The sequence below is a fragment of the Salvia splendens genome, chromosome 3 (assembly GCF_004379255.2).
Source record: "Salvia splendens isolate huo1 chromosome 3, SspV2, whole genome shotgun sequence".
NCBI lineage: Eukaryota > Viridiplantae > Streptophyta > Magnoliopsida > Lamiales > Lamiaceae > Salvia > Salvia splendens.
In genome coordinates this window covers 6808105-6949866 of record NC_056034.1, presented here as the reverse complement: position 1 = coordinate 6949866, position 141762 = coordinate 6808105, and the positions used below count along the sequence as shown (strand labels likewise).

Genomic DNA, 141762 nt, shown 5'->3' with positions numbered 1-141762 from the left:
TTTTATATGCAAGTATGGTATCATCTTATCGAATATGATCCCTCCACCAGTATCATCTCATCGAATATTTCCATAATTTAAATGAAGCCCTCATTTTTTCCCCAGTCTTATGTAAATAATAATCAATACTACTACCTCTGTCCCACAATAGGAGTCCTATTTGGTTCGGGCATGAGCTCTAAGAAATGTAAAGAAAAGTAGGTTGAATAAGTTTGTGGAATATGAGTCCCACTATATATATTAGTTTTATGGAGTAATAAAATAAGAGTGGAATAAGTTGGTGGAATGTGGGGCCAACTTACCATTTATGGTAAAAGTGAAATAAGACTCGTATTCAGGGCAGACGGAAATGGCAAAACAGGACTCTTATTGTGGGACGGAGGTGGTATTACTTTTGTTGTTCATGTTGATGCAGTTGACAGTCTAGTGGATATAAACTCATGCAGGTATGTCAACAAGCCATTGCAGCGCAGAAACTCCACATCTCGAAGCACATGTAATCAACAGAAAGACCTTGGGACCAATTCGGAGAAACAACAATCTAATCATACCCCTGAGTATACTTCCGATGCACGTGGTTCAAGAATAAGCTCACAGAAATATGCTTCTGTGACTGGGACCCGGACTGGACTACCTGAAACTCCATTTTGCTACCCTCAGCTAAGGGAAAATTCTCAACCAATTCCAGCTAGAGGTGTAGGATTTGAAAATGTGATCAACGGATTTGGTGCTGTGATGCCTCAAATGTATTCTGCACAATCTGGCCTGTCACCTTTGCCGAGTCCCAGTGCAGCTAGCCACAAACAGTCTTTCGCTTATTTGAATCATCAAGCAGACCATCAGCCCACAAATTCTCAGAGTTTTCGTGACCTTCTTGATCAAAGGATCAGCTGTACCATGGAGCAAACTGATAATAAACAAGGCCAGAAGCATAAAACTTTTGAGGATAGAGGACATTTTTCTTTTGCCAATGATCAGAGTCCTAACAGTGGTTGCTATAATGGTTATACAAGCCACCATCTGAGCATAGGTTCTGGTGCCATTGGCCTGATTAATTCTATCTCAGTTGTCGATGCCACATCCGATGCTGCTAGTGAAGAGGGAGCCCAAGTTCATGAGAGTGATTCAAGTCGGTCCATGCAAAGAGAAGCGGCTCTAACAAAATTTAGACTGAAGAGGAAGGAGAGATGCTTTGAGAAGAAGGTTTGTTAGTTTTCATACGCTGGATTATTATTTTACCTGAACACAGTATGATATCATTGCATTGCATAAACAAATAATTAGAAAAAGCATAATAAACCTAATTCTCTTGACCTTTTTATTTGATCTCACTGCTAACTATCTTGTTTGGTGATGCTGTGACAGCATCGGTGTTGTTAAGGGTAGTAATTACTCAACATGTGTCTGGTGGATTTCCTTGTAAACTCTGGTTTACTTTAATCAATACCGGACTTTCTTTGACAGGTGCGCTATGAAAGCAGAAGGAAGCTGGCTGAGCAGCGTCCCCGTGTGAAAGGACAGTTTGTGCGACAAGTACCTGATGATGCTCAACCAGGGAGCTGACAGCTGGTTAGCTCAGCATCCTCTTAAATTTTTAGAGAGTGATCAGTTTAGATCACTGTGATTGTTAGAAAGTAGAAATGTTCCAAGGGCTTTCAAGCTGATAGTGAAAATGATTACTTTTACCATGTAAAAAAAGGCTGATTGCCATGTAATTTTTGTACTATATATTTTCACTTTGTTTAGGCATTTACTGCATAGACAAGTCTAGTTAATAGATATATGTCTAAGTTAATAGCCACATCTTAGTACAGTTGTTGCTACTGAATTCCCATATTCTTTTCCAAGTTGAGTTGCATCTGATGATGCCAATAGGTAGACTTACGTCTGATCACGCATTTGTATTTTGAGGGATCAATACTGATATATGTTAATGCTATCTTCATCGTTAGTGTTGGAAAAAAATGTATTGCCATTTCCTAAAATTGCAGAAATTACTAATTTCTGGTGGTGTTTTTCAGTTGTATAGTGTGAGAGAGAGATTTGATGATTGTGGGTTGTAAACAGATTTTCTCAAGACGGAAGTAAAGCCTTAAAGAGGCCCTTTGGTGTGGATGTTGGGGGCTACCACTAACGCTGCTTTCTACACCAAAATTGATCTTCTTTTCAAGAAGTCCCTTTTCCAAACTCCTTTTGTAACACACAGTTTTACATAATCTTCAATTCCACATGCTAAATTTTTTTTTGTTCAACACTAATTGAACCAAACAGAGATCCCTTTCAGTTACTCACTTTAATAACCTGTATCACCTAAGAAAACAGAGTGATTAACTTTATCATTCAAATACACTAGCATTTCCCTTCATCTTCCACTTCCTCATTTCTCACCTTTCTCTCTACAATATGTCTATAATCCATGAGAAATCCCCCAAACACTGCGCAGAGAAGCAAAGAACAAAAATACTCAACAAATCAAAGAAGAAGCTCTTGGTCTGCGCATCGACGTTCTTCCTCTGCATCCTCTGCCTCATACTCCTCCTCTGTTTCATCCTACACCCCTCCAACCCCCACTTCTCTCTCACACAAGTTGACATCAATCACGTTGATATAACATCACCATCACCCTTCCTCAACTCCTCCATCAACCTCACTCTCCTATCCACCAACCCTAACAAGGGAATCGGAATCTACTATGACGGATTCCTCCTACATGCTTCCTACAACAGCCACGCCATGACTCCCGACACCTCTGTTCCACCATTCTTTCAAGATCATCAACAGCCCAACCTCCTCAACGCCTCGTTACTCGGTAACCACCACCATGTCGACCTTTCACTAGTTGCCGAAAAACTGCCGTTGGGTTTCACAGCCACCGGCAGCCTCAGGTGGAAAGTGGGGAATTGGATTTCTAGGAGATATGGATTCAGTGTAGATTGTGAGACTGTTTTGCCGTTGGGACGTATAGATTCGATTCTCTTGACTTCCAAACAACCCACAGTTTGTTCTACTTCGTTTTGAAATCATACATTCTTGAATCTTCATTGTGATATGCCTTTGGTTGTTTATCAGCAATAAACTTTCTTCTTTCTTTTTATTCTGCTTCTACATTTTTTTTATTGTTTACTATAAATCTGTATGTATAGAATTAGTGATTGTTCATCATATCTCTCTACTTTATTTTGTCTTTAACTCCTAAAGCTTTGCATGCATGTGTGATGGATAAAGATCAGGATTGTGGAGCCTTTTCAGTGAGAAATTGAAAAAATGGAGTAGAAACCGTATTTCACTTAATTCATAAAATGTGTAAGAGCATAAAAGTATTAGATTTAAATACCGAAGATATATGTTAAAAATTGACATGTATATCGTTACAATTCAAAAAATAGTGTCAGTAAAAATGTACTACAACTATAGTCTATAAGTAAAATGAAATCAAACTTGTGCATTATTTAAAATAAAATATACGTAATAAATAATGTAATAGAAGGCATTCATACATGTAGTAATATATAGTTCTACTACATATTCATAATTAGATTCTTAAAGTGAAAAGGGAAAAGATAAAAAGGCTGAAAAATGAAAATGTATTTACTGCTGCTTTCTCTTTTGATAATAACTTTAGAATTTATTTGTCAACTCTGTGTTTAAAGTAGTAGAGAAGAAAAATGTAATGGGGGATATAAAGAAGTGTTAAAATAGACGCTTTACACGGTGGTATAAGCCGGCGAAAATAGCGGCGGCGGTTAGGATTTTCCGATGGCATTTCAACTACTATGTCAATTTCTTGATTTCTTTTTATATCTTCAGGATTTACTGTATTTATTTATTTAGGCTTTTGTTTATGATATAAGCAGTGTGAAATTGGAGTCGTCGGGTTGGTTCCATACTGAATTGACAATTACAATTTAACCATACATCCTCATTTGAAATTATGAGATGAATTAGACCCTCTTGGTCTAGAATCCAAACTACTACTCAATTATTGCCTTTTATAATCATTTCGTTTCATCAAAATATGAGCATTTTCATTTATGGAAAGTTGTCCCCAACTCATTATATATATACATCAATCTATTTACAACTTATACCAACCCATCATTGCAACTCGTTACACTATCCACTACCACTACTTTAACTACCGTTCTCATTTACTTTACCAATTATGTATTAATTCTCATGCCATTTCGACTGCCTAAATTTTTATGGGATGAAGGGAATAGTATAAATGAAAACTGTAATCGGTTGAATGCTCAAAAAATTAAATATAATCACAACCTTGGGATAAATTAATATAGCCATTTATAGATGTAAATTGTATGTAGTATGATGCAATTAGGTCACATAATTTCGATCATTAGATCCTTTAATCATAGTACAAATGTAGTAAAGCTACTTCTGTTCAAGGCTACTTGAGATAGTTTTTTTAGGCATAAGATTTAAGAAAGTTGTATTTTGTACTTTAAATGAAGATAAAATAAAATAGACTGGAGAAGTAAGGGATAAAAGACACGGAATAAAACTATTGAGAAACTTAAGTAACTTGAAACAATTCGAAATAAAAATGAATCAAATAACTTGAAACGGTCAGGTTCATAACTCATAAATAATTTTGAACAGTACTTCTTTCGAATTATAAACACTTAATTTTATCGACGAGTTTCAGTCCATTAATCAATTGGACTTGTGATTAAAAAATGGGCCATGGTTAAGCAGCGAGCCCAATCCAACCCTAATAAGTAATAGAGCTCCATCTCATTTCTTCTCTCTCTTCTGTTTACGCCGGCTCTCCGACGCCGTCCCATTTTCATTCTCAGCATACTACAGAATCTGCAGTCTGTTTCCTCCTCTACGCACCCCATCACCAACACAAGAAAAGCTTGGTATCCTCTCCGCTCTCGAAATTCTGTTAATTTCTTTAGTTGTCTTGTTTAGCGGTAAATGGAGGCTGCATACAGATTTTGCTTGTTATTTACGGATTAAAGGCGGATCTTTTGTTGATTTTTCAAAACATACGACTAAATAATCAATTTCATTGGTGATTATTTGTCTTATAAATGTGGTTCCAACTTCCAATTATGCTCACCTTTTCATGCGATCCTTATTTGTGCTATTGAACTGTTTTGTTCTATTTGGCGAACCTAATATCAAGCTTATTACTAAGTAATCATTTTCATTGGTGATTATTTGTAGTATTATAAATGTGGTTCCTACTTCCAATTATGTTCCAACTTTTCATGCGATCCTTATTTGTGCTAATGAACTGTTTTATTGTATTTGGTGAACCTAATTCAAGCTTATTTCTGCACTGTCTTGGTTTTGATGCCTCGCATATTCTATTTGTAGTTCTTAGGTGATGGTTTAGTTGTTGAATGATTATGATAGGGTTTCCCCTCTAAATTTTGTTTGCAAGATGCTATAATTCATGAACTTTCCTCTTTCAATCTGTTAACTTTTTATCACTTGTGTAGCTATGGCACAGGGAGTGGGTATGTTTACTGTGCCCCAGACCATCGGCAGCGTCTTATGCTGCAGGTGTGGCATATTGATGCAACCGAATGCTGCAAATATGTGTGCCAACTGTCTGCGCTCTGAAATTGACATAACCGAAGGTCTTCAGAAGCATGTTATCATCATATTTTGCCCTGAGTGTAACTCCTTTCTGCAACCTCCGAGGACTTGGATCAAAGCCGAACTTGAGTCGAAAGAGCTGCTAACATTCTGTGTCAAGAGGCTGAAGAATTTGAACACTGTTCGAATGGTGCATGCGGAGTTCATTTGGACAGAACCTCATTCCAAGAGGATTAAAATCAAGTTGAAGGTTCAGAAAGAGGTTCTTCATGGAGCAATACTTGAACAGGCTTACACTGTTGAATATGTAGTGCAAGATCAGTTGTGTGAATCTTGTGCGAGGGTTCAGGCTAATCCAGATCAGTGGGTTGCTGCAGTACAATTGCGACAGCATGTTCCTCACAGGCGCACATTTTTCTACCTGGAGCAGCTTATCCTTAAGCACGACGCCGCTAAAGATGCCATCAGAATCACGCAGATGGATCAGGGTATTGACTTCTTCTTTGGTAAAAGAAGTCATGGTGTGAAGTTTGTCGAGTTTGTTGGTAAAGTAGCACCGACTAGGAGCAGAACTGATAAGCAACTCGTGTCTCAAGACTCGAAGAGCAATACTTACCATTATAAGTACACTTTCTCTGTTGAAATTAGTCCTATCTGTCGTGAAGATCTGATTTGTCTTCCACCTAAACTCTCTGTTAGTTTGGGAAATCTCGGACCACTAGTTATATGCACTAAAGTAACCAACACCATAGCTCTGTTAGATCCACGGACCCTTAGGCAATGCTTCCTGGACGCGGAGCAGTATTGGAGATCATCTTTTAAGGCTTTATTGTCAAGCAGACAGCTTACAGAGTACATGATCATAGATATGGAGGAGGTTCGTTCTGAAGAGAATGTTGGTGGGTCAAGATATGTTTTGGCCGATGCACATGTAGCACGCGTATCAGATTTGGGGAAGAATGACAGACATTTCATTGTAAGAACTCATTTGGGGCATCTCTTGAGTTGTGGGGACTATGCTCTTGGTTATGACTTGTATAGTGCCAACAGTAATGATTTTGAATTGGACAAATACAGAGGTGTTATTCCGGATGTGATATTGATTAAAAAGAGCTATGAGGAGAAGCGCCAACAGAGACAGCGCAAGTCTCGTTCATGGAAGCTCAAGTCACTTAACATGGAGGTCGATGATGGTACCAGAGGCAGAGAACATGAGGAGAAGATGAACACTGAGTACGAACATTTCTTGAGAGATCTGGAGGAAAATCCTGATTTGAGATTCAATCTGTCCCTGTACCGCAATAAGGAATACGAGCCATCAATGGGTTCTGTGGCTGATGGAGAGGATGTTCCTTCTGTTCCATTGGATGAGTTGCTTGCAGATCTTGATCTATCCGATGAGGAACCCGAGGAGGATGAAATGGTGGAATGAGTTCGGATTCATGTCTAATCTCAAGGACAGAACATTTCAAGTGTGTTTATACAATCACCGTGGCTGCTGTTGGAGTTCTCGTTTTTCTATGCATATTGGTTGTGCCTAGTGACAATCTGTACTTTTCTTTCGATTTTTGACCTGTTTAGTTTGTCTTGTGTTTCTGTGTTTGTTGTTTAGTTTGCAGTCGGAGAGGGTCAGGATTGTTTCTTATTTTCAATACATTTAATTGGGAGTGAATCTCTATCTTTTCTGTTTGGTGTTCACCTTCATATTGCTTGATAAAGATTTGTAATAAACTCAGATTTGTTGGTCTTATGTTGCCTCCTTAAGTTTTTATTTCTCAAATGAAGTTTACAATATTGGATTATGATGATCTTATAGACCAAGTTGTCACGTTAATTTGCTTTACTTACACTTGCTTCATACTTGACAAAATATGAAACAATAATTTCAGATAATAATTATTTCATAGGATATTATAATCTTACTGGGAGTTCATGTTTTTTGATCTTATGATCTGATTATATTGAATGGAATATTTGGTATGATATCTGGTGTGGTTACATTGTACTATGACTGATTGATGATATATGACGACATTATACAACTAGTATGTATGATCTCCTTCATGAGAATTGAAAATGGCGTCCTTTTGGTTTGATAACAAACATATCTCCACTAAAATGCTCCACCCCAGCACCAGTATTTAAAGGGAACTTGTTACTACTAGCTTGAATATATTTTTCCAAACGCCATTAATTTGATGATTGGATAAGAGTAACAAATAATGTTAGTGAATTACCGGTATGCGTGGTTGAGCAATGAATCCAATTCAAAACAATCTCATTAACAACAACATCAATATGTTACATAATAAACTAGGAACAGGAAAGTGATGAAATGAATCAAATGATGCGTATGTGTATTACTAGTTAGCTAGAAATAGAGGAGGAATGGAGAATCTGCAGAAGAAGAAGAAGAACGAAGATTCCTGAGGAGCTCAACGCCAACTCTGTCTCTCATTCTCAAAACCATCCAACTGTACTCTTCCATCAACTCCACCATTTTCCCCACTCTTATCATCCTCTCTTTCTCTCAATTGGAATTATTTGTGGTCGTGTATATAGCTATGAAGGGACTCTGGGTTTGCGATTGCTTAAAAACTGACGTTTTTATCAGGGAACGTGCCAATCCATAATTTAGTTTTGACTTCATTCTATGACATCATCATTTATTTCTAAGAATACTGCACTATCTTTTCAAATTTCACGTGATTCTCCAACTAATTTTCTCCTCTTCATAATACTACTAGTATCTCTTTTTTGGTTATATATACTCATTGTTGTTTGGATATTATGTTCTCTTATTTTCAAGTAGTAAATGATGATTATTGTGCTAACGCCATTGATTTTAGGCAGATTTGGAGGACACAATGAATGAATGCGAACAACCTTTTTTATCCTTAGAAAAAATCCTACAATTGAAGGTATGACAAACTCCAAGCGTAAAACAAAGCATATCGATTCTCACACGTAACGTAAGCCATATACATTTGCCTGTTTAGATGAAAGGAACTGTATTTCCATTCTCAAGTGGGAATACAAGTAAAATGTAAATTTAAAAACCAAAATAAATAAAGATAGAGAATTTGCACCCTTCCAAGCCCAATTCTAGCCTAAAAATAATACTACTCCTCCTCTATTAGGAAAAAAAAGTTTAACTCATTTTATATACTAAGATAAAAATATTTATCTTAGTTTCTTATTTCGCATAAAAATCATAAAATATACACTCACGATAGAATCAAAAGAGTAAAGTTATATTAGTATTTTTTCAGTAGGTGCTAGAGTTAAAAAAATTGAGAACTTGGTTCTTGAGCCCATGGCCCATTACCTAAAATTAATAGGAGTAAAAAAGTATACATGAAAATCGACGAGCTATTTAATTTATAATGGGCCGAGGCCCGATAAGCGTTTCAGTTTCGTATATAAATCTGTTTGTTGTTGCTAGGGCTTTTCAATTATCCGCAGCTTGAATACATCAGAGAGGAGTGTGGTGAGGGAGAGAGTCTCGGCCGTAGGTTCTCACATCCGTATTCAACATGGTTAGTTTCTCCCTATATTAACTGTTAATGGTGTGCTTTGATACTCTCCTGATCTTCACGACTATATAATTTGATTTCATGGTTTCGGAGCTCTTGTTTTTTTTTGTTTCTGTACCTTGTTAATGCGCTGATTTGGTTTTCATAACGTTTATCATTGCTAGTGTTGCAATTTTTAAAAATACGCTGACGTTTTATTACGTTTAAGCACCGATACGTGTATAGAAACTGCAATTGTGAAGCGAATTGTGTCACTGTCGATTAATAATTGCTAGCATTATATTGAAATTTTCACTAGTCTGTTGCTATACCTATTGCCGATTTGTTTTTACTGCTTATGGATGGGATTTGCACAGGTCTATTGGCCCTCCTTTTCTGATCTGAAATTGATGTGTAAAGATAATTCCAAATAGGTATAAATCAGGTTTTACTGAATAGTTATCAATATGTTATACAATGTAAAATGAATGCAGCATGTGTATGTCAACACAATTTCTATATTCAATGCTTATGAGATTAATAAATCTTGTTATAATTGTTTGATTTCTGGTTTTTTGAACTTCAGGCTAGAGGTTTGAAGAAACACTTGAAGAGGCTCAATGCCCCCAGTCACTGGATGTTGGACAAGCTTGGTGGTGCTTTTGTAAGTAATAATGGCTAGCCTCTTATTTTTTTTATCTGAAATGAGTCACTGCTGTGTGTTAATCATCCTCAACTGTCTCGTACAGGCTCCCAAACCATCATCAGGACCCCACAAATCCAGGGAATGTCTGCCATTGATTCTTATCTTGAGGAACAGGCTCAAGTATGCTCTTACTTACCGTGAGGTCATTGCTATTTTGATGCAACGTCACATTCAGGTTGATGGAAAGGTCAGGACTGACAAGACTTATCCAGCTGGTTTCATGGGTATGCACTCCCCTCTATACTTGTGACTCTTTATAATTTTAGGCCTTGTTAGAGTAATATGCTGTATTATAATCTGTTGCCATTTTTTTGTAATCAAGTTTGAACCACAGTTAATTCACATTCCTTTCCTTACTAGATGTTGTGTCTATCCCAAAGACCAATGAGAATTTCCGCCTTCTCTATGATACCAAGGGTCGCTTCAGGCTTCACTCTATCCGGGATGAGGAAGCTAAGGTAATTTGTGCTTGATGGTTCTTGTATTCAATTTTTATTATTTTTATGGTGACTGCATGTGTACATGCTAGCTGTTGATGTTTTGTGATTGGAACTTTTTACTATGCGATTTTTGTTTTAAATGTTGAAGGAGGAATTATGGACACGATACACATTTTTTCACTCAATGTTTATAACCTTTATTTTTTATCTTAGTTGTATTATTTTCCAAATGCACTTCTATCCCCTTTGACATCTACAAGAATATAACAACTTGCTTTGTTATAGAATTCTCAGCAGATTGTTATTATTTGTCATGCAGTTTAAGATGTGCAAGGTTCGTTCAGTTCAATTTGGAAAGAAGGGCATTCCATACATCAACACATATGATGGGAGGACCATTCGCTATCCAGATCCTCTTATCAAGGCTAATGACACTATCAAGCTGGATCTTGAGAGCAACAAAATTGTCGATTTTATCAAGTATGATGTCGGCAATGTTGTCATGGTCACTGGTGGTAGGAACAGGGGCCGTGTTGGTGTGATCAAGAACCGTGAGAAGCATAAGGGAAGTTTTGAGACCCTTCACATTCAGGATGCTACTGGCCATGAGTTCGCAACTAGATCTGGGAATGTGTTTACAATTGGGAAGGGTACTAAGCCCTGGATATCTCTTCCAAAGGGCAAAGGCATAAAGTTGACCATTATTGAGGAGGCAAGGAAGAGGCTTCAGGCTCAGTCTGCTGCAGCTTAGGTCTTTCTATGTTTCTTTGGAAGTAGTATGGTATTTCATCTTTTGGATAATCATGACTTGGATATTATTGGCTGACAATTTTGCTGAAGTTTGAATTCTGTCAGATTCATATTTTCTAGGCTTGTTTCTTCTTTTCTTGGGCAGTAACCTTCATCTTTTGAAATTGATTGTGCAATGGCCATTCCTTGAATTTCTACTTAACGTTAAACAAGGGCAACTTATATTTGTGATATGTGCTATTATGTCGTTACAAGGTATTGAGTTTTTTAAAAATATATTACGTTTTTGGATCTTGGGACTTTTTTATTGTGATTTTAACAATATAAGGAATGTTTACTATATCTTGGTGGAACCGTTTTTGTGTTATCATAGATACAGATATGCTTCTTTATTTTGCAATTTTTGGTCATGAAAATTCCTTATAAAGCAACAGTGATTCAATGAGTTTTAGTTGTAAGATTGTCTTTTCTCTTTCTTCGCCCTAAATGTCTTTGCTTGTCATTTAATTAAGTATAATTTATTGCACAATGCTTATTTCCTTTATTAAGTTTGATCAATATACTAAGTACTCCATTTAAGAGTGAGTAAAAGATGTATGGATAATAGTTGCTTAAATCACAAATTTTGGTTGAAATTTAGTAAGTAGTATTCATAAACCTAAAATTTGGACGCTAATATTATAAAGATATAAACATACACGTTGTAGCAACTTTCCCACAAATTTGATTTTTCTAAAATAAATTTGACGTGGTGTGTTGGATTATGTTGTTGAACAAAGTGGTCAACATAAGAAAAGATGCCGTTTTTAATGGGTGTAATCGAAGTTGCTATGTGTTTCTTGAATTTTGAAATCTCACCCCAATTTTGCCGAAATTCAAAATAGTATGAAATTCACTACACTATATAAGTTCACGATTTTTGTGATCACGTTTTAAGTTCATGGAAAATATCAAATATTAGCCAAAATTGTGATTTTAAGGAGGCAATTCAATTTATATATTAAGTTACTATTATTCATTAACAAATATATATAATTTGATAATTTTAATGTTCATATATCTGTTAAGAAAATTGAAATTGTTTGATCAATAGATGAATAAATATTCTAAAATTAGCCAATTCAATCGAAGTATATGTATAGGTAATGTGAAACTATTTATGCCCAAACAAACTGCGAAGCCTCTATCCCAAATCGAGTAATATAATTTGCTCGAGTTTTTTCTGGTCTACTGGTTAGGGTTTTTGGCTCCATCGCTTTCATTCTGCATTCACATTGACAGAGACATAGCAAAGATGAAGACAATTCTTTCATCTGACTCCATGGATATCCCCGACGGCGTGAAGGTTAAGGTGAAAGCCAAAGTGATTGTTGGGTCGTGATACCGCCGATCTCACACGCGCACGAACGAAAGAATAAAGCACACAACGATGTAACGTGGTTCGGTGATAAACCACCTACGTCCACGGAGAAGATGACCTGAATCTTATTGATGAACAACTCTCAAATACAATGAACTCACACTCACAATTCAATCACTCCAAACTAATCGCAAGCTAGAGTAATAATCTCCTAATTGTGTATGTGTATTGTGTATTCTCTCTTCTATTCTTTTCAACTGGAAACTATCGAGCTATATATGCGAAGAACAAGAAATAACCCATCAACTGATTTCACACAAAACAGTTATAACCGCTGATTCCCAACGGCTAGTTTCTGTTAAACAAAGGAAGATTGAGGTCAATCAATCTCAATGATGCTCTAGAAATAGTTAGGCAAAATTAGAGGAATAGATTGATAGCATTAAAGGAGATTGATACTATTAAATGTATTCCATATATATGTCTCATGTAATACCTATAAAAGGGGCTCCCGTATGTAGAACAAAACATCAAGAAGTATTCAATAAACCTTTATTCTCCTTCATTTCTCCCAAGCTATGCTCGATATACTTTTGAAGATGGTATCAGAGCAGGGGTGAGACTCAGAGTAGTCTCATCACTGTCTCGAAACCAATCCCGAACCCCTTAACCAAGATCCGGCAGACCCTGCCAAAGCCATAAACCATGTCAGAACACGATGAACCAACAAAACCAACGGAAACAGAGCAATTCGCTCGAATGTTTGCCGAATTCATGCGCACAAGTATTGTGCAAAACCAGAGAGATATAATCACCACAGATACCTTACCAACCCCAAAAACTGAAGCTCACAAAATTGATTCATCACCGCTAGTTATCGGAGAGAAACTAAACGGTGAAAACTACTCCACATGGGCCGTCGTCATGAAGGCAGCAGTCAGCGGAAGGGGATTGATATCTCACCTTACGGGAGTCCCAATCCCCCCCGCAAGGACCGATCAAGCCTTCGAGAGATGGCAGCAAGCGGACCACTGCGTGTTTACGTGGTTGATTCAGAATGTTGAACAACGACTAGTCAGCCGCCTGACCCAATACCCAACGGCCAAGGATATCTGGACCAGTTTGGAGGTCACCTACTCAAGCGGAGGAGACAAGATTCAAGTGTACGATCTATACGCGAAGGCAATAACATTAAAACAGAAAGACGAATCTCTGGAAGACATATGGACAACATTGAATGATCTATGGATCTCCATCGACCGGAGACAACCAAATCGGATGAAGTATACTGAAGACATTGAAATATACCACCAAGAGAAACAGGAACAGAGGCTGTTCCAGTTACTCGTAGCCGTAAATAACAAATATGAGAGCATAAAAAGGGAGATTTTGAGGCAAGAACCACTTCCCTCGGTGGAGGCCGCATATGCCGCACTCCGGCGAGAAGACGCCAGAACCGCCGTCCTTCAAGGTGGGGACTCCAGCGCACAAGGAATTGGGGCTGGATTGGCAGTAACCCAGCCATGGAGAATTCCGGCAGCACACCGCAACCCTCCTCAACGAAACAGCGGTGAGAATGGTGGAAATTGGCACAGACGACCGGAGGAAGACAAATCGAAATTGATGTGCTCTCACTGTGGGAAGAAGAAGCATACACGAGAGACGTGTTTTGAGCTACACGGCTATCCGGAGTGGTGGCAGGAGAGGAAATCAAAGAACAACTCTTCGGCGCCGCTCAAAGGAGGTCGGGCGGCTGCAGCAGTGGCCGGAGGAGAAGGAACCCCCAACCTAGCTACCGGCAACACATCGGGGACGACCAACCGGAGCAACACGGAGGGAGCGGTCAGAACGGCGTCTATCGCCAGAGGGGAAGGCGATCCGGATGTGGAGGCGCCTAATGTCGACGGAGGTAAAATTAGGGTTGGGGATTTATCCCCAAACCCTCAAACTCCTAAAATATTACACAGACCACCCCATATCCAAAATATTTCCAAAACCCCCCCTTATGATCCTGGAAAGTTGCAAACCGAACCCCAGACACTCAAAAATTCCAAAATCGAGCCCAGAATCTCGAAAAGTGCCAAATTAAGTCCTAAAGTTCCCAAATATTCCCAAACCGCCCCTATACCTTGTGAAAATCGATTCCAGATCCTCGAAAATCTGCCCACATCTTACGCCCTATCAGCTTCCTCTGAAAATAAAAATGCCAAATGGATTTTTGACTGCGGAGCCACTGACACTATTACTTATGATATTGCTGATATATCTAATATGCATAGGGCACCAAAAACTCATATTCAAACGGCCAGTGGAGAATGCACTTCCGTAGAAGGGGCAGGAACTGTCAGAATTTCATCCGCTCTGACGTTATCCAACTGCTTATATGTTCCTTCCATGTCACATAAATTGTTATCAATTAGTCATGTGACAAAAGAATTAAATTGTACTCTCCTAATGCAACCCAACTTTTGCCTTTTGCAGGATATCAGAACAGGGGTAATCATTGGACGTGGCACTGAGAGGGACGGGCTGTATTATGTGGACGAAATAGATCAACAAGGAACTGCGTTGCTAACTCATGGATCATCAGACAAGGAAGCATGGCTCTGGCATCGTCGTTTAGGACATCCATCCTCGGGTTATTTAAAAATTCTCTTTCCTAAATTTAGTCAAGAAATGTATTGTGAGACCTGTATGTTGGCCAAGAGTCATAGGCATACTTATAAACCTAATAATACCCGAGTTGATTCGTTGTTTTCCCTAGTCCATTCTGATGTGTGGGGTCCATCTCCGGTTATAGGGGGACAAGGGTTTAAATACTTTCTTCTCTTTATAGATGATTGCAGTCGTATGACATGGGTCTATTTTATGAAACAAAAAAAACGAAGTCTTTGAACATTTTAAACACTTTCACACCCTGGTACAAACCCAATTTCAGAAAACCATACAGATTCTTAGATCCGACAACGGGGGAGAATTTGTGAACTCGAGCATGAAGACCTTTTGCCACGATAAGGGTCTAGTCCACCAAACTACATGCCCCTACACCCCGGAACAAAACGGTGTGTCTGAAAGAAAGAACCGTACTCTCCTAGAAATGGCGCGTGCTATGCTAATCGAATCCAACACCCCCAGAAATTTTTGGCCTGAAGCTATTGCCTCATCTGTCTATCTCACAAACCGACTACCCTCTAGCACGCTGAATCTCAAAACACCACTAGAAGTTCTTTCCACACAAGCTCAAATTCCTTTGCCCTTAACCCTTCAGCCTCGAGTATTTGGATGCTCGGTTTATGTCCACATACCCAAGCATGAGCGGACCAAACTATCACCCTGTGCCGTAAAATGTGTTTTCGTGGGATATGGGGCGTCTCAGAAAGGATACCGGTGCTTTGATCCTAAATCCGGCCGTATGTTTACCACCATGAACTGTGATTTCCTTGAATCCGACTATTTCTTTAACCACCTTAGCAGTCCGGGGGAGAGGAACGACCGTGACCTACTAAGTCGGTTAAATACTTCAATAGTGGCAGATCCACCAAAGGGAACCGTCAACGGAACAGCGCAGTCCTCAGAAATACAGCCCACACCAATCAGTGACATCGCCCAGGAGAACCCTTTACTGATATCCACTGTAAGTAATTCGGATACTCCATCTGAATTTGGCCTCGGGAACAATATTCCCGAGGTTCCTATATCGAGTGAGACTGACCATGAAACAGATAGTGAGCCTGAACCAGACAACCAAACTGAGCCAGAGATCTGCGACTTACTGGAAGAGCAGATGAATGAGGAAGTTGGAGGATATAAACTTCCGCCAAGAACCAACCGAGGAGTTCCACCAAAAAGATACAGCCCTGAGGCCATAGGCAAGAAAGCTAAGTACTCAATAGCCAACATGGCTAAAGGGCAACTCTCCGAAATGGCGCATGCATTTGAAGCAGCACTTTATGAAGAAGAAGAGATTCCTTGCACGGTGGAAGAGGCTTGGAGACACAGACATTGGAAAGAGGCGATGCTAAAGGAAATGGGTGCACTAGAAAAGAACAACACTTGGGAAAAGTGCATGATACCAGACGGGAAGAAGGCAGTCGGGTGCAAATGGGTGTTTACTATCAAGCGGCGACCGGACGGTTCCATAGAAAGGTACAAGGCACGGTTGGTAGCGAAGGGGTACACGCAAACCTACGGAGTTGACTATGATGAGACATTCTCTCCAGTAGCAAAGATGAACACTATCCGAGTGCTACTATCGGTTGCTGCAAACAGAGACTGGTCGCTGCATCAATTCGACGTCACAAATGCTTTCCTCCATGGGGAACTAAAGAGAGAAGTATATATGGAAGCACCACCAGGTTTTTCGCAAGGGTACAAAAAGGGAGAAGGATGTCGGCTGAAGAAAACTTTGTATGGACTTAAGCAGTCCCCCAGAATTTGGTTCGGGAGGTTCACAGAGGCTATGACAAAGTATGGGTTCAAACAAAGCCACTCGGATCACACATTATTTCTGAAAAAACGGGATGGCCGGATTACATGCTTGATCATCTATGTAGATGACATGATCATAACTGGAGATGATGCAGAGGAGATCGAGAGACTCAAGGGGAGTCTATCTCAAGAATTCGAGATGAAGGACTTGGGGAATCTCAAGTACTTCTTGGGAATAGAGGTACTAAGATCTGAAGGAGGAATTTTTCTGAGGCAGAAGAAATACATCCTAGATATCCTGGCGGAGACAGGACTTCTGGATTGCAAACCGGCCGATACACCAATCTTAGTTAATCACGGACTACAAATCTCCGAGGGGGCGCAGCTAGCACACCAAGGCCAATATCAACGTTTGGTTGGAAAGCTTATTTACCTATCCCACACTAGACCTGATATTGCCTATGCAGTCGGAATTGTGAGTCAGTTCATGCATCGACCACAGAAGGATCACTATGAAGCTGCATTAAGAATAGTCAAGTACCTCAAGGGAACAGTCGGTCATGGAATACTGTTCAAGAAGAATAAACTCCGAGGAGTACACGGATACACGGATGCTGATTGGGCGAGCAACCCAGTCGACAGAAGATCAACAGCAGGTTATTTTACCTTTGTTGAAGGTAATCTAGTCACTTGGAGAAGCAAGAAACAAAAAGTAGTAGCATTATCCAGCGCTGAAGCAGAATTCAGAGGAATTAAAAGTGGGCTAATGGAAATATTGTGGCTAAGGAAACTAATGAAGGAGATCGGACTAACTTTAGAAAAGAGTCAACTCTTTTGTGATAACAAAGCAGCCATCAGTATATCCGAGAATCCAGTACAACACGATAGGACGAAACACGTCGAAGTCGACAGACACTTCATCAAGGAAAACATTGAGAGTGGAGCAGTAGAGCTACCCTTTATTCGATCTGAAGATCAACTGGCTGATATTCTTACCAAGGCCGTTAACTCGAGAAGCTTTACGAGTGTATTGGGCAAGTTGAGTTTTGGAGATCCCACCACTCAACTTGAGGGGGAGTGTTAAACAAAGGAAGATTGAGGTCAATCAATCTCAATGATGCTCTAGAAATAGTTAGGCAAAATTAGAGGAATAGATTGATAGCATTAAAGGAGATTGATACTATTAAATGTATTCCATATATATGTCTCATGTAATACCTATAAAAGGGGCTCCCGTATGTAGAACAAAACATCAAGAAGTATTCAATAAACCTTTATTCTCCTTCATTTCTCCCAAGCTATGCTCGATATACTTTTGAAGAGTTTCAGCTCACCAAACCGAGCTCCTTTCTTGATCTCTTCCTCGAGCTCCAACGGCTCTATCACTTAATCAAATCAGCAGCTTGACGTGAATGAGTTGCTTAAGAATGATAGTTTCCTTGCGCAAGAATGATAGTCCGCCAGTGAAAGAATGATAACTTGCGGCAGCAAGAATGATAACTTGCGGCTGCAAGAATGATACTTTGCTTATGCAAGAATGATACTTTGCATGATTTGCATGGACACACATCCACAGTGATCGAGGTCGAAGGCCCCAGGGGAAAACTCTCCCGCAATTTCAAGCATCTCAACCTCGATTTCCAGCTCATTACTGACGACACTACCGGAAAGAAGGAGCTCAAAATCGACGCCTGGTTCGGCAGCCGAAAAACCACCGCCGCCATCCGCACCGCGCTCAGTCATGTCCAGAATTTGATCAACGGCGTTACCCAAGGTTACCGTTACAAGATGCGATTTGTCTACGCTCACTTCCCAATCAACGCATCCATAACTGGCAGCGGCTCTGCCATTGAAATCCGGAATTTCCTTGGCGAGAAGAAGGTACATTTTAACTTTTTTTTGTCTCTGTGCGTTTTTTATTCGTAACGTTGAAATATAGCCAGGAGTTGTTAACTTTTTAGCAATGTTCTTTTAATTGTTTATTCATTCCCTTAAATATGGAATATTTTGTTTGAGAAAAGCAATAGATATTGCAAAAACAGGCATGGAATTGACATTGTATTATTGAATGATTATATGCAAATAACTTGTATATCAGTTGCTTTGTATGGATCAACTTGTCTCAGCTTCTTGTAAATGGATGACACTGACGACAATCTTGTCGTTGTTGATCCTAACAGGTTAGGAAGGTTGATATGCTTGATGGGGTTTCCATTGTGCGGTCTGAGAAGGTCAAGGATGAACTTGTTTTGGAGGGCAATGACATCGAGCTCGTGTCTCGATCATGTGCTTTGATCAACCAGGTAGAGATCGCTCCCTGATTATGTACTCCAGTTGTTTTCAATGTGTGAGATTACTATCTTCATTGTGCCTTACATACTGTCTCATATCTGTACTTATGCTCGTATTCACTGGGACAGAAATGCCTTGTAAAGAACAAGGATATCCGAAAGTTCCTGGACGGTATCTATGTGAGCGAGAAGGGGGCCATTGCTGTGGAGGAAAATTAGGTGAATTGTGTTTCACTGATTTTAGTTTTTGACACATTCTTTTTTTCTAGCCACTCCCATTTTGGGAGTCCTCGTAGGCATTATATGAATTTCTTTATCAGTTCTTGTTTGGTTTGTGCATGTAGTAGTGGCAGTTACACTGGATTCCTTTGTGTTATCAATTTTTGGGTATGGAAGACACATTTATTGTGTTATACGAGTTATCTGATATTGTGTCAATCTGGGAAAACTGTGCTTGAAATGATATCTTAGTGAAGTTGGACTGAACTAAACAGTTTTGGTTTAAACTCTAAATCAAATCAGACCAAACTGTATTTTGACTTAAAAGTAAAATGCTGTAAGGAAATTTCTAATCTGAAAGAAAATGGAGATCAGTGTTTTGATTCCCTATTTCTTACCCCACATTGATCTGGGTAATGATTTTGTCTCATCTATGCATACCATGTGGAATCCTTTTTATTCTAAGTCTAATTTCTCATGTTGTCTAACAGCCCTGGGCCTACTCTTGGCTGCTGGGAATATTATAAGTTTGATATATTATGTACATATTATGGATAACAATGCTAGTTAATGAGGAAGGAACACGAATTGAAAAATAGAAAATTTATTTCACTTCATAGAATGAATAGGTTTAAACACCGATTTATGGTTCTTTGTAGTACTACATTATGCTTTTTTCTACTCTTCTTTCTTATCCTCCTTTGGCACGGCATGGGTTCCTACTTCCTCTTTCTTCTCCTTGGGTGCTTCAATTCCATCTACCTCCTTTACTTCAACAGTTTCTACTGCCTCTTTTTCTTCATCCTTTACTTCAACTGTTTCTGCTACCTCTTTTTTCTCCTCCTTTGGCTTTGCCTCAACTGGAACTCCTTCCTCATCCCACTGGTTTCACCTCAGTTGTTTCCAGTTCCATCTTCGGAGCTGGTTCACTGACATCTACCAAAGTAGTAGTCTCCTTGTTTTCATCCCCATCTTTCTTCTCCTGAAACAATCCATCCAATTAACTCATTCATAACAGATATATAGAGATGTATCATTTGTTGATACCAAAATTGGAACCAAAAGGTTTAAACACCGACCTGTGGCACTGTCTCTGCTGCTGCAGCCTCAGGCGACTCAACAGGCACCTCAGGGGCTTCCTGATAGCGGGAGAAGGCAGCTTCCTATTGCCCATGTCCTTTTAGAGACAACGGATGATCGGAAATTTCAGAGGTTTTTCTGTATCAAGAATAGGCCTTTTGTTTCTCTCTCCTCTTTTCTGATATGCAGGGATTATGTAGAGGCTATCCGGACATGCCTGCCTGTTTGTGTCAACCTTATTATTATTATCGTTGGGAGCCACACCACACCACACCTTAAATTTAGTTGCAGTTGGCTTATTCTTCGACCTCTGTACAAGTTAGTTATGACCGTTACAAGACAAATGTATCTCTTGTACCCTTTTTCTTCTGAACAAGAATTTCATATTTATGGTTTAGTTTCCATCTTGAAATATGAGATTCTTGTACACGACGTATAATGAGATCATTTTCTTTGATTATTTCGCATGTTTTGTACGTAGTGTATGCTATGCTTTGACTTTTGAGCATTAAAAAAATTAAATAGTAGTAATTGGTTTTTTATATAGTATCTTCATTGTATTCGACTGGTTGATAATTTCTAGATTTTTTTTAAACGAAGGATATTTTCTAATTACTTCTCCTTGTTTGCAAGTTTATCTGAGACATAGGTTTTGGTCCTATTCAGATTAGGTTGTAATAATTGTGTAAATGGAGAATGTAATGTGTATTTTTTTTAATTTCCTGGCTTCCACTTTATATAATGATATGTTTACGGCCGAATATTCAAATAATAATGATAAAATGCATGACAAATGTAGTAGCATCTGATTTGGATTATTAGTAGTCTGAACAGTAACAGGTTGGAGCCAACTGGTGGATCACCTACACATTTTCCCCACCAAACACTTACTAACCAGCACACGACATTAATTTTATTAACAAAACGCAAAAGATTTAAGAGAATTTTATTTTGGCGAGCTAATAATAAAAATAAATTATTATCTGGTTTAAAGATTATGGTCTATAATTACTTAATCGGAACTTACATAGTTATGCGTAGATTTGATTTGCAGCAAAGTTAGCTATATTAATTTATTTAGTACAGTAAAAAATTCCCCTCTCAGAATAATTGTTAAGTTTACCTAATTTTCACACGAGAAAGAAAAATAAAGGAATCAGTCCAAACTGTAGAACAAAGCTCGTTCAGCTAAAAAAGAAATTCCCTCCGACTTTCCACAAACAAGAAACAGAAAAAAAAAAAACCCAAAATCGGATTCCACGAATAAAAGAAACCCTAGAATTCGAAATTTCTTGCAGTTAGAGAGAGAGAGAGAAAATAGAGTGATTAAGAAACCGTGGACTGGCGATCTTCTGGTCGTCCATTCGAAGGTCGCCGAAATGCGCCTATTCACGGGCAATTCGCCTTCAGTTTTCATCCTCGCCGTTTTCCTCACCGCCTTTCTCATCCCCACCGCCCGATCCGAGCCTAGTCTGCTCAAGCTTCCGTCCGATCAGCCAGAAAATGACATCTGCCCGCCAAGTTCGGAAGCGGATATGTGCCCGGTGAAATGCTTCCGGCCAGACCCGGTTTGCGGGGTGGATGGCGTGACCTACTGGTGCGGGTGCACGGAGGCCCACTGTGCGGGAGCGCGTGTCAAGAAATCCGGGTATTGTGAAGTGGGCAATGGCGGGTCGGGCCCTGCGGGTCAGGCTCTTCTGTTGGTTCACATCATATGGCTGATATTGCTCGGGGTATTCGTATTGTTTGGGTTGCTTTGATCGGAGGAACATTTCAATTGAGGTTAGAATTCGATTTATACTGTATGTAATGTACTGAATTTGTTGTAATTCTTTGTAGTGGAGGATGATTCACATTCTTTTTCTATATAAATATTCTTGTGGTTTATGAACCATTGCTTCTGAAAGTTATGATTATATCTGAATGTGGTTTTACTTTGGGAATTATGGATTCACAGAAGAATTAGTTCAATCATCACTCAAGGGCTCTGTCTCTGTGTGGTGTGGTAGCTTTAGTTGATTGGTTCTTGAAATTTCATCTTTGTTTATGAGTGATTGTTGTAATAAATTTAGGTAATTGGTTCTTGAATATCATCCCTTCGATATATATGTGAGTGTCGGGTGTATCCTAATAGTTGAGTAGTTCGGTTTATGAAGGAGAGAATAATGAAGAACTATTTTTTAGTTGGGAGTTTCATGTGAATTAATAGATAATTGTGAGGTTCAAGTTCAACACATTTAGTCTGGGTGTTGAGTTGGGAGTTTCATGTGAATTACTCTAATAGATAATTGTGAATTTCAACTTATTTAGTTTGGGGGTTTAGTTGTGAATTTCAACTTATTTAGTTTGGGGGTTTAGTTGTGAGTTTCATGTGAATTAACAGATAATTGTGAGGTTCAACTTATTTAGTTTGGTGGTTGGTGGTACATTAAGGTGTTTTGTGGCAAAGATTATGTAGGTCATGAGAGGCTCTGGTTGAATGGCTAGTGCCCCTTATTTAGTCACTTGATCACATACTGTCTCAACTCTCAATTCAAACACTGGTTTAGAGGCTTGTTTATATTACTCGACATCTTTATTGTTGAGGCAGGCTTAATTCCATGAAGCAGCAATATCACCCACCCAGACAAGTCGTGTACTTGAACAGTTGAACCACGACTAAAATTAAGTTGAGCACTTGAACCATGCGACTAAAGAGAGTCCCATCACCACCCTGACAAGTAAATCTCATTCCATCCCAATACTCGACATGCTTTTTATCTTGGATCCTGATTAGGTCTTGCATATCTTCATCCCTGCGGGGAAAATTCACACAGAGTCTTGTGTGTTTTAATATGTTCATTTTAATTGTTTATCTTGTAAGTGGCCTTTTGTTAGTGCGACTACGATAGAGGGAGTTCTGATTTAGAACTGGTGTGTCTGGATTGCTGTGGATGAGTACCATATTCATGTGTTTGGTAGAGATGCCCAAACATGGGCAGTAGTGTTTCGCCAAACACATTCCCTGATAACTTATCTAACGAGCATCATTACGTTAATCTAGGTCAAATGGAGTTTAATTCCAATTATAACGTCGTCAAGCTATAATGGAGGTTTGCCTACTCGTAAAACTTGAAAACAATGGGGTTTTGAGAATTATAAACAGATTTCGAATTTTGTTAGTAACATATTCAAATCCTTAATCGTATTCTACAATTGCAAACATTTGAAAATGATTTGTCAGATTTAGTTGTACGCATATACTCAAATACTCAATGATGTAACAATATGCACAGTAAAAAATCACATGGTAAATTGTCGTATTAGTAAGAATTACGTTAAAAAACAGAAGATGTTCAAGGATTTGGGACAAGAACCTCCTTTCTATTTTTGTTGTTGCTCAAGACTTTCGGGCTATTTGAGATTTCATATTTCTGTTATTTGTGCCTTGTGTGGTGATGATATTTTTTAAACTGATAACTAAGTAACTCTTAAAATTTCTATGTAAGATTATTGATAAGTACTTCGCTGATCTATATCTGGCAATTAAATGAGAACTAGCTAATCTTAACTTGTTCTTCTCCCTTATTTCGTTTCAGGATAGTCTACTCTAAATCTTCTTAAAATAAAATACGACTTCCTCCATCTCTTAAATTTTGCTTAAATTTTGTCACATTTTAGCCGGACACGAGTTTTAAAAATTATACTCCCTCCGTCCCACGTTATTTGCACTATATTCCTTTTTGGGCGTCTCAAGATACTTGCACTCTTTCTATTTTAGGTAAAAATTAGTGTTAGTTAATCATGCCCTTATTACACTTAGGCCAGTGACGGAACCACATGGGGACTAGCCCCCGCGCCAGCGGGGGCTTGACCAGCACCAGACCCCGAAGCTCCCTTGTAAGACCCAACTTCGACCGCTCTCCGCCCCAGTGAGCCCTGCACTCCAACTGTCAGCCGCTGATCTCTGAAATTGAAAATTAAAATAGGAAGGAGAAGACAAAGACTACGGCTTATTAATTTTAGGCTAGTTATTTTATTATTGGGTTGCTTTTTATTTCTGGCCTTTTGGACTATAATAAACTAAATTAACTAATAATGCCCATGAGTTAAGTAGCCCAATTCCCTTATGAACAATAATGCCTGGAGTTCCAATAACGACTATGCTAAATTAACTACTTAGTTGTGTTTGTTGAGCAACTAAATAGATATATTAATCAAAATATTGTAAAATTATAAAAATAATTTAACCAAATAAAATTATCATATCTGCAGCAGTAGTGAAGTACTGTCTCATGTTTTTGATAAATTTTGTTTGATTCAAAGCTTGTTAATTTAATTGATACTTATATTTGGACCACTTGATGATTTGGTAAAATTAGAATTAGTATAAAATTATTTGTATTGTGCAAGTCGTAGTTAGTAAATTCTAGTACACCCTCAGTTCCATAATCGATGACATACTTGAGAGATGATATAAGATTTTAAGAGATATTATTAGAGAAAATAAAATTTATAATTAATGTCAGAGTGAACTTTTTCTAAATAAGGAAATACGACATCTTTTGTGGAATAAACTAAAAAGGAAAGTGTGACATCTAATAAATTTTGTTGTTATTTTAAGATATGCAATTTTTCGAAAACAACTACTCCATCATCTCAGCGTGTGTAAGAGATTACATATAATAAAATCAAATATTTTAATATTATTTTTTAAGGATTTCAGTCCTGGCTTATCTAATTTTCTGGTTCCGTCACTGACTTAGGCCACCCGCAACGCGTCACGCTGGTGGCTCGTAACCCGTCACGCCGGGACGAGACGGCGGCGAGACGCGTTGCAGCGTCCCGTCTCGTCCCCAGCCCGCCGAGCGTCCCGTCTCGCCGAGACGGATGGCGAGCCGTCTCGCCACGCGCCCGCGCGACGTGGGGGCGCGTGGAGATGTTAGATTTTTTTATGAATATTATTATATATTTATCAGATTTCATCATAATACCCATTCAAGACCAGTTTTGCGAAATTTGTTGACTTTGCATTACATACTACTCCACATACATCATCGTCAGATTTGCAAAATGAGGAAAACTAGTGATAACACCCGTGCTATGCACGGCACGTAAGATTTTCAAATAATGAAGATAAATATAAGAGGTGAATATAAGATGAAAATTGTAAACATAGGAATACATATTTGTGTTGTCGTTTAGCCTGTGAATTAATTCAGAAAAAAAATATTGCAATAAAGAATTAAATCTCAATTTTAACCTAAATAAATGGGAGGCAAACTATACTCTCTAGCACAATTCCAATTTAAATCCAAATATAAGGCTAATTAATATATAAATTTAATAACTTAATTATATATAAAAAATTAATGATAGTGCACTATTTAAAATGTGTTTCAAAACTTCTTCAAGAAGCTAGCATTTTATTGGATTCATTATTTGTCCAATTGTTTTTGCCTTCAAATATTAATTAATTAATTAACTATTTTCATGTTTAAAAATATTTTGGAAGACTTAAAATAAAATAAAGAAATAAAAGACACCTCATTTTTCTATTTTCCCTCCAAAAAGGACATTAAAGTCTTTTCACCAAACTTACGCTTTATATTAGGATAGATTATACTACTCCTACTCCCCTTTCTCGTTTGCAAATAAGTAGTCTGCACGCAAGATTATTAATGTGTTGCTGTTGTTATTCATTTCATTTTATTTTATTTTATTTTATTTTGTTTTATTTTATTTTATTTTATTTCTGTGATTGATACTGTCGATTCTTGTGATTAACACGTACACATTCTAATACAGTATTAAATTATTAAATAAAACTAATTAACCGCTTCTTTTCCGGGAAATAGAAGTTGTGGCTTTTGGTGATTATCATGTGCTACTTGTAAATATATCAAATCAATTTGATTTCACAGGTCGCCCGTCTAATTAAACCATTTAACAAGTAACCCTTAAATCCAAATTTCTCATTTCATAGGTGAGAAGCCAATTTAAAGTATTTTCCAATAGCCACAAGTGATTACATTCGAACAACTGAAGTTGACCCATCAAATAAAGTTTTATGTGGTGCTCGTGAGTTATATATATTCACAAGCTAAATTATGAATGCAATTTAAAATATTGGATTGATAATAAAAAATATTCTAATGAATTGAACTATGACGATAACACATATACTACATAAATAATGGAGATAACTACAGAAATTAAGAAAAAATAGTTAACTATATATAGCTAGTACTCCAACGGTATACATAGATTGTGTTTGGTTGCATCGCCAAATAATTTATTAATTTGTTATAGGTTTTACCGTTTTAGTAAAATATTGCGTGATCATATACACATATTTGATCCAACAACCAACAAAAATAACGTTGCAAACAATATGATTAAATATTAATCCAACGTGATTCATTCAGCTCGAGCCGTATCGAAATGTATCATTAGAAATACGCACTACTACTTGTTTGATTCCAGCCCAGTTATTTTAAGCTGCCGCCCAATAAAAATATATGGCATGTCATTTAAAAATTAGGAATTAAAATTACACACTCTGAATAATGCCTGAAACATGTGGCTCTAAATTGATGGATCAATTATTTATAATGTTTTTTGTTTGCTAGATAAAGATCGTACAATAAAGGTAGGAATTGAACCACCGACTATTTGGGCTAAGCATACCATCCGACCACACCCTTTAATCAGTTTGGAATGTTTTTGATAAATAAGTAAAAGTAAGAATGTCATCAATTGCTAACTAGTTTAATCTGCTTATTTTGCTAACTATCAATTCCACGTATTAAAAATGTTAGCATAATCATATTAGTATGTCAACATAAATTTAGTTGACACAGTTATATTTATTTTTGTGTTGACATTTGATAAGAATCGCAAAAGTATGTGCAGATTGACATATTGGTAAATGAAGAAAGATCAATATACTATAATGGAGTACTAGTATTAACAATTTAAATTTTAACATCACATTACAAAAGCAAGAAAACCACCGTAGATACATCCACATCTTTGATACAACTTACCACATTAATATTCATCTTTCATTCATTCCAAAGGGTCAAAAACGAAAATCCAAAGGATTTGAAACCCAAATCATAGTATAGTGTTCCAAACAAAAACGAAACCGAATTAAAATAAAAAAAGAAAACAAAAAGAGAGACTAATGAGTGAGAGAGAGTGATGCATCTTGGAGAAGTTTATGGGCAAGAGAGAGTTTGTGGATGAGAAGCGAAATCTGCGCGGTAGATTCCCTGACATGATCGACGGCCTCGGCTTCGAGCTCGGAGAGCTGGCTGCACAGCCTCTCCTCAGCCTCCTCCGCCACCCGTAGCCGCTCACACGTCATCCGCAGCTCCTCTTTCATCCTCTCCTCCCTCTCTCGGCTGCTTCGAAGCTCCTTCTCCAGCTCCTCTTCGTTCCTCTTCCTCAGCGTCTCCGAACCCATCTCTATGTTTGTGAATTATGTTAGGTTTTATTTTTAAGGGGACTTTTATACACAAAAAAATACTACTTCTTCTCCCTGCGCAAATTATGTTTATAAATTGTGATTGAAAATAAATAATGAATGGGACGGATGTCCCGGCGGACATTCCAACGGACTTCCTAAAAACACCTCCTGTCACGTCATAAGGACATCTCACTGCACTGCCACGTCATAAGGACATCCCACTACACAATGACGGACATCCCCATGGACATCCCGACGGATATCCACAAAAAACAATAAAAAAATTGAGACGTCCGTCGTGTTAACGCAATGGCGGACGTTCCGGAAAGCCGCAGAACTCCGGTGTCCGCAGCGGACGTCCGTATCCGTATACATGCTGCCTAATGGCGGACGTCCGGCACGCCGGTCCGACGTCCTCGGGACATCCGCCACCGTGGATGCTCCTACGTAAATAGAAGATCTACAGTCCCCACCCATCCCTTATCACATGCCCCCATTATTATATCAACATCGAATAGTCTATCTATCTTTAAGCTGCTCGAAATTCTTGTGTTCAACTTCTATAGTTCTGTATGTATGTATTCTATAGCTTTAGAATATTATTCGAGTTCATCTTTAGTTTTTCTTGCCAAAGGCCCAAAATCCTACTTAATTTCAGATGGCCAGCCACAATAAGTTAACATCATGTTGGGATCTCGAGTTACGACGTCAAAAAAACAGTAAATTTGTTTTTGACTTTCTTCATGTAGGGATCAGACTACTTTGGATTCACTATTTACCGAAACATTTTTGGTCTCGTACAAGATAGCTCAGTCAAACTATCAACCAAGCGACTGATTTACAAAGTGCCCTAGCTATTACAACAGTAGCTAGCTAATTATCTCGGACTTGCAATCTTGGACCCGAAGCTCCAAGGAATCACCGAGAACTTGCACACTTTATACTCAAGTTAGTAACACAACACAAGATCCTCTCGGATCTGAACAAGTAATGCAGAATATAGAGAGAATGAAATATTAGGATCGTCGACTGCAACATTAGTTTGATATTGTCCGCTTTGGGTCAAGCCCGCACGGATTTGTTTTTGGGTCACTCCCAAAAGGCCTCAAACTAATTGGGGTTGGACAGGAATTATATACACCTTCCAACTTCCCCTACTCATTCGATGTGGGATGGGTTTGTACCCCAACAAACTGTTAGGATCATCGACTGCAACATTAGTTTGATATTGTCCGCTTTGGGTCAAGCCCGCACGGATTTGTTTTTGGGTCACTCCCAAAAGGCCTCAAACTAATTGGGGTTGGACAGGAATTATATACACCTTCCAACTTCCCTCCCTCACCCGATGTGGGATGGGTTTATAACCCAACAAACCTCCCCTCAAACCGAGACCACATCGGGAACGCAGTCGACACGAACATGGGTCGTTCCAGCCCTGGCCCCTGGGTCATCCTGGGCCCGACTCTAACCCGAGTCCTTCAGGGCCCGACCCTAACCGGGGCTCATCCAGGCACAACCCATAGCCACCTGGGCTCTGATACCACTTGTTAGGATCGTCGACTGCAACATTAGTTTGATATTGTCCGCTTTGGGTCAAGCCCGCACGGATTTGTTTTTGGGTCACTCCCAAAAGGCCTCAAACTAATTGGGGTTGGACAGAAATTATATACACCTTCCAACTTCCCTCCCTCACCCGATGTGGGATGGGTTTGTAACCCAACACAAACCTCCCCTCAAACCGAGACCACATCGGGACGCAGTCGACACGAACATGGGTCGTTCCAGCCCTGACCCCTGGGTCATCCTAGGCCCGACTCTAGCTTTGAGTCCTTCAGGGCCCGACCCTAACCGGGGCTCATCCAGGCACAACCCATAGCCACCTGGGGTCTGATACCACTTGTTAGGATCGTCGACTGCAACATTAGTTTGATATTGTCCGCTTTGGGTCAAGCCCGCACGGATTTGTTTTTGGGTCACTCCCAAAAGGCCTCAAACTAATTGGGGTTGGACAGGAATTATATACACCTTCCAACTTCCCCTACTCATTCGATGTGGGATGGGTTTGTACCCCAACAAACTGTTAGGATCGTCGACTGCAACATTAGTTTGATATTGTCCGCTTTGGGTCAAGCCCGCACGGATTTGTTTTTGGGTCACTCCCAAAAGGCCTCAAACTAATTGGGGTGGTACATGAATTATATACACCTTCCAACTTCCCTCCCTCACCCGATGTGGGATGGGTTTGTAACCCAACAAACCTCCCCTCAAACCGAGACCACATCGGGAACGCAGTCGACACGAACATGGGTCGTTCCAGCCCTGGCCCCTGGGTCATCCTGGGCCCGACTCTAACCCGAGTCCTTCAGGGCCCGACCCTAACCGGGGCTCATCCAGGCACAACCCATAGCCACCTGGGCTCTGATACCACTTGTTAGGATCGTCGACTGCAACATTAATTTGATATTGTCCGCTTTGGGTCAAGCCCGCACGGATTTGTTTTTGGGTCACTCCCAAAAGGCCTCAAACTAATTGGGGTTGGACATAAATTATATACACCTTCCAACTTCCCTCCCTCACCCAATGTGGGATGGGTTTGTAACCCAACACAAACCTCCCCTCAAACCGAGACCACATCGGGAACGCAGTCGACACGAACATGGGTTGTTCCAGCCCTGACCCCTGGGTCATCCTGGGCCTGACTCTAGCTTTGAGTCCTTCAGGGCCCGACCCTAACCGGGGCTCATCCAGGCACAACCCATAGCCACCTGGGGGTCTGATACCACTTGTTAGGATCGTCGACTGCAACATTAGTTTGATATTGTCCGCTTTGGGTCAAGCCCGCATGGATTTGTTTTTGGGTCACTCCCAAAAGACCTCAAACTAATTGGGGTTGGACAGGAATTATATACACCTTCCAACTTCCCCTACTCATCCGATGTGGGATGGGTTTGTACCCCAACATGAAATAAGGGTTGAACTGCATTAGTTCTGCAGCACAAGCATTTGAGCACTCCGGAGAAGAAACCACAGCTCGTTTGCGTTTCCCTCGTCTCAACCGGCTCCCTGAACTCAGCCTTCTCACTGAGCTCCTCGAACGAGTGAATCAGGTTGTGAAGCCTGGCAACAAATTCGATCAACAAAGAGGTAAAAGTTGCAAGAGACAATGCACTCGCGCTTTCATATGTCCGAATTTCGCATTCGTTGTGGACTGAGAGAGAGGGCCACATTGTCTGCTGCTTAAAGACGTCCTCTCCAGAATCCACATTGTTTGCAGTAACTGCATCGTTGTTTCGTAGTGTCTGAGTTGATTGCTGGTTGATTGAACAGAGAGTTGACCAAGAAGGGCTTGTTTTCGTTCTCTTTCAGTTCACGAATCGTCTCTGGGTCGAGATTCCCAGGCAGTCTGTCGCTATCCCAACTATCTGCGTTTACTAAGAGATAGGATCTCTGGTCGATCATCATCTGCAAATTCTCAGCAGCATCATGAATATCTGCAAGAGGATCTTCTGAAATTAATTTTTCCATGTTTTCGACTTTTTCACTAAGCATAGTCACAACTTTAGCTCCTTCGGTACCAACTCTCTGAATACCATCCTTGAAAACTTGTCTTAGTTCAGAAGGTGCCTGCAGAGCGAGTGTCCAAAACAAAAGAAAACAAGCTATGTATGTAGATAGACGCGATCACACCATTTCCCTCTACTCAAGATACATGTCGAATACTGACAAAGAAAGCATAAAACTTTGAGCAACACTTTCCTGTCTGTATCTCTGAAAGAATACAGCCGTGCATCGCCATCACCATGAAAGCACAGTGCCTCAGAGCACCGCTGACTTTTACGAATTCGCTCCAAGGATAGTTCAGCATTTTATACCGGCCATGAGGTGGTTCCCATATAGCGAACCCCAACTGTGAAAAACGACAGTTACAATCAACGATTCATCCCCCACATGTTGTGATGCTGAGAAAGGAGATTATACTAACCAGAGCCTCCTCTTGGCTAGTGGACTCCACAGCAGTTCTGTAGCCCTTGTAAAGAGGATCATCAGAAGCCTGGCCGACTAAGATTTTTGATGGTATTCTCTCATACTCAACACATTGCAAGTACATATTCACACAACCTGTTTTCAATACATTAATTTATGCTTAAGATGTAATAGTAATTGAACAAGAAGTGGATCCTGACTTGACCTTCCAAAGACGTGGCGACCCCTTTAATGTTCTTGACAACCAGCTTGTGCAAATCTTCACCAGACCAAATAGGGAAAATGCATACATTCATGACCAAACAAACAGCAGCACCAACTGCAATCAGCACCAATCGGGAAACAGCGGTCTGAACAAACCCCAATGGATCAGACACCAGCACGATGCAAAACGTCAGCATGAACACCCGAAATCCATATTCGTACTGCTTCACAGCCGGATGCTGCTTCAAATAACTACACAAGAAACCTTGAGGCCCATTTTTCATCAATTTCAGCCACAAAAACAGCTTCTTAAAACTAAAATGCGAAATAAGAAAGTGACCTGCAACCAAAATACTGATGACAATCACAGCTTCTGAAAATAAACCAGCAAGCTTGGCCAATTCTGCAATCCCTAAAGACAGTGCACCAGCAGAGAAAGTCCCCAACGCTCGATTAAACCCTTTGTTCAACGTCGCCCCTACAAAATCACATTTGATTTGACATTACAATTTACATCACACAAGAAATCATGTGATTATTACCTATGCTGAACTCAAAGACAACGACGACGATGAGGATGGCCCAGATGGAATGCTCGGTGATATAATTGGAGGGCTCGTTGAAGAAGATGAGGAGAGAAACCAGAGAGAGAGTGCAGCCCATTTTGGCAGCGAACATCGCTTTTCTCGGGTCAGATCTTCCCATATCATACGCGTTAATCGCAATATCTTTGAGGCTCTTCCACAAGCTCTCGAAAAGCCAGCCCTCATGTTTCACGTCCGATTCGACCTCCGAATAGTACTTTCTCGACAGCAGCCGCTCTGAAAAGCTCTGTCTCAGTGACCCCAAATTACCAGCCATCTTTTCTACTATGAAAAAAAATCTCTGCGACAACTTTAACTTAGAGTTAACTAAAATGGAGTTCATGTGTAGGGCGGTTGGGAAAGTTCCCAAGTTAGGACTCTTGTTGTCTTCGATTCTATATTTGATGTACGGATGTAAGGATATGAGAGTTGATAATTTTAACTTTTTTCGTCAGGAAGATTAGTCGAAGGTGAACAATTTGTCCGTTTGTATACAATAACTGAGCTTCATTTATAGATGCAATCAAATACAAAGAAGAGGCGTCAACTCAAATATCTATCAAGTCTAGGTAAGGATAACAGAATATAACTGTCAATCTATTATTCTCTTTTATTAACACTGAAAAATTATTCAGATCAATATTAATATAGATATAATAGGATTAGAATCATGAGATTACATCTATACAGAATAAAACAGGAATCAAACTCCAGGCTTCATTGAATTTTTTATTTTATTTACCCATTTCTCCGAATAATCAATAATCCCCAATTACAAACGCGTATTGGACACGCAAGTAAAACAGAAAATCAACCGATATTCGAATACATCTAATTAAAAGGTAACATCCTTCGTCAAATTAATTTAGAGTTAAAATAATTGCAATCAATCAACGATTAAGGAGTGAAGTTTCAAATTTAGCCTGCAACAAATTTAGTTGGCTACACATGCTCTAACCAGACACATGAATTCATACTCTTAAATAACAATATTAACTACAAATTCTAAAATAGTCCGAGAACATAGCAAGTTCTTGTCAAAACTCTCAAGTATAGATTACTAGTGTCAAAATTCAGGCAAAACTAAAAAATATAAATATAAGAAACAATGCAAATGCAAATCCAACAATTTAATTGCTTTACTTCTTCCCTTCCTTCTCCGCCTCAGCCACTCTCTTGGCCCTAACACCGACATGGCGAGCGTTTGTCCTCTCCAGACGCAGCTTGTCGTATGCCTTGAATGATTTCATCTCTTCTGTCACCTTAACAAGATCCATAGTCGGCTTCTCACTGACAATAGGCATGTAATCCCCAGCAACTTGTGTGGCTGTAGCCAGCTCCTCTGGAGTAGAATCACCAGTCTAAAAAAAGAGAGACAAGAGTGTTGCTTAAAATGGGTCTGTAATGACTAGAAGGAAAAAAATCATCCATTCAAGGCTCATTTTACCTTGAATTAGCAAACACGTCTTGGGAAGACAACAAGCTTAGCCTTGAATGTCTTCAGTCTCTGGCCATTAGTCTGGAATCACTCCAACGAGCTATTTCTTCGGCGGTGATCAACAGAGATGCCAATAGTTGGGGCAAGTTTCTTAGGGACGCCTGCAGCCTGGTTGTTACAATATAGAAAACGAAAAAAAGGCACACCTATTACAGAGGCTGAAACGGGGAATCATGTTGGGACGCTAAAATCAAATGCACTACAATGGATTACTAAATAAAAATAAAATGGAAAATGGTGTTAGTTTAGCATACTACCTGAGTTAATAACAGCATACATAAATCTTATTGGCGACAGAGTAAATCAGATGGCATCAGTTCAATCAAACAGAGAGGAGCTTGCTCACCTTAAGCTCTTCAAGAGAAAACCCCCTGCCAGCTCTGACTTTCATGTTGTACTTGAGCGTTTGACCGTGAACGACAGGGCGAAGGGGTCCAGCAGTTGGCCTGGGAAAAATCTTAACAGCTTTCGCTTGTCGTGCTGAAAATAACAATTAATCAGATGAGGATAACTTGGAGCAGAAATGGTGGAACTCACAAATTTGGATTCCAAATACCAGTCAAATAAAGAATGAAATACAACGAAATGATTACCGGTCCTTCTTCTGGCCTTTCGGGCAGGCTGGTTAAACCATGTTTTCACATAGTTTTGCCAATGCTTTGAAATGCCCATTTGGGATAACATTGTTATGCTTCATGATTTACCTAAAGCAAACGAGAAGAAAACACTCACCAATAAGGCCAAAACACCGTCTAGCAAATTAACTGAAAACTAGGCCGAAAAATGGGGTAAAAACGGAATCATGGAGACACCCAATATAACAAATTCATCATCAATTAGGCTACTAATTTCAATGAAATAACCAATTTGCATACACACATGCTAAAAAAATAAGGCAACAAAAGATAAGCATGAAAAAGGGGTTTCAGCCGAGTAAAGCAAAGCACAGCTAGGGTAGGTCCTGTGGTAATATAATGGTTGCAGGATTTAACGATAACATTAGAGATATGGTGCAAAATTGAGCACCGTAGTTCATAGTTCATAGTCATCATATAGCGTTTTGGCACAGTAACCACCCATTTATGGTGTATCAAAATCAAACATGCTTTTTCAATTTATGAAAATTGGATGTAAACGCAATTTTCATCCAATCCCTACTTGTTTTGAATATTCGAAGAGAGCAAGGGAGAAGTGTACCTGGTTCAATTTGGCGACGAACAGAGGTTGTGGAGAATTTGGGGAAGAATATGAGAAGTGAGAATGGCGGCTATGAAATGAAATCTAGGTTAACATGCACTATTTCATTGGGCTCATTAGTAAATTAATTAGTGGGCTAAAACGTTTTATTCAATATACCTATATTTAATTGGAAACTGAGAACGGCGACTTCGATAACTTTAAACTTAGAATTTAGGATATAGTATTTTTTTTTCAAGTTTAATGTATCATTCTTATTTATTACACTTAATTATATTAATTTATACTAACTTTTGAAATAAGTTACTCTAATTATTTTTTCTTGTACAATTATATTTAACAATAAAAACATAATACTCCTTCCGTCCCACAATAAGAGTCACTCTTATTGTAGGCACGGGTTTTTAAAAATGTAAAAAATAGTGGATTGGAAAATTTAGTAGAATATGTGACCCACTTTTTTTATATTGATTTTATAATAATGAGTTAGTGAAGTGAGTTAGTGAAATGTGAGACATACTTACCATTTATGATAAAAAATGAAGTGCGACTCTTACTGTGGGTCGGGCCAAAATGACAAAGTGTGACTCTTATTGTATGACGGGGGAGTACAAAGTGGTCCTACAAACGGAAATCATATTTTAAATGCATAAAAATAAATAAAAGATGAAGAACAAATTATAATAAAAAATTGAAAAATCTAATCTAATAATCCTAGAATCAGAATCGGATCCCCATATATTATCGAAGTATGGACGATATGTTCTAGTTGCATATATTTGGTTATTTTTATTGTTGAAGTCTTTTTATAAAAACCGTCAACCTTCACTTTAAAAATAGAGGGAACATCTTTTTTGGTTCACGAAGTTTGGCAAGTATCATTTTAGATCCATGAACTTTGAAAATATCATGTGAGGTCCACCAACTATAGATTAATATCATTTGAAGTACTTTTTACTATTTCCAAGTTTTTTTGGACGAAAATACCATCAATACCTTGAAGTGTATATATTTTTAATAAATTTATCATATACTCATATTTTTTTTATAAATATCTTTACAATATATTTTTGACAAATTTTCTAAATATAATTTGACCTTAAATATTATCACTTACTTTCGTGACATGCAAGTAAAATTGCTTCTTCAATTTTTTATATTAATTTTTTTTTAAAATTGAATAAAGAACTTTTCTTTAATAATAAAAAATCGAATAAAGATCTTTTCTTGCATGTCAAAAAATTAAATGATAATATTGAAGGTCAAATTATATTTAGAAAATTTGTCAAAAATATATTGTAAAAATATTTATAAAAAAATATGAGTATATGATAAATTTATTAAAAATATACACCTTTACGGTATTGAGGGTATTTTCGTCCAAAAAAACTTGGAAATAGTAAAAAGTACTTCAAATGATATTAACTCGTAGTTGGTGGACCTTAAATGATATTTTCAAAGTTCACGGACCTAAAATGATACTTTGGTAAAGTTCGTGGACAAAAAAAGATGTTCCCTCTTAAAAATAAAGTATGACCATGAGGATTGTCTATGGAGTTTAAGTTCGTACTCATTATTTTATTTTCTTCCCTCGTTGAATTGAGTTCATCGTCATATGTTTGTTTGCCTTTTGCCCGTAATTATTTGCTCGATCAATTTTTTTTTTCTAGAGCAACAATTTGAGATGTCGTGAAGTAATGTTTTTCTTTAGTTAGTTTTTCATTTTGATAAACTTTGATGAAAACGAGTCACTAACTAACGACATGCTCCCACCTTCATCACAACTAGGAAATTAAAACGTAACTTGTGTGTCATGGAAAGTACTGTGAGCTTGATACTTTGAATTTAGAAGATTGAATTTCACGTGATGGTTGTTGTTTAAAGCTCCCTCTACAAACTATATTTTTTTAAATTTGTAATCATTTTAATATGAGAAAATTTCTAAACTAATTTGTAATTTGATATTTCTTAAGCATTTGTATAGCTTCATTCATCTACTAAACCAATTAATCACACGGAGATAAAATTTAATACTATGAAAAAAGTTACTATAGAATATGTCAGTATTGGAAGCACCATTTCAATTTCTTGCTTCAGCTGCTCGGATACTTCCATTGAATTTCTTTGTTGCTTTCTTGTTGGTTTGAATACGAGTCTGCACAAATCTGATTGTACGCTCTAGCTAAGTTAAAACCTTTAGCTTCACTGAATTCATCTTCCCCACCCTTCTAAGATTCTGTATTGATTGAGATATCCTTATGAATGAATCTTGTGAAATTTGCATATAAAATTGACAAAAAATGATGTTTTTGTTCTTTGTATTGTGTAACAATCTTTACCGGTTGATATTTTGAGAGAAAAAGATAAAAATGACAATAGAAATGGAAATGAAACTGAGATGATTGTAGTGTTGTGCTTTCTTGTATTTATAGATGTGAAATGATCATGGCACTTTTGAATGAATAATTTATTTCTACTATCAGGATGAATGACTAAGATAAATAGTTCGATTGTAATACTTTTTTTACTTTTACTTTTTGTTTTTGAACAAATAGCTAAGATTCATTCCTATTTTAAGATCAAAAGCACATTGTGTGTGGTTTTGTAAAATCATTATAAAATGAAGACATGTGGATATCTATATTTAACTGTTAGCATTATTCGCATACCAGGCTTTAAATCCAATCTATGTCACTATTGGGCCCAAATACGTGTGGTCCATCTGAGAAGGCCCAATATACTCATACTTTATTTTGGGCCTCCATTTTTTAAATATAGATATCCTGAATGCTAACAGTTAAAAGCATTAATAAAAAGTACTACTCCCTGGATTGTATTTTTTTTTATTATTTCATTACAACTGAGTCATTCATTTTTTGGCAATAAAAATACATTTTTTTTCTTACTTTATTTTCTCTTCATCATTCTACATTTTTCCTTTCTATTTTATTCTCTTTTTTTTACTTTAACTCAGTTAAAATATTTTTTATTAAATCTCGTGCTGAAAAGAAATGTCTCTACTACAAATGGAGGGAGGGAGCACTATAAGTGGACTTGTTTTAATATTTACCCGATTACTTTAAAGCCATGATCATATGCTATATAACAATTGCCTAATTTTCATTCTAATAGAAAAGAAACTCTGCCTAATTTAAAGTGACATATATTGGTCATTGGTCAGCAACAACCTCCTAACTCTAAGCGAGGTTTCAACAACAATTAATTTTCGTGTTTAATGTATAATCATGTTTCTGTTTATTTATGCTCTGGTAAATACCAATAAAGAGATATGTGACACATTTAGGTCATGTAACTGAAACAAGAGACGCATCAATTTGTATAGAGACCGTACATCTCTAGCAATTCAAGGATAATGTGATAGACTATCCTCTTTCAGTTACTATTGAATTCCATCCTCACATTTAGAGAGTCTAGGTTATTGCTTTACCAATATTTGACTACAGCATTTCCAAAAATACAAATAATAAACTTCTTTCATAACAATAATAAAGGGATGTAGCTACAACAACATCCACTATTTCCATAACAGAACATAGTAACAGCATTTTATTACAAGCAACTTCTCCCCCACCCACAAAAGTATACATGTATGTATATATATATTGGGCCAACAACAGATCAGTTATTTCAATTCACTTTATATAAATCTTGATTAACCTACTATAGGGGAGTGAAGAAGTTGCTGCTTTGTGGTCTCAATGATGGATTGGCTTCTCAAGGTCCTCTAGAGGGCGGAAGAAAGCTTTCTGCTCTAACACCGAGCCTGCAACCGATCTTGAATGCAACCCGAGTTCCACCCCAAGAGCCGGCTTGTGATCCTTTGCAGGTCCGAACACTCCAGTCTGAGGGTGAGGAGACCAGTAATGCTCAGGCTGGGGTGGTATTACATCGTCCGGGACCAAAGTTGCCCGGATGTGCTCCTCAGGGTTCTTCTCGTACACCGACACGTGGACACTCCTCCTGCATATACATTACATTAATCATATTTACACCTTCAACAAAAATAGATTTTTAACTATGCCGTTGATCATTTTTCAGTTTGCTGCCTAACTCAGACCAAAGTCAATAATGATAATTAAATACTAATCCTGTAATGAGGTCTAGGAGATAATTAAATAAAAATCCAATATTAAATTACATGGCCGTCAAATTTAGACTTTAGTTTATGATCAAAGTCAAAATGAGTACGCCTAAACATGGGATACCAGATCAGCAAATTAGAAGCAATTAATACATATAAATAGGTAGTCGATACAAACTATGTACAGGAGCAATATTTAGAAATAAATGACAACATTATTATTCAGCTGAATTTCTAACTCTATCACCTCCAACCAAACACCCTAGCTAGCTAAGACAATCAAAACACAAGCACATCAGGTTTATAAGCTGCAAACTGAAGATGACTGCAACTTCAATCACATATATACCTTAATTTCACATCGGTTTTAAAAAGGAAAGAGATGGATTCATTTCTGAATGTAGGTGCTGCAAAAAAACTCTATATCTGAAGAAAAGGTGCATCTGATCATCTGACTAGGCTAACCTAAGTCATAGTCAATTTATCATGCATCAACCGGCTTTCTACTGAGTTATATACTAATACTCCTAATTTCTACCATGTCATAAAAACTTAACAAGACGTATCGGGAAGATGAGTAGAAAACAAAGAAAACCGAGTTAGGCCACAAATTTGGCCCCAACCTATGCTGGAGATCTTTAAGTGTAATTTACTGCTCATGTGATGCCCTTATCCTAACTAACCTACCAAATAGGAACGAACTAGTTTTATAAGATTACAGTGATATTTTACCAGTCGACAATATCAATATTTTAAGCCTGTAGATTCATTGAGTGGAAAATTTCGCATTCAACAACAAGCATAACAAGAAAATTATGTTATAAGTACATGAGCTTTACCTCATGATGCAGCTCTATTTTAGTTTAAATCTGCATAATATTGCTTTGAAATTTCTCCATTAAACTTCATATCAATATACTAAACTTAACAAAATTCCGCCTTTAGCTTACTTATATCTTTATCTGCACAAACTAGAGATACACAATAGTAGATCCTAAATTATGCTGCAATGTATCAATCCCCAATAAAATCAGAAAAACCATTCCAATTACTGTAGCAGATTTAGGGATGAATTGTGTACGTAATTAGAAATTCGGAATATGAATTTTTCAGCGAAGAAACACTAGCACAACTCCGATCAGAAAGAGGAAACAAATTCACAAAATTTAGATATCATAGACGGAATTTCTCCAAACACGTGCACAGAAACAGAACAATCAGCCATAGCCACGCAGTGAAGCATCAGAACACACATAATTCAAAAAGAAAACGCACAACACACCTAATGGAGAGTGAAGGAATGACAGAACGGATCGGGCCGCGGACCAATCGCTTTCCGAAGCTCGCCAGTCTGGAAACCTGCAAATAATTAGCTGCCATACAAATAGTAAAGCTTTCTTTGAGAGAGAGAAGAAACTTTGAAGAATGAAGTAATATTGAGTGCTGAAAATGTGAAGGGAGAGTCGCCCTTTTTATAGCATGCGAGGTACGTGTGTTTTAATCCAAACAGAATATTGCGTTTTGAAGTAATATGGACCGCCTTCTGTCGACATTTAACGGAATCAAGAAAGGCCCTGTTTGGATGGTGGAAATTAATTATATAAATTTATTATTGTCATTCTCATTTGCATCAATTTTAAATAATTACTACTCCGTAGTTCTTTTAAATTGTATATTTGGTTATTTCTTCGAAACTTCGAGAATAGGAGATGCCGAGATGGTGATATATCAGATCCAATCTTCCTAATAAAAATAATAGTATAGTAACAATTCTGCACGCTTTATTATTGTTGTTCATATAATTCCAGATATTGGATTAGTGTGTCATGGTACAATCATCGGACAAGTGGGAATTATCCAAATAAGAAGAGTACAATACGTGGATCCTACAACGGCGTTATCCGCTGGGACTAACTATTTTAACGGTTTGGAATTGATGTCTAAATTACATTTATGCCCCTCCAAACAATTGCCCCCTTTTGAATACACACTCTAGATTAATTAATTATACTACAAACGTGATGGAATATAACGTGACAATTAATTTATATAAATAATTTAGAGAGTGGAATATTAATCGCACAACTATATAAATAAAGTTTTGATTTGTGAAAGAAATGATAATACTAATGCAAATTGGGGATATGAGAAATAGTTGTATTGAGTGTTTGGTAAGTTAAATGAGAAAAATACACTGTATTTTATTTTGCATAATTTTTTTATGGAGTAATTATTAGCTGATTAAATAGTGCATCAATAATTCTATTGTTTAGTACTCCCAATACGTATGGATTTTAACGATTGTATTGTTTAGTACATCAATACCTATTTAAACGGAGTACATATAAATGATATTGTCGGTTCAAAGATTTGACAAATAATCCATAATCTTATTAATTTAGTAAACAAGCCAGAATATTGCAGTATTTGAACTATATAAACTGTCAAGCTCCCAATATTGACAAATAGATTATGTATGAATTGAACATTTGTTGTGAATTGTTAAATTAGAGTTTTTGACTTTGAGACAAATCTCAGCACTAAGGTATGGACCATGACATGCGATGGATTCTCCATTCAAAATTATATTTACATCCTTTAATTGTTCATGCCAAATGTTAAGAAGTAGTACTTATTTAAGTAAAAAAAAGTTATTTAGTAGGAGTACACAGAAAATATAACTTGTTTATTTCATTAGATATGTTTAGAACAAATAAATTTCTCCAAAAGAAAAGTTGAAGTTTCGTAATTGTCTAAACTCGAGGGAGTTTGATTTACATTAACCACGCCTACTGTTTTTTTTTCCTTTTTGATTCGAATTTAACTTTATATAATTGTAGCATATTTATGCGTAGCCATCTAATTTAAATTCTATACATTTTGCTATACGCTCTCAATTATTTATTTTCCTTTTAGTACCTTTTAAAATTAGCAGAAATATTTTTGGATCTGTCAATCAGATAATTACTGCCCCGTTCTAAACTATGTGTAACAATTTTTTTCTGCACTTAATTTTATATTTATTTTATAATGTCAGACTAATTAAAGGTGTTATCCATAGTGTTGAGTATGTATAATGTCATCGACGGCAAAATCAGACTTGATTCCGTAACTTCCATTTCCCATATAGTACTATTAAAGGTCAAAACATGGATAAAAATTTTATCCTTACTTTCAACATACTAATATTTGAACACAATAATTTCCTCATAAAAAATAGGTGAAATATTTGTAGTCAACAACCGTGTTCAATCCGTGGGTCACTCAAAAACAATAAAAATGATTGATAATTAATGAGATTAATTTTTCCCATTTTACTTAAAAAAAGGAAGACAAAACTATACTACAAATTATGGACTAATTATTTTTCCCATAATAAAGTTTGACATTTTCAGCTACAAGTACCATATAAATTGAATAGCTATGACGGCAGTCATCAACTTAATACATTTATTAATAAATAGGAAGTAGTATTAATTATTTTCTTAAGAAAATGACTCGTCATCCGAGATACGTCGTTGATTCCATTCAAATTTATGGAGGTAAAAAGGATGCTTAGCTAATTCTGAATAAATGTAGAATATTGCATTTGATTCTAGGTGGGAGGATGGCTACTACAACCTCCCCCTATAATCCTACACTAGTATTTATCCTTCCAAAAAAAATAATACTCCTACAATTCTACTTATTTATTTATATGTGCATAATTAAACATAATGACTAATTTTAGAAGAAAAGGCCTAAAATTCGTTATTTCTAAGTAAAACACATTTTTAAATGAGAGCGAGAGCGATCATAGTATTTAGATCTTTGATAAATCGAATGTTTTTTTTGTTTCTAATTCTGATCATTTGCAGTAATCTCATATGACATGGTAGGAAAGCAGTTGTTTTTGCCATGGAAAATTGTCATGGAGTTAAGTTGCCTACTACGTGCGCAACTCATGGTGTGATTTATCCTTGAAGGGAGGCTCACTACAAAAGACAAATTGTCCGATTTGGATTATCTGAGTTTGAAGATAATTTATGTGTTTTTTGCAAAGAGGAATTAGAGAGTCGGAGACTGTTGATCATATCATTTTTTGATGCAGGTATTCAAGTTGTCTTTGGTATTTCGGTTGCCACTGATGGAATTTATCCTTCTGCTTAGCCAAAGACCTAGTCTCGTGATTTCATCGCTTGATGGCGCACCTTTCTTCAACTTTGATATAAAGTTATGGACCTCCCTTTTCTACGTGATATATAGTATGATCCTTCTCGTTGCTAAAAAATAAAGTTATTTTTCAGAAGATGGATTATTCTAGGTTCGTGGATCAAAGGACGGTGTCCAAAATTTTCCTTCCTACCATAATAAAGTATAAGTAGCTGGCCAAGATTAGAAGATAGCCAGATAACAAGTTTAGAATCAATAATGCAATCAAAGATCATTAAAGAAGTGACCTTCTTCTTAACGTAGGTTCATTGCTTACTACTTTTATTCTCTGATATTGCTTTCCGTGTGAATTTGCTATGTGTTTTGTGTGCTTCTTTTTTGAAAGAGCATGTGTCCTCATTTTATTGATTGTTTTGATAGTATTAAAGAGCGTTTTTTTAAGACTGTTAGATTGAGCTTATAATCTGTTCACCAATTTTTTTTATAAAGCCTTTTGATTATCGAAATAGTTTGATAAAATTAAGACGCTTTGAGGGAAGACAAAAAGAAGCAATTTTTTATTTATTGTCTCTGACATGCAAACTTGGAGGTAATCAAGTCATGCACCGACAACCCACGAGTAAGTGACAGATTTTATCAGATCATATAGTGCGACATAGTGAAAATAAGCTTTGGAGATATAATACAGTTTTACTATAAATTAAAAGTCTAACTTTCCCTTTTTAGTTTGTCATAATGAAAATATCAGTTCTTTTTTAGAAACTATCTCTATTGTATTAATATAAAAGTTATATTTTCTCTTTTTATTTAATATTTTTTTAAAATTTTTATATCATAAGTATGACACCTTTTATGAGATGAACTATCAGATTTTTATTTTTAGAAACTATTTCTATTGCATTAGTATAAAAATTATATTTTCTCTCTTCATTTAATACATAAAATAAAATTTTCTAAAATTTTCATATCATAAATATTAGAGACAAATGGAGCAAGGAGTAAATAGGAGAGGTCCACTACAATTCAATTATAATTATGAATTGAAAAAATTAATAAATTTCTGTAGCCACTACAAAGGGAAAGTAATAAAAAAATCAGATAATTTAAAACTAATAATAACAAAACATGCTACAGCAGCAGCAATAATAGTTGCTTCAGTTCCACACATCGCACAAACAGGAGATTTCGCCAGTTCAATGTCTTCGGCATTTCGTCACCGTCGCAATTGATTAGAGAGAAGAAAATCTCGAGGGAGAAAAGGAAAAATGGAGGATAGAAGAAATGTGATTCTAGTATGCTCTGTCGTTGGATTTCTCGGGCTGCTTTCTGCCGCGACAGGCTTTGCTGCGGAAGCTAAACGGATTAAGGTGTGTGGATTTGATTATTACTAGCAATTACTGCGGAATCATGAAGATTTACAGAGTAAGAAGTTAATATGATTTATTTATTGGATCAGATTCAGAACACAAAGTTTTGCTTCTCATTTTCTCCCCTTTTTGGTGAGGATGGATGAATTAGTTGCATATTGGCCAAACAAAATGACAGTTATTCTTCGGTGATTGAATCTCTATCATCCGCAGATTTGGTTTGATCATTAATGTTTTATACTAATAATTAATAAACTAGAGCTTCCAACTTCTGGGCTCTAGCTTAGTTTTAGTATAGCAATTCAGCAGTCAGCATCAACGGATGTTTGAAGATAAAATTATGACTAATGAATATTGTTTTTGTGCTTTTGGTTGGATGATATTAGATGCTGTTTGTGTAGGCTGAATCTATAGTGTGAGTGTCAGCAGTTTCATATTTGCTCTATGTTCCATATCTAAGTTAATTGCTTAATTGCCTCACTAAAAGGGAAGGTTAAAAGTGATTAGATGGTGATGTTAAGTGAAAATGCACAAACTGAGTTTGTTGATTGTAATAGCCATGAGTTTACTTGGACTTGTGATTTCATAGTAGCAGCAATGTCAAGCAAATGATTCTGGTTGACAAATTTTCAACCATAGCATGGTCAGAAAGTAACCATGATGAACCTGCAGTCAGTCCCATTTTCTCCGATTTTATCCATCGTCATTGTATCATCTTTCTCTTTGCTAGAAAGTTATTGACTGTTGAGGTACCTTACTTGACGATTTAGCTCATTACAGATGAAATGCGCATTTAAGCTAAGTCAAGTGGTTTGGTTTTATATTGTAAGTTAGGTGACCGACTTTGGTATAAAGAAATTAGTACTGTAGCAATCAATTGAAAATTTCCGTTCTGGTAGTTATTATCAGTTGCGGTTAATTGGACCATTTGTTTGTTTTTGTAGGGTGATCAGGTCCAGAGTCCCTCTCCTGAAGAATGTATATATCCCAGAAGTCCCGCCCTAGGCCTTGGATTAACGGCGGCAGCTACTCTCATGATTGCTCAAATTATCATAAATGTTGCAACTCGATGCGTTTGTTGTAGAAAAGGCCCACATCAGTCAAATTCAAATTGGACTACAGCTCTGGTCTGCTTTATTGTTTCCTGGTAACTAAACCATTTACAAGTTTCTTCACTGCCATAGTTTTTGGAAATGAACAAATAACACCAACGGGCATCAGGATTTTCTGAGGAATAAAGTTAGAATCCAATCTTGAGCTTATATTATAAGTTTTGTTTGTTCGTTTACGTAATCAATTTTGTAATTGCATGTGCAGGTTTACATTTGTCATAGCATTTCTTCTGTTGCTTGCTGGTGCAGCTTTGAATGATGAGCATGGTGAAGAGAACCTGTACTACACCAACTACTACTGTTATGTTGTGAAACCCGGTGTTTTCGCTGGAGCTGCTGTGCTGTCCCTTGCCAGTGTCATTCTGGGGTTAATTTATTATCTTACCTTGAATTCAGCAAATAACAGCAACAATGCATGGGGTGGTGCACCTGTCCCTCCCCAAAGTCACATTGCAATGGCACAACCTCAGTTTCCTCCTCAAGATCCTTTATTCGTGCACGAGGACACTTACATGAGGCGCCAATTTACATAGTCATATTGCAATGGCGCTCAACCTCAGTATCTTTGGGTACACGAAGATACTCAAGATCCTTCATTTGTGCAACCTTTTCAAGATCCTCATTCTCGCACAAGGAAGGACACTCACACTAGGCGCCAATTTATGTAGTCATTGTCTAGTTTCCATTTTATCACTATGCCAATTTGTTAGAAAATACTACGATCTTTGCTTTCATGTCTGCAGAGTGTGATTTGAGAATGTGAAAATATATGGTAGGTACCCAAAAAACTGATCCCCAAAACATTTTTTTTCAAATTAAAAAGATGCAGTTACCATATATTATTGATATTTGTACAAGTTTGGGATTGTCACAATGGGTGACTGAGAAAGAAAGAAGAAACATGTATGAATTACAATTATTTTCCACATATATATATGTACATAAGTTCTGTATCAACCATACATCTCCTTTGCCACCGATCATCTGATGCGGTTCAAGTGAGCGAATGGCACTGAATTTGTCTTTTGCGCAGGCTTAGTAGCAACTTCTGGTGTCCCAAAAACATTCCAAAATCGAAGAGTCTCGTCTCCTGCTGCAGATGCAACTGTGCACCCATCCGGGCTCTGCGCCATATAAAGAACTCGAGAGGTATGCCCAGTGAGTTCAGCCATCTTCACCATTGATGGATACTTCCACAGAGTAAGTTGATTGTGTGTAAAACCATGAGAACTGAGCAGTTCGCGCTCGTTTTTGTTCCACAAAAGAGCACAGACTTGTGAGCCGGTGTCCACTGAGTTCACACACGCACCAGTGTATGTGTTCCAGAACTTGATGCACCTATCTCCAGCACCTCCACCGGATGCCAGTAAGTTGCTCTGAAAGGGACACCATGCGAGTGCTTTAACAGCAGCAGTATGCTCCTCGAGCCTGTGAAGCCACTGAGTAGGAGCATTGGATGCTGCCATGGATCTGTCCCAGATTTGGAGGACGTTGTCGTTTCCACCACTAGCCAACTGCTGCCCAGATGCTGACCACTTAAGCCCACAGACTTCTTGGTCATGTCCAGTATAAGTTTCAACAATGTGCGACCTCACTCTCACATCATTGTTGAAAATCTGACCGTCCATACCTCCAGTTGTCAGGATGTGATTGTTCCAGTCCATGGCACCAACTCGCAATCTGTGCCCTCCTTTCAATGTTCTCAGCTGCAGCAACATAAAAAACAGAGTGAATATTCGTCTTCTTGAAAGATAACACAGAAAACGCAATCATATACATATGAAGGCAACTCACCAGTCTGTTAGAGGTGGAATCCCATAACTGAACTTCAGAGTTGTTGAGACCGACAGCAATATGCCTTCCATCAGGAGCCCATTTGACACTGGTGACAGGGCCACACTCATCATCGATAGTAACGAGTTCAGAGGTAGCTCCATCAGAAGCATCCCACAAATACACAGTGTGTCCAAGAGCTATGGAAAGAACATTGCTGCTGCCCCAATCCAATAGATTCAAGTAATAATCATCCATAATGTCAGGGGCATCTAGTGTCTTCTCAGAAGTCTGCACACAAAGATATCCAATTCAGTAAGTTATATTGCAACCAAAACTACATGAACAATCAATCTGCTCTTCATTAGTATTAACCTGAGGGATATGACGGCGTGGTTTGGCAGATTTGAGTTGGTGAGATGAGAAATCATTGGGGATCGCCTCAACTGGGGTTGGTGGTTTGTTCTTGAAAGCCAAAATCCGAGTTCTGTTCATGTTGAAGGTTTCTGCAAGCTGCTTCCTGTATGCTTCTCTGGATGGAGAGGAGCTGGTAGATGGGTTTTCCTTACCTGTAAGCATATAATTAGCATAGTCGAAATCCATCGCCGACCTATTCGGTATGAAGCGATCCAACTGCATCAAAACAGTCTCTTATCAGGAATCATTCAATCAACAAATTCAAACCAATCTCTGCAGATAAATGAATGAATTAGTAGATACAAAAAAACATTTTCGGAAATAGTAAATCAACATACATTCTCCTTGGAATTTCTTCTCTGCAGGAGCTTCTCTTGCAGGGGGAGTTGCGAGTTACCCTTGTTCGGTGTGGAAGATGTGTTCATGTTTCCTGTTTCCATATGTTAGCACAAAAAACAATAACAATAGCAGATATAGATAGACAAATACAAAAATAATCGAATTCCTGCAGAAGAAGAAGAAGAGTCGGTATATAACAGCAGTTAAAAATTGGATTAGTTAGACTTAAAACAATTAACAGAGAGAAAGATCGATTGAGATTTGAGCACAAAGAGATCGATTGGAATGGTTGTTGGTGAGAAACCTTTTTGAATTGGGGGTGTTATATAGTTTGTGATTAGGGTTTTGCGATTGCTGGGATTAATGTAAGAGGTGGCTAACGGTCATTTGTGAAGGAAAAGAGCCGTTGGTACTAACTTTTTTTTTTTACAATAAACAAACAAGGTTAGTGCAATTAATCCAGAAAATTATCGAATTTCAACCTTAGATTTTTTTTTCCTTATAAACCTGTGCGGTGGGTTTTAATTTTGTATCCAAAAGTTTCTTTTTTACTTCGATGCTTAATGAAATAGTTTTAATGTGAAAATTAATACTGTGTACAATGATATTTCTCATATGACACATGGTAGTAGTAATCATGCATATATGTTTAGTTTGTAAATATAAGTAATGTTTATTTATTAAATGTATGGTTCAGTTTTTTCAAGAAATTAAAGCACAATGTCGAGACTTTTCAACTGTTTAAATTTATACCAGTACTACTACACATGTAATTTAGTTAATATAGAAGTAATTAATTGGAAATCAAATTTTACATAAGAATTAATAACTAATATCTATCATAGAATTTTGAAATCTAAATTACAACTACCACGTGTGATTCTTATCTAATTCATTTTATACACAAACTTGGTTGTGGATTAATTATTCTCAATTACAACAATGTGAATGTGAGTCTAAATCATTTAATTTCATAACTTTTTTATTTAACATTATTTCTAACAAAATACTACTACTATATATTAAATGTCTAATTTTATAGCTTTTAACTAAATCTTAATTTCATATGTTTAAAAAATTTGCATTGTCCCTTTTTAACTATTATAATGATATTCTTGGTGTTATAATGCTTCTAATGATAGTTTGTTGTTCAGTTCCATAATACTTATAATATTAATAAGGATTAATTATCTATAAAATTATCAAGTTTAATTTAATTCTGATTTATTTCATGTCTTTTAATATTTGAATGATAAATTACAAAATTTTAAAAATCTTAATTGTTTCAGTTTTACCAAAATTTGTGCTATTACTTTTAATTTTTTAAGCTCAAATCGATAATGTATAGTCATCTTCATTGTCACAATAATACATATATATGCCGCCATTAATTGATAACTCCAAAATTTAACATGTGTACACTAATATTTTTTTGAGTTTGCAATAAAATAATTTATTATAGTTAATTAAGAAATTTTTGAAACTTTACAATTTATTACAATAAACATATCATATGCACATAACAAAAAACAAATATTTACAGTAATATAACTTCCATCTCCATTATGACCCCTTGGCTGCTCTTGGTAATCTTGAACACATATTAGCTTCTGTCTGTATAATTTTAATAAGTCAATATTTCCAACATGATATTGGTTCTGGTATATTTTGGCAACTGCGAGCCTAATAAGGAAAAAAATGTTTAACATGTCATTTTTATTGGCTGATCATAAGAACAGATAGAGCTTACTCAGCTATCATCTTGCAACCTCAACCATTCTACTGACCATGTATACACAGACCGATAACAAAGAGCTGTCACAGAATCATTGGTCCAAAGTATGACACTTTAGTTTATACTTAGCATGGCATACTTGCATACCTCTTCGTGGTTGAGTGTATCTTGACCTACACTCATCCTGCGGCGTCTTCGTAGTAGCTGCAGAACAAGTAACTGCCAGTGTTAGTACAAAGCATGGTAGTCAATCCCAAAAAAATGAAAATTAAGAACAAGATGGTGGGAGTGATTAAAATGAAGGTTTTATGTAAAAAAAAAAGATATAGGACAAATGGCTAGTTTCAGGTATGCATCATCATATTCGACATTTATTTGGCAAGAAGATTTCAAGCTCTATATCTTCAGAGGTGTTTTAATCTATGATATCTTGCTAGTTGCTACCAAAGAGTTCTGGAAACTCCAGGGGTATTGTATGATTCCCTCTGGAGTTTAAGATATTCGAAAGTGTTATACCTGATTAATATAGCTCAGTCGGGAAACTCCAGCAACCAACTTTGCACCATCAGAATCAAACTATCGATCTATGCTGTCCAAACTTTCACAAGTGTCATCAACTATGTCATGGAGGATCCCAGCTACAATTGTATCAATGGCCTGAATAAAGAGCACTTAATACCATTGGATAATATGAATTAAAGACCACAAAATGACAGACATACAGTTCAAACGTAGACAAGCCTCAAATCTAATTCTGCTGAACCATATAGTCTGTCACTTACAAAGTAGTTTTGATATTCATGAATCTGTAGTATAAGGACACAATTCCAACATGCATCTTACTTGTCCACATAGGTTAATGACTTGAGGGAAATTGCACCATTCAGAAGATAATCTTGCGGTACAAAATGCAAGAAAAATTATATGAAAGGGGATTACATACTCTTTTACCATCTGATGGGACTAGAACAGCTAAAATTTTGCCTGTGTGAATACAGTGGGATAAATAGGGATCCCCTGTTCTTCTTGTCTGACAATGATGAGCTTTCTTCGCAAATGCAATTGCCTTATGCACCTGCCTTCACAGGTGCAGAATCTTAGTGTCTTACAGTAGCGGAATATTTTGGGTACGAATAACATGAACGAATGAAGATGGCAAACCCTAGCATCATTGAATATGGGATGCCCAGTAACATCTACTCCATCAAGAATATGAGATCCTGCCCAGAAGTGCAATATCATTTCAACAAAGGGAACAATTTGAAAAATCAATTTTGAGCATGGACTAACAAAATCCGGACAGTATATAATTCATTTTTGGACTCATCAAGAATAATAAACCAAATGGATAAACAAACACCAAAATATGAAATAAGTTTTTATGACTATGGATTAAGTACATAATCATCAATAAGGAAAAATACTTTATGACATACATGGCAGGACAAATCAAGAAAATATCTAACACAGGATTAAAACCATGGCAAGCTCATACTTGGACCTTGGGATTTCTTTTATGTGTCTCTTTCTTTCTTCATTTGTAATTTGTATCTCCTGGCTCCTTTAACTAGTTCTATTATCTCTTTAATCCACCTTATATGTAAAGTTGTGTCCTATGTTTCGATCAAATTAAGATAAAACATTAACCATATTCTATATCAACTGCAGTGCTCAGCAAACCTTTCCAAGTACTTTTTCTACAATTCTGTACAACATATTGAGTTTTGTTTCTAGGTCAGTTTTCATCAGTAATAAAGAATAGGTCATTTCATGTATTAGTGCATGGACCTTTAAAATTAGAGTTCTAGCATATGGCAATGGATTTCAGAAAATTAACATATCTTGGTTACTTGACATACGTGTAAGCAGGTAGAAGTGACTACGGGGTAATCAGAAAATTTTTAGTTTCAGACGACATTCAGCGCAAACAGAAATTCAGATCAACATTCAGATATTATCATTATCTCTTTTCAATTCGCTTTCAAAAACTCTGCATATCTTTGTAATTATCATTATCTCTTTTCAATTCGCTTTCAAAAACTCAGCATATCTTTGTAGGCTAGTAATAAGAATCAAAAGCATCAGAACTTGACACTAATTCACTTTACCAGGCTGCTCATCAACTTTGGGCCAAAGAAACTCCACCTTCGTGGAAAGACAAGCGCCGGAAGCAATTGCCACCGCCGTGACCGCCACTTGCGTGATCGCTGACGTCACCGCTCCATGAGCTGAGCTCGATCCTGCGGCTGCCGCGATCATGTTTCCGGATGATAGAAGTGAACTCAGAGACGCGGTGACCGCGAAATTTGGCAGACTTGCTGATGAAAAAACGACTTCTCCGAATAACTATGTTACTTCTGGGACCGATTAACATGGTGGAAGAGTTGCAGGAAGACATAAATTTGCATCAAGACTCACATTACAGTCGATATTCATCATCCTCAATGGGTTAATTCTTTTGTTGTTCTATACTACAATTAACATTCCATAAGTGTCCTGGACTTTTTTTAAATTCCGGCTTTGGGAGAGACGCATGACCCTCATGCTTCGCCCGTTAATGAAATGCATGACCGTGATGCGTTTTACCCTAAGACGCATGACCTTAATCCGTCTTTCAATTTTATTTTTTTAATTGAACGACGCATGACGGATATGCGAATTAGGGTAAAACGCATGACCCTCACGTGTCTCTTTCGAATCCTCCAACTCCATTGTCTTCGTTTTCAAAAGGGCTTCGAGGATTCGAAAACCCTTTCGAAAACGAAGATACTCACGCGAAGCCCTTTCGAAAACGAAGACAATGGTGTTCGAGGATTCGAAAGAGAGACGCATAAGGGTCGTCGTTCAATTAAAAAAAAATGAAAGACGCATTAAGGTCATGCGTCTTACCCTAAAACGTATCACGGCCATGCGTCTCTCCCAAAGTCGGAATTTAAAAAAAGCCTAGTACACTTATGGAATGTTAATTGTAGTCTAGAACAACAAAAGAATTAACCCTCAATATTTATTTTTTCATCCCACTATTCCCGTCAATATACAACGATTACCAACCCATTTCGACTCGCGACACAACAACGAAGTAGCCGAAGCTATAACTCCCAATAAATACACGGACAATGATGATTGCCGTACCTAAAGTCCATCTTCACCATCTAATAAATTAGAAAAACAAAGGCGAATAGAGAATAGAAAACAACTAATCACAAAAATAAAGAACAACTGAAAGCGAATTAAGAATACAAAACAAACATTATTAACACATAAACCACAAAAGGGAATCATAAAATAGAAAACTGACTTCATGTTATAATAATATAGATGAAGAAGGGGAAGAATACCAAGTGAGTAAATTTCAGCAGAAATTTCAACGAAGAATGTAAGAAAAAAAATGTAGGAACGTGTGGATTATAACATAACAAATGCCATGTAATTTATAGTAAAAGAATGAATTACGAAAGTCTTCCTAAACTTTTCACTTTTCCCATTTAGAATACGAATAAAATAAAAACTTTTTAACTTCCCTAATATCGAAATTTGTAAATATCAAAACCTACAAAAATATTATTAATATTGGGTCCAATTAATTATACGACATAAGTTATATATTTATGAGTAAATAACGGTTACATCTCTCTATGCATAACAAGATTTGATAGAATTTTATGACTGTGCATTAAATTTTTAAATTCATGATTATACATTAAATGTAAAATTGGCATTTTCTATTTTTTTTTCTAACGTTTGAGTGTTTTAGTTATGGTAAAACTAATTATCTAAATTAGTTTATTAGAATTTTCCTTTATTTATATATTTATTACCTATGTTGATTTAATCCATTCTGAAGTAGAAATCTCATAGGAATTTGCCTATTTTTTATGTAACAATAATTATATGGAGTATCTATCATAGAGGTTAATGGTATATATCTTATTCAAAATATGAAGTTCATGGCCGTTAACTATAGTTAAATCCTTGAGCTCATTATGTAAATATTCATGGCAGCCAATTAAAACTTTCGGTCGTTTCATCATCAATTTCATGAATAGAGACATTTATTCCTAAATTTCTCATGAAACATTAAAATTGACGCCATTAATAGCAAATTTTTAATAGAATAACATTTCATCAATTTTAATGAAGAAGGACATATCAAAATTTAAAAATATTCAAATTCATGCCCAAAACTTGTAATTATTCAAAATTAAGGCCAAAACTTGTTTGTTTCTCTTTTCTTTTTTTTTTGCATGTGCATGTCTAGATTCTAATTTTAAGCTTAAATCAGTTTTATATAAATTATAGTTTTTTATTTTGATTCAGAGTCTTTATTTTCCAGTATTAATAATATTCAATGGAAGGTGTGAAATGATTCAAAGCATGAGAAGACCACGTCTATATCATAGTTTTTATTCTTAAATGTCTACATTATAGTGTCTAAACTTAAATGGTAATTCCATATATACCCCCAAAACTCCCCTTTTATATAATAATAATAATAATAATATTATGATACTATTACATTATTATCCTTGAACCGGATATAAATAATGAAACAAAATCAAACAAAATTTTTAAAACAAGACTATTTTCATGGAGTAATATATATAGATCAGTAAAAACGATAATTGCCCTTATAGATACATTTATGATGGCGGGAGTGTTATATTGCTAACTCAATACTTAATTGCTAACTATAATTAAATAATAGTCATTAGATATTCAAATCAAATGCCTAGATCATCAGCCTCAGATCGTCAATACGAGGAACAAAAAACGTCAATAAGGGTATTAAGGTCAATTTACAACAAATTAGTTGTAACTAACTTTTGAAAAATATCTCATAACTTTAAAACGCATATTACTTTCTTGATTTAAATTTTTTTTCCATGACATATATCAAATTAAAGATAACTTTATACAGATTCTAACGAGATCTCACTTGCATATGTTCCGATGTCAAAATTTGAAAAAAAAAATCGAAAATTTTCAATTTTTTCGTACAACAACAAATGTCAATATAATACATGTAGAATGTCATTCTTAAAGCAATGCGTTGACATTCTCAAAGCATTGTGTTGATATTTCAAAACATTTTATATTGACATTTTCATCCAAAACCCTAATTTGGTAGTTTTTTTTATCTTTTTTGATTTATTTAATAAAAATGAAAATTACACGTGGCAATTTTATACCACTAGATTTCTAAAATCCTATGGTCTTAAATTAGTTGTGGTTAGCAATTAAATGATGAGTTAGCGATTGATCACTCCCCTATGGCATATCAATATTTTTGTTGTTATTCGACTATATTTTGGTATTTAATACTGCGGGGGAGTGATCAATTGCTAACTCATCATTCAATTGCTAACTATAACTAATTTAAGACCATAGAATTTTAGAAATCTCGTGGTCTACAATTTGCCATGTGTAATTCGTTTTTCATTTTTTAATATTAAAAAGATAATAGCAACTATCAAATTTAGGGTTTAGAAACACAATGTCAATACATTGTATGAAATACAACACAAAAACATGACAATGTCAATACAATTTCATATTGACATTGTACAAGCATTATATTGACATATTATGTATTGTGTAATGATATAAAGCTGTTAACGAAATTTATGAAAATTTTTAAAAAAATTTCAAATTTTGACATCAGAACATATGCAAGTGAGATCTCGTTAAAATCTTGTGGTCTACAATTTGCCATGTGTAATTTCGTTTTTCATTTTTTAATATTAAAAAGATAATAACAACTATCAAATTTAGGGTTTAGAAACACAATGCCAATACATTGTATGAAATACAACACAAAAACATGACAATGTCAATACAATTTCATATTGACATTGTACAAGCATTATATTGACATATTATGTATTGTGTAATGATATAAAGCTGTTAACGAAATTTATGAAAATTTTTAAAAAAAATTCAAATTTTGACATCGGAACATATGCAAGTGAGATCTCGTTAAAATCTTTATGATATTATCTTTAATTTGATATATGTTGTGCGAAAAAATAATTTAAATCGAGAAAGTTATATGCATTTTAAAATTATGAGATATTTTTCAAAAGTTAGTTAATTTCTAATGGCTATTATTTAATTATAGTTAGGTGTTGAGTTAGCAATATAATACTTCCCTAATACTTAGTGCCTAAAAGTAGGAAAATTTGGAGTTTAGAGAAACTCGATTTATCCAACATGAGAGCATGCACAACGGTGGACGGACGGCGTCCGTCCGTCCGTGCCGCTGGTAAGAACGAGACCCGTCGCCGCTGCGCTCGCGCCGCTGGCACGGCGCTGCTCGCTGCATCGAGCACGTCCGTGCTAGTGAGCAGGCGACGTGGTGAGCAGCGATTGGGCAACGGCATAGCCGTTGACTTTGAATTTTTTTTTATTTAATAAAAATTCGGTATGTAATTTTAAAAATCGATAAAAAAATATTTTTTCCAAATCCAAAAATATGACCGTTTTTTTGCCCGTTTTTCTGAATTTTATTAAATTTTTTTATTTTATTTTTCCCCAAAATCATTTATAAATACACACATTCATCATCCATTTATCACTTCAAATCATCTCTCATTCATCTCTCATTCATAATTCTCATACAAACTATCTACACCTTCATCCTCACTCAAAACCTCAAATGGATTTCACCCATCTTATGGCGGAAGCGGAGCGCGAAGAACAAGAATACTACGAACAACATCGTGCCGCTTACGAAGCATATGTCGCGGCGAATACCCCCGCTCCTCCTCCTCAACGAACTAGATCAACTCGCCGCTACATCCATCGTGACCGGGAGGGAGCCCACGAAAGGCTCGTTGCCGACGAGCCGCGGTTTCCGACTGATTACTTCAGGCGCCGTTTTCGCATGTCAAAGAGCTTGTTTATGCGAATTGTCAACACATTGTCCGCACGTGTTGAATTCTTCCAAACAGGTCCAGATGCAACTGGCCGGCAAAGTATCACACCGTTGCAGAAGTGTACGTGTGCCATCCGACAACTCGCTACTGGGCAAACGACCGACCTCTTCGACGAGTATTTGCATATCGGTGAGTCCACTGGAATCCTTTGTCTAAAAAATTTTTGCGATGGCGTTCGTTCAGCCTTCGGTGATGAATTCCTTCGGTTACCCACCACCGATGATTGCCAAAGGTTGCTTCGTCTTCAAGAATCAGTCCATGGTTTTCCCGGAATGCTTGGCAGCATTGACTGCATGCATTGAAGGTGGAAGAAATGTCCGACTGCTTGGAGGGGCAACACTTAAGCGGTCATAAAGGCGGAAGCCTAACACTTATCCTTGAGGCGGTCGCCGACTACCGCCTATGGATTTGGCATGCATATTTCGACGTTGCCGGATCCAACAACGACTTGAACGTGCTCTATTCTTCACCACTCTTCAATGATGTGATGAATAGTGTAGCACTAGCGATCGACTTCACCATCAACGGAAAAAAACGGATATATTTTTTTTGGGAAGTGGAAATTTTTTTTAATCGGTTTTTAAAATTAAAAATTGATTTTTAATTAAAAAAAATTCAAAGGCAACGGTTATGCTGTTGCCCAATCGCGTGCCGCCACGTCAGCTGCTCGCTGGCACGGACGTGCTCGATGCATCGAGCAGCGCCGTGCCAGCAGCGGTGGAGCTCGTCCTTGCCAGCGGCACAAGCGGACAGACGCCGTCCGTCCACCGTTGCAGATGCTCTTATATGGTATTAGCAAAATATAATAAACCACTCCAACAATTTTCTACATAAACGCAATTGTGTTTTCATTCATTATACAAACGCATAATCCAAGTGTTGTTTGAGGCCTTGGTGGCTACACTTTCGAAGGGGGAAAAGGGAAAAGAAATTCGGGCTTTTGCAATATACAGATATAAATAATTCTGATATCAACCTACAAAACAGAGTGTATGGGTTCCCAGAACAAACAAGACTCGACCTTGTTAGAACGATGAAGGGCCCACCGAAGAAAATCCAGCAGCCTTGTGTTCCTTCAAAGTGCTTGATAACCAGTCCAACCCTTCATACAATCCATCCCCTTTGAGGGCGCAACTCCCTTGTATGTGCCATTTTCTATTCTTGAGATCGTAAAGCCCCATCCCCTCACAAACTTCCCTAGGGGTCATTGCGCCTTTCTGAACCGAAAAAAGCACACTCTTCAGACACAAAAATAACCAAACCATGTTTTAATTTGCTTTTAAACTAAGTTTGTTAACCCAAACAAACAAAATGGAGTATAATAATTTGGTAAACTAAGTTTGTTAACCCAGTCAGATGTACAATGTCATTCATATTAATTAATGAGTGTGAAACATCGCACTACCCACTTAAACTTCGTTTTTCATAATTTCCGTAGTAGTAGTAATAATATACAGAGAGTTACAGATTGGTGATGAAATGTATCTGTTTCTGTTAATGATAGGATTTTCTATAAATTATAGTAACCTAGAGAGACAATGTAATTAAGAGAGAAGTTGAAAAGTAATCGAGGAAGACTGAATTGGTATATATATATATTCCTCATCAACAATCTACATCCTGACATATTATAGGTGGTTCATCGTGTAGCAGTAGTATATAGATCATTATAATAACAGTTCTCCTATTTACTCATCCTGCTTAAAATTTGTTTCGTCATCAATCATCTTCATCTTGACGATGACCTCAGTCACACAACCTAATCGCCAGCTTCTTGTTCATAAATTTCAGACATGAAGTTAAAAGTTCATGTCACCTATCTCCAAAAAGAAGTTAAGTATCCCCCACCCATACATTTCTACATCTTTCTCCCACAGCCAAACCGAAGAGTACTAGTACACAAAAAGCCATAGTATCTATAGTTGCCTTCCCAAAACTCTAAATTTCGCTATTAAGAGATTGAAAGAGATGCGTACCATGTCTTGTTTGTTTGCAAAGACCAATATAACAGCATTAAGCATGAATGGGTCTCTGATAATGGCCTGGGGAATTTAATAATCAACTCAATATAATGTAACTGGAGAAAATGAGCCATACACATATGAATCATTCAAGAGGAGTTAAACCTGAAACTCTGCCTTTGCCCTCCCAATTCTCTCTCGATCCAGAGAGTCAACAACATAGATCTGCATAACAGAAGAGATGGCATCAAGGAATGAAGGGAGAATGAAGTTCATACGACCAAGAAAGAAAGGACATAATTATGGACAGTGTATCATTACAATTAGCACTGAAATAAAGTGAAGAACATCTCATAGAAGATAACAAATAAAAAGCCTGTGCAGCCAAAATTAAGTATCTTCACATCTTGACCGCAAAATTCATATATAACTCAAATCCATGAAACAAGGAAATGTTTCCTACATCCGTCAAACAAGAATAAGGCAGAGACCCCAAGTGTACATATTTATCCAGTAAAAAAGTTTATCACATAATATCAGAAACAAAAGGACAATGTCTGCACCAATCACCATGGATACTTCCTTCCTGTAAATAAGATACTTCTCCACTTGATGTTACAGAGATAAATTAATACATATGGATTAGTAAAACTAGGTAGATTCAAAAGGGCAAGGAGCTAATTCACTGCCAACAATTAAGCTTTCCAGGTATTGTTCATTTGGAAGATATATGGGGTTAATCAAACAAGTTTCTCCATAGAGCATGTGGAATTATTTGCAAGTATCTGTAGACTTATGTTGTTGGCATCTTTAAGATGCACCTGCCTAACAATAACTAGTCGAAAGAAGTACAATGCTAATGGATTGAACCTTACCAGCCCATCAGTATTATTGAAGTAATGTCTCCATAAGGGTCTTAACTTCTCTTGGCCACCAACATCCCACACTGTAAAGACCACATTTTTATATTGAACTTTCTCTACATTAAAACCTGCAAAATAGCAACAACTTTGATCAGATTGAATTCTTCTTCACCACCATGTGTAAGGGATGCATAACTATCTATTGATAAAACTTTGATCAAAATGTGTCCAAGCCACTATGCTGTTAACTCAGTCTGTCCAATGTTCAATGTGTAACCACATTATGTGCTCAAACGACCTATAATGTAAATAAATAACAAGTCATTTTAAAGGGAGAAAATAGAGATTATATAAACCAACCAATGGTAGGAACGGTTGACAAAACCTCTCCAATGTGAAGCTTATACAGTATAGTTGTCTTGCCAGCAGCATCCAGCCCAAGCATCACAACCTATGACAATTTAAATTATTATATGAAATTAACCTTATAGCATATCATCTGCACTATATAACTTTTGTTTGACTGAAATTACTACGATCAAATTCAACAATCTACAATGATGTTGACTCTGATTATAGAGGTCGCACCTACAAAATAGGAACCCGAGTCTAAGTGTAGCAGCTACAACCACTCATAATAAGCAATAATACAACGCATTGTTCCACAAATGTATTAACTACATAATACAAAGGCGAACTCAGCACATGTACTATTAGTTTGATTGCCTAGACTAGTGAATCAAACGACAGCTCATATACCACTGTAGCTGGTTCTTCAAATTCAATCATGCAACGTTTTCCAACTCTACATGTCAGCTAGATAACACGGCACAATGTGATACATAATAGAGTACTAGACAATTTATGGTTTGTATACCATTGGCACTAAATAATCTGTCATGTCACATTATTTTACGATGCCGCATTTGGTTGTGGTGCTCAAATATACTAGTATTTTACAAAAAAACTGCTTCATAAGTGGAGTTACTAGACATACAGTACCACTCAAGGTAAATTCGACAACATGTATAATTGAAGTGCATGTGAAATTCATAAAACCTTAACGGAAGAACACAATTTATATTAATTAGCAAAGACTTATTGATGAAAAGAACAACTAGTAGTATATTGCTGATCGCATAGTTTTAGTATCAGATTCAATAATTTTGAAAATAAACAACCACTCTCTCGCGATTACCAATTCATAAACAGATATGCTCATTTCTGCTAAAAATCACTTCAAATCTGAACAACCAAACTTTGAAGCATATGAAACGACAAAATCTAAGCTGGCACCTTCCGATTAAGTTCCATATGTTGCAGAACAAAATAACGAGCGCATAATTTTTTTAAAAGAAGAATCAGAACATACATTTTTCGCGAATCCAACTCTGGTTAATAATGAAAAATTGATAGCGCGTTTCTGCAAGTACCTACCCGCATCTCCGAGTTGCCGAAGAAAGTATCGAAGAGTTTGCGAAACGCTTGTCCCATTCCCCAGCTTTATCCTTTTCCGCACCTTCAATTCTCTCACCACGCACAATAGGAGAAAATCAAACCATCCGAGAAGTAGAAATGTTTTATGTTATATTGAAACACAAAAACTTGGAATAGCTTTAGAATTGAAGAAGATGATTTGGTGAAATTTACAAAGAGAAGAAATGTCTATGAGAGAGATTCATGCCAGGTTGAAAAGAATGGGCAGCGTTGCGTTGCGTTGCTTTTGATTTTTCCTTTTTTGGTCAATTACTATGCATTCAAGTTATTCTACCTATAATCTTTTGCTTATAAAACAAAATACGGATTACTCCATAGTTCTTTTATACTATTCCATTCACGTTTCCTTTTCACCTATGATTTTTATCTTTTTACTTCTAGTATTTCTTTAACCTTTTAAAATAGTAAAGAGAATTATTTTTTGTTGAGTTATGGTGATTGAATGAGATAAAATTCATACTCTAAACAAGATTCAATATTTTATTACTTATAGTATTATTTGTTTACGTGATAATGTATAATCGCTGAATTAGAAATCATACAAACTCCCTTGATTTTATAAGTTACAACGCAGAATACGTTATATGAACACCAAATTTAGATTTTAATAATACGTTGCATTTATGCAACTATTGAATTGAACAAATTGTTAGATGAATATTCGAATATCAGACACAGCCATATAATATTCCACATGTCGGCAGCTTATTGGAAATTTTGCGCAATGATCGTCATAATGAGTCTTCGCTTTTCATTGGATACATATAATTTCGACTTTCTCATACCAGCCAGCACACACCAACTCATTCCAACCTAATTTCACGGTAACTTTTACTCCACTAATATAATTACAAATGCATAGACCCGATTAAATGTTTTTTTCTTGTCATTAACCAAAGCAAATCCCAACATTAAATTTTCCCTTAATCAATTGTTTGCTTGTTGCCGAAAAGGAACAGCAACCTACACAGCACACACCAACATGAACCAGGACAGTTTAGGTTATTAATTTTAAAATTACTAGATGTAAAAAATATTTACCAAAATCACTAATCAGTGTACAAGACAAACTGCAAAGCAGCATTAAAGAATAGATCTTTATAAATTCGTACAAATTGCTAAAAAGAGAATTTTCTGCACAACCCACCCTCCTATCACAAATGCTTCTAGTGACATGCCCATGTTCCTAACATTACGTTCTGAATGCTCTACAACCAGCAATTGGTTTCTTCAGCAGCACCCCCTGACAACTTCCTCGTTTCATTCAGAAATATATTTCCGGCCAGATTAGGGCAATCCACGGATGAAAACCCCAAATATGTCATGAATGAGGAATTCAGGTGCCCCAACCTAACTTTCAGTTAAAAGTCCAAACTAGCCTTGGCTCAAAATGTGCCATTGCTCATGAATCCACCATCTCGTCTTGTATCTCGTTGGGTGCAATGAGTCCTGGAATTGATAGCATGCGCTGTCGCTCTTTTTCTCTCTTGGCAGCAGCTTCCTCAGCATAAAGATCTTTATTGTCCTGGATCATAAATGTAAAAATCAAGTGCCTAATTTCAATATAAGAATCAGGGTGCATAAATAACTATTCAAATGCAGATTCTCTATGGAAATCACCAAACCCCGAACTCAGAGACTTAGTCATACAAGGTGCTGCACATAGAAATAAAAAGAGAGAAGGTAGGCAGTGAAAGGAAGAAGATGAGAAACAAAAGTGGAAAGAACAGAAGAATTAATCGATGAATAGACAAAAAGGGAACATAAAACACCAAGATATGGCTACTGTCTTGTGCAAAATAAAGGATATGGCTACTGTCTGTTTTACGAAGGAAGGAGCAAGGTCCTCATCAGTTCCATTTTTGTTAATAAATTGAAAAGTCATGACTACCACAAAACTCAGCTACCAGAGCATATTGAATTGTGTTAGGAAGCTAGTCTGGTACCAGAAAATGACTGCACCAAATGACTCAATGACACAACCATTAGATGCAGGCATGCAGCAGTACGTCAAGAATGAATATAGGAAACCAAATTTCACCCACAGAGTGAAACTCTTAGGCACCCCCAACCCACTCACCCACTCACAAGACTGAGATGTTGAAAAGAATTCAAATAAAAAAAACATAAAACTCAATAAATGAACTCCATCGACGAAGCATCATCACAAGATTCACCAGGAAATGAGTTGTGAGAACAAAAACTAACGAAAAATCAAGAATAAATATTTCACCTGAGCTGAAAATTCTTTTGATTGGACAAGAAAATCTCGTATGTGATCTTTGAATGAAGAAATATCGCCTTTTGACTCAAAAAGTCCATTGACAAATTGGGTAACCTGAAGAGAACAAAAAAATAGATAAATGTATAGGCAGTACACTAAACATCTGAAACTCTGAAGTCATAAAGAAGGTTTGGTTTAATACCTCAGTTGCTGTCATGTTCGGAAACGATGAGCTCAAAAGTTTAACGGTATACTCACGGACAAACATGCCATTATTTGCATAAGGATAAGAAACTGTTGCAGTATCCCATATAGGCTCAGTTAACGCAGCTGATTCTACCTGTAATTTACACAAAAAGTTGTTACAAAGCTTAATCAAAAGAAGTTTACTGAATAAATCATTAAACAAAAAGTGTGATCAAAGTATGCAGGCCCCACTAGCACTTACTTCATCAGATCTGCCAGTCAACAAGTTTGCCAGTACGAAGAGGGTACAAAAGGAGCAACCAGAAATGAATAAAAAGAGAAATGCTGTTACCAGGCTGAATAAGTGTTGCAGCACCAGTACATGCAACTTAAAACCCGGCTTGTGGAATGTGTCTGTCAAAACAGCAAATATCTCTTGCTCTATTGTCAAAAAGTAAGTCCGGTGGAACTGGTTACAAAACTCAGAACCCTGAAACGTCATAAAAAAACCCATAACGCACTGGCTAGAATAATTATCAACACCATAAAAATTTAACAAACCAAACTACACCTGAAAATTTGTCAGCATTTCCAATAATAGGTTGAGACCAGTCTCTGCTATATTTCGTTCAGTGTGCCGGAAAGCCCAAATGATAGAATCTAGAACAAGTTTTAATTGCTGAACATAAGAGCAAAAAAACCAAAGTAAATAATATGACACTATAAAAATATGAATCCAATAGGTAATTAATGATCTTGAGTTGTATCTCTGACATATAAAAAAGGACTTTATCAACAAAATGCCAGTCACTTTGGTGCAATATACATACCTCACTTGACAAGTGCACTAGGGCAGGAAAACAATGTGCAGCAATAGCTCTAAGCAGTGAAAAAAACTTCAGTCTATGCTCAGGATAGTCTTCAAAATTCTTTGTTATCATCTGAATGATATTAATAGTTAAAGAAAGAACTATTGTTGACAACACATATATATGTCAAAGCCCAAAATAACCAGTATCCAACAATGGCAGCATAAAATGTTAACACATAGATCAACACTTGAATTTACATATGGCAGTTTAAATAGCTTCAAATTCAAGTTCTTGTTGCCAGAGTAAACATGATAATTAAGATTTTTTTAAAAAGGATATATTTATCATTATGCAACAAATAATATGTAACGAAGGCTGCACCAACCTCTAGAGTACACTGGAATACAGATTCAAATATTCGAGGAACGTTCTCAATCATTGTTCCCTTGTACCTGAATAAAGTTAAGCAAGAGAACAAATTTCATGATGAATGACAGCATGATCTAAATCAATGTTATGCATATAAGCAACAATATCCCAGCCAAAATAAAATCATGTTCAATGATGCTGCAAATCACTGCTAATGATTTCATGTATGCACAGTTGAGAACGTTACCAGGAAAACGAGTAAATCGCTGTTACCAGGAGGTCAGACGGTGTTCGGTTATAGACATCTAAAAGACACAAGCAAATTGTAAAGAAACCCAAAAGAAAAACTCACTTATTTATTATAGTTGCAAATAGTGATAGAACTTCTGACTCTCTCGCATCAGGCAAATTCCGAGCATAGTCACCGAGCACATGGTCCATCATTGGAGGCAAAAACTGTTTACCGATATGTTGCTGATCTTCAGCTTTATCTGTAAATGTCTCAGCTTTTTCTAAAAATGTCTCAATGAGCTTTAATGTTTCCCTCTTGACTGAACTGTTGGAAATGGACGAAATGGACACACCTATTAGACTGAAAATGTACCCAAAAAAATGCTCCAGATTTGGAATATACCGTAAGAGTTTCACAATAGATGTCCGAGAAGCATGGGGCCCTCCTTGGGCAATACTGGTTGATATAAGCTCACTGTACATTCTGTGCCATGCAACTCAACCATCATCAAAATACACACAAATGTAATAGAACTACTCAGGGAAACTTAGGACTGTCATTCCAGAACAAAACTAAACGAACCTGTAAACATTGAGCATGTCCAAAAAGATCATGGAAATCTGTGGCATAAAATACATCCCAAGAGAGCTAGCAACACTAGTATTTGTCTGGAGGATCAAATGTGAGCATAAATTTATAACCACAACAAGAAAGACAAAAAGCATATTGAGAATCAATATATATAGAGAGTAATAAAACTAGACAGGGTTACTGGACAATGACATACAGCTATCGTAACAAACTATAATGCTGATCTTCTGCTTAAACAATAATTAGGAACTATGAACTTTTTTTGGCATATGTTTGGCTTAATTAACACATCAATCACAACAAATGCCATTCATATTGAGCAGACGAAGAAAAGACCAAGATAAATTAGGATTTGAATAGAAACCACGTCAATTTGTCATATAAAAGAAAAGGTGTCATTTACCAGCTTTAAGTAAAAGGCTTTTAATCTATAAAGTGGTACACCAACTACACAACCCCAAGGTTGAATTAACTAGTTTCTGTCATGCCTCAGACATCCGTATATGATGATTTTAGGTTATGAAGAGGGTGTGAGGGGTAGACAAATATGCATCCAGGATGATTTCGTCTCATATTGAACTTTTCTGGGTACAATAATGTTACCTTGGTTAAATGTATAACCAAATTGTAGGTGCATATATAGAGAGTGTCAATAAAATTTCATGAAAAGATGAACCAACAAAGGTTGAACCAAATCCAAATTTGCATTGCTCAAGATAAAGAATTTTACTGTCTTCAATCATGACAAGGTTTTTCAGCTTGGTCGCATAATTGATTGATTGAGCATTACAATAAAGAAGCACGAGATAAGACTGATTACTCAATATAGCTCAATATACATACATTACAGTAAACATATGTGTATATACACAAGTATGCATGGATATCATGGGGCTTTAATTGACCATTCCAACTTCAGGGCATCAAGCAAACATAAGATAATCAAACAAAACGGACTAGCTCAGGTTCAGTGACGATATTTTTGATGAAAAAAGGTTAAAACAGAGTTCAAGTGATCATTCTCAAGTTTTTCTTAAGCAGTTTGTCCTTCTACCATTCTATGGCCAAGTACCATATATGGAGAAGGTCTGCAATCTGCATGGAAAGAAAGCATACAATCCAATATAATAATAATAATAATAATAATAATAACAATAATATAGTAAGGTAAAATAAGAAACCTGCAAGATATTAAGCACCGCACGGATCACATCTTGATCTTTCAAGAAATCTACGCTCTGGCGTGCCTGTCCAATTATTTCAGTCCATTTCTGCAGTATAACGTCAATTAGCTACGTTGAAACTTGAGGCGCATTAATACACGTGTGCTAGAAGAGAAACAACCCAGTTTCCCTTCCTAGTGAAGAATTTTCATGCCCAAACTAAATTGCTAATCTTGCAACTCACTGTGCAGCTTATATATTGTAAATTGCATATTTTAATAAAGAGTAAAGGCCAAAATTGGTCCTGAACATATAGCCATTTTACGATTTTGGTCCTAAACATTATCTTTTGGATTTTTTGGTCCTGCACATATGGACATTTGATCATTTTGGTCCTCCGTCAATATTTCCGTTAAAAACTAACGGTCAACATTATCTTTTGGATTTTTTGGTCCTGCACATATGGACATTTGATCATTTTGGTCCTGCACATATGGAATTTTGATCATTTTGGTCCTCCGTCAACATTTTCGTTAAAAACTAACGATCAACGGCCGATTTTTGACTAAAACAATGGGTTGAGTCGGGTCGTGTTTGGGTCGGGTTTGGGTTACACGTTAAGAAAAAAATAATATTTTCTTAAAATCTAAGCATAATATTTTCGTTAAAATCTAAGCATAATATTCTTAAAAAATTAATTAATATTTTTTAATTAATAAAATTAAAGTATAGATTTTATTAAAAATAATTTTTAATTATTTAATTTTATTATATAGATTTAATATTAGTATACTTTAATTTTATTATTTTGATTAAAAAATGATTATTTTAATTTGGTAATTTTTTATTTTATCGTGTAATATCATGTTTAAATCGTATAATAACATCATGTTTTAGTCGTTATAATATTTTTAATCAACAAAAATAACTAAAAATTAAAGTTTTATAATTTTTTAATTAATAAAAAATAATTATTTTTTTTCTTAACGTGTAACCCAAACACGACCCGAACCAACCCATTGTTTTAGTCAAAAATCGGCCGTTGACCGTTAGTTTTTAACGAAAATATTGACGGAGGACCAAAATGATCAAAATTCCATATGTGCAGGACCAAAATGATCAAATATCCATATGTGCAGGACCAAAAAATCCAAAAGATAATGTTGACCGTTAGTTTTTAACGAAAATATTGACGGAGGACCAAAATGATCAAATTTCCATATGTGCAGGACCAAAATGATCAAATGTCCGTATGTGCAGGACCAAAAATCCAAAAGATAATGTTTAGGACCAAAATCGTAAAATGGCTATATGTTCAGGACCAATTTTGGCATTTACTCTTTAATAAATAAATCACATTATAATTCTTTAGAATTTTCCTTCAATTGCATATTGATTGTATTATTGTACACCAAATAAAGGTGAACCACTAATCAAATCCAAACATTGAAAAGTATTTTTAAATAATACTCCCTCCGTCCCATAATAGATGACATACTTTGGTAATGGCACGAGATTTTAGGAGATGTTGTTTTGTCTTATAAATGGAGAGAGAATATATTATATTTATATTAGTGTGAGAGAGACTTTTTCTAAAAAAGGAAGTGTGACATCTTTTGTGGGACAAACTAAAAAGGAAAGTGTGACATCTATTATGGGACGGAGGAAGTAATAAACTGCACATTCTCTTTCAACAAACACCGTGCAATGCAGGATATAAAACCTAGTTAACTAAAAAATACTCCCTCCATCCCACGGTAAGTTATTTGTATTCCTTTATGGGTTGTCTTGGGGTAAGTGAGTCAATTCCTCTTTTGGCAAAAGCCAACCCTGTTAATCTCTACTATTTTATTCTCTCTTCACTTATCCACTTTATTCTCTCCTCGCTTATCTACTCTATTCCAGTCTCCACTAAACATCACTTCCTTAAATCCCGAGTCGAAAAGTAATACACCCTCTGTCCCATTAAAAATGAAACGTTCTTTTTTAAGTTGTCCCATTTAAATTGAAACGTATCCTAAAATGGAAATAATATTATCTCTTTTTTCCCTCTCTCTTCATTAACTCACAAAACAACAATACATAAAATCCCGTGCCGAAACACAAATGTTTCATATTTAATGAGACGGAGGGAGTACATCACTTAGTGTGGGACGGAGGGAGTACATCATTTAGTGTGGAACGGAGGGAGTACATAGGGTCATCTGGAAATTATAGGAGCAATGGGATCAAACCTGATTAGGAAGTTCCATCAGCTTCTGCAGGTATTCACCTCTCCTGAGGGGATCAGTTTCTGCTTGAATCATAGTACCAACCTACAAGGTACAAGGTGGCAAGAATTGAAATAGACATTATCAAAATAAAGTAATATATTGAACCTTATGGTTCACAAAAGGACTAGATTATGCTAGGAAATATTATAAATTAGAAAGCACCATATGAGGACCTACAGATTCATAAAAGGAATGAATTTGGTGAGGCTCAAGATCAACAATAGTAGTCAGAAGTGTTGTTAATAGTTCCGAAACAAATGGCTCTTTTTCTCCAACCTGGGTTTGGAAGAGACATGGTTAATTCCTTTGGTTATAAAGGCACAACTTACAACTGAGCTCATTGCCAAATACAACAAAACATGTATCATAACCTGCACGATGACAAATTTGCGCTTGCATTTTTGGACAATTTTCAAGAATGTATCACATGCCATGTCCTGCAAATGAGCAGAAAGAAATAGTAATACCAAATCAGTACGCAGTTTAAGAACTTAAAAATGATAAGTAATAGAGACATAGATTCAACAAGGATTTGGGATCGGCAGGATGTTAATAAAAGCGAACGATGATAAAAAAAAATTAGAGACCATGTAAGAAACATGCACAAAACATGGAAAGTTAAAAGGGATATCAATTCCAACCTGAACCCCTGGGTGGGTCTCATGCATGAATTCAAACAATTTGTTCACAACAGTTTTCAAGAATTTCCAGTGAGCCCTCAAAAATCGTTGGTATTGACCAACTACATACCTGCAGCCAAATAAACAGCAAAAGTTCAGAAGGAAAAAAACAGGACCACATTTTTTTCTGCAAATCAATTAATCATACAGATAGATTGATTAGGCATTCATTCTCATGCAGAACAATAACTAGACTCAACCCTCACATTATGTTACTGGCAATGACAGCTTTATTGTCCTTCCCCTTAGTGATCTCACAAAGGTTTAACAAATCACGGATTACCATCACCAGAAACCTGTTTTCCTGCCAAAGGTTGAAAGTTAATGGATGTCAATTGCAAATTGTGCCCAAGCTTCTAAACACATAACGTACATTATCATCATGCTCCAGAAAATAACAAAATTGAATCAATGTATCAAGAAACCACAATAAATATAAACGCACCAAATTGCAACTAAACATAAACTTAGAATCAAGCAACATTTCAACTTCCAAAGCATCATAATGGACAACTATGAAAATATGACATCTTTAGGACAATGACACCATTCATGGGCTAGCTTTTCTAACAGTATATCAGGAACGTAAACGCAAATGAAGCTTATCTACTTTATTACAGCATTAAAGAAATGCAATCGGATAAGCTCCGATCTACCTGCTCCTCTGCCATTGACCCAGAAATAGATCCAATGGCCCAACAGAGTGTATTAAGATTGTTCCAGGTAAAATCCTCTCCAATAAGTTGTTTACCCAACTTTGTCAGCATCTGTAGCCACAAACAGGATAAAAATTCAATGGATCAGTCCAACAGCATGAATACAAATCAAACCCCTAACTCCATATGAGTCATGACAGCAAGCAGTTGAATAAAGTATTAAAAACATGGATATAAGACGAAGAAAATCAATGACAATTGGTCTCAGAGAATCAGCATAACTGGTCAATGCTTAAGCATATAAAAGAAATAGATAAAACATATCACCAAAGCATAATCAGTAATTCAAAGAAGAAAATAAGAGGCAGAACATTACATCAAGCACTCAAGGTATAAATTAAACCCTTCATGCTATAAGGCCGATATCTGAAACAAATCTTCATTAACTTCTTACATATCCATTTTAAGGACACGTAAATTCTGCGCATTCGAGTCCATAAAACTGAAATATGTCTACAACAGAAAATATTTCATAATCTAAACTTCTACGTGGCGAGTCAAAATCAGTTGACCAATAATTATCTGTAAGTTATGTGAACTGTTTGAATTTGGACAATTGTCTTGAAACTAGAGAGAGCAATACCACATAACTACTTCAGGCAATCCGTAAAAGAATGGAAGCATAAATTAAGCAGCAAATATTTACAGAGCATAACAGTTCAACAAGCACACATAGAGAAACAACAAAACTAGCAAGGCACACCTGTTTTTCAGTATCCTCGTGATCAAGATGAGCCAAGTAAATCAGTGTCTCCCTCATTATCTGTGAGTTCAAATTATTGCACATATACCGCAAGAGTCAAAGCAAGATCTACAGGACTAAAGAAGCAATTGCATGAAAAACTGCAGTCTAAAAGCTACATGAGTTTTAAATAATCTGGTCGACCTTATACTGTACTAGAACATCATTATCTTTCATTGTCTCACGAACTATATTCCCATTTTCATCCTCAACAATGAGAACCTCTTCTGGCTTCGCCATGCGACATATCATCAGTAATCTCAACTTTGACATTGGACCAGTATAAAGTTGACGCCTCTGCAGGAGTTGTGATCCTAGTCCATCAACCATACCGGGAAGCATAGGCATCTGCTTGGAAACCAAGAATGCAGCATTCACATCACCATATGCTAACTTGGCTTATTTTACAAAAGAAACAGTATTCACTGGAACAATTATCAACATAATGCCCATGAAAAACAACACTATCCTCGAAATATTTAAGAGGAATACTGAATATCATTTCCACCTGCAGTCCCATCATGTGTGCAACCCCAGCAGGACTATCCAGATTGTGATTAGAATCAAACAGCTCCGAAACTAAAGAATTCCAATAATCCAGGCAAACCTGCAGCCCATGGCACTCAGAAATTGTGTAAACAATCACAACAATAACGAAAGTCAGAGGTACGTAATGTATAAGAATTTACAAGTACCTTAAAAACTTCAATGTCATCCACATATGAGATATTGATTAGATACTCAAGGCCCACTAGTAGTATATTTATATTCTCTTGCACAGACTCTAGCACTCGTATATGACACTACAAAGACAAGGAAGTAAGAGGATTAGTGAGCCTAATAAGGGAAAAAGGAGTAGGAACATAATCAATCTTATAATTTGTGTCTTTAATCACCAAGAGACTGGTGATTAGTCTGGATCAAGTACCAGCAGAACAGAAGAAAATATTATGACTGGTTGAACAGAACACACAAAATTTACAATTCGAGAGCTATCATAATCACCAGCAATTTAGTAAAAACAAATGTACTCCTGCGATAACTAAGATACCCAACAGCGATTCAGAACAGTCATCAAAATAAAAATAAATAAGTTTATGTAAGGAGATATTGACACAAAACGCAGATGGTACAGATAATTAATTGCTAATAAAAAAAACTAAAACAAAATTTAGCTGCTTCAAACATGTACACATTTTAGTGATGATATCAATTATCAACATACTGAATGAATCCCCTAGGAAGCCACTTCCGTTACTAGCCACATGATTCAAAAATAAGCAGCAATTGGATGATTTGTCTTTTTCTATTCTTTACTTCATTTAGTAGTAGTCAATACCAATGAAGGTGAGTTACCTTGTAGAATGATGTGAAAAACAGTGCCAAATTCTGAATAAATGCCTGAAGAAACAAAGCAGAATGAGTTTCAGTTCAAGGCATAAAAAAATACATAGAAGAGATGCATAAATCTCCATAACATTCACATTTGTCTTAAAGTTTTATTTGGGTACATTTACCAGGAAGTGCAAGTCCCACCCAATAAAAAGTTTGTTTGGTGCTTCATTGACCAAGTTAACAAACGTTGAAAGAATTTTTTTTTTCATTTTTTCAAGTTTCTGCCTAAGTTGTGCCTCACTTATAGACCTGAAACTTATCTACAAGTCTAAAAATTAATACACTATTTCATAATGATAAGGATAAAATTGGGAAATTTTGGAAACTACACACAAAAAAAATTAAGTATTTGGTCATGAAAAGGATGAAAGAAATGGTACAACAAGAATTTTATCAAGCACCATTTGATTTCGTTAATAAAAGGGTATTTTTGCAAGTGCAACGACAAATCCAGAAAAAGAAGAGTACCCCCTTTTGTTTTGGTCTGCTTTGATTGATGACTAAGGTTTGGTTTGTTTGGAAAAAATGGATATATTCTTTAAAAAAATTAAGGGGAGTTGTGCATCCAGGTAAACATCAGGGTGACATTTGTCTCCCAAGAAAAACTTCAGAAACACCTGTATCAAGGTAAACATGGGGGGGTGTACATTCTAGCAATAAGATGTATGCAAGCTAATTCGGAATCAAAGTAGTCACCTGCTCCTCACTATTGCCATTTGCATATGCCTCAACAAAGTTGGTGGACGATGGGACAATTGCCTAGTACACAAGAAACGCCATAACAGCAATCAGCACACCAACTAACTGGTAATATCAAGTTACAAATATAAAGATTATTGCAGAGAAGCTTTATCTTCACTACCTGTAATTGCACCATGAATATAGAATACATTTTGGCATACTCCATATTATAGAAGTCCCCAAAACTAAGAGCAGCAACCTGAGAAACTGGCTCATTAGCAACAAATATAATTGGACAAAGCATCTATCAAGCAGTTAGAAAGGAGGGTGGGCAGCTACCTCAGTCAGACACTGAATAGTGAGATTGCGATATGCAGGCACAGGAAAGAATTTCAATAGATTTTCAAGCTGCCAAATAAATCAGAACAGGTAGCACCAAAGCTTAATAAAGCAAATAAGTCCAAATCACCAACTAAGATGCTGGAACAGATCAGAAGAATGCAGTTCAATTCCTTCTTTAAAAAATCAATCGAATAAAAGGGAAGAATACAAACCAGTGGTGATTCAAATATATAGCCCAAGGGAATCCAGGACAAAAAAGCATGTAATGTTGCCAAGGTAGCCCTGATGAGTTCAGCTCTTTGGGATGCAGACAACACATACAAGCATAACTCGTGAATGAGCTTGAATTCGCTGAAGGCAAACAAATTAAAAGAATCAAGACTAAAGACATACAACAGGAGGATTTTAAAGAAGTTATACATAAAATGCACGCCCTAAAATGCAGGCCAAACTACCATGAGAACTTCACCCAAAAAGAAAGGGGGATTATAAGTAATAAAATTGCCTTTCAGGAAGCATATATGCCAGATATTGGATCCTTGAGATATAAACAGTGCTGTCAGGGAACCAGAAGGAATTGTCTTGAGCGCAGTTTCAGCAATGTTGGATTTCTGCTTCACGAAGGGAAGTGGGGGTGGAAGGGTTTTTATTTTAATTCAGATTAGGCTTTTTATTTAATTTAATTCAAATTCAAAATGTGCATTATTTCAAATTGGGCTTTTAATAAATATTTGCAGTGACTTTAGTATTAATAATACAGTTTCTAGATTTGACCTAATCACCGTCTCTGCAACTCCATTGACATACACCTTCATCTCTACAGACTACAACCACATCACAACCTAATTGGCTATGCCGCCATCTGGTGCTTCCTTTCTACTCAATCTGTTGTGCAAAAATCTGTCTTACCATCGCCCCGTCGTGCCCCACCGCACCTCCTGAATATTTCTCGCCCCGGCAACCTCGGGGCGATTACGATCGAGCCTTGTGCTCCCTGTGCCTAGGACCCACACCAGGCGCGCTTTTGAAAACTCTGGATATAGCTAATGAAATGTATATAGTACCATGTTCGCATGATTACCTGTTCAAAGATTGTTTCAACTCTTTAATCTTCTGTTGAGTCATTTCACCCCTTGAAAAATCGAAGACCTCCTCACTTAGAAGCTGACAAGCAAAACATTCCAAGTTAATCACAGATTCAGATGTATATTAAAAGACCCAGATCGAAACCATAACTACATACTTTTAGAATGGCCATGCAATTCTCGCAGATGGTTTCACTTGATTTTGCTGCTGCAACCAAATCAGGTATGAAGCTACGCCATCGAGCTGGCCACTCATGCTTCAATATCTTTATATAAAAGAAAAATCACAAACTGGACTACTAGAACTTAATGATATGAATCATTCAACCAAAACGTAGTACCAAAATATCAAAAGTGATTACAAATGCTCAGTGACTTCCAAGAAATTACCTGAACCAATATTATGTTTAATTTATTGACATAAAGCCTCTCCCTCTGGAAAGAGACTTCGTCACTCGAAAGCTAACAAAAATATTAGGCCAAAAGGTAAGTACTCGTGCTTCCACGTTATGAAAGAACTATATATCATGATTAGTGATTTTCAGATTAAGTTACCTTAACTATAACATCAGAAATATAGTTTTTCATGCCATCTCTTTGTTCTACAGGTAAAGCATTCCATCTGTACTTAATAACACCTTCCAAAACCTGTATAGGGAAATTCAGCATCTCTTTTATCAGTAATCACAAGTTGATGACAAAAATAAACAATATTCGCAGATTTTGTTATGGAAAATAAGCCCAGAACCACAAGTAAAGAGGAACTGTAAATTACTATGAAGTATGAGCACGCTTAACATACCTGTAAAGCAAAAAATTTTGTGTTCAGATTCTGGGCACTAGATAAAATGTGGACCACTTGAAGCCACATATCTGGGTTATGTTGTAAGTCACGCAAGATATGATCTGCAGCAGCCCTCTGCCACGAAACCCAAGAGAAGAAAATCAAAGTTATTAAGCTGGGAGGAGTATGATTTCCAGAAACTGAGAGACCTCAATTGATTGCCTAGTTAATAATCTTTCCAACTTGATCCACCTTCAAGCACAACTTAAGCACACTGTTTTGCAGTAAATGAACAAAAAATGGGAGAGATATATGCTGAATTTCAGAGCATTCAAAATTACAAAAATCAAATTGCATGATTCTGCCAGAATGGTTTAAAGCAAACTCCATGGGTACGAAGATATCATAATCCATTTGCACGGGACTGGAAAAGATGTTCCAAGAAACTATATATACATAAATATGAAGATTGTTCGGCCTTATTCTGATAATGGGTTTGAGGGGTGATTTTCAAACATTTTGAAAGGAGAAAAAAAAATTCAAGGCATTTCATTCAAGTGCTCGAGAGATTTGTTCAGTTCTTGTTGTTAACAGGTAACGGCTTGCTAGTGGCCAAGAAGTTGCCACTATTCTTTGCATCTCTCACATATATTACTTTTTGGTCAACCAACTTCTCCAACGCACTCACTTGATACAATCCAAACATACATTCTATGCAAACACTGTTATTCTGTTGTAACTATCATTTTGCCTCGATTACAAAAGATCTTCTATAGCTAACACCAAAAGATATTTCTTGCAGTCACCTTCCATGGTTGGTATCAACATGAACAAACATATATCTATTATCTCATATATTAATAATGTCATATCAATAACGCTAAATCAGTATTAAAAGATAATACATACTACTCCAGAGTCCAGAAAACTAATGTAATTTCAGTTCTGTGAAAATCCAATTTGAACCAAAAAAAATCTGAGGGACTAGGGAGTATATTTTATATGCTCAACCGTGTGGCCATCTAAACAAATAGATTAGGAGAAACCAAAAGATTCCATTCTGCATATAGTAACACAAAACAGATGTATAGCTTCATATGCTGTCACTTATTTGACATTTTGATGTTCACTAAAATGTCTTGTGTATCAAAACATTCATATGATACCTGCCTATTATCAAGTTTTAAAGAGCCAAGTAACACAAAATGGATGCACAACTTCATATACAATCACTTGCTTGGATGTTCACTGACGTTTTCTCTTTTACATGCACTGTTAAGAAGTATAATACATGTTACTCCTCCGGTTTTAATGAGTGAAATTTCTCTTTTACATGCACTATCAAGCAGTTAGTTCAATATGGATACGTGTTACTCCTCCAGTTGTCAAATAAATAGTTTAAAAAGGTGGTAACATGTTTTGTCAAAAAATGACATAAATTCATAAAAAAAATGATGTGCGTCTTATGAGCTTGCAGTTACTATACCTTCAATAGAGATCAATATTCATCACTTAACAACCAGGCTTCACCGTTAGAAAAAAACAAAAGACCTACAATTGTGTAAACTGGCACTGCCACTATGTTCAACAAACAAGTATACTTACTGCCAGATGATTCCAGTTCAATCAAACATACTACGTGACAGCACTAAACAAAACCAAACACTAGTAAAATAAAAAACATAAATAAAAGCAAATTCTCCATACCTCCTCTTTAGATCCGGTTCCATAGAAAGCAGAGACAGTGGCGTCGAGCAGAGCAACATCCATCGGCTGACTCAAATCCCGAAGCTTTTCGGCCGCCATGGACGAGATCACTAGTCACTGAGAAGCTCAGTTGCCGAAAAGCCCTAGGGAACTAGTGTTCGACTAAACCAAAACTTGAGATGAGAGAAAACAGAGGGAGGGAGGGGGTGAGGACTGAGTTGGAAATTAAAAAAAAAAAACAGCTTCAAAGTAAAGCAAAGGGTTTTAGAGAGGTAGAGATATGGATTTTTTTTTTTTGGGTTTGACCACGGGGGTTCCGAATCCGCCTTCAGCAGAATCGGATTAATCCTGCTCGACCGGGTTTGCGAATTAAGGCCGAAAGTCTCCCAACGAGTGGTTGGAAAATGGATTTTTAAAATGGGTTATATCATTTTAATCCTGCTCGGATTAAGGACCGAGCATACGTAGTTATATCATTTTAAATTTGAAGTTAAATTCAAATTATTCTCCTTTAGTTTAAGATGAAAATTTTAGTTTAGTTGGTTAAATTCAAATTATTCTCCTTTAGTTTAAGATGAAAATTTTAGTTTAGTTGTCATCATGATCATTTGTCTGACACGTTCTCCTCATGCATCATTCAAGTGACGTGTTTTGCTTTGCGTCTTATTTAAATGCAGTCGCATTCTAAAAACATATTATCACAGATGTTAATTTACAGTATTAAAACGTCTCAACTGGAAAGTTAGTTGCCATATCTAGTCCAATTTAAGATAAAACACCACATATTCTGGCAAAAAATGGGCATTTATGAAGAAGAAATGGTCATTTCAAGGGAAGAAAGAATCGATGGAGTTTGACCGATCAATGGTAACGACGTCGAGCGAGTCTCTTCGACTTGGAGGAGAGACATTGAATGACGGACATTGATTCTTCTCTGTAGATTGCACGTCTATCCTTCTCCACGCAATGACTCCAGCGATCAATAGGAGAAGCCATTTTTCATGTCAAAAACTTTGATTTCTGCCATCTTTTGAAATCGATAAAATAAGAGAGAATGAGGGGGAAGGGTTAACGGTTAACTAGCGTGGGATGGAGGAGATGTGAGGGTGTGAGGTGACACTGTGGAATATTTAAAACCAATTCATCAGAGCATCCACAATAGGGCGGATATCCCGGCAGACTAGCACTGGGACATCCCAAAAACACCTCCTATCACGTCACTAAGACATCCCACTGCACAATAGTGGACAAGCACTAGGACATCCCAACAAACAAAATCACAAATTCATAAATGCAACCATTTTATATAAATTAAAAAAAACATACATAATTTTAAAAAAATACATAGTTTACAAAAAAAATCATCCTACAGCTTCGACACCCGCGGCCTCCCTCTCACTCCTCGTCGTCCCCTTGGCCAGACCCGACGTCATCGGAGTCCCCAGAGGCTCCCCCTATGTCGAGGGGTGCATACTGTCGATACCCCCATTGAGCATCTTCTTGTGAAAGGGGTCAGTCGTCATACTCCACTTTTGTATGACTTCTATCATGCTCTGCTGCTGCCACTGCATGCGCGCGAGGTGGGCGAGCTCGGGACTCGGCTGGACACTAGGAGCTGCCGATTGGACCTCCTGGGACCCTGGCGCATCCCCTAGACATACGTTGTGTCGTCTTTTGCCTAACCGGGCAACGACGGTGGGAAAACGAGAGAGGGGTCGGAGCCTCTTCGGCATTGTCGGGGAAGTCGTGGGAACGCGGTGCTGTTGTACTCGCTGGCGATGTTGACCCTCTGCTTCGGTCGGCCAGCGTCAACACTCGTACGAAACTTGGCGGAATCCATCAGCACCACATAGGCGTCCCAATATTTAAACGCGCGTACTTCTCACGCTCGGGGAACTGCTGTATCGACAACCTCTTCACATCCTCCATGGTCTGACCGTTGGTTACCGTGCGGCTGTTGTTTTCGTAGATGCCGGCAAATCGGGAGACCGCGGTCCTTATTCGGTCCCATTGCTTCCGACACTACTCAGACGTGTATGTCTTCCCATATGGGAAAAACACCTTGTAGGCTTGGGCAATGCGAGACCACATGTTGTCGATTTCTGATTATTCGATACAATGGAATCATCGCAAACACTGATCCAAGCATTGGATAACGCGACGCACTGCTCCTCACTCCAAACGGTCCTTCGTTCCTCCTCCCCATCGTCCCCCGCCACCGCCTGCGAAGACTCGCCTGCCACCCCCTTGCCCTTCTTCTTCGAAGGGCCCCGACGTCCTCCCGTCGTTGGACTCTGAGTGGAATGCACCCCAATCGGAGATATACCCAACCCTTCAAGTGAAAAAGCCTCACCAGAAGTAAACTGAGACTCTAATGGAGTACAGGTCTGGGAAGCACTCGTCAAAAAGTCAAGAGTGGGCCGATAGACATTGTCCCCGGGCAGCAGCGGCAGGCTGCCCCTGCATCATCCCCGTCATCCTGCTCACCCCCGTCATCCCGCTCATCCCCATCATCCCGCTTACCCCCGTCATCCCCGTACTCATGCCCGCCATTTGGGGCATCGTTCTTGCCATCCCGACCCAAGGGTATATATTGTAGTACCTGGGCATCATCCCAGCCATTTGGGGCATCAGTCCGGCCATCCCGGCGGGATTCCCGCCCATCCCACCTCCAACGGGGAAAGTCGGAGTTTCGCTCGTGGCTGGAGAGTCGCTGTCGTGCTCCATTTATCTTGAATAGAAATGAGAGTAGATAGAGAAAAACTCGTTAATACATGTGGTGCAAATAAAAATGAAGTGCAATGAGCCGTATGTATAGAGTTTTGAAAAAAAAAATCGTGCTCGCCGGTCGCTCATCCTTCAGGAGCCCACAATTGCGGACAAGAGGGCGGACGAACTCTAGTCCGTCTGGCTCGTCCGTCTGCCTCTCACCGGTCGCAGTAGTAGACTACCGCGACGGACGAGTGGCTCGTCGGTCGCTAGTCCGCGCGCTAGTCAACTATTGTGGATGCTCTTAGGCAAGCAATGACCATTTGAATCCATTTAATACTAAATCGATATATTGTATTTGACAATTTTGCCACAAAACTTGCCGTGAGAAATTAACACACATTCAAATAGCCTGCGATATTTGTTACCCCCATTTTTTGTTACCCCCATTTTTTAAGTACTTGGGAAAAACGGATAGAGGTTAGTAAAATGATGGTTTTAATGGGTCTATTTGTCCAATTAAAAATTTATGCCTTCATATCTACAAACTTCCTATTATATAAATTTTGCAAAATACTGTTAATTGTCTTTAGAGCATCGGTAACGCACTGGGTCGGGCCGCAAATCGCGAGTCCCGGCCCGTCACAAGCATTAATCGGAGGGGAGTCACGGCCCAGGCCGGTCCCGGGGTCGCATTTGCGTCTCGGTGACGGTCCCGCGGCCCGACCTGGCCAGCGCTAATCGGGGACAGGCCGCATCCCGCGAGTCCCTGCCCAGCGTTACATGCTCTTCTGGCCGGGCCGCAAGTCCCCAAAAAATATTTTTTTCCAATTTTTTGGCTATAAATACGAGACTTGTTTGCATTATTCTTACGTGCATTATCCAATTCAATCCTCTATTATACACTTTATTTCGGCGTCAATGGATTGGTTCAACAACGATGAACGTCAGACGGACGAGTTCGTTAACTTGAACAATTGGTACATGCCGGTGTCGCCACCATCGCAGCCGACGCCTAGTCCGGGAGTCGGTAGCAACATTGACGTAACATCGCCGGTCAACACCGAAGAGTTCGAGATCAGTGAGATGGCGCCCGCTCAAGGGCGGGGCAAGGGCAAGGGCAGCGAGGAGGATGGGCCGAAGAAGTACAGTCCGCAAGAGACAATGTGGCTTGCGAGGAACTACATCGACGTCACCGATGATCCTATCATCGGCAACCAGAAGTCCGACAAGGTTTTCTGGGAGCGGATTGCTGAGAGGTATAACGCTGGGCGTCCTAAAGGGTCGATCGAGCATAGCTACGTGAAGCTGCGCAAGCATTGGGGTCAGGTCCAGGCGAATATGAGCAAGTGGAATGGAAAGTGGGCCAACGTAGTCCGGATGTGGCCGAGCGGGCACAGCGAGGCGGACCTCGTCGAGAAGGCGAAGGAGGCGTTCTTCGCTAACGGGAAGAAGGCCTTCAAGTACTTCGACGTTTGGAAGCTCGCCGAGAATAGCCCGAAGTTCACCAGCGGTGCCGAGCCGACGGCAAATGGGGCGAAGAGAACCAAAGTTTCCACCTCCGGAAACTACTATTCGAGCGAAGAAGGTCCGGTGATCGACCTCAACGTGACGGACGACGACGTCTTCGGCTTCTCTCCTAACATTCAGAGCTGTCCGATGGGAACAAAGGCGGCAAAGAGGAAAGCAAAGAGGAAGGCAACTACGAGCAACTCCGCCATGGTGCCACCGCCGATCAATCCGTCTCTGGATAAGATGTCCGACTCTTTGTCGGAGATGAGTATTACATGGCGGATGAGCCAGCTGATGGGGTTGACATCGAGGGATACCTCGACGATGTCAGAGTTCGATCTTGAGTTGCACCGTGAGATGATCGCCTACCTTAGCTCCCAAATGAAGAAGTAGTAGTTATGGCCCGGGTTTCTAGTATTTTTAATTTGCTTCGTCTTGTAAATGTAATGTTAATTTCTAATGAACAATAACAATGCATTTTCTCGATTTCAATTGTTCAACGAATTGCATTTACGAGTTAAATATGTTGAAGTTGTGAATAGTGTCATTTATTAGTTGCGACCCGGGTTGTGGCCTGCAGGGTTAGAGCAGTTGGGGCCTGGCCGCAACTGTAGAGGAATGATGACGTGGAGGGGACTTGGGGCCTAAAACCGGACCATGGTTATTGATACCCTTAGATTAATACTAAGGCCGGACCCGTGAAGTGTATGTACGGCATAAACTAGTGTCGGAATTAATATTTTCGGTAGGTGGATGCGAAAAATAATTATACCAACTTAAAGTTTCAAAACATGACTAATCCTTTTTGTTCTCTTTGTTTTATTTTGTCAATTGTTCTATTATTTAAAATAAAGTCCTTTTTTATTTTTCTTTATAAAAAACATCCTTTTAAATAAAATAAATTATTTTATAGTGTCACCTAAATGATAAATTATGCATTTGAAATACAAGTATTTATATTTTGTTAGTTAGGAATATGTATTATATGGAGTACTAGATATGAATATAGTGAGATGAGTTTTGTAATTACTAATTTTGATACCTTCATATTAGTAATTAAAGTTGAATTTATTGTAAACAATTACTAAAGTTTACTTTATATTGGTCAGTATTTACTAATAATAAAATATTTAACGAAAACTAAATATGAAAGAATGCAAACTTAAACTAAAAAGAGCTAGTGGACTTAAAAACGACATAAGTAATAGTAAAAATTAAATATGAATTGATAACAAAATTAAATTGAAAAAGGATGTGGTTTGTAACACAAGTTAATTGAAAGAAGAGAGTCAAAGTAAAAAAGGAAAGAGTAAAAAGAGTGGAAGAAGAGAAAGTCAAAGTAAAAAAGGAAAGAGTAAAAAGAGTGAGCTTGAGAAGCGTCTAACGCAAACCTGTGCCTTAACAATGAGCATATATACTATATATTAAATACTAGTATCAAAGTTTTGGGGTACATTTACACTCTCATGTGTATACATTATTGGCTTAAACGATAGATATACTAAATGATGTAGTATTTTGAAATTTGTGATATTTGGACGATGTTAATTTACCACTGCAGCAACCCATGGTGATGTTAATTTGTCGAAAATTGACGACTATATGAATGAGAACAATAGAACATTTACATATATAAACACATGCTATTTTGTAAAAAAATTAAATCATGTGTAATATGATAAGTTCACAAGTGAATGAAAGTTTGTTGTTTTGCTGCAATCGCATCAGTTTATTGCGAAATTCAATAGATCAACAAAATAGCACCGAACACTATCTCTGATTCCACTTGTCATCTACCTATTCACTTGAAGATCTTTTAGCGAGATGTACTTTTCAATTCCATTTATGTGTGAATATATTTTATATCTAGTACTGTTGTGTGTGAGTGTATAATATTTTTAGGAGTAATTAATTATAATATTATACTAATATATATGTATATACCACATTACATGGAAATAAAAGCTATAGTGAATTAATCCGAATAAAAGCTGTGGTGACTTTGAGGTCACGGGTTCAAATCCCACCACCCGCTAGGAGACTTTCGGCCTTAATCCGCAAGCCTGGTCGAGCATGATTAATCCGATTCCGCCGAATGTGGATTCGGAACACCTGTGGTCAAACAAACAAAAAAAGCTATAGTGAATAAAATGAATACATAGATAAAATCACTAAATAAATAATGATGAAAGTCTCTAAGCTCGGGTCAACCCAAAAGTTTTTCTTAGTAGAAAATACTTCATCTGTTTATAAATATGAATGCAATAAATTAATAAAAATATAAAATGAATTGAACATTTAATAGTCAATCTCATAACATTGAGATATTTAAATGACAGAGAGTAACATTTTGGTTGGGTTTAATACTGTATTTATTACTTATTAGTATATCGGCGTGGACAATTTTAATTCTACGGGTGTGATGCGTTAGGGTGTCAATATGATGGAGTGATGATTTTGACTGGTAGCTGACCGTATTAATAAGCATAATCCAATCTATGATATGAATTCAGTTTGTCATATGGTGGGTATAGTGTCTTTTAAAAAAAAGAAAAGAAAAGAAAAGAAAAGAAAAGGAAAGAAAAGAGTTTAGAAGTGAAGCCATGTAATTATAAACAAGAGTAGATACTGTGTGCGTGCGACCATGTTGTCATCAGATCAATTGAAAATCTTTAAAAAACTAATGTTCAATGACACATTATATAACAAGTCATTAAGTACTCACAAAAATGAAATACTATGACATTTGTAGTATAGTATGAAATATGAATATGAATTTAAATACGTAGTACAAATCTTAAACTATCACACGGTTTCTTGCCAAAAACAAAACACTTCCAATTTACTAGTATCACATTTTCTACAAACCTTTACTACTTTACATGATTACTCTTATTAACATAATTTCAATATAATTAAGTACACAGAAATATATTAGCTATAAGATTCAAAATTGAACATGTCTTCAGAAATATCCACTCCGTCCCAGACTGGGACGGAGGGAGTGATCCGCTTTATTTATACTCGTAAATAAAATCACGTGACCAAAACAGTTTACTAGTCATAAAAAATTGACTAATTGGTAGTGTACACTGTGTCTACCTACTCATATATCTATCTATCCGATAAAATCAACAACAATGATAAAAATAAACTACTCTTTTTTCCCAACAACCACAGTGTATTAAATCAACAACGAGGTTAGATAGAAAGGTGCTTCAGTTTTGGTTGATTTCGCGAGTTTCCCAATTCTGCTATGGCTTCCGATGTCGAGCGACCGAGATTTTCCTCCATTTCTAAGGTTCATTTTACCAACTTGTTCTTCTTCATTTCATCCATTCTATCGCAATTTTATATGTGAAGTTGTTTGCTCTTCTTGAAGCAGTTGCTGCTTGTGCCTTCTTCTATTTTTTCCCCCCACTAAATGTTGACTTGCTGATTAGAGTTGCTATCCGATAATATGATGCCATAGTTCGCTGTCGTTTTGACGATATTTCTATTTTCTTATTTTGTAATTGATAGGACGGAATGTCTTCCGGTGAAATTGGTACCGAGCAAGAGCCTCTATTGAAGAATGGAAGCAACGAAGTTGAGGAGTATTCTGTGGTTTCTGCGATTCTTCCGTGAGTTTACAACTTCTCATTAGCTAATAGCTGATTTGGTTTCATAATTTCCTTTTGATTATCAAATTTAGGATACATTTTGGCATATTTGGATGTGCTGATTATTTTCGGCTAATTGTTTGATCATGGATCAGGTTTCTGTTCCCCGCTTTTGGAGGACTGCTGTATGGTTATGATATTGGAGCTACATCTTCTGCTACTATTTCCATTCAGGTATTGCATTTGGGAGGTGGTGGGTTTTCCGTTCTAATTTGACTTCTTAACAGTGTCTTGAAGTGTATTGAGTGGCCGATTAGTAATTTGTTACTGTGCTATTTGTTGGACGAAGTTTTGAGAGCATGTTGATATTTTTGGTTACATAGTAAAATATTGAAGATCAGGCAATATATCTATGTCTATTTACGGCAATATATGGGCATTAAACAGGTAAACATAAGATTTCCCACTCTTTCACAATATTCTAGTCTCTAGAACTGATTGGCACATGTAGTTGTAGAACTCTAGCAGCACAGAATTAAAATGACTAGTTGATCTGTAAAACATATTCCTCTTTTACTTTAATTTAGTATCATTCGGCATTTTCCAATCCTCCTCCTGTATCGGCAGTTTAGTTCTCTGGGTTGGGATCTTGTAATTCTTCACTCGGGTCCTGTTATTTCTTGAAACTCTTCCATTACAAATTATATGCTAATATCATTTTGTGTTTCATTCCTGCAGTCGGCCACATTTAGTGGAATCTCATGGTATAACTTGTCTTCTCTGCAAGTTGGTCTAATTGTAAGCAAGCCCGCCCTTCCTGGTTGTTACCTCACACACACTCATACACATATTATATGTCATCTCCTGTTGGCCAGGGCTTTTCTGTAGCATATTTATGTTTGGGAAAAATCATGTTTTCTGTTTCTGCCTCCTAATTCTGGCAGACCAGTGGCTCACTTTATGGTGCACTGATAGGCTCAATTTTGGCATTTAATGTTGCCGACTTCCTAGGTTAGTATGACTTCCAATGTAGACCAAATGATTGGTACTAGTATTGGTCAATACACAATTTGTGGTTGAATTGATACTAAACACTGCAGGAAGAAGAAAGGAATTGATTGTTTCTGCTGTCACATACCTTGTTGGAGGTCTTCTAACAGCTTTGGCTCCTAGTTTTACTCTCATGGTGATTGGGCGTTTCATTTATGGAATAGGAATTGGGCTGGTAAGATGATCATTCTGCACAACCCCCAAGTGTGCGTACTATGGCTATTATCATATGCAATTCTTTCTTGATCATTTCTGCAAATACATCAGAGGAGTTGCTGATAATTGATGACTGCAAGTTCTTTTCTCTTGCACTCATTGTTATGAGACAAGTATCAAGATTTAGTAGATTTCCTAAAAATATACTTGTATATATATCTTCAAATGTAAAGTTTTCTATGAATATGAAACTTACAGAGGAGAAATCATTTTGGCCCCAGAAGTGACAATCATGCAATAAGAGCACGGTGTTGTATTACTTGAATTTTTTTTGTAACTGACTTCACTTTCCTGCATATATAGGCAATGCATGCTGCACCAATGTACATTGCTGAAACAGCTCCTAGTCAAATACGAGGGCGGCTTATCTCTCTTAAGGAATTCTTCATAGTTCTTGGAATGCTAGTAAGTAAGCCTGCCTTAAATGAAAAGCTCCATACTTAGACAAGCTATTCAATCACATATTATATTTTGTCTTACCATAAACTGAACTTTGTGATATTTAGTTGTTACGTATCCTTACAAACTACTCCTACTTAAGTTCTGTAAATAAGACTTTTGGGGACTTTGTTTAGGTTGGGTATATTGCTGGTAGCCTTTTGGTTGACATTGTCACTGGCTGGAGATACATGTATGGAGTTAGTGTACCTCTATCACTGATAATGGGAGTTGGAATGTGGTGGCTTCCTGCATCTCCTAGATGGATACTTCTACGAGTGGTTCAGGGAAAAGGAGATGCTCAGGTTTTAAGAAAAGTTGCCATAGATTGCTTATGTCAATTGCGAGGTGCAGCTATAGGTGAATCAGCTCCTCGGAAAGTGGATGAGATTTTGTCTGAGCTTTCTTTTATGCGTGAAGAGCAAGAAGCTACGCTAGCTGAGGTATTCCAGGGTAAGTGCTTGAAAGCACTTATCATTGGTGGTGGGCTAGTCCTCTTTCAGCAGGTATATTGTTCAGAATAAATGGGTTTCAATTTCCAGAAACAAACCTAAGCATGAGCTCATAACTATCTTATCTATTAATGGCAGATTACAGGACAACCAAGTGTGTTATACTATGCCGCGACAATTTTTCAGGTACTACTTCTGCATCAGCCATGAAAGCTAAACATATGTGGTCGCATAGTACTGAATTCTATGACTTTGCCACATCTCCAACTCTAATAATTTTGGTATCGTAGAGTGCAGGATTTCCTGAAGCATCAGATGCGACTAAGGTGTCTGTTCTACTTGGTTTATTGAAGGTCAGTTTCTGGGATCTTATTCATTGCACTTTCTATTTAATAGTTATAATTATTAATTGAACTTCTTCCTAGCATCTCATAGTTTGGATTCCACACCATTGCTAGTAATGCTATTGTTCTCTAGGACTATGTTATCACATTGCTCTCGAGTATGTGCTATATGTTTAAGAGATTTCTGTTTCCTGTTCAGTCTTCTATTCTCCACTATTTACTGTTGTAGTCAATTATTCTTACTTCATACACGTAATCCTGGTACGCTCACAAATTGCCTTTCAATTATAGCTGATTATGACGGGGGTGGCCGTTTTGGTTGTTGATAGGCTGGGTAGGAGACCTTTGCTACTTGGAGGTGTATCTGGCATTGTAAGTAATCTCTCCACGTCTTTAATATATTTATATATGTTCAAACTTCGTAATACTTTAGTTCTTAGTCATTCTTCCAGTAGTTGTCGGCCTCTTTAGCTTATTGCTGACATACTTGTATCACATGGCAGACTGTATCTCTAGTGCTACTAGGATCTTATTACTCTTTCCTGGGTGATGTACCTGCTTTGGCAGTTGTTGCTTTGCTCGTATACGTTGGATGTTACCAGGTAATACCATTTGTGATATTGCATTATTGCCTTAACATTACTTTCTGTGGTCTAAATCATGTGTTTTTTTGGGTCACAATACTGAGATGTAATCAAACAACTCTCACCTATGGAACTCGATTTTGTGGGCGTAGAAGTGGTTAAATTTGCTATTGTATATCTCAGATGTTTCTATAATTTCATGCTTTAACGACGGGTGTAATTACCATATTCTGCAAAGGAGCATGTTGTGTCTTTGTTTCTTTCAGCCTTGGTTGAACTGTATCCTGTTATGTCAAGTATCAACAATTGGAGTTTTTATTCTGCAGCTATCATTTGGTCCAATTGGTTGGCTGATGATCTCCGAGATTTTCCCGTTGCGTCAAAGGGGACGAGGATTGAGTATCGCTGTTCTCATAAATTTCGGTGCGAATGCACTTGTGGCATTGGCATTTTCTCCGCTGCAGGTACACACTGAAGCAATTTTGTCGTGAATGAGTGTTTTAATATGTACTAGTACTCTCTCAGATTAGATTGTAAAATCTTGTGTTAACTGTGGTTGCAGGAATTGCTTGGGGCTGGAGCTGTGTTTTTCATCTTCGGAGGAATAGCAATCTTAGCTATTATTTTCATCTTCTTTTATATACCTGAAACAAAGGGGCTTACCTTGGAGGAAATTGAAGCTAAACTCCTCTAGTTTCCACATTTTCATGGATAGCTTCTGTTTTACTATCATGTAAAAGATGCTAGACACTTCTTTCGAATTTTAACCATGTTTTTTACTCTATAAATTAATAAATTAATGGACCCAATGTCCTTAAACCATAAAATAGAGTGCAAAAACTGATCCTGAACATATTCTCATTTTAAGATTTTAATTCTAAACTTTATCTTTTGAATTTTTGCATCCCGAACATTGGATCGCAATCAGTCGTACACTACCGTTAACTTTTAAACGGTCAATTAATTGATATCTTATATTCTTAATTATTTGATATTATTTGTTTTAATTAGACCTCCACTCGACAACCCCACAACCACCAGCGCCGCCGCAGCATCCAACCCCGCATCCAACCCCCCAAACGCCAGCGCCGCCCTGCCCCAGCGTCCGCCTCGATTTTCTTCTACAAGGAAATGGCCTTTTTAAGAGTTTTGATAGAATAGAGTTCAACCGCCGAGATGGAAATCTGAATGATATTACAGAAGATATGTTTCATTTTTTTTAATTAACAGGGATAAAGAACTCCAAATCAAAATCACGTAACAAAAATACATTCCTTTTTCATTAACAGAGGTAGAGAATTGGGAATCGTAATCGTTAAGGAGTGACTGTTTATTAAGCTATTAACCAACAAATCAATGGAAATTTCACGAAGTCCACAACAATGATTGATTCATTTCAGCACAAAATTCGATATCAATGGAATTACTCTTTTTTTTTTTTCTGGCTAATCGGAAAAATAAAAATTGACATTACACTACAGTCTACAGATCATCTGGAAAATGCCAGAATCAAATCAGATGGCCATATACGAATTTAATTCAGCTCAAAATTGAAACAAAATCGAAATCAGAGAACAAACTGTTGAGAGAACCGGGTAATTTTCTCTCAAATAGTGAAATGAACCGATTCAGTAATTTCAGAGTTAACCCAATGGGGTCTACTCGATAAAATTACTTCTCCAAATAAATTCTTTGGAAAGACTGGCGGGGACACTGTCCCTCTTAAATACCAGATTTCTAACAGAATTTATCAGTCGATATATTTATCACAATATAAAAACACCCAAAAGAACCGTACAAAACACTACTACCAAACCCGCAAATAATATTGAATACAATATCCCAACAGAAAATAAACCCAGAAATAAATGCAGAATAAAATAAATAATAAAGAAAGAACACACCCTAAACTTTGATAACGGAGTTCGGCCAAATTGCCTACGTCTCCGAGCACCCTCTGCAGAGCCCGCTTATATTTAGACGGAGAAGAGAATACAAATTTGGGATGGATTATAAAATGGGGGGTGAGCTCCTTTTATAGGAAGCCACACCCCCAAACTATCTACTCCCCACCGATGTGGGATGGCAAATATTTTGCCAAATTTCAACAAATCTCCACCTTGGCAAAATTTCAAGTCCCACCGAACACGAATCTTCTCCATCTAAACAAACGACTCACGGTGCCTTCATATTGGCGCAGTCAAGCGCCAGCTCCAAATCGCAGAAACAATGTTCAAACTTGGCTCTTGTCACCACCTTGGTCAACATATCTGCAGGATTCTCCAAAGTTGGAACCTTTCTGATGACAATTTCCTCTTCTTCGAGAATTTCCCGCACAAAATGATAGCGAACATCAATGTGCTTCGTCCTTGCATGAAAGACCTGATTCTTTGCTAAATGAATAGCACTCTGGCTGTCAGAATATACTTCAAATTGTTTCTGACCAACACCCAATTCTTTCAGCAACCTATGAAGCCAAATCGCCTCATTCACAGCTTCAGTAATGGTCATGTACTCTGCCTCTGTCGTAGACAAAGCTACCGTTGACTGCAAGGTAGACTTCCAACTAATTGGCGCACTCGCTAAAGTGAACAAATAGCCAGTAGTAGATCTTCGCTTATCCAAATCACCAGCATAGTCGGAATCACAATATCCTACTGCATAATGACCAAGTGATTTATCCTGCTCAAACAACAAACCAATATTTACAGTATCTTTGATATACCGCAGAATCCATTTCACAGCTTGCCAATGACCCTTTCCTGGATCATGCATGTATTTGCTCACAGTACCAACGGCCTGTGAAATGTCTGGTCTTGTACACACCATTGCATACATCAAGCTTCCAACTGCGTTTGCATAGGGAACCTTCACCATATATTCTCGTTCATCTTCCGTATTTGGAGATAACTGAGAACTAAGTTTCAAATGAGGAGCAAGTGGGGTACTTACAGATTTGGAATCATCATTTACACCAAAACGCTGTAGTACTTTGATCAAATACTGCTTCTGTGTCAGCCAAAGCTTGCCTCCCTCTCTATCCCTTGTAATCTCCATACCGAGAATCTTCTTGGCTTCCCCCAAATCCTTCATCTCGAACTCTTTACTCAACCGAGCCTTCAATCTGTCAATTTCAACTTGGCTCTTTGATGCTATCAGCATATCATCAACGTATAAGAGTAGGTAGATGTAGGAACCATCTTGAAGTCTGTGCAAATACACACAGTGGTCGTATTTGCTTCTTGTGTACATCTGATCCTTCATAAACTTGTCAAACCGTTTGTACTATTGTCTTGAAGACTGATTCAATCCGTACAACGATTTGTACAATTTGCAAACCCAATTTTCTTTACCAGCAACCTTGAATCCCTCCGGTTGGGTCATATAGATTTCCTCATTCAAATCACCGTGTAAAAACGCGGTCTTCACATCAAGTTGAGCTAGCTCCAAATTCAACTGCGCTACCAAAGCCAACAAAATTCTAATGGAGGAATGTTTAACAACAGGAGAAAATACCTCATTGTAATCAATTCCCTCCTTCTGGACGTAGGCTTTAGCTACCAATCTTGCTTTGTAGCGAACATCATCTTTGTTAGGAAATCCCTCTTTCTTTGCAAAAACCCATTTACATCCAATTGCCTTCCTGCCTTTCGGCAATGGCATCAGCTTCCACGTCTTGTTCTTCTGAAGAGATTGCATCTCTTCTTCCAAAGCACATTTCCAACCATCGCTTTCTGAACTTTCAATAGCTTTCGAAAAGATACATGGAACATCATCAACAACTAGAAGCGCATATGCTACCATATCCGCAAATCGAGCAGGTTTCTTATTTTTCCGCCTCGTTCGCCTTACTGCAATTGGCTCTGATTGCTGCGAAGGTTCTTGGGGTGGAACCTCTTCATCATCTGACTCTTCTTCTTCCGTAGGAGAGTCATTTGTGGTGTTCGTAGTTGGGATCACAACTGTTTCTTCGAACTCCACCTGCTTCAGTGTATACTCCACATGCTGCGAAGTATCACTACTATTTGGATTTACCTTATTCAACATGGAAGATTCATCAAAGGTAACATCCCTACTTACAATCGTCTTCTTAGACTCCAAACACCATAACCGATATCCTTTAACACCAGCACTGAAACCCATAAACAAAGCATTCTTTGCACGTGGATCCAATTTTGACTCAGTCACATGATAATATGCAATAGAACCAAAAATACGCAAAGAATCATAATCAGTTGCAGGTTTACCGGACCATACCTCTAAAGGAGTCTTGCCATCAATGGCAGAACATGGCAAACGATTGACAATGTGTTGAGCGTATGTGATGGCCTCAACCCAAAATTTTCTGTCTAGCCCAGCATTAGACAGCATACAACGAACTTTCTCCACTAGTGTTCGATTCATACGCTCTGACACTCCATTCTGCTGTGGTGTATTTCTCACTGTGAAATGCCGAACTATGCCATACTCCTGGCATACATCTTGGAAAGGATCACTCTTGTATTCTCCACCGTTGTCAGATCGGAGAACCTTGATCTTCCTCCCCATCTGATTTTCAACTTGAGCTTTCCATTTCAGAAAAATCCCAAGGACTTCATTTTTGCTCTTCATAGTGTACACCCAAACTCTCCTGGAAAAATCACCAACAAAAGTGACAAAATAGTGTCTACCTCCAAGTGACGGAGTCTTGGCAGGTCCCCACACATCTGAGTGCACATAATCCAGAATTCCCTTCGTATTATGGATTGTAGTGCCAAATTTCACTCTTCGTTGTTTTCCCAGAACACAATGCTCGCAAAACTCTAATTTGCAAGACTTCGTACCTTTCAATAATCCTTGCTTGGCGAGAATTTGCAATGATCTCTCACCAGCATGTCCCAATCGCAAATGCCAAAGCTTCGTCGCCTCTGCATCCTTCTTATTGCTCGAAGTTGCAGTTGCTACTGTCCCAACAACTGTACTACCTTGGTAGTAATACAAATTGTTCTTCCTCACACCTTTCAGCATCACCAATGCTCCTGAAGTTGCTTTAAGAATTCCATCTCGCATCATCACAACTAGGCCTTTGGATTCTAAGGCCCCCAATGAGATGAGATTCTTCTTCAACTGGGGCACGTACCGCACATCCTTCAAAATTCTAGTGGATCCATCCTGATTCCGTAGCTTGATTGAGCCTATCCCGGTTGTCTTACATGGACTGTCATTCCCCATGTAAACAAGTCCGCCATTGAGTTCTTCGAAATCAAAGAACCACTCCCTGATGGGACACATATGATAGGTGCAACCTGAATCTAATATCCACTCGTCTGGATGCGATGTTGAAGGTGAAACCGTCAAAGAACAATCTGACTCCGCATCATTTTGCATTCAGCAACATTTGCATCTTGCGAAGCCTTTTCTTTCTTCTTCAACTTTGGACAGTCTTTCTTCCAATGTCCTTTCTCATAACAGAAAGCACACTCATCTTTGGCAACTCGCTTTTTCAATTTGGACTTTCCTCTTCTCTCCTTTGATCGGCCTTGTTGACGACCTCTTGCCACTAATGCTTCATCTGTAACTGCTTTGCCTTTCATTTTATCTGCCTTTCGCAATTCATGACTATACAAAGCAGAACATACAGTATCTAAAGACACATTCTCTTTACCGTGGAGTAATGTGGTCTCCAGATGTTCAAATTCATCAGGTAGAGACAACAACAACAACAACATCAATGCCAGATCCTCATCCTCAAATTTCACATCTAAATTTAGCAGGTCTGCTACTAATTGGTTAAACAAAGTAATGTGTTCATTCATAGTGGTACCTGGTCGGTATTCAAATCGGAACAACCTTTTCTTCATAAGGAGCTTATTCTGACCACTCTTCTTCAGAAATTTGTCCTCCAGTGTCTTCCATAATCTATGTGCAGAAGTCTCATTCTTGACAGCATACTTCTGCTCCCTGGACAGACACGACCGAATTGTTCCGCAAGCTAACCGATTTATGGTACTCCAATCTTTATCATCTATATCTTCTGGTTTCTTTTCTTCAATGGCAATGTCAAGACCCTGTTGGAAAAGAGAGTCTAGAACCTCCCCCTGCCACATACCAAAATGGCCAGTACCGTCAAATATCTCCACCGTCAATTTCATATTTGACAGTGGAAACCTCGACCACGATGACGAAGAACTAGCCTTGTTTTCTTGATCATTACCCGCCATTACAGACTCAAAATAAAGTATTCAATATTACAAACAAACAAAACCAAGGACGAACCTTGGCTCTGATACCACTTGTTGAGAAAACCGGGTAATTTTCTCTCAAATAGTGAAATGAACCGATTCAGAAATTTCAGAGTTAACCCAATGGGGTCTACTCGATAAAATTACTTCTCCAAATAAATTCTTTGGAAAGACTGGCGGGGACACTGTCCCTCTTAAATACCAGATTCCTAACAGAATTTATCAGTCGGTGTATTTATCACAATATAAAAACACCCAAAAGAACCTTACAAAACACTACTACCAAACCCGCAAATAATATTGAATACAATATCCCAACATAAAATAAACCCAGAAATAAATGCGGAATAAAATAAATAATAAAGAAAGAACACACCTGAAACTTTGATAACGGAGTTCGGCCAAATTGCCTACGTCTCCGAGCACCCTCTGCAGAGCCCGCTTATATTTAGACGGAGAAGAGAATACAAATTTGGGATGGATTACAAAATGGGGGGTGAGCTCCTTTTATAGGAAGCCACACCCCCAAACTATCTACTCCCCACCGATGTGGGATGGCAAATATTTTGCCAAATTTCAACACAAACATTAGCATAAAAGAGCGAGAGCTGGAAATGCAAAATTAGTACCACAGGCACAGAAACACGAATCACAATGCGCCGATGTCAGGATCGGTGGCGAGCCGCCCTATTCCGATGGTCGTGGCGGTGGATGAAGACGCAGCAGCCGCCGCGGACGATTTGGGGATTTAGGGTGTAAGCATGCATAATTAAGCATAATTAGGGTGTAAGTAAGCATAATTAACTGCTTTAATCGGTCAAAATCGGATTAAAATCGTTGATCGTTTAAAAGTTAATTGAACTGTTAGTGTATGACCGATTGTGATACGAGTTGAAATGTTCGGGATGCAAAAATTCAAAAGATAAAGTTTAGGACCAAAATCGTAAAATGAGTATATGTTTAGAACCAGATTTGGCATTTCCACGTAAAAATATTTCACATTTGTTTTGTATTAGTATTACTACTATTTTCTACTAAGTATTTAAACTTCACAAGCAATGCTTACCTTCTAATGCACGACTTTGATTAATTCTGATTTAACAAATTTTGAACAACATGGTTCGATTTTCAGCCATGATTTTTTATGTGTCCCACCAGTAACAACGTGAACTTTTAATTCTATTTTTTAAATCACATTCATGGCAAATTAATAAAACAAAGGAATGAGTTGTCAATTTTTTTTTACTTTTCAGATAGTTTTAAGTATTCTATAAATATTATTCAGTAATAGTACTCCATGGTTGCAGTGTATACTGACCGAAAATGTAAGGATGATAAATGGCCCTAGTGACTTACCTGGTAAATTGTTACCCCATTCGTTGCAAAATACTTTAGTCTTATTCCATTTATATTGTCTCATTATAATTACGTCATTTATTTTTTTAGTGAAAATTAATGTATATTTCATTTATTTTAAGTACTTTATATTCTTCTCTACATTTCTTTCTTTTCAATTATATTTTTTTTATTTATGCCTTTTATTTATTTAGGGCATCCACAATAAGAATAGCCTCGCCGTAACCCAGTCATAGCCCAGTCACAAACTCCTCCTGCAATAGCGGCCAGTCGATCGGCGAGCGTATTGGCGAGCGCTCGGGAATTGGCGTGCGCATCAGCGAGCGTTCGTGAATCGGCGTGCGCTCGCCGTTTTTCTCGCCGATTTGGCGCTCGCCGGCTGCAATAGTTCGGCGAGCGGACCAACGAGCGCCAAAAATCGGCGAGCCGGTGCGCTCGTCGCTATTAGAGATGCTCCTAGAAAAGTCTCTCTTAACCATAAAAAAGTGACATACTCCACCTAACATATAAATGGAAAATTGTGGAGTAAATGCCAAAACTTGTCCTAGACATATGTTCATTTTACGATTTTGGTCATAAACTTTATCTTTTGAATTTTTGCATCATGAACATTCAACCCGGATCACAATCGGTCTTACGCTACTGTTCCGTCTATATTTAACGGTATTAAACCCGATTTTGACCAAATAAATTGTTAAATTAAACTAGTAAAATTTAAAAGATAAAGTTTAAGACCAAAATCATAAAATTATGACTAATTTTGGGTATTGTTAAATGCCAACTGTGAATTTATATTCAGCACAACACTTTCATTTACCCTTTTTCTCTCTTGAGCAAAATCGAGCTCTCTCTGTGCACCTCACACTGGACAATGGCGGCATTCGGGAGAAATAATGCATTAACAATGGCGACAAACCTCATGAAAACTCTAACTGGATCTTCGAGGAACCTCAGCGGCATCGTTAGTAGCGAAGTTTCCACCTCTCATACCCAAAAATGGATGCAGGTATCTAATTATACATAAGCTGGGGAAATTCGTGTTATTCGTTCTTTTTGTGATGAAAATTTCCGAGCTCTTGTTCTTATTCCATAAATGATTGCTTTTATTGGCGTGGGGGCTTTGTTGATGTCGATTTGAATATCTTATTGGAATCTTAAATTTAAGATGTCCGGTCAACGAAATTTGACCAATAATAAATGTGATGAGATATTTAATTTTGGGAAATTAAATGATATAGCGTTGATCTACGTTCTGCGTAGATGACCGTAATATATTCACTTTCTCAAATCCGATTCCCGATGAGTGAGAAAAAGTGAATTAAAGTTGGCCGACCACATTGTAGCTTTTAATAAAACTATGAGATAAAACTTAGGGAGCAATTATCCCACATAGGAGATGAGACACATTTTTTAATGTGTATTTATTAAGTAACTTTACTACACTTAATAATTATAGTGGACTAAGATGGGTTGAAGAGCCCACGCGCGTCGAGCCCGTGCCCTTGGCAATTGGTCTTTTGGCTTGGTTCTTGGGCTTGTCCCTGGACCCAAACTTAATGTTTTGGACCAACGCTTAGCCAGCAAGACCAGTGGCATGACACATCGTCAACTATGACGCAGTCAAAGTCTACGAGGCTGCCACGTAACGAAGTCCACATGCGACGGATGAACTGGGCGCATGACACATCGTCAACTATGACGCAATCAAAGTCTATGAGGCTGCCACGTAACGAAGTCCACATGCGACGGATGAACTGGGCGTGTACAGCGTTTAGATTCATCGTCGACCACTCCAGCTTTCAAAGACCAGTGGCATGACACATCGTCAACTATGACGCAGTCAAAGTCTATGAGGCTGCCACGTAACGAAGTCCACATGCGACGGATGAACTGAGCGTGTACAGCGTCTAGATTCATCGTCGACCACTCCGGCTTTCAAATTCATTGTCGACCACTCCAGCTTTCAAAGACCAGTGGCATGACACATCGTCAGCTATGACGCAGTCAAAGTCTACGAGGTTGCCACGTAACGAAGTCCACATGCGACGAATGAACAGGGCGTGTACAACGTCTAGATTCATCGTCGACCACTCTAGCTTTCAAATTCGTAACGGCCAGCCGTTACAGCCACGTCATGATGAGCCATAGGGCTGACAAATAGTGCGGATTGGGTCGTTATCGGGTCAACCTGATAATGACCCAACCCAATAAGACTTAACCTGAACCCGACATGTTAAGGAAACTATAAATCCGAACACGAACCCGACCTGCTATCTTCAAATCCGAACACGACCCGCACCCGACACGAACCCGTTATCGACACGATATAATATGGGTTGACACGACACGATAACAACCCAAACCTGATATTACACGATTAAAACCTAATATTACACGATTAAACCTTAATTTTTAACCTAATTTACACAATTAAAATTCGTTTTATACTATTTAAACCTAATTTATAAGAAATTAAAAAAATAAAGTAATATATATATTTTTAAATAATAATAAAAATAATAATATTATTTCTTAATGGGTTACCCGTATCCGACCCGCATCGGACCCGAACCCAACCCGAAATTATCGGGTTCTTAATGGGTCAACCCGATAAGGACACGGATCCAATAAGACTTGACCTCAATCCAATAATTTCGTGCGGATTCGTATCAGATTATCGTGTCGTGTCGAAAATTGCCAGCCCTAATGAGCTATGATGACAACCATCAAGGCTGGGATGACCCCTGCAGTGGACTAGGCCTATAAATAAACTAGTCATTTCTTGCATCAAAACAACATAAAGAGAAGCATCATACTCTCTTTGCATAGCCTTTCTTCCCGAAGCTCTATCATCTCCTCTTCCAGTTCGCCGGAGCTCTGTTGACAGTGGTGTTGCTTCACCAGAGGCGTTGCCGTTTTATCTTTGGGGACGACACACCATAACCGAGAGCACTATCGGGGCGTATCTCATCTTGCGGAAAGAGGACTTTCCTCGACTCGGTTAAGTTTGATTTACAGTTTCGTTTTCATTGTATTTTCAGTTTCAGTTATTCCTTCTTGGGTTGTATTACGCCCGATTTTTTGTTTATCTCTTGTAATTCCATAATATTCACAACATATCTGGAATGGCGAATTTTGTTCGTATTGTTTTTTTAAATCTTTTGTTTTATCAATTGAAAGGGATACGAAGGTCGTAGAAAACTCGAGATTTTTTTGTCATGATTAATTTGGCAGATCAATGTTTTTTTCTCAAAAACGGAAGGGCAAATGCAAAATAATGTTAATATTCTGTTCTTATTTACGTTTCCGGTCCTATATTTCTCCTAGATTGAGTCTCTGTTACGGCTGCAGATGTTTCTGATTGCCTTCTTCTTGAGTTGACTATATTAGACGAAGAGAGGGCATTATGTATGACCTTGACACCTGAAGTTTTGCAATCTGGTTTAGAGGAAATTGTGACTACTGTACGCTATAGAGTGTCTGCACTTGCACTGTTGTCAGTTGATATCCTCGCTTATAGACAGGATATCCATGGACTGGTGTATATTTTTTTGGAAATATGAGGAGTGATAAATGAGATCATCATGGTTTTCCGTTTGTTCTAGTTTAGGAAAATATGAGAGTGGTATGATCTATTTAGGCTATTGAATGAGAGGACAATAAGATATACTATTTGAGTATTGAGTGTATCCGGTTGAGTAGGCTTTGATGATTAAGATCACTCACACTTGAGTTGGGCATTGACCTCTACACCAATTACATGAATGCGTGTAATTTACCAAGCTATTAGGAAACCATTTCCTTGCTCTATCTTGGCTTGTGTATAAAAATAAGCTTGAAATTTGACTATGATTTGTAGATATACATAGTTCAATACCCTCCTTAGTCCATTGCTACTTACTTTTAGGTTATAGTACTACTCAAAATTATCTTCTAGGTTTCAGAAATTGGCACTCTGCCCCTGGTTTGTTCCTATATTAGCAGTTGTGACACATCATCTCCACGAGAAACAGTAATGCAGTCTCGTATTCTAATTATGGTTTACGGATGCTGACATAGGATACGAGTAAAAAGTCTCCAATGGAGTTGATCAATGAAAGTAGAGGACAGGATTGCTGTTTGTGAAGGAGGTTTGTGTTGCTAATATTTGTTTCTGTCGAGATGCAGAATTTGTTATATATCTGAGTTTCCTTCTTTATGAATAGTGAATCAGTGATCATCTTTATAATGTTTTACTAGGTGTCTTACCCTTTTGACTTTACTACAGATAGTAACCCGGCACTGGGTCATCCAATTGAGCTCATATGCCTCGACAAGGACGAGCCAGCTGTGTGCAAGGATTGTGGTTTGCGCTATGTGCAAGGCCATCATCACTAGACAATGTCTCTGGTTGTGCTGTTTTAAAAGCCAGTCATCCCAGTTGTTATAAGCTGTAATTTTCAGATAACATGGTGTTTGGTATTACTGCCAACTATTCTTTCTCCTCAAAATAAGGATGCTTGCACATTTTGAATGAAACTTTGCTCCTGCTGGAGCATTAACATTTTCTTATATAATTTACATTTGCTTATTTTGCAGTTTTCATCATAAGGCGTGGTTTTGTTAGGTGAGTTAATCTTGATAGAGAATAACAAAAAAAATGATATAATGATTTCATTATTGGTGCAAGCACTGTATATAAGCAATGTTGCCAATGCATGCTAAGCTAAGCTACACCAACACTTCCTCGCTTTAGAGGAAAAAGAATCATACATAGTATGATTCATGTTCAATTTCAACACAAAAACCATCAAAGGGTGCTGGACTTGGTTAGGTTCTCTTCAGTTCCAGCTAGTTTCTTTCTTTGATGATGCTCTGCAACTTTGTAATCCACCACCTCGCGAAACAGATCGGAATCCAACACACATTTCTGACTACCGTACACTGCTGCTTGAACACTCGCCATAAGCTTGGCGATTTCTCTTCCAGAAAAGCCTTCCGTCTTTACTGCAGCTTCCCTAATGATTTCATCGTTCAGTCCTTGTGTCTCTATTCTATTTTGCTGCTTCCTGAATAACCTGGCAAATAGTCCTTGCTTTCTTGCCCCTGCTTGTGCTATGTACTTATCCAGGTACAAGTTAAGCAACTTGAAACGCTCATCCTCACCGGGTAAAGGAAATTCTAGGACTTCATCGATACGATCTGAAACAGCTGAATCAAGATCACCAGGGCGGTTCGTTGCAAGAGCAAGGACTATATCCTTGGACTGGTCTCCCGTACGGAACAGGAGTGCATTCAGAGCACTCCTCTGAGCTTCACTCATGTAGGTTTTATTCCGCCTGGAGATGTTCAAATGTTAATATGGAATAATGCTTCATTTAGACTTCGTTTTTATACAAATGAAGATTATGGCAAACATGGTTTGACTCACTCGCACAAGAAGGCATCTGCCTCATCAATGAAAAGCAACAAACCCTTGTTAGATTTCTTGGCCCAATCGAACATCTGGTGTATCTTGGTTACAGCTTGAGAGCCCAGTGGCGCAACATCACCTCCAGTCATCAGTGCATAGTCAAGTCCCTATAAGCATAGCACATAGACGATATTAAAAAAGGGGCTCACAATAATCAGTCATGCCTATCTACGAAAAACCCTTGACTTGTGAAATCACACGTCAGATGTGATGCATGAAAGCCCAATCTCTCGTGCCACCGGGAGAATTACTCGATGACAATAAATAGTGAACCCACATTTTTTTTGTGCGAGTGCAGTTATATTTCTTAATGCCTACTTTAAGCTAAAGCAAGAGTGTTGAAATAATTAAAGCATCCATCAAAAAAGGAAAAGGTTATGATGCCGCCATACAGATTTGTGGGCAAGCTCCCTAGCAGCCATTGTCTTCCCTGTTCCTGGTGGTCCATAGAAAAGCATGTTTCTATATGGTGCCTTATGAACTTTGGTATGTGCAGTTGAACTAGCCAAATGCTCAATCCGTTTCTGGAGGCGAGGATGTAAGATAACATCCCCAAAACCTTTTCTGGCTTGTGAGCCAGAACCTGTCTTAGCACCTCCGTAAAGGGTGCTTATGCCGCGTGAAAACAGCCCAGACCATGGGTATTTACCCCGTGAAGATTCTCGAATCAGGGATGGTTGTCCTAAGATTCGATCCACATAACTCCAAACCACCCTTGCACCCTCTCTGAAATCCAAATATATATTGCAAGTGTTTAGAAAAGCGCTGAAATAAAACTAAAGATTCCAATGCCAATGTAATAAAACTTACATTGTCCTTGAAATGCAATGACCGGAAATAAAATGCATTTTTACAAAATATGTAAGTCAACAAAATGTTAGAACTGAATTTCTTAAAAGCATCACCCAAACTAAAATGGCATGCTTGTTAGAAAGTGGCTCTTGCAGAAGAACAATTTAGTCAAATAACGCAAAACCACATATGGCGATAAATGACAAGTGGATTTAAAATGAGAAAAAAACATAGATATATAAGAGTTTTGAAATGGGTGTGATACTACTTATTTTGGCAAGACGAGTTTTTTTAAGGCGAAGGTAGACAATATACTGCAAAGGATTTTGAGGTTAACAACTTGACATTCATAAATATAGTACCTTGTCGTATAAACACCTGCTGCTAGAGCTGTTACCCCTCCCACTGCCACGACCATCTTATTCTGATCCGTTAAAATAGCCCGTAACCCTCCTACATTTAAGGGAACATTTGGAGTTGGAGAAGTAACATTAAATGAAATATGCAGCCATCTATTGATGATGACTCAAGGCAAGACAAAAATTAAATAAATGGGAATATAAGCTTATACTTTCATAAACAAAAACCAACTTGCCACTAATTTTATAGTAGTAACTCACAAAAGGAATGAAGTTAATCCTCGCACTAAAAGTTCAAAAAGTATATTAGCTTCTAGTAGAATATACAAGCTCGAACAGATGAACAGCAGAGTGTTTGCAACAAAATGAGCAGTGAAACTAAAACAATTTCTAGAAAGGTAAAGATCTGCAGTTTATTCGAGAGAAAAAACCTCCAATGTGATCAAATGCTGTGTTAATAGTAGCAATCCATTTCTCTCGCTCTGCATTTGCACGTTCAACTAGCATTCGTCTGCTGACATCCTCTCCGAGCTTGGCCTCATGGGCTCTTCCCTCTGCTTCAGCCATAGCCCTGACCCTAATAGTTTCACGTTCTATCTCAGCCTTCTCTCTTTCAGTTTGACGATGCTGTGCTTGAATTTGTTCCTCGCTTGCTCGTCTAGCAGCCTCTTGCCTCAAAGAGGATTCCTCTTGCATTTTTACAAGTTCTTGATTTCTACCCCTTTGGTGTTCACCCTCTGCCTGCAAAGCTCCAGATTTACATGATACTCCTAGAAACCTAATACAGGAAAAACCTAATGCTTCACTGCATGTGCATGTAAAGGATCACATACCTGCATTCTTTTCCTGGCTAATTCGTCTTCGTATCTAGCCATCTGTGATTTTATTTCTGCTTTTTGTTGAGCTAACTTTTTCTGCTCATGGTGGACTATTGATTGTTTCTCCTGGAAAATATAGAAACATTATTCATTTTTCTTCCTACAATCTTGTCATTAATGATTGATATTGAAGCATTGAAAAGCACCCCAAATCTCTAGTTCTCAGGCCTTGGAAGAGGAAATATTGACGGGTATTGAAAATGATACTATTCCTAGTTCTGTTTCTTGATTGGTGAAGTTATACGCGGGGTTCTTTCATAAGAATTATTAAAGAGTCACAATTTTCATTTAATGATAATGAGAGTTAAAACCCTCTGAACTCTAAATAAAGCAATGAAGTAACTGTTGCTTAGCGAAAAGAATGTGCAAGATTACTTAGTGAATAACAAAGAAAAAGCTCAACAACATACACTCGTCATTCATATTCCTGCTCAAATAAACACAATACTACTTGTTTTACAAGAGATTCGATCTCAATTTTACCAGCTAAAATGCCATCATGTCGAGAAAGACATGTAATGTGGTAGGAAATACACTCACTATTAAACATGAAATCTTGTGCTTCCAAATGATTCCACAACAATTAATCTTTACTCAATCTAAATTATGATAAATGCCAATTATGAAAAGAAGAAAAATAACTGGAAATCAAATTATTATGAACAAGGTTAATTTTAAACTGGAAGCAAACAGTGCGACGAAACTTACAGATTCGGCTTGAGCTTGAATTGTCTTGAATTCCGTAGCTTTTGAGCTTAATTCTTGCAGTTTAGTTTCTTCTCGCTTTTTCATAAACTCAAACGCCTAAGCCAAAAAAAATCCTCAATCAAACAGCTTAACTAATCCGGGAACCAAAAAAAAAGGAAAACTTCAAACCTTCTTAGCACCATGCTGAGAGCTGGAAACCTCCTTCAAAGCATCGACGCCCCTCTCCAAAGCCTCCGGGTCGAATCCGGCTGAAGTCGTTCTCGGATTATTATTGCGAACCCGTTGTGGCTCGTCTGCTGCCGGCTCAGGAGTCTCCGACTCAGCCGCGGGAGGCGAATTAGAGAATGGCAAAAAACTGGGGCGTCCATCTGCATGGGCTTCGTCGACGCGGAAGGCAGAGTAGGTTAGCGCAGCTAGAATCCAGGATGCACAATTTTTTGCCATAATCTCAACGGGGATTTTAATTACTCAATTAGAAAGGTCTATTTCGTGGTTTTGATGCATAAATAGGAAGTGAATTAAGAGTGAGTAATAGTTTCTTGATTGATAAGAAAACAGAGTATTGGCGGAGACGCCATTGGAGGTGCTGAGGAAGAGAAACTTCAGGGTTTATGTAGGGTTTGAGGGTTTAGGTTTAAATTCCAGTCAAATCCGGTCTAGCAAATAATAACTCAACTTTTAATAACTTTTCTCAAAAAATAGTTTTACAGAATCTTCAGAGTGGTGTTTATTTCATTTACTAATATAAAAAAAAGGTCAATACTTGAAAATGCAAGGAGGATATTTTCAATTCGATATGAGAAGTTATAATTCATAATAATTTAAATAAACATCTATGTTGGTTATGATAAAATAATTATAATTTTAGATTTGATTATAGACGCTAATATCATAAACATAAAATACTTTTCATTTTTTTACATAAATTTAACATTGATTGTTAAAATTATAAATTTTGACAATTTCTCAAAAGCATTCTCAAAAGTACTACTCTTCCACTTCCAATTTGAGATGATATACTTATGGATTGGGTCAGGGTCATTATGGACAGTCTGGCACAGTGAAACCCAATTTTCATTGGGCTCGTGCCCATCTTAGAGCACCCAAATTGTGGCTTTTTTTTTATTAACCAACAAAATAAAGGGATATTACTATAGTGGTGTACGTCCTTGCACAATCATATGGAGTAATAATAATTAATTCAATTCATTTACATAGTGTTGTAGTACGATAAATGTGAGGAATTATTTTTACATTTAATTTTTGTTTTATTTTAAAAATCATTCAATTCATTTTCTCGTATATAGTTGTACGTTCTTGCATATTTCATCGTAATACTCCGAATATTGAAATTTTCCCTAAGTGATATTAAATCTTAATAAAATGTTAATCAGTATTGAATAATGTAAATTATTAAGTACAAGTGTGATTTTCATATAAAATAATATTTTGATAGTGGATATCATGATATGTGTTTTTATATGCATAAGTAGTTTGTTGGATATTTTGGAATAAATGAAGCCCAAATATTTATTTCTACTTATTTTCGCATGTCCACTATGAATTTAATAGGGTGATATTTATTTATAATTTATTCCGAATGACACCTAAGGATTTTGTAGATTATATTAGTTAGCCAAGTGTCCAAACTGGCATGAGGTATGTCAAAACATGGTTACTGAAATACATGAAAACATGAAGTAATTTAATTTAAATGAGCTTGCCATATATAGAACAAATTAATACTATTCACCTTATTTAGGTTGAGCTCAATATAACAGTATTAATAAATTTAATATTTTTTTTAATGTTTGAATTATCTATTAATAATGACACGTCCTATATGTAACAAATATAAGAAACTAATTTAACACGTATAGTACATATCGCATATCCCTAAGAATGCCATCACTTTTTTACTTTTAATAATTTACGTGTATACATATATAATTCTTCACAAAAATACTCTCAAGCATACACACGTTTTGTTACACATACATATACTCATATGAATTATTTTAAGAAAATAACATAAATCAAAATTACCTATATATTCGACTATACCGAGTTGATTATTACACTCAATATATCTATAGTATAAATGACAATATAATATGTAATAATAATAAAATATGCTCATATGCAAAATAATGCAGGTTTCAGGTTAGGGATGTCACAGAAAGTCTCTTAAAATCGCCGCTTCTTGGTGTAAACTTGATTGCTAGGGTTTGCAGAATGAGGGGAGCGAGAGTGGAGTAGTGGGGGGAGAGAGCGTCGGTGTTTATGGTAAATCGTCGATTCACAGTGTAAAGGTGGAGGCAGCGAGATTTTATCAATTAAGGGCATCTATCGATGGTTGGAAGGAGTAATGGCGGGAGAGAGAGAGATATCTTCACTAATTTGATTCAGTTTCAAATTTCAGAAATGACTAAAATGCCCATGCCTGCAATACTTAATACATTAGACTGCAATGTTTACTTTATTCACGAAATTCAATCCTAGGCATTAGATTATGAAATCTAACAAACTATACTGATGGTATGTTATCACTCAAAGTATGGTGGCACCATAGTCCCCCTGCGTGTATATATGCATAATTAGTTTGTTAGATATTTTGGAATAAATAAAGGCCAAATATTTATTTCTACTTATTTTCACACGGCCACTATGAATTTAACAGGGGTGATATTTATTTTTATTCCAAAATGACACCTAAGGATTTTGTGGTATATTAGTTAGTAGTTAGCCAAGTGTCCAAACTAGCATGGGGTGTGTCAAAACATGGTTAATCGAATACATGAAGACACGAAGTAATTTAATTAAAATGAGCTTTGCCTATATTTGTGATATGTTTCAAGCCAAATTTGTACGTACTACATAGTAGAACAAATTGATACTACTCGCCTTATTTAGGTTGAGCTCAATTTAACAGAATTAATCAATTTAATAGAATCTCTGTGAGACAGTAGTCCTATTTTTCTTTAGAATTCTTTCAAGAGACCCCTATCATCTTTAGGATAGTGTATTATATTGAATAATTAGAATCCTGTTACCGCCTTACCCCTAAAATGAGTATACAAACAAATTAAAATACTACTAATACCTAAAAATTCATGCACAAATTAATTTATGATCCGACAATAATGTTATAGATATTCAGCAGTTGCAATATTAATACCACTCGTAGCGGCGGGTGGAACTGGTCCCCTATTGAACTAATAAAAACTAAACAAATTAAAAATAAATAAAATCAAATAAAATTATAATCTCTTCTTCCATAATAGATATCAATTTTTATTAAAATTTATTTTATAAAAATGTCACACTTAACATATAAAATAAATATCTTCTAAAATAATCATGTGCTATAATCAGTGGCGGAGTTGTGAAGGTAGAGGAGTTTTATGGGCAACAATTTTACAAAAAATCAGGGGTATTTTTGTAATTTCATATTAAAAATGAAATTAACTATTATCTAATATTTCATTAAGGTTAACCTTCACCAATAATCAACAGATTCTGAACAATCTACTCCAACTGCTGTGCATGCGTTGTATTCTACTACTTCTCTCTCTTTAATTCTCTATTTCTCCTTCTTGCTTAAAACAATTTTATTCTTAAGTATTTTTTTCAATATATTATTTTAATATTGATTGCTTCTATTGCTAGAAAATTAATTGTGTGGAAATTCATCAAGAATTCTCTACTTAATAGTATCGAAAACCAACTGTATAGGATTGCTTAGTTCCTTATATTAAAAATGATATAGAAGAGAAGACGAAGAATACATTTGTTAATGTTACTCATAAAACTATTATGCACCGATTACAGAAGATGAAAATAGAAGAGAAATGTCTTGATATGATTATATTTTGACTTTTTTATTTATACATTATGATTTATTTAATATCACTTACTTTTCACAAGAATATGCACTTTTAGTTGGACACAAGTTTTAATGCATAATTGGTAAAATAATAAAGAAAAAAATAGTTTCCAAATTTAGAAAGTGTATATTCTTGTGGAATAGACTGAAAAGGAAAGAGTGCATATTTTTGTTGGACGGAGGAAGTATTTTTTAATTTTATTTTTAGACTCCCCACCATTAAAATTTTGCATCCGCTACTTGTTATAATATTATGGGTTTAAGGATATATATGCACAAACATATTTGTTTTTTTTTTGTTTTTACATGCATAATTAGCTATATTTACATTTAGGGATATGTTGATATTTGATAAGGCTAATTTCATGCATCGGTTAGGGGTTAAATTCAACAATTTAAGGGGTCTAACACATCTTTTAAGCCAGGTGTGTAGAAGGAATCTCCAGGCCCAGGAATGAAGGTAGATAATCGCCTGGCGAAGGATTTGGCGAGAAAGTGAGCATAATGAAGGAAAAATTGCCAGACGGATGAGATCGCTAGCTGAAGGGCAGAACAGAGATTTCAAGAGAAGGCTTTTAGAAGATCGCCTCCACATCTATAAAAGATAGAGCATGCAACATGAATAGGAGGAGGACTTTTGGCTCCGAGCTCACTCACACACTCTTCTACACACACTTGGGGGAATCAGAAGTCTAGGGGTTTTTGGGGTTCATTTTCAGTTTGAAGTTGTGTACCACCGTCCTTACGTAGGGCGAAGAAACAATTTACTGCTTTCATTTTAGTTTTCTGTTCGGATTTCTACCGAGTCTTCGCTGTTCGAAGCTCGGCTTTCGTATTTGCTGAAATATTAATGATCTATCTATGGAACTTATATTTTCTGTGATTCTGAATTTTGTGGTTGTTTACTTGAATGGATGCTTTTGCGCACTTGATCTGGTGAATCGGAGTTGAATCGAGGTTGAATCGTCGTTGATCGAAGTGGATCTGTTGAATCGGAGCTCATGGAGTTGTTTCTGATAGTAGTTAGGTTCGGATTGCTTGGATCCGGAGTGGATTAAGCGTCTGACGTGTGGATCTGAAGCTGAGTTGGTTGATTGTGTATGAAGTTGATGATCCGTTTCTGTGTTTTTGTTTCGATTCGTCTAGTATATGTAGATCTGTTCTGTTTCTGATTAATCGCTAGTTTCCGACGTATGAATTATTGTATTTTGTTTGAATCTGGATCATTACTCTGTTTTCTTCATGTTCGTGTTTAAATCAGGTAACGAGATGCAGGTCGTTGTCGGTAAAATTCATAGTTTCTTATTTGCAGCTTTTCATCCGTACTTTACCTTTTCTGGAAATGGTCCCCACAGCAAGTTTGATCTCTGTTTAGTTAGTTTAGAAAGTCGTTAACTAGGTCGAGGAAGTTTGTTTGAGATATTGAAGTCAAGATGATGTCCCATGTCTGCATGATATTTTCAGTTTCCTAGGTCTAGTGTTAGTTTTTATTCCCCAGCCTAGTTATAATTTTCTTCTCAACCAAAATATTGCGTGGCAACAGCCAAACCCTTTTCCAGAATCTCTTAAATGCCTTCTTACGCATCCATCTTCGTGGGATCGACCCTTACTTCCTTGTACTAATTCATAGTATAGCGGGTTGAGGGTTTTTTTTGAACGCGGAATTTGTGTGTCCGACGACCGAGACTTCCAGGATCCTCTGAGTTCCTAGACCTTGTGATCTAGCGGATTCTCAGGATTTGAGAAGCTTGACCTAGCACAAAAGCACACACATATTCTAAATAAAGACCAAGAGCTTACAGAGTCATATAAGTTTTGCCCATGCGGTACATGCATAGATTACTAAAACTAGGGTTGTCAATCCTAGATCTGTTACTCCTAAAAGCTCCTAAGACCCTTATAAAGTCCTCACTCTCAATTAACAGTTCCGTTTTAAGGGAAGCCAATTGTAGTGTCTACTAAGTGGATCTAACTCGCCAATCTCCTCTCACGATTATGTAGCAATTTATATTAAATAATCACCGAATGTGTCACTCAAACATTGAGTATTATAGAACAACTTAGGGAAGAAACGAAGTAAAAACAAAACAGATATTAAATAGAAAACGAAATTGTATAACCAAAGTCGTTACTAACACATCCCTAGAATCCTATGAATTTAGTTACACATAATTGAATAAGCTAAAAACATAGAATGAAGGGAAAACAATGAGAATATAAGAACTAAAACAAATAAAACCCAAAGGTTTAATCCTTGAAGCCTTGATCTTCTCTTGATTCCTTCTTCAAGCTCTTGCACAATGAAGAACACTCAAATTTATGATCTAGAATTAGATGGCAAAAAGAAGATCCTTAATGAAGAGGTTTGAGGGGGTATTTATAGGGTAAAAATCGAGCTCCAGCAAATAAGGTAAAAGATGGCTAAGTTTGGTAAATCTTGGGGAGAAAGTAGGTCAATTCTGTGCGCCGCGTTTTCGCAGCGGGCCGCTGCACCTTGGCCAGTGGTCGCTGCATGTTGATCCGTAGCCTCTGCATCCTGGATAGCGGTCGCTACACTATGTTGCAGCGGTCGCTGTGAATAATCCCGTAGCTTCGGAAACTCTTCGAGAGGTCGCTGCGCACTCCCTAGCGGTCGCTGGGCGTGTTTTTCGTTTCAGCACAACTTTCTCTGGAACACACCGCTATTGGCTCAGCGGTCGTTGGGCCTCAACGGTCGCTGTGTGAGTTGCAGCGGACCACTGGTCGTCTCGAAAACTTCAGATTTCCAACTTCGACTTTTTGCTATCTTTTTAGGCTCAAATATGCACATTTCTCACAAAATACGTCAAAATATCAAAATAGAGAAAATATGCAAAATATGGACATGGATTGTGATTTTGACATTAAAAACGGACCAAATAAAGACCTTAAAACAGTGCAAAATCCGAGCGTATCAGACACGCGGCTGAGCAGAGCCGCTTCTAGCTAATTCTCCACTGGCGACGCCCCTAACATAACCATCCTAATCGAGCTCAGGTCGAAGTTATCCACCAACGGAATTATTAGTGACATAGATGTTTTATATTTTTATTAGTGTGATGGTAGAATGTGTCGCAGAATTATTTCACCTACTGACATAGATCAATTATGTCTTGAACTAGTCTTTTCAAGTGACGTTTCAAAGCTAATAAATATGATTTTTATATTTCTACGGCCGAGGGCTATATAAGTAAATTATATGTAATTTAAGACTGAAATAGTGTTTCACATTTTATTATCATTGAATTTTTCATGATAATAAAACAGTCATTTACAGCCATAATTCAACGGGCCATTCCCAATTAAATGAGTGATGCACTATTTTTTAGCGCTATAAATACCTGCAAGTATACATAGTAGATCTACTATAGCTAAAGGTCAGTACCAGTATATCGAACACAGAGAATATAATTGCAACTGACTATCATGTACTAAGCGTCAAATTATATCTAGAGAAACAAGAGTTATGGAGTTTTAAAATAAAGTAAAAGAAACAAAAGAAATAAGATAGATTAGGAAAATAGAGTAATTTCCAGGATAATGATTTCACTAACTCTTTAGTTATTCTAATTAGTTCTACGTTCATCCGACTCAAGTTTAACCACGATTTCTCCCTATCATGCATCAATATTCTTGTCACAATTATTGTATGAACATATAAGATAAACCAATCAAAGCTATTACCGATCAAAGATTGACAATAATCAAGGTAACGACCAATTAGTCGAACAAAAGTTCAAGAAAAATCAAGTGGAACGAGTTCTGAACATTAATATCATTGGCAACTCGGTCTAATGTGTCCCTAAACATACGTGTTTCTAAGTTCTTCATCTTATGCTCATGACACAATTTACCTCGGGTTTTATAAACAAAAACAAAAACTAAAAACAAAAACCTAAACTCACGATCCACCACTTCATCCCCTCAAACTTATTTACAACAAAGTGTAAAATAAGTTTGTAGAGTTGGTAGGGACGTGAGTAAACTATGAAAACTGTAAAGATACCTAGAAAATTTTTCGCTTGGTGGCTAGATGGGGCAAAAATTCGAAAATCGAAAAATTGCGGCTGGAAAACTGTAAAATGGTGATAAGGCTCGTTTAATGCATTGGTTTTGAGTGATATTACATGCTTTTTGGGGGAGATAATGCGCAAATTTGAGCTTAAATGTGCAGATATTTGCTAGGTCAAGTAGATGCTGCACATTGACCGAGCAGATGCAAAATGAGCATAAAAGGAGTAAAAATTGTCAAAAATCCGCTAGGTCAAGGAGAAGTATCAGGAGAGCAGGTGCATGAAAAATCTGTCGGACCTAGGAACGCACACAAATTATCCGAGGCAGGGAAAATGGAGCAGAAAAAGTGAAGAAATGAACAGTTTTAAAAGATAATATTTTAAGGGTATAAACGTCAAATCATGAATAACATACCCTAGGGATTTGTTATTAAAAATGATTAAAAGAGACTCACAGTTTTCATTTAATGAGAATGAGAGCTAAACTCTATCAGCTCTAAATAAAGCAATGAAGACACAGTTGCTTAGCGAAAAGAATGTGCAAGATTACTGAGTGAATAACAAAGAAAAAGCTCAACAACGTACGCTCGTCATTCATATTCATGCTCAAATAAACACAATACTACTCGTTTTACAGGGGATTTGATCTCAATTTTCCCAGCTAAAATGTCGAGAAAGACGTAATGTGGTAGGAAATTACCCTCAATCTATCAAATATGAAATCTTGTGCTTCAAATGGTTCCACAACAATTAATCTTTACTCAATCTAAATTATGATAAATGCCAGTTAAGAAAAGAAGAAAAAAAAAACTGAAAATCAAATTGGTATGAACAAGGTTAATTTTTTACTAGAAGCAAACAGTGCTGCTTGAGCTTTAATTGTCTTGAATCCCGTAGCTTTTGAACTTAATTCTTGCTGTTTAGTTTCTTCTCGCTTTTTCATAAACTCAAACTCCTAAGCCAGAAAAATCCTTCAATATGTTATCAAGATATTATAAATCAAACAGCTTAACTAATCCGAAAAAAAAAACTTCAAACCTTCTTAGAGCATCCCCATATGTGTTCATGCCAAAGAGTACGGATGTGGGCCCGGACGCACTTTTATTACTTTTTAACTCTCTGCTCTTAGGCAAGAGTACAACACCTACATCCATGCTCTTCCGCAAGGACATGCTCAAGGGTCCTACCATTCTATTATTCAATTTAAATAAAAACATTTCCACAATATTAAAATGCATTAAAAATACCCGAAATACTGTTACAAATTACAAAAAAATTAAAAATTACATAATTAAAATCCTAAAAATTAAAAATTATATAATTAAAATCCTAAAAATAAAAAATTATATAATTAAAATCCTAAAAAATAAAAATTACATAATTAAATTCATAATATTAAAAAAACCCACTACTCATGGCCGAATTTCGTCCAAATGTGTTTGATTAGGTCTTCTTGCAGCTCAGTGTGAGTTCGAGTATCGTGCATTGTGTTTCTTGTTTCGATCCTCTCACCCACCGTCGTATGCACATCTCGGCGTGGGGGAGACCTGGCGGTTGAGCTTCCGGCTTCATCCTCGCCGTAAAAGTTAGCCGCCCTCGGTCCTTCGTCAGCTATAATCATGTTGTGCAAGATAATACACGTGTACATGATGTCGGCGATATTCTTAACGTACCACAGCAGAGACGGGGCCTTCACAATGTTGAATCGGCCTTGAAGGACCCCAAAAGCTCTTTCGACGTCTTTCCGAGGAGACTCTTGACACTGCGCAAAAAGAACCTATCTCGGGTCTTGCGGATTGCTGAACGTCTTCACGAAAGTCGACCACCTTGGGTAGATACCATCGGCGAGATAGTAACCCATGTGGTATGCATTTCCGTTGACGGTGAAGTCGATCGTCGGTGCTACACCATCCAAAACATCATTGAAGATTGGTGAAGAATAGAGCACGTTCAAGTCGTTGTTGGATCCGGCAATACCGAAATATGCATGCCAAATCCATAGGCGGTAGTCGGCGACCGCTTCAAGGATAAGTGTTGGGCCGACGCCTTTGTGGCCGCTTAAGTGTTGCCCCCTCCAAACAGTCGGACAATTCTTCCACTTCCAATGCATGCAGTCAATGCTGCCAAGCATACCGAAAAATCGTGGACTGTTTCGTGAAGGCGAAGTAACTATTGACAATCATCGGTGGTGGGTGCCCAAAGGAATTCCTCACCGAAAGCAGAACGAACACCGTCGCAAAATTTTTTAAGGCATAGGATTTTAGTTGACTCACCGACATGCAAATACTCGTCGAAGAGGTCAGCTGTTTGCCCAATAGCAAGTTGTCGGATGGCACAAGTATACTTCTGCAACGCCGAGAGACTTTCCTGACCGGTTGCGTCTCTACTTGATTGAAAGTATTCAACACGGGCGGACAATGTGTTGACAATACGCATAAACAACCGTTTTGACATGCGAAAATAGCAACGAAAGTAATCTTCCGGAAACCGCAGCTGGTCGGAAAAATAGTTGGCAACTAGCCTTTCTTTGGCTCCCTCTCGGTCACGAGTGATGTAGCGGTGAATTGGTCTAGTTGGCCGAGGAGGTGGGGCGGGGGTAGTGGTGGCGACATAGGCGGCACAATATTGTTCATAATATTATTGTTCTTCGCGCTCCGCTTCCGCCATGATATCGGTGAAATCCATTTGAGAGGGTTTGAGTGAGAGAGGAAGATGTAGATAAGTTGTATGGAAAAATATGAATTAGAGATGAATGAGAGATGATTTGATGTGAAAAATGGATGATGAATGTGTGTATTTATAGATGATTTTGGGAATAAAAAAATTATAAAAAATTTAAAAAAACCGTAATAAAAACGGCCACATTTTTGGTAACTTGAATTTTTTTTTTAAATTTTTGGTATTATTTTCGAATTAAAAAAAAAGAATTTTCAACTAATAATCCGTTGGCCAATAGAAACGCGCCGCGTAGCCTGCTCAGCGGCACGGACGTGCTCGATGAATCGAGCAACGCCGTGCCAGCGGCGACAGCAGTGCAGCGCCAGCGGCACGTACACCGTCTGTCCCAGCGAGCACCGCTGCGGATACCCACCATGCTGAGAGCTGGTAACCTCCTTCAAAGCATCGGCGCCCCTCTCAAACGCCTCCGGGTCGAATCCAGCTGAAGTCGTTCTCGGATTATTATTGCGAACCCGTTGTGGCTCGTCTGCCGGCGGCTTAGCCGGCTCAGGAGCCTCCGACTCAGCTGCGGATGGCGAATTAGAGAATGGCAAAAAACTGGGGCGTCCATCTGCGTGGGCTTCGTCGACGCCGAAGGCAGCGTAGGTTAGTGCGGCTAGAATCCAGGATGCACAATTTTTTGCCATAATCTCGACGGGGAATTTAATTACTTAATTAGAAAGGTCTATTTCTTGGTTTTGATGCATAAAATAGAAAGTGAATTAAGGGTGAGTAATAGTTTCTTGAGTGATAAGAAAACAGAGCATTGGAGGAGACGCCATTGGAGGTGCTGAGGAAGAGAAGCATCAGGGTTTATGTAGGGTTTCCGGTTTTTGTGAGAAATGGCTTTTTTTTATCCAAACCGGAATGCGAGTCAAACCCGGTCTAGATTTGACCTATGCAAATAGAAATAGTAACTCAATTTTTATAACTTTTCTCAAAAAATAGTTTTACAGACTTTCAATTATTAGTTGAGTATATAAAAGGTCAATACTTGAAAATGGAAGGAGGATACTTTCGATATGAGAAGTTACGATTCATACTAGTAATTTAAATAAACATCTATGTCGGTTATATAACGAGATTATGATTTTATATTTGATTTTAGCCGCTAATATCATAAATATATAATACTCCCTCCGTCCCATAATAAGAGTCATATTTAGTTATGACATATATTTTAAGAAATATAAAAAAAATGAATTGAATAAGTTAATGGAATATGAGTTTCACTTATATATATTAGTTTTATAATAAAATGTGAGTGGTATGTGATGCCTATTTACCATTTATGGTAAAAGTGAAATAGAACTTTTATTGTGGGACGAACTGAAATGACAAAACATTACTCTTATTATAGGATGAAGGGAGTAATGCTATTTATTTTTTACATAAATTTAACATTGATTGTTAAAATTATAAATTTTGACAATTTCTCAAAAGTTCTACTCTTCCACTTCCACTTTGAGATGATATATACTAATGGATTGGGCCAGGATCATTATGGACAGTCTCACACAAAGCGAAGCCCAATTTTCATTGGGCTCATGCCCATCTTAGAGCACTCAATTCATTTTCATATTGTTGTTGTACGATAAATGTGAGAAATTATTTTTGGATTTGATTTTTATTTATTTTTATAATCATTCAATTCATTTTCTCATAAGTGATATTGAATAATGTAAATTATTAAGTATAAGTGCGATTCGCATATAAAACAATCTTATGATACTCCAGATAATATGCTTTGCCTATATTTGTGATATGTTTCAAGCCATATTTGTACGTACTATCTAGTAGAACAAATTAACACTACTCGCCTTATTTAGTTGAGCTCAATTTAACAGAATTAATCAATTTAATAGAATCTTTGTGAGACCCTAGTCCTATTTTTTAGAATTCTTTTAAGAGACCATTTCCTATTATCTTTAAGATAGTGTATTATATTGAGTAATTAGAATCCTGCATAAGATGTTATACTGCCTTACCCCTAAATATGAGTATATAAACAAATTAAAATACTAATACCTAAAATTTCAGGCACAGATTAATTTAGGATCCGACAATAATGTTATAGATATTCAGCAGTTGCAATATTAATACCGGATCTTATTAAAATATTAATACCACTCGTAGCGGCGGATGGAACTAGTCCCCTATTGAATTCATAAAAACTAAACAAAATAAAAATTATAATCTCTCCTTTTCATAATAGATGCCACATTTTCCTTTTTAATTTTCTCATAAAAAAATGTCACACCTACTTAACACATAAAATAATATCTTCTAGAATCATGTGCTATAATATTATGGGTTTGAGGATATATATGCACAAACATTTTTGTTTTTTTTTTTTAAATTTTTACATGCATAATTAGCTATATTTACATTTAGGGACATGTAGTTATTCTTCTCATTGAGTCGTCGAGGCCGAAAGATTCTTACGGTATTTACGGGCACAATATCACACTGATGAATCCGCGAATTATTGATGATGATGAATGCTCGTAAAAATAAATTACGACACGGAAATTTTACGTGGTTCGATTTACTGAGGTAAATCTACGTCCACGGGGAGAAATGGGGGCAGGTTTGTATTGCTTGATCTGCGAATTACAGCTTACAACACAGACTTGCTATATGATTTTTTCTCTAGAGAGATTCTAACCCCTCATATCAGATCTAAGTTCTATTTATATATGGAACTAAGATCGTGGCTTGCATCTCCACCCTAAGTCGTGGATGTCGTGTAGGTCATGGCCTAAGATCGTGGATGTAGCGTAGGTCATGGCCTACGATCGTGGCCTGAGTTGACACCACGTGGTAGTGGGTGTGTTGGACATCCTGTATGGGTCCACTAACTCCTTGTTCGGTCGAATACTGAGACCGAACTGCTTTGGTTGCCGATCTTTGAGTAGAGCTTGATGCCGACCTGAGAGCAGAGCTTGATTGGTTGGCTTTTACCGAGCTGTAGGCTGAGGCCGAACTCTTTGGTAATGCCGAACTCATACTCCTGCTTTGGTTGCCGATCTGAGAGTAGAGCTTGATAGGTTGGCTTTCTTCACCTTCAAAAAGTAAGAAAAATGTCTTCTTCTTCTTCTTCGGAGTCGGGTAGCGTTAGGAGAGGCGGTAAGGGGTCTTCTGGCCGGAAAGAGTCCGGGGAGAAGACCGTAGAGTATTTCCATAGTATTTTGAGTAAGGATACTGTGATGTCCCTACCCGAAAAATACTTTTTTCCTGGGGGGAAGGCGGTGGTACCTGACGGTGATCATAGGGCTGACTCCCCGCCGGAGGGTTACGCCACCGTGTACGAGGCCTGCTTAGAATGCGGGCTTCGTTTCCCCCTCCCTTCTGCCTTTATAGATTTACTAGATTTTTTTCAGCTTCCTTTAGGCCAGGTGACTCCGAACTCTTGGAGGCACTTGTCGGCCTTTGCTGCCGAACTCCGTAGGTTAGGAAGGGATTTGTCTTTGAAGGCGATCCTTAAATTCTTTCAATTTAAGAGGAAGGGGTCTTGGTTTTACTTGATCCCTGTACAGCCCTTTAGGGCCTTTTGTAAAACGAAGTGGCCGAAGTGGCAAAACCGCTTCTTCTACTATGATAGGACCGCGGCTCCTAGTTTTCCCTGGAGAGGGCCGAAGTCCGTTATCCGTCATCCTCGGCCTGAACCGTTGGACGAGCTCGATGGCGAGCTCAACAAGATTCCCATAGTTAGGAAACAATACACGGAGTCTGAGCTCGTCAAGGGCGACGTCGTGTTCGACATCTCGTCTTCGGACGAAGAGGACGAGGGTGAGGATTTCTCTTTATCTTTATGCTCTACTGCTTTAACGAAGAAAACTAACCTGGCTTTCTTGCTTTTTGGCAGTGTACATGTTGAATAAGGCTATCCGAAAGTCCTCCGAGCTTGTGGAGCCGGAGAGGCAGAGAGCCCCTCGCTCGGCGTCTGAAGCCGAGAAGAATCCGAAGAGGCAAAAAACCTCTTCTTCGGATCCGAAAGAGCCGGAGCAGTGTTCGGCTAAAGGGAAGGGGAAATTTCATGAGTCCCCAAGAGTGCCGGGGAAAGACCTGGTCATCTCCGAGGTGGTTGCAGACATCCCGGAACACGTCCCTGAGGCTTTTCAATGGCCGACGAATTTTGTGGAGGTAAGCTTTCTGACTTGGCCTCTTTTCCACATTTTTTGATGGCCATTCTGTTGAGTTTTTTCCTTGTTCATCTTCAGAGAGCCAAGCTCGTCTCCGTGGAGCTCTCCAAAGCATCCCACGACTACGAGGAGATGCAGAAGGAGTTGCATCTTGCTCGTAGTCTGGCCGAACAGGCTGAGGCCAAATTTGAGAGGGCCCGAGCTGCTAGGATCTCGGCTCAGGATGAAGCCCGGTCAGCCAAAAACCAGCTCATCATCCTGCAAGAGCAGACGAAGCACCGGGAGGCTCAGAAGGAGGCTGCCGCCGTGGCTGCCCAGGGGGAGGCTCTCCGTGTTTACACGGAGAAACTCTTTTTGAGCAGCCAGTTCTCGGCCTTTGTCGGTAGTCTGGTAAGGCTAATTACCGATAAGGGCGAGCAGGGGGCCGACGTCGTGCTACCTCTGTACAGCCGAGAGATAGCAGCTCGGCTTCAGAATCTGCCGCTCCTTGAGGAGCTCGCTTCATCCTCGGTCCTGCTTTCTGCAGACCGAGTCCGGAGTTGTCGAGCTGATCGGGACGAGAACCTGGAGGCTATCTTTGCCTCCGTGGGACCCGTTTCACCCGCTTCGACTTACAACGGAGAGGGTGAGGCCGAGCCGCTGGAGCCGGAGGCCGAAGTCGAGCGGGCCGGGCATCCGGAGAAGGAAGCCGATCAGGAGGCGGAGGCGAGGCCGGCAGGATGCGAGGCCGAGGCTGAGGTAGCTCAGGAGAAAGAAGCTGAACCAGAGCGAGGAGCCGGAGACGAAGCTGGCGGAGTATGATTTCGTCTCCCTTCTCTTACTCTGGTTTCTTCCTTGTAAAATGGCCTTGAAGCCCTCCTAGTGTAAAAAATTTTCCTTGTGAATGAAAAATTCTCTACACTTGTCTTCGTATAGCTTTTCGTACTCGCCTTTACTCCTGTTGTATTTTACTATCTGCTCGGTACAGCTGCCGAACTAATATAGCTGCTTTGTACCCAAGGAAATGGAGATACTTCACTGGAAACGGCTGTACTCTTCGGCTTTAGACGAAGCTGAGAAAAGAGCTATAGCCGATCAGACGAAGAATGACGAGCTTCTGGCTCGTTTAGTGAAGCTGGAGGCCGATAATAAGGACTTAGAGTCCGATAAGAAGGATCTGGAGGCCGAGCTGAATACGACCATTGCTGAGAGGACTGCGTACGAGGATTACATCCGTGTGCGCGGGGGAGTGACCATATCAGATGTTCAGAGTCGAGTTGACGAACTGTGGGAGGAATATCATGTACTCCGGAGGAACAATGCGCTGGAGAGCTCGGCTTGCCAACAAGTTGTGAAATCATTGCGGCGCTGGGCTTCTCGGTACAACATTGTTCTTTCTCGGCGCCCCTCCATAGAAAGATTCCTTCGGCATATCGTGCCAACAGATGCTCGCACTCCAGATCAAACCTCTGGTTCCCTTGTTCAAAATCCTACTCCCAGTCAACAACGAACTCCGGAACAGCCGGAAACGTCAAGACGAGAACGGGCTCAGGAGCAACCGGAATCGTCAAGACAGGGACGGACTGAAATTCGCCGAGGAGTTGTGACTATGAGCGAGCAAGATCAGCAGATGCTTATTGCAGAGACTCTTCATCGCCGAGGTGTTAGGACTTCTCGGGCTCGGGGAAGAGGCGTTGGGTCGAGGATAGCATCTCGTCGACCTGCTTATTCTTCATCTGCTCGGAACAACCGAACTCGGCTTCCAGAGGATTTTGCAGATAGGTGGCTTAACTTCAGCAACCCTGGACGGTAGAATAGTCCTTTGTAATAGCGTAACGCCATTTTGTAGGGTAGCGGAGTTGTATGCCGAACAAGATTTGAAAAATGAAATTTTGTTTTCGCTTCTAACACTGTATTTACAGCTTAGCGAAAAAATTTCATCGTACTTGTCCTCGGTCTTATGAAGTAAACTTCTTTGACCGGACTTGGTCCTTGGTCTTATGAAGTAAACTTCTTTGACCGGACTCGTCTTTGGTCTGATGAAATAAACATCTTTGACCGGACTCGTCTTTGGTCTGATGAAATAAACATCTTTGACCGGACTCGTCTTTGGTCTGATGAAATAAACATCTTTGACCGGACTCGTCTTTGGTCTGATGAAATAAACATCTTTGACCGGACTCGTCTTTGGTCTGATGAAATAAACATCTTTGACCGGACTCGTCTTTGGTCTGATGAAATAAACATCTTTGACCGGACTTGGTTTGTGTTCTAATTTGGCGATTTTTGTCGCCGGGATCGAACTTTCCCTTGTCCTAATTCGGCGAGTTTTATCGCGTGGATCGGACTTTCCCAGTTAACCGAAGTGGTCTTATGCAGTAAACCTCTTTGACTAGACATGGTCGTCCCCGGTCTTATGAGGTAAACTTCTTTGACCGAACTTGGTCGTCCTAATTCGGCGAGGTTTATCGCGTGGATCGGACTTTCCCTTATTGCAGTTCGTTTCAGACGAAGTGCTTATTTCTTAAGCCGAATTGTGGTCTTGTATCTTCCTGAGAAGCTTGGACTCACAATCGTTGGCTTATTGCAGTTCGTTTCAGACGAAGTGCTTGTTAAGCTGAATTGCGGTCTTGTATCCTCCTTGGAAGCTTGGACTCACAATCGTTGGCTTATTGCAGTTCGTTTCAGACGGACTGCTTGTTAAGCTGAATTGTGGTCTTATATCCTCCTTAGAAGCTTGGACTCACAATAGTCTTTAATAATCGATCTAAAAAGGGGATCAGTCTTTAAAGAACGATATACCTTGGTACCATTTGTAAGAGACGACAAGCACATAGAGACAAAACACATAGAGAAAAAATGAAAAAGATGAAAGAAAAAAAACTTTAAACTTTTTTTAAAAAACGACAAGTAAAAGGTGCAAGTAAGAAACAAACAAATAAAAACATATACCCCTATGACCGAACTAGACACGAGACGGACTGACCGGACTGTCTCTTACAAGTGGAACTTCTTGAGGTTGGAGATGTGCCATGTTCGGGGTACTTGTTCTCCTGACATGTGAGTCAATTTATAAGACCCTTTGCCGAGGACTTCTGACACCCGATATGGACCCTCCCATGTGGGTTCGAGTTTGCCCAGCTTTTCTGCTCGGCTTACTTCGTTGTTTCTCAAGACGAGATCTCCCACTTGAAATTGAAGCTTTTTCACCCTTTGGTTATAATACCGGGCTACTTGCTCCTTATACTTGGCTGCTTTTATGCACGCCAATTCTCTTCTTTCTTCGGCGAGATCTAGTTCTGCTCTCAGTCCGTCGTCATTCATTTCTGAGGAGAAATTTAGAGTTCGGGGACTGGGTACGCCGATCTCCACCGGAATTACGGCTTCAGTGCCGTACACCAGACTATACGGAGTTTCACCGTTGGAGGTTTTGGGTGTAGTTCGGTAGGACCATAGGACTTGAGGGAGATTTTCTACCCATTGTCCTTTGGCTTGTTCTAACCGAGCTTTTAACCCTTTCACCAGAATCCGGTTCGTTACTTCCGTTTGTCCGTTTGCTTGGGGATGGGAGACCGAAGTGAACCGCTGTTGAATGTTCAGCTCTTGGCACCAATTCTTGAACGTCTTGTCGGTGAACTGAGTCCCATTATCCGAGATGAGGATGTGGGGTATGCCAAATCGGCACACTATGTTCTTCCAGACGAAGTCCAATGCCTTTGAGCTCGTTATCGTAGCTAATGGTTCAGCCTCCACCCACTTCGTGAAGTAGTCCACGGCAACGATAAGGAATTTCATTTGCCGAGGAGCTTGAGGAAGTGGTCCCACTATGTCTATGCCCCATTGCATGAAAGGCCAAGGACTTTGCATAGTGTATAGATCGGTCTGCGGCATCCTTGGGACATTTGCATGAATTTGGCACTTCGTACACTTCTTGACGAGCTGCACTGCCTCTTGTACCATGGTTGGCCAATAATATCCCCATCTCAGAACTTTTGTAGCTAAAGCTCTGGCTCCGATGTGGCTACCGCACGATCCTTCATGAACTTCTCTGAGGATGTAGTCCGTCTCTTCTGGTCCTACGCACCGCAACAACGGCTGGAGGTAAGACTTTCTAAAGAGGACTCCTTCATGAAGTTCGTACCGAAGTGCTCGGCACGTGATCTTCCGAGCTTCTCTCTTATCCTCGGGCAATTGTCCTTGATCCAGATACCGCAAGATCGGCGTCATCCAGTTCGGCGAGCTGGATACTGAATGTACCTCGGCTTCATCAATGCTTCGATGCATTAATTCTTCCACCTTTGAGCTCGGATCTGAGGCCAACTTACTTAAGGTATCTGCTCGGCTATTTTCCGCTCTGGGAATGCGGATTATCCGAAAATAGGAGAAACTTCGGCTGATGTTTTGCGCTTTGTCCAAATACTTCTTCATTCTCTCGTCACGAGCTTCACTTGTACCCAACATGTGATTTACTATGACTTGTGAATCACAATGGACTTTGAGAGATTTGACGAGCAGACTTTGCGCTAACTGGAGTCCGGCCAGGAGGGCTTCGTACTCGGCTTCATTATTAGTAGTGGGGAATAGGAACCGAAGTGAGTAGGTTACCTCGTGTCCGTCGGGAGCGACAAGTAGAATACCAGCTCCACTTCCCATCTTGTTTGAAGCTCCATCTACAAATCCGCTCCAGCAGTCCGGCGGCTCTACTTCGGATTCCAAGGGCTGTGCTAGTTCGGCATTGGCAGAATTCTTCTGTTCGGCAATAACAGGAATTGCTTGATCGAACTTTGCTTCTGCAAGAAAATCTGCCAAGGCTTGTCCCTTGATGGCTTTCCGAGGTAGATATTCAATTGTGTGCTCTCCCAACTCTATAGCCCACTTGGCGATTCTGCCTGATGCTTCTGGTTTGGTCAACACTTGCCGAAGTGGCAGATCAGTTAAGACGCATACCTTGTGAGCATAGAAGTATGGCCGCAGTCTCCTTGCTGCATTTACTAATGCTAGAGCAATCTTTTCCAGAGGTTGATACCTGGTTTCTGGACCTCTTAATGCTCGGCTTGTAAAATAGATGGGAAGCTGCTTTAGGCCTTCTTCTCGTACAAGCACCGCGCTGATGGTTTGATCCGATGCCGCTAAGTATAAGAATATTACTTCGGCTTCGGTTGGAGCAGAGAGAATAGGAAGCTCGGCTAGATAACTTTTGAGCTCGTCAAAGGCCTTTTTCTGCTCGGCTCCCCACTCGAACTTTGGTGCCTTTTTCAACACCTTGAAGAACGGCAGTTGCTTTTCGGCTGCTTGGGAAAGGAATCGATTCAGTGCGGCTAGACATCCGGTTAGCCTTTGCACGTCATGTATGGACTTCGGCATTGCCATGTTCTGAACGACTTGAACTTTTGAGGGGTTTGCCTTGAGTCCTTCCTTTGAAACCCAACAACCCAGAAACTTTCCCGAATCTACCAAAAAGGTACACTTTTGGGGATTAAGTTTGAGGTTGGCTTTCTTGAGCACGTTGAGAGCGGACTTGAGGTTGTGCTCGTACTCCGAAGTGCTTTTGCTTTTGACGACTATATCGTCAACATACACTTCGACCTCCTTTCCAATCAGGTGCCGAAAAAGCTTGTCTACCATCCTTTGATAAGTGGCTCCGGCATTCTTTAAACCGAATGGCATCTTTTTATAAGCGAAAATGCCGAAATCAGTAATGAAGGCCGTTTTTGAAGCGTCAATCTCATCCATTAAAACTTGATGGTATCCCTTGTATAGATCAAGAAAACAAAAAATTTCAAAGCCTATCAAAGCTTCTACTTTTTTATCTATGTTCGGAAGGGGATAGCAATCTTTGGGACAGTGCTTATTTAGATCGGTGAAATCTATGCACATCCGCCATCCTCCTTCCTTTTTCTTGATCATGACAGGATTGGCTACCCACGAAGGATACTTCACTTCGAATAACACATCCGCCTTCAATAATTGACGGACTTCGTCATGGATGACTTGACTTCGTTCTGCCGCAAAGAGTCTTTGCTTCTGTTTTATCGGCCGGACCGAAGGATCAATATTTAAACGATGAGTGATTACCTCGGGGGGCACTCCGGTCATGTCCAACGGAGACCATGCAAAGACGTCTTTGTACTCCTTGAGGAGCTGGATGGTTTTTTCCCGAAGTAGAGGCGTTCCCGCGAAACCGATCTTGACCGTTCTGGATGGATCATCTTCGTATAACTGAACGGTCATTGAGTTCGGCTCTGGTGTGACTTCGGTAATTTCGCTTGCCTCTGACTCCGGCTGCTGTGATTGCTATGCTTGATGATGCCGATCTGATTGCTCGGCACTTTTAAGCGCAATCTGCAGACACTCTTTTGCTCTCTTTTGATCACCTCGGATGACCGCTATCCCCCCTTTAGTGGGGAGCTTGATGGTGAGATGATAAGTGGAGCAAACGGCCCGAACTGCGTTGAGCCAGTCTCTTCCCAGGATGATGTTGTACGGAGACCGAGCTTTTACCACAAAGAACTCAATCATCGTACTGGAGCTAGTAGGCGCTTTCCCCACCGTGATCGGAAGGCTGATAATACCTTCAGGGCGGGTGTCCTCCTGGGCGAAGCTCTTCAGGGGAAGCGGAGCCGGACTGAGCCGAGCTGGGTCCACTTCTAGTTTGTCGAAGCACTCTTTAAAAAGAATGCTAACCGACGCTCCTGTATCCACAAACACCCTGTGGATTAGTTTGTTTGCCACTCCGGCTTGGATGACAATGGCGTCTTGGTGAGGAGAGATGGCCGGGACGGGATCAGCATCCGAGAACGTAATCACTTCGTCCTGCTTCAGCCTTTTATGCGTTGGCTCCTCTCGATTGGAGCCTCTGCGCTCTGACTTCAGGGACGACTTGGTCTTCCCGGCAGGGAGAGCGTCGATAGTCTGGATTACTCCATCATATTGCGGCTCGTCATCGTCTTCGGGATCCGGCTGCCTTTTCGGATCCTGAGGAGCGCAGTTCGCACCTCTCTGCTTTTTATTCTTCTTTGACTGCTTGCTTTGGTATTTTTTCAATGTCCCTGCCTTCACAAGAACATCGATACCTGCAGCCAAGTTTCTGCACTCCTCGGTATCGTGACCGTGGTCTTGATGGTAGGAGCAGTAGTTATCCCGGGGTCGGCGCGCGGCTGATTTCGTCATCCGCTTTGGCTTTTCGAACAGGTCAGAGTGCAGTTCGAAAATTTCCGCTCTCGGCTTGTTCAGCGGTACGAACTGAGCGGGCGGCTTCTCGGGATTGAGACGGGGTCCCAATCTGTCTTGTACCGGAGCCTTTTGAATTCTTTCAAATGGAGTCCGGCGAGGATGCCCCTGATCGCTATGATCGGGCTTCCTTCTGTCTCCTCGGGACGATGAGCTGTCTAACGACCGTTTGCGACGGTCTGCCTCATCGGCCCGGGAGTACTGGTCCGCAATGTCCCACATTTCCTGAGCTGTCTGCGGACCGCACTCAACGAGCTTCCTGTAGAGAGCTCCGGGCAGGATTCCATTTTGGAATGCCGAGATGACAAGCAGATCGTTGAGATCGTCTACTTGCAGGCATTCCTTGTGGAATCTTGTCATAAAGTCGCTGATTTTTTTGTCGCGACCTTGACGAATGGAAAGCAGCTGAGCCGAAGTGATTCGGACTTCCGCTTTCTGAAAGAACCTCCTATGGAATGCATCCATTAGATCTCGGTAAGATCTAATGCTGCCTTGGGGGAGGCTATCGAACCACCTTCTTGCGTTCCCGATGAGCAGCTCGGGAAACAGCTTGCACATGTGGACCTCGTTGAGACCCTGGTTCGCCATGTTATATTGATAGCGTCCCAAGAAATCATGAGGATCCACGAGTCCGTCATAGGTTATCGACGGAGTTCGGTAGTTCTGTGGTAGGGGAGTTCGGGTAATATCGTCCGAGAACGGAGTCCTCAATGCTCCGTACACGGCGAACCCGACATTTCTTCGGTATGGAGGAGATGGAGTTCTCCTGTGATTCCGGTACCGAGGATTCTTTCTCCTGGAAGACATGACACTACTGCGGTAGTGACTGTCTCGTATGGAGGGAGAGGGAGAATCCGCCGTTTTCGTCTCCGGCTGCTTTTGGCTTTTTTGCAGGAAGGTTAAGAATTCCTCCTGCTTTTCAGCCAAAAACAGCTTGACAGCCTCGTTCAAATCGGGCTGCTGGGAAGACTCAGTGGGACGATTTTTGGAGCGGCTTGTTCCTCCGCCATGAGAACTGGTGGTGGATTTATCCCTAGGCTGTTTTCCAGACCTATGGGATGGATTGGCTTCCTCCTGGTTCTCACGGGCAGGAATACGGGTACTCTGCGATCTGGTATGCATTTTTTGGGTGGAAAAAATGGTCAAAAATTCGCTTTATCACAAATTTGGTTCTCTGCTTCCCACAGACGGCGCCAGTGATGAATCCGCGAATTATTGATGATGATGAATGCTCGTAAAAATAAATTACGACACGGAAATTTTACGTGGTTCGATTTACTGAGGTAAATCTACGTCCACGGGGAGAAATGGGGGCAGGTTTGTATTGCTTGATCTGCGAATTACAGCTTACAACACAGACTTGCTATATGATTTTTTCTCTAGAGAGATTCTAACCCCTCATATCAGATCTAAGTTCTATTTATATATGGAACTAAGATCGTGGCTTGCATCTCCACCCTAAGTCGTGGATGTCGTGTAGGTCATGGCCTAAGATCGTGGATGTAGCGTAGGTCATGGCCTACGATCGTGGCCTGAGTTGACACCACGTGGTAGTGGGTGTGTTGGACATCCTGTATGGGTCCACTAACTCCTTGTTCGGTCGAATACTGAGACCGAACTGCTTTGGTTGCCGATCTTTGAGTAGAGCTTGATGCCGACCTGAGAGCAGAGCTTGATTGGTTGGCTTTTACCGAGCTGTAGGCTGAGGCCGAACTCTTTGGTAATGCCGAACTCATACTCCTGCTTTGGTTGCCGATCTGAGAGTAGAGCTTGATAGGTTGGCTTTTACCGAGCTGTAGGCTGAGGCCGAACTCTTTGGTAATGCCGAACTCATACTCTTCCTTGGGCTTTGGGCTGATGGGCCGTCATTGCTGTTGGGCTTGTTTAGTACGCACCCCATCACACACTTATTTAACACATAAAATAATATCTTCTAGAATCATGTGATATAATATTATGGGTTTGAGGATATATATGCACAAACATTTTTTTTTTAATTTTTACATGCATAATTAGCTATATTTACATTTAGGGACATGTTGATATTCTTCTCATTGAGTCGTCGAGGCAGAAAGATTCTTATGGTATTTACGGGCACACGTCACACACCTATGTCTTTGTTCCGAAAGATTCTTATGGTATTTACGGGCACACGTCACACACCTATGTCTTTGTTACTTAAATTAACATTATAAAACAAACATATTTTATTGTTTTAAAAAAATCATGTAAAGTTCATATGTTAGTTCGTCTATCATATCTTATTAACATTATAAAACAAACATATTTCATATGTTAAATTCATAGAGTAACAACTAAATTGGCACCGATTAAAATTTATATAAATATAATCAACATTCAAAACATATAATGGAATAAAAATTTAGTTATAAAAAAGACCAGTAAAACATAATTGAACGAAATAAATTGATAAAAAAAACCTAGGAAAATCCACGATGATGAATCTTGAAAAGTTCTAAAAACTAAAGAATGAAAGGTATTATTCCTTTGTGAAGCCCTCTAAAATGTAAGTTAGAAGTCAAAGTAGAACACTTTCTACTAAAACAAAAAAAATTAGAGAGGCTGCCATTGACGCTTAGAAGGAAATGACACAAGTTAGTGAGGACTAAAGACAATAGGAATAACCAGTTGAGCCAAATTCTTTTTAATTTGATGAACCTGCCTCACTGTTAAGGTACCCCTAGTTACACCTTTGAGCCTTAACTATGATCACCCCTTCTTTGGAAACCCTAAACCGTCATGTCATGTGAACAAGGGGATGGGCTAGGGCAACTCACCGTTTGGGGATAGGAAATATGTTGTGAAACATGGGAGTATAAAAACATAAAGTTAGAAAGAAAAAGGGCAGAAAGCATTGTAACCTGATCCAGAAAAAAAAAAAGAAAAATGAGAGAAAAATGAAAAAAAGAGAGAAGAAAATTAAAAAAATGGACAGGAAGAATGTATAACCTGGCCCACAAAAAAAAAGAGAAAATAGAAAAAGAGAGGACAGGAAATGATGTAACCTGACCCTATGAAAGAGTTAGAAAAATAAAGCCAAAATGGCCAGGGGTAGTTCCAAAGTTTTAGATTGTACATAGGGTGGTTGTTTTAGTTTTGTCCCTAAGTTCACATGTCGTTCACACTTCTATGTACATTATGAACTTAGAACCCATAGGACCCTCACCTTTATACACTACAACCCTTACCCCATTACAACCTAAATAAAGACCTTAAGGAGTTAGCTTATGTCAATAGAACTCTAGCATCAATGGCGTGACAAAATGAATGAGAGAATGGTCCTAACAATTCTGGTAAGGATTGAGTAGCCGAGTGAATCCATTAGTTGGGAAGATAGAAGCTATCTTGACAAACGGACAAGCATGATCAGGTAGAAGAGGGGAGGGAAAGGAATCTGAGACTGTAGACGATTGGATTGACCTTAAGCTTGTGGAGACGATTGCCAAACAACATAAACCAGTTCTTTCTTTTCTGTCTTTTCTCTTTACTTGTTAATGTGTTTAGTTTACTTAAGTGTTTTTCCTTTCTAGGTCTTTTACATATGTGTTTTTGTTTACTGTTTCTGAACAAGAACCATGCTTTGAAACTTGCCTATTTTCTTTTTCTTTTCTTTCATACTTGAGGACAAGTATGGGTTAAGCGTGAGCAGTTTGATGAGGCCCGTTTCATGCATGTGTTCTGTAGTAAAACTATATCAAATTCTGTAACTAATAACCAATTTTGAGCCAAGTGTGTGTGAAAACCACCATATTTAGAAGAAGGAACAAATCAAGTGGGCGGATGAACGGATCAAGGAAAGAGGTCAAAAACTGCGGCATTGAGCTGATCAAGTCAGGAATTAAATGGAGCCAGCAGGAGTTCCGCATGGAAGATAGAGCTAAAGACCCCACCACAAAATGTGAAGGGCAGGAATGACATTTCAGAGAGGATGGTACCCTAGGGATCAGAGCCCTACGCCTCTCTATATAAAGGAAGCCCAACATAAGAAGAAGTGAGTCTCAGCCGTAGGTAGATGGGGGGTCTCAAACACGCTTAGTTAGAACATCTTTAGGAATTCAGCTCTCTTCTAGGGATGAAATCGGAGCTAATTTCACTTCATTTTCTTGATTCATGTTGCACACACACACTTGGTCCTAGTTTAGTTTAGCTTGGTTGGCGTTTGGTGGTAGTTTTCTGCGCTTTAATCTTTCGGTTCTGTTATTCCACTCCAAGAAGGGGTGATGAAATAATTTACTGTTTTCGTAGTTTGTTTCCAGTTTACTTTTGATGTTATTGGCCTTTGGTGTTTTGTTCGATCTAGTAAATTTGAAGCTATGTTTTCATTTCCAGCTTATGTGTTCTGTTTCATGCATGATGTTTCTAATTTGCTTTCGGTTTCCTTTTTATCTTGCATGTCTTAGCTCAAAAATGTCTTGTTTTGTTTTGATTTGGTCAGATATGATGTTTTATGTTTGAAAGTTCTTAGGATGTTTCGATCTAGTAGTTTATGTTTCTTCTCTGCATGAGAATGGGTTAGTTTTGTGTTTACGTAGTCGTAGCTTAGATCTTAGGAGTAGATTTAATTTTATGTGTTGTTATGATGTTTCATCTTCCGTAGATTTTTAGATCTGTTCTTTGTTCTGTTTTCCATGTCGATATGGTGAAGAAGATGAAGTTGTTAAAAAGTTTTTACTTTATCGTACACTTTGTAGGGAACTGACAGTCCCCCGTTTATGCTATTTGTCAATTTATGGAAAGTTTAGTTAAGTTGATCAAGTAGATTACTCAAGCTGTCATGAGTTGATCAGTTTAGTTAGTTTAGTTTCTCAAGTCAAGTAGTTTAACTTAACCGACCCCCTAGAAAGCGTGGCAGCAGCCATCCCCAAGTCGTGTCAAGCAAACATATGTTAAACGCCTCGTCTATGTGGGATCGATCCTTACTTCCCTATATTAGTTAATAGTATTGTGGGTTAAGGTTTTGAAAACATACTTTTAGCTTTTCCACTCATCTCACTCAAGTTGAATCTAAGTCGAGTTGATCAGCCTGAGTTTCCACTGGATCCACTCACCAGCATTTTGCAGGTAGCAGGAGTGTATATGATAACTGGATCAGTTTGACAATCCAACTTGAGCAAGCCACAACGATAAACTAAGAAGATGAATAGAGAACAATTGAAAGAAATTCGAGTTTTCATAGGGATAAAAATATTACTTGTAATGGACTAACAATGCATTAAAATATTTTAAAGTGTAATTCAAGGGGTGTGGTTGACTGGTATGAGACTCGTCTATTCTTAACTAAATGATTAGGAGATCAATCCCTGCCTTTCGGTCTGGAGAAATTTTAAATTATTAGACCAACTGTCCCAACCTACAAAAATTAGCACGAGAAATAGTCACTAGATTCGCCGATGGATACTCTTGGTTATAAAAAAATAAAAACTAAAATTCTTAAAGTGAATAATTCAATCCAATTAATAACATATATAAATGGGCATTAATGAATCCGTTATAAATTACTCAATCCGATGACTAAATTGGTCTTTAAGAGTTTAAATTTAATTATCTTTAAAAGAATTTAGTCATAATTTAAATTTATTTATTGTAACTTTCAATGCAACATCTGTGTTGCGGGGACAAGATTCCAACGACTGATCAAATATTCTGAGCCTTTTGTCAACAACCATAAAGTTCCTATTCTTTTTTGTTCATGAATAATTGAAAAAGTAATGTATTTTACGTGCTAAAAGATGCTATTGAATATATGGTTGAAAACGCAAAACAATGGCCGTGAACTATCGATGTGGCTCGCCGAATATCGATAGAAAATCACAATTGACTTTATAAAAGTATTCAATGGATGAATAAATAGTGACACTTAACTATTACGAACAATTGATGTCTCCAAAAAAGAAATTAATTATATTTAGGCTACGTAACCTGAAATGTTTTCAGTAATAAAATGTATTTACGATAGTAGATATTCATGGTATTTCAGTAATTAAATATATTTACAATAAATAAAATCTGGAGTAATTCAAAGTATCATTTTTCCTTAAGAATTAGTAAAGCTCGTGTTGTTTTAATTCTACAAGACCATGCATAAAAGAGAAGTACTGTTGCACGAGGTTTTGCAGTGTCAAATAATAAAATATCATCACATAACTTAGTTATTCCAAAGATTCAATGGCTCGAATAAATAGTGAGATAATTATTACAAACAATTACATGACAAAAACTGTTTGCTTACACAAATAAATTATATAAACATGAAAAAAGGTACTAATAAATAGAAGCAACTTAGTAAATGACAAATCAAAATTAAATATATCCGGATGTTGAATATATATAGAATTAAGCGGTGGAGTTTCCTGCCGCCGCAAGTTTAGCTCTCAGATCTTTCCTCAATATTTTACCAGATGTAGACTTGGGAATTGAGTGAACAAAGTAGACTTTGTGTAGTCTCTTATAAAAGACCACCTGCTCAGTTTATAAAAAAATCACAATTTATTGATATATACATTTATTTTATATCACTATAAAAAAACAAAGTTTTAATTTAAATTACCTGTTTGGAGATGAATTCTTTAACAACTTCTTCAGTAAGTTCGGAACCATTTGATGGAACTACGAAGGCAACAGGAACTTCACCTGCAGCTTCATCTTTTTGCCTATTGCATAAATATAACAAAATAGTTAGACAAATTTAATATGTGGACAGTAAATAAAAAAATATTTATTGATGACTTACGGCACAACAGCAGCATCAGAAATTTGGGGATGGGAAATGAGAAGGGCCTCCAGCTCAGCTGGTGGTACCTGCTCATCATAAACAATACATTAGTTATATCTACACTTTAATCACATATATACATAATAAATACTAGTACGAAGTATAAGTAAATTACCTGAAAGCCTTTGAATTTGATGAGTTCCTTGACCCTGTCTACAATGAAAACATCGTCATCGTCGTCCACATACCCGATATCTCCGGTGTGGAGCCAGCCGTCCACGTCTATGGTTCTAGCAGTCGCCTCCGCATCATTCAAGTACCCTATTTTCACATATTTATGAATCAACTAATTGTTGCATGAAATAAATTACACATATTAGTATAGTTGCAAATTACTACTAAATGAGAAGTAAGTACCTTTCATGATCTGGGGTCCACGGATGCAAATTTCGCCCGGTTGGTTGCGGGGGAGGGAGCAGCCAGTGTCCGGGTCGACGACTTTGAGCTCGGCGTTGCGAACCACATTGCCGCATGAGCCAGACTTGGTTGGTAGTGGCAACTTGGCGAAGGACGGCGACATAGATAAGACCGGCCCTGCCTCAGTCATTCCGTAACCCTAATTTATCATAAACCCACCTACTTATTTTCTTTAATTAAAGAAATAGATTAAGTAACATAAAAGAGATATACTATGTATATGAAGTAACCAAAAAGAGGTAATGAATATTAAAATTTGTTTTTTTTTGCTATTTTCGAATTGACACTGTATAAAATATATTTATTTTAAAAGATTACGTATACTAATGTTATAAGTACTCCACATTTAGGTAGAATAGTTGATCTGCAATCTTAAATTAGTTCTAGTACTTTGGCGCAATCTTAAATTAGTCCTAGTACTTTGGCGCAATCTTAAATTAGTCCTAGTACTTTGGCGGGCCCACAAATTACTCCTCTACTTTATTGCCAACATACATAGTACTTAATAACCAATCAAAATAAGGAATTAGTTAAGCAAATCAAAATGCAATTTTTGGGATGTATACGAAATAAATGCACGGTTAGAGAGAGATATTGCACCTAATTTTCAACATGGTTAGCTGGCGCTACCATTCAACATTTATTGAACAATTAGAATGACTTACTTAATTTGATTTCATTTGATTTAGAGTGATGCTAAATGGCCATAATGTGACCGGCCATAAAAAGTTAATTTAGTCCATTTACATGAATAAAAAAATTAGAATTACCGATATAAACTTATATGTGTGTGAATGGACTTGTGAGTTGATACTTATCTTTGAATTCCATTACGTAAAACACATTAATATCACGAATTACTGTATACGTTGAACAACAATCAAGAAATGACAGTAGTAATAAGTTGAGCAAAAACTACGAAAGAGCAACACTAACATGTTGAGCAACATATAATGAAGATGATATAAAAGTAAAATCAAGTAGTATTAAACCAAAAATTTGAAAAAAAATCAATTTTTTTGTTATTTAATTAATTTATGACTGGCCATAATGTGGCCGATAGCTTTATTCTTTGATTTAACCCTTTTATAGTGATACTCCCGTCGAAACTCAAATCAGTCTATTTAGTCCAATAATTTCTATAAATTGTTTAATTAATTATAGAATGGTTGCCAATCTCTGGAGTTGCTACCACGTAACATGCATGTTAAAAATTTGTACGCAAAATTATGTACTTAGCCATGAATATAATATCATAATTTCTATCCTTTTTTATTCTATCCTTTTTTATTCTAGGTGGTGGTCAGATAGACCACAAGGAATTCATGATATTAGACAAAAATAAAAAATTTATGGGCTAACTAATAATTATAAATTTCCTAGCATGTTTGTCCATGTTAGTATATTTTTTTGTAAGTAATATTTAGTTATATTATAATTCAAAACCGACAAAGTATAATAGATCCAAGTGGTGCCAATAGGTTAGTTATATATACAACACATCAATGAGGAGTAAATAAAGAGTAATGACAAATTAATCCCACCTAACTTCAATTCCTCCACCTACCCAACTAATTTCCTACACTAAATTTAGTTAGTAGTACTAATTCTTATAATCTCCAATACAAATATAGGAGTAATTAAATTGAATTTAGCGTATTAAATGATCATTTAAAGGACATGAAAAATGGAGTTAGGTAAATCAGTTAATTTTCACTTAGTAGTACTAATTCTTATAATCTCCAATACAAATATAGGAGTAATTAAATTGAATTTAGCGTATTAAATGATCATTTAAAGGACATGAAAAATGGAGTTAGGTAAATCAGTTAATTTTCACTTTCCACCTGTCCAAAAACCGCTTGCGGCACACGGCTGAGCAGAGCCGCTTCCAATTCCTTCCCCAGCGGCGCCGCCCCAGACAAAACCATCCTTATCGAGCTCAGGTCGAAATTATCCACCAGCGGATTCTTGGCCAGCGCCAGCACAAGCGGCGGCACCACCGCCGCCACGGACACGCGGTGGCGCTGAATGAGCTCCAGCAGCGAGCCGATCTCGAATTTATGCATCAGCAAAACCCCCGCGCCGGCCCTCAGCGAGCAGAGCAGCACCGAATTCAGCGAGTAGATGTGGAAGAGCGGGAGCACGCACAGAACGACGTCGTCCGGCTTCAAATACAAATTGGGATTCTCCCCGTCCACCTGCTGTGCGATGCTCGTGATCAAGCTCTTGTGCGTGAGAATCACGCCCTTCGGCAGCCCCGTGGTCCCGGACGAGAACGGCAGCGCCACGGCGTCGTTCGGAACGATCTCCACCTCCGGCAAGGCGGCCTCGTCCGCCTCGGAAAGCGCCGAGAAAGGCAGGCACCCCTCCGGCGGCGCGTCGATCGTCACCACGGAGAAATCCTCTCCGAAGACGATGGATTCGTCGCCGGTGTCGCGGAGCTTGTCGACGTACATGGCCTGAGTCACGATCATCTTCGACTTGGACGCTTTGAACTGCTTGAAGATCTCATTGGAGGTGCAGAAGGGGTTGGCGGTGGTGGTGACGGCGCCGATCATCGACGCGCCCATGAATGTGAAGACGAACTCGGCGCAGTTCTGGAGGAGCGCCATCACGACGTCGCCTTTTTTGATCCCGTGGCTGGAGAGGCCGGCGGCGACTTTGCGGCAGATGAGGTGCGTCTCGGCGAAGGTGTAGGTTTTACCCGAGCCGGTGCCGACGAGGAGGCAGGGGCGGTCGGGGTAATCGGAGCAGTTCTGGAAGCAATAGGTGTGGAGAGGAATGTCGTTGGAGATTGGAATGGTGGGGAGTTTGGAGACGAAGATGTGAGTTTCCTCCGTCGATGGAGTCTGCGGCAGCGCGTGAGATGAGAGCTCTGGATTCTGAGCTTCCGCGGCCGCCACCGACAACATTGTGGATCGGTTCTCTTTTTGAATTCTTCTTCTTCTTCTTCAATTGAGAGGGAGAGGGAGAGAGAGAAAGAAAAAAGAGAGTTGGCAGTTTGAGTGTGAGAAGAGAAGAAATAAAGTATAAATACGAGAAGAAAGGGTGTGTTGATTTTGGGTAGGTAGGTGAGATTTACGAGAGGAAGAAACGGTAGCTGCAACCGCTGACGCTGCGCAAACCATTACCAATCGATCCACCTACTCTTCTTGCTTGGGTTGGGCTAGTCAATTCTTTATTATCTTCTTTTTTTAATTATTATGTTTTATATTTTTATTAGTGTAATGGAAGAACGTGCCGCGGAATTATTTCTACTACTGAATAGATCAATTATGAACACGTTTCACTGCTAATAAAGATGCTTTTTGTACTACTCCATTCAAATGGATTTTAAAAAGTACTATGTTTTTAATTATCAACAAATTAAAATGTTTTTTCTATAATTGAAAAGGTAGTAGTAAAGTCATTCATTGTTGGAGTGTCCCATTAATTAAGATATGTACTAAAATGTTTGAATTCGGAACTTCTGGAATTTACCCTAAAAATATGTGTGACAACTGGGTCGGGCAACTTCATAAGATGTTGTTCAGTTATTACCTATATATACGTACCATCTCCAATTTAACCATAGCATTAACCACAATTTGTTGCTTATGAAAAGAGAATCACTTATATGGAGTAGTTGATGAATTGTGTCATGAAATAAAGAATACTCCTATATCGTTTTGAATTTTGATTTAGTTTTGTGTAGGTAGTTGAATTTTGTGAAAAAAAGAATGCTAGTACTATATCTTGTAGAATTTTAATTCTGTACAGTTGTTTGGGAAGTGGAGTATTTACATTTGATTTAAGATTCATTTAAATAATGTGTTGGTTGATGCGACGTGTGGATTTTGGATGGTTGGCAGAGAGCCATTTTGCATAGTTTATGCATGGTCATGGTCACGTTGGATATTCAACGTTGAAACGCGTGGGGTTATTTCCACTGAATGGAAAGGTTATATTCACAACAAAAGAGTAGTTGAGACAAAAAAATTCGGAAACGAAGATTAAGAATATAATATATAATGTATTAAATAATACTCGCACAGTCCCACAATAATTGTCATTTTTTTCCATTTCGGTCTGTACCACAATACAATGGCGGATCCAGGATTTAATAATCGTGGGGTCGAATTAAACAAGAAAATAAATAGTATAATATTAGATATATTTATGCAAAAATACATAAAATATAAATATCACAATCTTTTGTTATGCGGTATAGTTTACTTTTACGAATATCAATATTTTGAAATCGATTCAAATTTTTTCATTGGGAATAGTTGCAAACGCCCTCCTTCTCATTCTATACCATTAAAATGGCATTCAACCAGTCATCTTTTATCTTATTTTGTAGCTCTGACTTCACAAATTTTATTATTGACACTCTTTCAACATATATTGTGTTGTTTTTTCGTTACTGGTATAAAGTAAGATCATTTTAATCCTTCGACAAACCAATGGGGATTACTAAAAGTAAGATAACACGATCAATCCTCTAAAAAAATTATAATTTATATTATCTCTTTAATACTCCCTTCGTCTCATAGTAGATGTCACACTTGGGAGATGACACGAGATTTTAGGAGATGTTATTTTGTGTGTTAAGTGATGAGAGAATATATAATTTTATAATTGATGTGAGAAGGAACTTTTTTCAAAATAGAAAATGTGACATCTTTTGTGAGACAAATTAAAAAGGAAAGTGTAACATCTACTATGAGACGGAGGGAGTACTAATTAATCACATTCTATAACATTTTGAATTTAATCTCATTAAGGATAAGGCAAATTAAACAATTAAATCAATAATTTAAAATTTAAATGCTTTATGAATACTTATTTAAACAATGGGTGGTAAGGCTCATTTTGTGCTAACTTAATTAGTACTAGTCCTACTATATAAAATATATTGGAACTTGTGCCACCTTAATTAGTACGTGAGGTAGGCCCATTTTATGAAGCCCAATTACTTGGTAAGAATCAATTGTTTCTATCTTCTTCTCCGCAGCAGATTTAGCTCACAGCAACGAGCCAGTCAGTCGGAGACTTGGGGCAGGGGAGTTGGCACCGCGGGGTCGGCAGTTGAGGGAGGGTAATATCCGGCGATTCTACGACGATGGTGGTGGGGTCGGCCGACCCCATCCGACCCCACCTGGATCCGCCGCTGCCACAATAATTATCACACTTCATTTTTACCATAAATGGTAAGTAGGTCTCACATTCTACTAACTCACTTCACTAACATTTTATTATAAAACCAATATAAAAAGTGGGTCTCGCATTCCACTAACTTTTCTAACCAATTTTTCTTTACATTTCTTAAAACTCATGCCCACAATAAGAGTGACAATTATTGTGGGACGGAGTGAGTAAGATGACTCTACTAAGTACGAGAGAATAAAAAGTAGAGAGAATAAAGTAAAAGAGAGAGAGAGAGAAAGAGAAAAGTAGGTGAGAAAAAATGTGTTGACTTTTACTAAGAGAGTAAATGACTATACTACTACGGAACATACCAAAATGGCAAAATAACGCCATTACTATGGAACAAAGGGAGTATTTTTTAGGGACACAAATTAACATGCAATTTTTATATTGGAAAGTTTTTAAAAATAACAATAATATACTCCCTCCGTCCCAAGTTACTTGAGTCGTATTCCTTTTTGGGTTGTCCCAAGTTACTTAGTCATTTCTCTTTTTGGCTAAAAACAAAACATCTAATCACACATTTTATTCTTTCTTTTACTTTACTTTCTCTCATCTCTCTTACTTTATTCCCTCTTCTACTTTATTTTACTTTATTTAACTCATTAAATACAACTTTCTTAAATCCCGTGTCGAAATGAAACGCTTCAAGTAACATGGGACGGAGGGAGTAGGATGCAAGTCCTTAAATTAAAGACAAAGTAATTTAATTTTTTTTGTTTTTTAGAACGCTTTTATTTGCGTCCTCTAATTTTAGTTGGGACATTAATTGGTGGTATATTTAGAAACACAAATTGATATCCTTAATTGTATTAAAAATGTCCTTAATGGTTTCTTTTTGTTATAGTGATTGTTAATACTTCTTTTCCCATTTAAAATAGAAACATTTTCCTATTAAAATAAAATTGAAACAATATTAATCATGCATGAGACAATTGCAAAATAATAAAAAATTAGTACTCCTATAATTTTACATTTCAGAAGTTATAAAATTGATTAGGAGTCAATAAAAATTAATACTGTATGATTTAAATGACCACTATTCCTTTTTTTATTAGCATGTATTCATATACAATATCTAAATAAGTATTACTTTATTCCCTCTCCATAGTTATAAATTTTGGTCGAATTTGTGAGAAATTCATCAACAAAGCCTAAATTCACATTTTTTATAGTTACATTATATATTTATTGTAAAAGAACACGATCACAGTGGACAGCAACAAGCAAACAAGAAGCTAAGAACATAGGAGTTTACGTGGTTAGGCTTACGCCTACATCCACGGGCAAAACGTTGTGACTCTTTATTGGACTGATCTGGAAACAAGGATGAATACAAGCACTCATGCTCACTATCGATTACAAGATGATTCACTCAACTCTCTGATAACAATAGACTATGAAAATCTGCTATCTGTTTTCACTTGGCTGAAGATTACTCTCATTCACCTCTAATCTGTTGTGTTGTGTTGTGTTCCCTCGTCACCTTTTATATGCGTTGAGCAGCTGGGCAATCCATAACAAACTAACTTCCCTTCCCGAGTCAGTTACTAACCTATAACGGCTAGCTCATATAATCTTGAATCAACTCATCCAACTCCAACGGTCATATCAGCAGCCTTGGTTCTGGGCGAGCTGCGTTTGTTCATCCAAATCATTAACATTTATCAAAAAAATTAAAATTTGACAAATGTTTGTAATTTACAGATCAATAATCATGTAAAAAATTTAAAATTGTACTACTAGTATTTTACAACTTGATTTGATTCTAGTGTCAAACTAGGTAGAACACACACCAAATCAGTAACACTTGTATAGATACTAAATACACATCAAGCTTACTATTGTAGTATAGTAACTTATTGCGAGCCTAGATTTTATTTTGTGTAGTCGGCCCTTAATCATTAACTTGTATTTTGCTGAGCGAATTTATGAACATCTTGCGTACTAATAGGAATGTTCGGTTTGTAAGATTATATCTCAGAATTAAATAGTACTCCTAGATGGATAATCATGTGATAATTAGTCATATATAGTCACCCCCTCCAACTAAAATAATCTAATAACTCAATCCTAGATGAATTATCATATGACAATTAGTCATGACAATTGAACCACACCTACATGCTTATTTATTTTATTCAAATAATGAGTATTGATTTATTTCAGTTGTTGATTTTGAGATTTGATACACAAAATTAATTTTTTGCTAGAATTATATACAAAAATAATCATGAAAATGTTCATTAAAGCATATAACTATACTATTAATTACTTTCATTAGTAAATTATCGGTAACGTTAATAGTAGATAAATACACTCATATTTGAGAATTTATGTGCAAGACTTTATAAACTTGTAGATATAAGACTATTTGCACATAAAAAAATGTCCAAGTTGTATTTACTCCAAAAGAAGTTTAGGAAGAGGTTTTTGCACCTCTCTAAGTTAATTATGCATGGATCGCACAATATACCCTAAGATGAATATGCCACCAAATTGAATTTCTACCTACTTCAATGCACATTTCTCAATCTCTAACCTAACTTCCTACCATCAACTAAACCAATAAATATTATAGACGTCATCATAAGGTTATAATTAATATGATAACTTGACTCAACTTATTTTAACACAAGTGATACCCGCAAGTGTACGGGGCTAGTGTAGCAATTAGTAAGCAAGAGTATCGTATCCCACAGAGACAATTTCGTATCAACTTAACTACCACGAACAAAGATTAACTACTATCTAGACAATCAAGAAGTGTTTGGTTTGTTCTAACAACTAATAAAAGCATATAATAAGCAAATAATAACTAAGAACACGGAGACACGGTGAGAAAAGATAATATGGAGAAAATTGCAGAACTCAAGGATCCGATGCACAATTCTAAGCTCTTATCCAATCGATTTGCCTTACCTTTTGGTGTCTCTAGAGTTACTAAGCCGACCATAATTATAGATTAAACCCCCTCCCGAGGTGAAAAACCTGTAGATTAGGTGCTAGGATCGAAGTCCCCTTCTAATCCTAAACTCCTAACTCCCAAAAGCTCGATTAGGTCAATGACCTCACTCAAAACCTCAACTCTCCCGAGTTATATTGTATTAAGGTGTGAATTATTCTTATTTCCGGATTAATTATTTCATCTCCCGATTAATCTAATTAATCCTACACAATCAAGT

At 37.9% G+C, this 141762-nt stretch overlaps 15 protein-coding genes and 3 pseudogenes across 20 annotated transcripts in view; 8 read left to right on the top strand and 10 right to left on the bottom strand.

The window, feature by feature from the left end:
* Positions 1 to 1749, top strand: part of LOC121794634 (two-component response regulator-like APRR5) — a 4866-nt gene extending 3117 nt beyond the window's left edge. For 2 of the 3 annotated variants that reach the window (XM_042192886.1, XM_042192888.1), the window contains 2 exons: positions 423 to 1203; positions 1465 to 1749. In XM_042192886.1, coding sequence (XP_042048820.1) covers positions 423 to 1203; positions 1465 to 1563 — 880 coding nt within the window. In that variant the 3' untranslated portion in view covers positions 1564 to 1749. The remainder of the gene's footprint in view (positions 1 to 422; positions 1204 to 1464) is intronic. The other variant, XM_042192887.1, reaches the window with a different exon arrangement.
* A 654-nt stretch (positions 1750 to 2403) lies between these two features.
* LOC121796490 (NDR1/HIN1-like protein 26) lies at positions 2404 to 3018 on the top strand. Its single transcript, XM_042195330.1, has one exon. It carries the CDS (start codon positions 2404 to 2406, stop codon positions 3016 to 3018), a length of 615 nt encoding a protein of 204 aa, XP_042051264.1.
* A 1733-nt stretch (positions 3019 to 4751) lies between these two features.
* LOC121794633 (60S ribosomal export protein NMD3-like) lies at positions 4752 to 7318 on the top strand. The gene is made up of 2 exons (XM_042192885.1): positions 4752 to 4880; positions 5469 to 7318. Exon 2 carries the CDS (start codon positions 5471 to 5473, stop codon positions 6998 to 7000), a length of 1530 nt encoding a protein of 509 aa, XP_042048819.1. The 5' UTR covers positions 4752 to 4880; positions 5469 to 5470; the 3' UTR covers positions 7001 to 7318.
* Positions 7319 to 9028: 1710 nt separating this feature from the next.
* Positions 9029 to 11212, top strand: LOC121794632 (40S ribosomal protein S4-1). The gene is made up of 5 exons (XM_042192884.1): positions 9029 to 9107; positions 9670 to 9747; positions 9833 to 10013; positions 10150 to 10247; positions 10549 to 11212. Exons 1-5 carry the CDS (start codon positions 9105 to 9107, stop codon positions 10978 to 10980), a joined length of 792 nt encoding a protein of 263 aa, XP_042048818.1. The 5' UTR covers positions 9029 to 9104; the 3' UTR covers positions 10981 to 11212.
* A 7070-nt stretch (positions 11213 to 18282) lies between these two features.
* On the top strand, positions 18283 to 19277 carry LOC121796488 (60S ribosomal protein L9-2-like). The gene is made up of 3 exons (XM_042195329.1): positions 18283 to 18648; positions 18948 to 19070; positions 19188 to 19277. The coding sequence occupies exons 1-3, from the start codon at positions 18283 to 18285 to the stop codon at positions 19275 to 19277; spliced, it is 579 nt and encodes a 192-aa protein (XP_042051263.1).
* A 678-nt stretch (positions 19278 to 19955) lies between these two features.
* LOC121796487 (cilia- and flagella-associated protein 251-like) lies at positions 19956 to 20742 on the bottom strand. Its single transcript, XM_042195328.1, has 5 exons — positions 20716 to 20742; positions 20575 to 20667; positions 20357 to 20440; positions 20218 to 20259; positions 19956 to 20159 (listed from the first exon to the last, which is right to left on the bottom strand). Exons 1-5 carry the CDS (start codon positions 20740 to 20742, stop codon positions 19956 to 19958), a joined length of 450 nt encoding a protein of 149 aa, XP_042051262.1.
* A 9906-nt stretch (positions 20743 to 30648) lies between these two features.
* Positions 30649 to 33025, bottom strand: LOC121793727 (annotated as a pseudogene).
* Positions 33026 to 33536: 511 nt separating this feature from the next.
* On the bottom strand, positions 33537 to 34777 carry LOC121797396 (annotated as a pseudogene).
* Positions 34778 to 38743: 3966 nt separating this feature from the next.
* On the bottom strand, positions 38744 to 40877 carry LOC121797318 (late embryogenesis abundant protein At5g17165-like). The gene is made up of 2 exons (XM_042196069.1): positions 40662 to 40877; positions 38744 to 39258 (listed from the first exon to the last, which is right to left on the bottom strand). The coding sequence occupies exons 1-2, from the start codon at positions 40757 to 40759 to the stop codon at positions 38994 to 38996; spliced, it is 363 nt and encodes a 120-aa protein (XP_042052003.1). The 5' UTR covers positions 40760 to 40877; the 3' UTR covers positions 38744 to 38993.
* A 3783-nt stretch (positions 40878 to 44660) lies between these two features.
* LOC121794631 (protein MODIFYING WALL LIGNIN-1-like) lies at positions 44661 to 46852 on the top strand. Of its 2 annotated transcripts, none has more exons than XM_042192882.1 (3): positions 44661 to 44898; positions 45843 to 46045; positions 46216 to 46852. In XM_042192882.1, exons 1-3 carry the CDS (start codon positions 44797 to 44799, stop codon positions 46541 to 46543), a joined length of 633 nt encoding a protein of 210 aa, XP_042048816.1. In that variant the 5' UTR covers positions 44661 to 44796; the 3' UTR covers positions 46544 to 46852. The 2 variants fall into 2 exon arrangements, with proteins under 2 accessions (XP_042048816.1, XP_042048817.1); XM_042192883.1 differs by having other exon boundaries at positions 44846 to 44953.
* A 40-nt stretch (positions 46853 to 46892) lies between these two features.
* On the bottom strand, positions 46893 to 48907 carry LOC121794630 (cell division cycle 20.2, cofactor of APC complex-like). Its single transcript, XM_042192881.1, has 4 exons — positions 48539 to 48907; positions 48159 to 48416; positions 47805 to 48074; positions 46893 to 47716 (listed from the first exon to the last, which is right to left on the bottom strand). Exons 1-4 carry the CDS (start codon positions 48638 to 48640, stop codon positions 46991 to 46993), a joined length of 1356 nt encoding a protein of 451 aa, XP_042048815.1. The 5' UTR covers positions 48641 to 48907; the 3' UTR covers positions 46893 to 46990.
* A 9133-nt stretch (positions 48908 to 58040) lies between these two features.
* Positions 58041 to 61795, bottom strand: LOC121797324 (ADP-ribosylation factor 1-like 2). Of its 2 annotated transcripts, none has more exons than XM_042196079.1 (6): positions 61467 to 61795; positions 60394 to 60484; positions 60046 to 60161; positions 59336 to 59395; positions 59186 to 59251; positions 58041 to 58426 (listed from the first exon to the last, which is right to left on the bottom strand). In XM_042196079.1, the coding sequence occupies exons 2-6, from the start codon at positions 60476 to 60478 to the stop codon at positions 58235 to 58237; spliced, it is 519 nt and encodes a 172-aa protein (XP_042052013.1). In that variant the 5' UTR covers positions 60479 to 60484; positions 61467 to 61795; the 3' UTR covers positions 58041 to 58234. The 2 variants fall into 2 exon arrangements, with proteins under 2 accessions (XP_042052013.1, XP_042052012.1); XM_042196078.1 differs by having other exon boundaries at positions 61471 to 61795.
* A 731-nt stretch (positions 61796 to 62526) lies between these two features.
* LOC121794629 (protein EXPORTIN 1A-like) lies at positions 62527 to 77739 on the bottom strand. Of its 2 annotated transcripts, none has more exons than XM_042192879.1 (32): positions 77513 to 77739; positions 75824 to 75940; positions 75577 to 75669; positions 75412 to 75483; positions 75180 to 75287; positions 75018 to 75100; positions 74149 to 74287; positions 73934 to 74002; positions 73776 to 73853; positions 73610 to 73672; positions 72875 to 72919; positions 72214 to 72321; positions 72027 to 72125; positions 71663 to 71866; positions 71480 to 71539; positions 70717 to 70827; positions 70267 to 70364; positions 70022 to 70130; positions 69752 to 69817; positions 69558 to 69656; positions 69342 to 69422; positions 67126 to 67215; positions 65936 to 66021; positions 65756 to 65836; positions 65474 to 65677; positions 65138 to 65204; positions 64771 to 64881; positions 64512 to 64619; positions 64203 to 64430; positions 63957 to 64094; positions 63764 to 63868; positions 62527 to 63055 (listed from the first exon to the last, which is right to left on the bottom strand). In XM_042192879.1, exons 1-32 carry the CDS (start codon positions 77609 to 77611, stop codon positions 62933 to 62935), a joined length of 3342 nt encoding a protein of 1113 aa, XP_042048813.1. In that variant the 5' UTR covers positions 77612 to 77739; the 3' UTR covers positions 62527 to 62932. The 2 variants fall into 2 exon arrangements, with proteins under 2 accessions (XP_042048813.1, XP_042048814.1); XM_042192880.1 differs by having other exon boundaries at positions 64293 to 64430.
* A 7134-nt stretch (positions 77740 to 84873) lies between these two features.
* On the top strand, positions 84874 to 89246 carry LOC121794628 (D-xylose-proton symporter-like 2). The gene is made up of 14 exons (XM_042192877.1): positions 84874 to 85034; positions 85256 to 85356; positions 85491 to 85569; positions 86074 to 86133; positions 86280 to 86346; positions 86436 to 86560; positions 86905 to 87006; positions 87177 to 87545; positions 87630 to 87677; positions 87782 to 87844; positions 88127 to 88207; positions 88339 to 88437; positions 88746 to 88883; positions 88982 to 89246. Exons 1-14 carry the CDS (start codon positions 84990 to 84992, stop codon positions 89111 to 89113), a joined length of 1509 nt encoding a protein of 502 aa, XP_042048811.1. The 5' UTR covers positions 84874 to 84989; the 3' UTR covers positions 89114 to 89246.
* Positions 89247 to 90594: 1348 nt separating this feature from the next.
* On the bottom strand, positions 90595 to 91476 carry LOC121796486 (secreted RxLR effector protein 161-like). Its single transcript, XM_042195327.1, has 2 exons — positions 90828 to 91476; positions 90595 to 90737 (listed from the first exon to the last, which is right to left on the bottom strand). The coding sequence occupies exons 1-2, from the start codon at positions 91474 to 91476 to the stop codon at positions 90595 to 90597; spliced, it is 792 nt and encodes a 263-aa protein (XP_042051261.1).
* Positions 91477 to 96814: 5338 nt separating this feature from the next.
* On the top strand, positions 96815 to 100586 carry LOC121793722 (annotated as a pseudogene).
* A 38-nt stretch (positions 100587 to 100624) lies between these two features.
* On the bottom strand, positions 100625 to 104818 carry LOC121797137 (ATPase family AAA domain-containing protein 3-like). Its single transcript, XM_042195872.1, has 8 exons — positions 104354 to 104818; positions 104186 to 104281; positions 103433 to 103543; positions 103031 to 103340; positions 102603 to 102693; positions 101841 to 102174; positions 101407 to 101555; positions 100625 to 101314 (listed from the first exon to the last, which is right to left on the bottom strand). Exons 1-8 carry the CDS (start codon positions 104627 to 104629, stop codon positions 100786 to 100788), a joined length of 1896 nt encoding a protein of 631 aa, XP_042051806.1. The 5' UTR covers positions 104630 to 104818; the 3' UTR covers positions 100625 to 100785.
* Positions 104819 to 132344: 27526 nt separating this feature from the next.
* LOC121794624 (4-coumarate--CoA ligase 2-like) lies at positions 132345 to 136405 on the bottom strand. Its single transcript, XM_042192875.1, has 6 exons — positions 135232 to 136405; positions 133325 to 133523; positions 133083 to 133228; positions 132926 to 132993; positions 132743 to 132845; positions 132345 to 132654 (listed from the first exon to the last, which is right to left on the bottom strand). The coding sequence occupies exons 1-6, from the start codon at positions 136297 to 136299 to the stop codon at positions 132529 to 132531; spliced, it is 1710 nt and encodes a 569-aa protein (XP_042048809.1). The 5' UTR covers positions 136300 to 136405; the 3' UTR covers positions 132345 to 132528.
* Between the last annotated feature and the right edge of the window lie 5357 nt (positions 136406 to 141762).

Coding starts and splice junctions, on each gene's coding strand:
- LOC121794633 (XM_042192885.1), top strand. CDS start 5,471: ATGGCACAGGGAGTGGGTATGTTTACTGTGCCCCAGACCATCGGCAGC.
- LOC121796490 (XM_042195330.1), top strand. CDS start 2,404: ATGTCTATAATCCATGAGAAATCCCCCAAACACTGCGCAGAGAAGCAA.
- LOC121794624 (XM_042192875.1), bottom strand. CDS start 136,299: ATGTTGTCGGTGGCGGCCGCGGAAGCTCAGAATCCAGAGCTCTCATCT. Junction 132,994..133,082: donor TCAAATTCAAAGGCTTTCAG/GTAATTTACTTA, acceptor TATGATGAGCAG/GTACCACCAGCTGAGCTGGA. Junction 132,846..132,925: donor TCTGATGCTGCTGTTGTGCC/GTAAGTCATCAA, acceptor TTTATGCAATAG/GCAAAAAGATGAAGCTGCAG.
- LOC121794631 (XM_042192882.1), top strand. CDS start 44,797: ATGGAGGATAGAAGAAATGTGATTCTAGTATGCTCTGTCGTTGGATTT. Junction 44,899..45,842: donor CGGAAGCTAAACGGATTAAG/GTGTGTGGATTT, acceptor TTGTTTTTGTAG/GGTGATCAGGTCCAGAGTCC. Junction 46,046..46,215: donor GTCTGCTTTATTGTTTCCTG/GTAACTAAACCA, acceptor TTGCATGTGCAG/GTTTACATTTGTCATAGCAT.
- LOC121797318 (XM_042196069.1), bottom strand. CDS start 40,759: ATGGCAGCTAATTATTTGCAGGTTTCCAGACTGGCGAGCTTCGGAAAG. Junction 39,259..40,661: donor ATTCCTTCACTCTCCATTAG/GTGTGTTGTGCG, acceptor ATGTATATGCAG/GAGGAGTGTCCACGTGTCGG.
- LOC121797137 (XM_042195872.1), bottom strand. CDS start 104,629: ATGGCAAAAAATTGTGCATCCTGGATTCTAGCTGCGCTAACCTACTCT. Junction 102,694..103,030: donor AGCATTTGATCACATTGGAG/GTTTTTTCTCTC, acceptor CCTTAAATGTAG/GAGGGTTACGGGCTATTTTA. Junction 101,556..101,840: donor GGGAGCTTGCCCACAAATCT/GTATGGCGGCAT, acceptor CTATGCTTATAG/GGACTTGACTATGCACTGAT.
- LOC121794629 (XM_042192879.1), bottom strand. CDS start 77,611: ATGGCGGCCGAAAAGCTTCGGGATTTGAGTCAGCCGATGGATGTTGCT. Junction 75,670..75,823: donor CAAAATTTTTTGCTTTACAG/GTATGTTAAGCG, acceptor TTCCCTATACAG/GTTTTGGAAGGTGTTATTAA. Junction 72,322..72,874: donor TTTTCACATCATTCTACAAG/GTAACTCACCTT, acceptor TTGTCTTTGTAG/TGTCATATACGAGTGCTAGA.
- LOC121797324 (XM_042196078.1), bottom strand. CDS start 61,527: ATGGGACAAGCGTTTCGCAAACTCTTCGATACTTTCTTCGGCAACTCG. Junction 59,396..60,045: donor TCAATAATACTGATGGGCTG/GTAAGGTTCAAT, acceptor TCTGTTATGCAG/ATCTATGTTGTTGACTCTCT. Junction 59,252..59,335: donor GGGCAAAGGCAGAGTTTCAG/GTTTAACTCCTC, acceptor TAAATTCCCCAG/GCCATTATCAGAGACCCATT.
- LOC121794632 (XM_042192884.1), top strand. Junction 9,748..9,832: donor ACAAGCTTGGTGGTGCTTTT/GTAAGTAATAAT, acceptor TGTCTCGTACAG/GCTCCCAAACCATCATCAGG. Junction 10,248..10,548: donor TCCGGGATGAGGAAGCTAAG/GTAATTTGTGCT, acceptor TTTGTCATGCAG/TTTAAGATGTGCAAGGTTCG.
- LOC121794630 (XM_042192881.1), bottom strand. CDS start 48,640: ATGGAAACAGGAAACATGAACACATCTTCCACACCGAACAAGGGTAAC. Junction 48,417..48,538: donor GAAGAAATTCCAAGGAGAAT/GTATGTTGATTT, acceptor GTTTTGATGCAG/TTGGATCGCTTCATACCGAA. Junction 48,075..48,158: donor CACGCCGTCATATCCCTCAG/GTTAATACTAAT, acceptor CTTTGTGTGCAG/ACTTCTGAGAAGACACTAGA.
- LOC121794628 (XM_042192877.1), top strand. CDS start 84,990: ATGGCTTCCGATGTCGAGCGACCGAGATTTTCCTCCATTTCTAAG. Junction 86,347..86,435: donor TAATGTTGCCGACTTCCTAG/GTTAGTATGACT, acceptor TAAACACTGCAG/GAAGAAGAAAGGAATTGATT. Junction 88,884..88,981: donor TGGCATTTTCTCCGCTGCAG/GTACACACTGAA, acceptor CTGTGGTTGCAG/GAATTGCTTGGGGCTGGAGC.
- LOC121796487 (XM_042195328.1), bottom strand. CDS start 20,742: ATGAAATTCTTGTTCAGAAGAAAAAGG. Junction 20,441..20,574: donor AGGTTGACACAAACAGGCAG/GCATGTCCGGAT, acceptor CATGGGCAATAG/GAAGCTGCCTTCTCCCGCTA. Junction 20,260..20,356: donor CAGCAGAGACAGTGCCACAG/GTCGGTGTTTAA, acceptor GGATTGTTTCAG/GAGAAGAAAGATGGGGATGA.
- LOC121796488 (XM_042195329.1), top strand. CDS start 18,283: ATGATACTTTGCTTATGCAAGAATGATACTTTGCATGATTTGCATGGA. Junction 18,649..18,947: donor ATTTCCTTGGCGAGAAGAAG/GTACATTTTAAC, acceptor TGATCCTAACAG/GTTAGGAAGGTTGATATGCT. Junction 19,071..19,187: donor CATGTGCTTTGATCAACCAG/GTAGAGATCGCT, acceptor TCACTGGGACAG/AAATGCCTTGTAAAGAACAA.
- LOC121796486 (XM_042195327.1), bottom strand. CDS start 91,476: ATGGAGATTACAAGGGATAGAGAGGGAGGCAAGCTTTGGCTGACACAG. Junction 90,738..90,827: donor AGTATATTCTGACAGCCAGA/GTGCTATTCATT, acceptor AAATTCTCGAAG/AAGAGGAAATTGTCATCAGA.